Source organism: Metopolophium dirhodum, chromosome 1 (genome assembly GCF_019925205.1).
Source record: "Metopolophium dirhodum isolate CAU chromosome 1, ASM1992520v1, whole genome shotgun sequence".
Taxonomy (NCBI): Eukaryota; Metazoa; Arthropoda; class Insecta; order Hemiptera; family Aphididae; genus Metopolophium; species Metopolophium dirhodum.
In genome coordinates this window covers 43,330,198-43,474,376 of record NC_083560.1, presented here as the reverse complement: position 1 = coordinate 43,474,376, position 144,179 = coordinate 43,330,198, and the positions used below count along the sequence as shown (strand labels likewise).

Here is a 144,179-nt window from a genome sequence, read left to right as displayed (position 1 = left end):
TATCTTTCTGTGTTTGTAGCAGTGGATCTAAGATTTCTGAACATATAGGGTAGACAATTGTCTATGCAACAGCGCGCCTATATTTTAGATAACATAAATACAATAAAGGTTATTTGCCTGTAAACATTTCGTTTTTTTCATTTGCTTATAAAAAAAATGATTAGATAGTGCTATTAAAAAAGAGCACACTGTATCACAGATAAAGTTCTTTTTTACGTGTTGTGAAAATTTGGTAGTTCTACAACAAATACGGTGCGAGAAAAGTTGTTCCGCGCAAAACGGTTTTGTACATTTTGTAAGACGGAGACAACACAATATGCGGATGTGACGTCCTCTTAATAAAACATTATATAATATCGCACGTGCCAGTTGGACGTGTCAGTCGTTTATTCGCGATGAATCTTATTCTGTACCTTAGTGGTTCTCAACCGGTCTGTCGCGAGACAGGTTTACAATAATTGTTGCTTATTAAAAATGTCATTAATTATTTCGTGTATGTCGCCATTTTTGTGTATCTAAATTAGGATGCCCTCGTTAGAAAAGGTTGAGAAGCACTGCTGTATGTTATAATGTTCACTTGGATGAAAGCGAATCCAAAGTACACCGGCGTGCTGCAGCAGTTGTTGGCGAGGAGACGCCATTATCTTACGATATCTTATAATAATAAAGTACGTAATTCCATACGCGCTATCGTCATTGGCGGCGATTGCCATTACCATAGGTATTTTTCGAGGAAAACGTAAGCCTGTAATGGCCTTTTATCTAAATTATTTAATTATTGTTTGTATAATTATTATTATACCATACATATAGCCGATACAGAATTCACACGAGGGGGGGGGGTGAATTATCATAAATTAAATTATTTTATTGTAAAATTATAATTACAATAAAAATAACTTAAAAAAGACAGCCCAAGGGGGGGGGGGGGAGCGAACGCCCATACGTTCCCCGTCATATCATACAAATTAATAAATATGAATTATTATCCCTCGTGTACTAGGTATTTGTTATTATTATTATAACATAATAAACGTAATAAAAAATGAATTATCGTTACCTAATGCGCTATTTGTTTTTAACACTTATTATTATTATTATTATTATGGATGATTACCGTTATTTATATAGGCATTATTTGTTTATTAACACCTGTCATTATTAATATGGATGTCGGCGAGTTCACAAACCCGAGTGGCCGGGTGAAACAATTTTCACGCACGTATGCGGGCGACGATATTATAACAAACCAGTACATATTATTTTTTTTTGTATATTTTACTTAACATGATTATTGTTAACAACAATATTACCAAAAACGGAGAAAAACAATATCACCCGCATTGCCTGCCGCCATTAAAACGTGTATGGGAAAAGTATTTTTTTGTTCATATTTTTTGCGTAGAACAAAATATAATTTTATTTTTAATTGAATTATTGTAAACGCTTCGATTTAATGGACAATCGATATTCAATGTTACCAACAATTATTAGTTTAATTAAAAAAAATACACTATGGGTTTTCTTTGTTGATTACCAATACTAAAAACATGTACGTGCGATAACGGCATAAGGGACAGGTGTCCGGGTGGCACAATTTTAGGGCCGTGGCAATTTTTTGACGGTGTAAACAATAATGTTGAAATTTTCCAATGTACCTATTATTTAATAGTTTTTAGGAAGATTAAATTATTTTATTATTGAAAAATACGAATAACATTTTTAACAAATAATGAAAGTAATATTATATTATATTAGACAGCCTCACCTCAGACCACTCAAACCTACCTCAGAGTTATTTCGTCTGTGTTTAGTCAGTGGAGTACAGCGCGTGTTATAGGTGATATTTTTATTTGACATTTCTATTTATAAATTGTATGTATATACAGAACTACACATAATGACACATAATCATGTTTGTTTTTTTCTTTATACGGCTCTATGGGTGTATTATAATTTATGACCATCAGATTATTAAATTCGATATTAATAGTTTCAAATAATTTATTTGTACACTACCAAGCAATTGTTTTTATTATATAATAATCTCTCGAGTCTCGTAGTCGTAGTTTTGTCAAGTCCGATTCGCGATTGACTGAAAAACAAACGGGCTTAACAATTGTTTTCCATTCAATAGATACGCGTGAAAAGTGCATAAAGTTTAATGGTGCTGAATGCCGTGAAATAGCTGAGGAAAAAAAATAAAAAACCACGAACTAATTATTTCGCAGACACCTAAACTTCAAAATGTCCTCAATAAGGTAAAAATGAACATAACATAATAACATACATATTTTATTAAATTAACAAAATTAGGAATAAAAGTAATTAAGTGTATTATATTGTATCATTATTAAAATAAACAATAAAGTCGTCATTCATATTTATAATAATATTTTTAAAACTAGTTGTAATAACCTTAATTATAATTATTCAGACTAGGATTATAATTATTTTATTACCGTAATGGGAGCATACTACTTACGTACGAAATTATTATCAGAAGGTGAGTTGCGTCCCGTAAAAAAAATTCAAAAAGGGTCATATTGCGTCTCGGTAAGCGGTAGGTATACCTTTTAGATTCTGAGCGGAGCGAGGAAGTTAGTGGTTTCACAATGGTGTTTATTTGTATTTTTTTTTTAATATCCTGTATACAAAATTTCTACCGAAAAGAGTTTTTCAACATACAGTATCTTAACTTTAAGAAAATCAGGATCAAGATGGTCCTTTGGAAAGGTCATTTTTCGATTTTTTAAATAACTATTTAATGCCACGGGAAAAACCAGCGACAAATTACAAAACACCGCTAAAAATTTAATTTTTAACGCATTGTTTATCACCATAAAACCGATAAATACAACTTACAGGCTATAATAAATAATAACAATTAAAAATATCCGGACTGACAAACCGTCTAAGCTCAGAATCGTTTTTCTTATACTAATACAATGATATTATATCATTGAATTCATGTTTAATGCGCTAAACATTATACATTGACATAACTGTAACATACTGTACAGCAGAGCAACATACACTTACCCTCTTTTTTTATAACCTAATTGTGTCCCGAAAATATTGACATAATCGATATCAAATTGTAATAAACAAAAAATACATTGATGTTTATTTTAATTCATAATTTAGGAATATAAGTAATAAGTAAGTTGGGTATAAAATTCAAAGCAATAAAAAAATGTATGTGTTTTACATTTTGTCATGATAATAAATAATAATAATTATAGTTAAATTCAAATATAGTATAATATAATTCAAAATAATAAAAAAAATTCTTATTATGTTTTACATTTTACGCACTCATCTCGTCTAAACTTATCACGAGGCCGAACTGTCCCCATCCAACAAATAGTGATGTTTACAGTTTATGAACTATCGATTATAGTGATTTTAGTAGATAATCATTATGTAGCCAACTTGCGTTCACAGAACGGGACCAGTTAAATTTACTACCTGCAAAATATACCTTTTTTTTGGACGCAAGTAAAATGCAGCCACCGTAATAACTTCGATTAGGTAGGTAGTAGGTAGTAAGAAACGGCTCATTAGAACGACGGAAATTAACGTTTCTGAAGGTATTAAAAAATTTCACAACAATTATTATTTAATTTCCAACCCTTGTGTAATATTTATACACCTACAACCCGTTTGGTATTCTAATAATAACAATAACACAATAATGAACCATTTTTTCCGTTTCCGGCAATCATAAATACCTATATACATTTTTTTCCATCGCAGTGGTAAACCAAACCTTGCAGTTGTAATAAAAAAAATAATGGTAAATCATAATAATTGTTCATTATAATAGTCGAATATTCAACCCTTTAAAATAGTATCGACGAAGGTCGACGGGTCGTAGATTTTTAGTACATATTATACACAATACTTATACAGTGGTCATTTGGGTAGAAAATCTAGTAAGTACCTATATACTTTACCATTTAACGTTTAGTAACTCATTTCTCGGTATCACGAATTAAAAAACCCCATGAGCTACCCCCCTTGCTACACAACTGATTCCTATACTACCAGTTTGCCTAAAGTTCAACTTATTTTGGACGCACACGAACGATTGCGGTAAAAGTGCTATTTTCAATGAATCGTGTCCGGGACACAATAATTCGAGTTAATTGTACACGATTTTACTACAGTCAATGTGGTTCCCAAAGGATTATTGCCAAATAAAATTTACGTTTGACGATTCGTGAATTTATTTATATTATGCATGTGACGCTCGGCATGGAGTATTATAATTGAGTATTAAATTTTACGGTTAATTAACAATTAAAATATGTATTTTTTAATAAATGAAACATATATTAATAATAGTTACTACATAATATTATCATACAACTCATATATTTACGCACATAATAATATGATATAGTAATCTAAATTCTGAGGAACAGTCAATTAAAATTTATGAAATAATTACTTTAACACTTTGGTGTGTAAAAATGATTTTGTATCATTTAATTAAAATTTAACACATCCATTACAGTAGCCCATACACCATCAAATAATAATATACTGCAATGTGTACTTGCCCACTGTTTTAAAATAGAATGCCAATTAATAAATACTACATAATAATAGCATACAAGTCATAAACTCGCATTTGACTTCTAATCTAAAGAACTCAAAAATCTAATCACAATTTATGAAATGATTACCGATGTCTGTGTTAGACGTGCGTATTATGGTGTAAGCAGTAAAATATATTATACTATATATTATAGTTACTTATCGATTGGAAAGTCGGTAATATTTTCGTTAAAAATACCACTAAAAAGTAAAAACGCAAATTTTATTTTATTTGACACTGTTGTTGTAAAGACGTAAAAAAGTTTTCATAAAAAATTTAAATATACTAAAAAAAAATTCAAAAAACGATATCGCCCGGACAGGGACTCGAACCCTGGACCCTTAGGTTAAAAGCCTAATGCTCTACCGACTGAGCTATCCGGGCTACAAGATAAAAATGAATTTTTAGATGGTGTTCAATAAAATTTTAATAACTGTAACCAAAATTGGTTATTTTTGAATAATTTTGAAGATTTACATTGATATTTGAGATACTTAGCGGAACGATGAATGTATCGATTTTTCAATGGTTACTGATGTGTTTTATTTTTTTGTGTGTAACTTAAAACAAAAATTTCCATAGATACATAATTTTTTTCACCGAATGTTTTCCAAATAATCATTTTCCATGGACCATACACTTATAAGAACATTTTTAAATTTTTGAGCTATTGATAGGCATATAAAATAAATTTCAAATTTTATTAGCTTTCAATAATTGTGGATAAATTATATTTTGCAAGAAAAAAAACTAGACATTTTAATACAAATTTCCTCGTAAGTTGTTTCTTAGTGTATTTAAAAAAAAAATTTAACGTGGTTCTATAAAATGATTTTGTGATTGTCCAAAGTTGGAATATCGACGCAAATCATCAAAATCACATAAATGTTCAAATTATTTTTCAGTTGGAAATTCTTAACATTTTTCATTTTCATTGCTATAACATTTTTAAATGTAATTTAATATTCGTTAGAAGATTTTCTTTTGTTTTTCACGTCGCTTGTGAAAACTACTGGGAAATTTTTACTTTTGACCCCCCCAAAGTACCAACTAGATTAACTTTCCTATCAGAAAAGTTACTATTGAAGAAAATCCAAGCACTTTTACTGTCCTAAAAGGTGATGACAAACACAAAAATAAAAAAAATAAAGTAAAATTTTATCAGGCCCCACCCCCGAAGAAAAATCCTGGCTACGCCACTGATAAGGTTCTTCATAAGCAGGGGCTGATCGTCAGGGGAGACTTTGAGATTGAGTCTCTCCTTAGAAAAAAAACCAGCTACTCGTAAATAATAATTAATTAAAATTAAAAATGTATTTAAGTTGTTGAAAATATACTTATCATTCTGTCGTTTGTTTGTTTATCCATTATTATTATTAAAAGCCACAAATTAATCCAAACCCTATAAAATATAGTTATATTTTGATGGTAATGTTATTTTAGTCGCCGATCCAGTGAAACTTCCACCCATCAGTGGCAATCGTAAACATGACGTAATCGCTTGGTGGACGAAATAGGCCGGGGAAAATGTATAAGCTACGTATTTTAGGCGCCATTGAAATTGGGTTTACGACATTATAATAATATATGTCACACAGCCTTCGTTATTCACTGTACACCGTCATAATTTCTTACATTTAATACTTGTAGAAGCTAATTTAAGTTTCCCCAAACTAATATTTACTCGCGAGAAGCTACTGCTCATATAAGTTGTTATAATAAAAGTAGATAAAAAAATAATACTAAAGATGCACAGGAAAGATAATTTTATTACTACTATATTAAGTTCAAATTTTAACAAAACTCTTCAAAATAATCAGGATGTAGTTCAAATGTAATTCATATATTTTAGTATATATTTTGTAGTTCATAATTTATAGTTTAATTTTTATAGCTAAGGATTGAAAATTTAAAACAACATTTCTTGTATGTATATATGTACATACGTATATATTTTAATCAATCTAAGAATATATATTTTAAGTTTAAAACTGTACAAAATTAGATATTTAAACTAACAATATAACCGTAATATAAAAAACTTTTAAAATATATTATTTATATATTTTATATACACACAATGAAATTTTCAAATGTATTATGTAATGTTTTCTGCAAAAGTTAATTCAATTTACTGTATGTCTGCATTAGTAAAATAATAGTAATAATAATAGCAAAATAAATTACTTGGAAAGCAAAACTATAATTAACACCATTAAAATTAGTAACAGACAGGCTTAGAATCGAATTTCGTATAAAATGATTTTATGTTGATGAATTAAAATTCAACACATCTAAATTACAGTAGCACCGTTTTATGATTAAACATACAATAATACTGCGTAATGTCATACAATTCATATACTTGCATATGACTATTATAGTCCAAGTCAATCACAATTTATAAAATAATTACTGACGTCCGACACTGCGTCTTGTAAGCATATTTTAATATATTATAATTACTTAACGATTGAGAAGTCCAATATTGTAATAACTTTAATGGGCATATAAAACCACTAAAATCTCAGTCTTGTTACATATTCCCTAACCTACTATTTTAAATATTTTTCGAAAAAATTATTCGAATACGTATTTTCAATAATTTTTTTTATATTTTTTTAATGAACAAAAACTTTTTGATTCGAAAATAAGATTATATGTGGCAAAAAAAAATTTCTATTCAAAATCAGGCACATTAAATATTAAAAGTTATAGACAATAATTTTTCTCTTTGAATGAAATATGATTTACCAACCATTCCAAAACTGACAAATATTAGTGGGGAACAAATATATTCTTATAGTATTTGAATACTTTTTCTAATATTCAGAATATATTATTTTAAAAGTAATTTAAAGTATTCTTTACAAGACCATAAAATCTATAAAACAACATAGGTAATATTTAAAATAAAATATTTAAAAAAATAATAAAAAATAAAAATTTATTAATTAATTAAAAAAATAAAAACCTATAAAAACCACTATAAAGTAAAACACAATATTATTTTGAATTTGATATTATGAAAATTGAATTTTTTTGTAAAATTTTCATAAAAAATTTAAAAAAAAGATATCGCCCGGACAGGGGCTCGAACCCTGGACCCTTAGGTTAAAAGCCTAATGCTCTACCGACTGAGCTATCCGGGCTACGAAATGTTATCGATTTTTAGGAGGTGTTAATAAAAACCATAGGTACGTGATTTTTTAACCGAATGTTTATATTAGCATTTTCTAAATACTTTTCATTATATTTTCGAATTTTATTGGGTTTTTTTTTCAATTATTGTAGATAAATAATTTTTTGCTTGATCATAAAACCAGGAAATTTTATCCGGGCTTCGAAAGATTCTCGATAATTCAAGTGTTCATTGTGACTACGTATAACTTACAATTGAAATCAGAACAGATTTAATTTTACACATAAAATATTTTGATATTTTATATTCTGAGCGGAGCGACGAATGTATTGATTTTACAATGATGTGTGTTTTTTTTTTATATTTATATTTTAATTTTTTTTTGTGCCTGTCATTACCTTTTAGGACAGTAAATTTGCTTCGATTTTCTTAAACAGTATCTTTTCTGATAAGAAAGAGAATATAGTTTGTACTTTGGGGGATAGATAAGTATACATTATCAGTGATTTTCAAAAGCGCCATGAAAAATAAAAAAAAATAAAGGAAAAACGGAAACTTTTACGCAAAAAATCGACAAATTAATTTTGTTTTTTTGTTTAAACTCTAAAACAAATTACCGTAGATACATGCAATTTTGACTGACATATTGACTGTTTATATTAGCATTTTCTATACACCATAACATTTTCAAAATATTTTGACATATTTTGAGCTGTTTGCGGACATTTTCAGTTCTCATTTTTTTTAGTTTTTATTCTATAAAATATATCAATAAATTACATTTGTTGGGTAAAAAGCTACACAATTTAATAAGGGTCCTATAATATACCGTTTTAAAGATTGATGAAAAATATTAAAAATCCATACTCAGAGTATAAACATAAGCATTTAAAATTCAAATATTGACAAAATACGTAAAATTTACGAAAATGTGCAAACAAAAATGTTTATTTTAGATAAAACTTACGTCAACATAACTATATATTAAGAACTATTGTCTCTTACAACATGTCAACATAAATATTAAATACCTACCTACCATGAACTAAGAAGAAAAAAAAATCTTCTTAGTTTATGCTACCTACTATAAATACAAATGATATTACGTAGATATGGTATCTACCTAACTATGCGTTTCAAATACATTTATTTTTTCTGATATTTCTCAAAAAAAAGAAAATTAGTGGTCTTTTTAATAACAAAAAAGTACTTAACCTGTGTACTAACCTATACTACCCATAATAACTGTATTTCTAGTCACCATCTTACAAACATAAAATAAAATGATCATATCTCGCTTGAAAATTAAAATATCGAATAAAAGTTGACGCTGAGAATACGTAATTTTCTTACTTAAAAGTTTGATAATAGATGAATTTACTCTAATATCAAAAATAACGGCACGGCACAATTATTGAAACTAGTGAACGAAAACTTGCCATGTCGTACATGACGTGTAAGACGGAGACGACAAATATATGGGTGGCGTCCTATAGGTACTAGGTAGGTACATAAAGTTTAAACTATGCATGGCCTGACCTTTTCGTACATACGTAGGTACCAATGTACCATACGAGTTACCGTCGGAAGTCTACAGAAAAAATGTTTTTAAAAAATATTATTTCACTTAGCTTTTTTAAACTTGGTGCAGTCATCGTACCTATATAAGTACTATTAACACTTTTTATACAGTAAAGGTAATAGTTTATTAAAAAACGATATAAAATCAAAAAAAATGTTCGTTTACAACAATAATTGCTACACGTGTTAAAAGTTTATACACAAATTTTGTTAACTTTTTATTAAGTTAAAAAAAAAATTAATATGTTTATACAATGCTAGCGTACTTAGTTTTTTTTCCAACCCTATATAATATATAACTAAATATAGGATATAGTGTTAATACTTCATACAGTATTTCCATATATAAGTTAGATTCGAATAATATAAATTTTTAACTTTAAACAATTTAAGATACATATTTTTTGACATGAACACGAAATAGACTGAAATAGTGAAATATTATAAATTTAAAAACAAAATAAATTAACTTAACTTACTTCTTAAAATGAAAAATTAACTCGTTAATTTCACGTTAATTAAGAAAGAAATTTAGTTAGTTGACAGTCAAGTTAATTAAAAGCCAAAGGTAACTAGTTAAGTTGAAAACTTAAAATAAAATTAACTTTTTAATTTAACTTTAACTTTTTAACTCTTTAATGCCCAGCCTTGGCAATAACGCAGTGTTAAAAATATTATTTGTGGTGACTGATGGCCGGTGAGTGGGTTAGCTAGCCGCTCTTTTGCCGCAAACGTGGGTTATAGATAAAAAAATATATAAAAATACCACTATATTTGTCTATTTATAAATAATTATTGAATTAATTTGTTATTATAATATATTTATTATTATTAAAAATATAAATCGTTTTCCATCACATCACTATGCTGTTGTTGTACTGTTACAGCAACTTGTTTCAGAGATGTTGAAACGTCAACATTTCTGGGATGTTTTTATGTAAACTTAAATATTTGTAAAACTAAACCGTTAACACGATGTTTTGGTAACGTCGAGGTGCGATGTTAGCATTGAAACTTATATCATACATCGCAACAATGTTCTTCAAAAACAGCTTAAAATAAGTCAAAATATTTGGAAAATGTTATGGTGTATAGAAAATGATTATATAAACATTCAGTCAAAATTTCATGTACCTACGATCTTTTGTTTTAGAGTTGCACCAAAAACCAAAAATAAGAAAAGTTATTGTTGAAGAAAATTTAAGCACTTTTACTGTCCTAAAAGGTAATGACAAACACAAAAAAAAAAACACACATCATTGTAAAATCAATACATTCATCGCTTCGCTCAGAATCTAATACCTATAAAATAACTTGACAAGTATACATTAGGTGTAACATGGGCCATGATGGATTATTGTAGAACGGATGCGTGTTAAATTCGAATTCGATGATATTAAAAAAACATTTACACATTGTATACGAAAAACGATTAGGACCACAAATGAACGGTCAGCCGATATCATTAAGTATTTTTTATTTTTATGATATTATTACTATGAAAAGCACGTGGTATCCACCAGTGGCCCCGATCACCTAATTTATCTATGACACAAATTATGTCACAGTATATTTTTTAGATGGGGGCCCACCGTAGCTAGGGTACTGCAGGGGACTCCACCGATAATCCAAAATTTACGTTAATACGTGAAAATAAATTATTAAACATTGCATTAAATGTAGGTGTTTTGATTGCATTTGATTGTTGAGTTAAAAAAGAGGGGACGATAGGGGCCCCCCTGATGTATGATGTCATAGTATATAATTTTATATTACACTTCGGTGCCACTGGTACTAGCTTGTGTTGTCTCCGTCTTAAACTACTTGATGAGTAGCTGACAATTAGAGCAATTCCTTCTATACCTACTTACTCGCCAAAAACCGAAAATAATTTACGAAGCGCGTCCTGAAAGAAAGACTATATAGCTTAAAATAATATTTTTCTCATATATTTTTATGAAATATAACTGCATCACAAAAACTATTGGTAGGTAAAAACGGTTAGTGTCCGATATTTAGCCCTTGAAGAAAATTTGAAAAATACGGATGACGTCATAATTTCGCCGCCGCTGCCGTCCTATCCGTACACGCTTTTACGTAAATATTACGCCGAATATTTCAAATGACTGTCGCAGACTAATTAATATTATTAAAATATTATAATACCTATTATAGATATTTATTAAGAGGACTTTACAACGACATTTGTTGTGTCCGTCTCACAAGTGCGTAACATAGCAAATTGTACGCTCAGCAGAACACGTTTAGCTCAGTTAGTTATAAAATTAGAGTGAATTGATCTCTAATAAAATTTAAAGGTAAGGCTATTATTTCTTATGCTTTTAATTATATTTTAATTTTAATCGAGTTATGAGTATTTTAAAATTGTAAATTGTTTTTACATCTTAAAACACTCAATACTTGCTTTAAAATAGAGTTTATAATAAGAAGCATAGGATATTACCTCTAGATAATAATCTTACCTTATTATTTCATAAGAGATAAATTCACTTTATTTTTTAACACATGTTCTGCTGAGCGTACAATTTGGTATATGTTGCGCACAATTGTAAGACATGGACAATAATTATTTTCGTTTGCCGGTTTCAATAGTGTCATGTGTGCTGTCAGTTTTGATATTAGAGTTAATTTACCTGTCATCAAACTTTTAAGTAACAACATTATATGTGTTTTCTCGTTGTTTTTTACGATATTTTAATTTCTAAGGGAGTTATGAGTATGTAAAACATTAATATTTTTAAATGCTCATAATTCACTTGAAAATTAAAATATCGTAAAAACCCAACGAGAAAACACACGGATAATGTTCTTATCTAAAAGTTTGATGATAGATCAATTCACTCTAATATCAAAACTGACAGCTCACTATTGAAACTAGAGAACGAACATTTTGACAAGTTTGTAAGGCGGAGACAACACATGCGGGTACCAGTGTACCATGCATCCTGTCAAATGAATTTATTGCCGAAAACAATAATAATACATTTGGAAATGTAATTGTGTATATAAAATATAATAATGAGGTCTACTAGGTCTACTTTAAAAGTTTCAAATACCCGCAAATAATAATTTTAAAATACAAAAAAATAACTAAAATTGTTATTTTTTGTTTAAATATAATTTTGTCAAAATATGTATTTAAAAAAAAACTGTGCTTATACATTTTTTTTAGATATATTGTTTACAGTATTATGAACTGCTTATAAGAAACTTTTTTAAATTTTCATTCTTTAACTAAGCAATTGAACATTCAATTAAATTGTTAACTAGAAAAAAATTTAGCTCAATTTCGTAATTTTGATGAATCTTAAATATGTGTCTTTAATATTTTTTTAACTGCTATTATAACAACTTATGAGGAAACTTATATTGAACTTCAAGTCGTGTGACCCATCCAAAAACTTTTTGTTGACTATAATAAATAAAACAAATCGATAATTCACCATGTCTATAAACCGCTTAAAAAGAATCGAAATATGTGGAAAATGCTATCATCTATATATGTAAAAATTTGGTGAAAACTCATAATATCTACGGTAATTTATTTTTGAGTTAATATACAAAATAAATGTAGCCAAATCTGAATTTGTTAACTCCCGTTACTTCTGAATTATTTTTGATTTTGATTTTCCCGACGCATTTGCATGCTATTGAGATTTTTTCATTTTTAACCCCAACTTATCAACTAGATTCCTTTTTAGAAAAGATGCTGACGAAAAGACGATGACAGAAAGAATTAAAAAAGAAAAAGCGGGCCGTCGCGGGGCCCCGGCAGATGTAGATTTCGTATAGAAAATTTGCATGAAGTTGATAGAATGGTTGTTAAAGAAAATAAACATGGCATAATCAAAAACAAAATATTCAGATATTCTAAGAAAAATTATTCTTTATTTTAAAGACGCCACTCGACAATCGGTGTTACTATACCCGTCGTTTCACACCAAAAACACTGATTATAAAATCAATACATTCGCCTCTCTCCACTCAGAATAATAATAAATTAATCAGTTTGGAAACCACTAAATATATTATATGTTCAACAAATTATTGAGACGTTATTAGGCTGGTACCTACGCAATTCGCGTGCATCGGTGTACAGCTTATTTTATTATTCATTATTATTATTATTATTATTATTCATTATTACTTAGGAACCAAATAAAGGAACCTGTCCTTGAATAATACACCGTACATTTTAATAAATTCGATGTTAAATTAAAAAAAATTATAGAAAATGAAAGTCGATTGATTAATATATTGTATAAATAAAATTGTATTATAATATTATTTTATCGGTTTTATTCTAATCTATAAACATTGCCAATTGGTATACCTTATTAATTTATTTAGTCTACCAAAGCGCAAACAAGTATTATACTATTTTATTCTATTGCAGTGCACATATTATTCATTATATATTACGAATAAATTATGACGATGGTATCGGCCGAAGAAAATTAATAAATATTCCGAAATAAGGACCAAAGTAATAATAGTATGATTATTATTTGGACATAACACGTTTGTGCGCATGTTATGTATCAGCATATACAATTAAAATGGTTATTGAAATTATTTGAAAAGTGATGATTAGATGAAAATATTTGTCTTTAATGGAATAATATTCAAACTCTTTAAATGTAGCTAATTATTAAATTGGGTATCTATGTAATTAATGTAATTATACACAATAATTATTATAGTTTGGTAAAATTAAAACAATCTACAGTTTAATAGTTTTATATACTATGAATTGTCGTCATAATCAAAACGGTGAAAAGTGATAGATTGTAATATACAGAGTGATTCACCAAGCATGTTCGCCACTTTTTTTCTTCAATGCAGTTAATCAAAATCTCTTTTCTCTGGAATTTTTAAATATTATACTTAAGTCTTAAAGTCCATATTATTATCTTAAAATTATTGAGATTTTTCGTACTACTTAAAATTGGTCCTGTGTAGATACAAACTTCTGTTTTTCAAATGTAAACCATCGTTTATTCTACTTAACACGTTGATGGGCAGTTACTGATGTTAATTGTCTGTTATAGCAGTCATAATAATAAAATAAGTCGTAGTATGGCGATGACTGATATATTTAAAAGACGTAAGATGGCATAATTTGAGGATGGCTATGGTGAATAGGCTAGGACTCCCAACCCACGGGCTCACGGGCAATGTGGTCCCGGGCCGCGGACGCTTGTCGAGAGTCTAAGCACTCAAAGCCAAAGGTCAGCAAATTTTATTTGGCGTCAAAATCTAGATTTATATATGATTTTATACACGTCTATATTCTTTCTATCGTCTTATGTGTGGGTGTATTTTATACCTATATATTATAGGTCAACATTTTTTTTTACATAATTCGCGCAACTTTAAAGGTTGGGAACCGGTGGGCTAAGTATACCTGAAAGTATATTATAATATAGGACTAAAACTAATATTGTGTAAAAAAATTATTTTATGATTTTAAAACGAAAAAAACACATATTATTTTACCTAGCTATAGGTACGAAAACACGTAAACGTTGAATATATTATTATATGTTCAAGCATTGAAAGCTTATCGTCTTATAGGTACCTACATTTAACTACGTATAATGACAATTGTGGACAATTAGTATTTATTTTATATTTTATATTTTTTCTGGTCGAAGTAAAATTAAATTACTATCATAAGCATTTTAAAATAGCCACAAAATGTTATTGGTATCTAAACAACGTAAAGAGTAAGGACAAATAAAAATTGCATATATTATTTTATTGGTTTTATGCTTATTTTAAAACACGACTCATTGGTTAGCCTAATTAATTGAATTAGTCGTCCAATGTTTAAACATAATATATTATTATTATGTAGCGCGTTATATTATAATCATTACTCATTATATTTTACGACATTGATATTGGTCGAAGAAAATTATAATACTTACAAATTATATGGACCGCAATAATTGTAGTATAATTATTTTTTGGGCATTAGGTACAACACGTTTGAGCATATTATTATGCACATAAAAATAAAAACTATCATTAAAATTATTTTAAAAGTGACCACGCACGATAATACTATATTTCTTTAGAGAAATAATATTCAAACTCATTTAATGTGACTGGCTAACGATTAAATTGGGTAAGTATATAATTAATGTGATTATACACAATAATTTTAATTTGGTAAAATGGCGATTAATTAAAAGCAAATTAACTCGTTTGAATTTAGAATTATGTACTCGTACATCAATATTTAACATTAAAAAAAAAAATATTCACTAGAATAGGTACTAGATAATTTACAGCATAAATGGTTGTTCTCGTTTGTATTACAACAGGGCGCTCCTTAAATAGGTCAATCAATTCAAGCATTTTTGAATGTGGTATTTGTCATTTGAGTATATTTAAAAATTCAAAAAAATCAAAATTTGAATAAATTCATTATTAAAAGAAAAAATGGGAGTCAGCATGCTCGGAAAATCACGTCGACACTCCTCATACATAGTATAATAAAACCTATTATACTATGTAATTATTCCGTTACAAACATTATTAATTGCTCAGAAATTTAGATAAGAGCCAATAAGTTGATTTAGTTATACATTCGCCACATGCCATTAATTAATTTATATTTTATATTATTATGAATTACCTCATGGCTCATACTTAAATACATACTATAGACTTGGGCTATTGGCATAGGTGTAAATATTGTTTGAGATTTGGGGGGGGGGGGGCATTGTATTGGCGTCTATGACTATAGCCTATAGGTATATGACGTATATGGGTATATAATAATAAATAGGTAATAAGTAGGTACCTATACCAATAATACTATGTCATAATGTCATTAGTGTTTTTTATGTAATTTTTTCTTATAAATTCCAACAAAAGGAACAGAGGAAAGAATTATCAGGTATTATTCATTATTGTTCGTTGAATAATTTTTGTGGTTTTACATGAATGAAAGACTCGTTCGAGTGCATACGACAAAACTGGACGACCGTCAGTATGGAGATAGACAATTTCGTTTTCCGCGTACTCGTTTTACACGGTATTGGCGTGCATTCACGTTCGACATGACATTTGTATGGGAACAATATGATATTATTTTTATCAGTACCTATATTGTGTATTTTTTATATTTTTATCAGTGGAAATAAATATTACCAACCAATTGTACCTACCTAAAAATAAAAATAAAACAGGCGTTCCGAGATGTTTACGATGCCCTAATGCAGAGGTTCTCAAAATTTATTTTGACGTACCACTATAATATAGCGCGGGTCACGAAAACCGGCGGCTGATCGCAGCGCTCTCCGGCGTCGTTTTTTTTTTTTTTCGGTAGTATTTTATAGTAGTTTAGTGTGGCATGACCGACTGTTGGAGTTCCAGCGGTCGGACGTTAATATCGAGTGCGTTGATATCGGCATACAATTCGTGCACTGCACATGCGCACTAGAACTGTTCGACCTTGGAATAATCGTTAGGGGAGGTATATCTGTATGTTATAACTGTGACCCCTCTTCACGAAAACACCCGGCCGATCACCCGCCCGCCCGCCCGCCAGACCACCTGCCAACATGCCAACCGTGCCGTGTCCGTATAATGTCTACGCGTACCACATACGACTAAAGAATAAACTATCGTTCAAAATGTTGTTCAATACGTCATAAACAATATTGTATAACAGTGACAACGTACAAAAACGTTAAATTTACATTTAACAGCGTTATTGGTATTTCCACGAAATACAAAATACCATTGCCACGAACCACATTATTATTTATAGTAAAAATATTCATTTATTCACTGTCCGTACTTATAATATCACACCACGGGTTCCCACTCAGTGTTAGAACCAATTACATGTAGAGTATAATATTATAAATAATATTATAGCGAGTTCAAAGTTGTACCATATTGATTATAATTATTATTAATGTTATAGATTTCAGCGGTCTGCTAACTTTTTCCCGGAGATGTCCGTTTTTTTTTAAATCATAATCGTGTCCTCCTGTGAATACAACGAGAAACATAAATATATTCAATTTTTTCTCGTTGATAATCTCAGTTTTATAATCTTACAATTTTACAAACGTTCTATTCATATTGCATACGCATACCATCTAAAAAGTATACATTTTTATACTTATAAGACATGGATTTTTAACGTTAACATTACTTAACGATGACGACGATGACAATAGTTTGCATGCAATAACATGACAATTTTCATCATGTTTTCCCCGTCGATCGTATACTATGTACAGAGCATAGAGAAATAAATTAATACAAAAAAAAAATAACCGAATTAGGTATTCGATAATACTATGCAACTTTTCGCATATTTATCCACACATGGTTTGTTATAAAATCACTATATTATGTTTTGAATTTATATAACAAATAACGAAATATTATAATGTTAAAAAAGTGGTATAATGCCTACGACTATAACAATATAGGTATATAAGTATAGTAATTATAAGTACTTATAGGTACACTATAAGTATTAAACACGAACTGAGATAGTAAGATATAGCATAAAATTCTGTGGCAGTAACTATTATGCGAAGAGTTGCTTTAGGAGAAAAATGATTCTAAAGTTAATATCGTAACGTCGTAAATAATGAGATGTAAATGGGCTGCTAATGTTCGCAAAGTGTTTGAAATCAATGTCAGGTTTTATTATTGACAACTGGAGTCAGGTTCTACGTATTAAGACGGTATCGCGGTATTTGGTTTTGGTTGCAGTGTAAACCGAAAATCGTGACTAGCCTTTTTATATTAGTAATATTTTTTGTAACTCGTGGGTCTTATGAGTCGTGGTATGCCAACGAAAAATGCTCGCGGTGCAGTCGCGCCGTGTCCTAGGTGAAATGTGCGCATGCGTGGAAAAACAAAACAGCTTGTACAGAGTGCGGGCAACGCTTGTGGAACAGCACGGCCAGAATTGGAACCGCACGCACTCGCCCGCGCCAGCTGCTGCTAGGAACGCGGTGCACAGTTTTGGTACCACTGCGGTATAGATTTTTGTTCATCGGCGGGTGTTCGGCAGCGTCCCGGTAATAAACGGACGACGCTCGAAGGCGCCGCGCATGCGCGCCCAATACTTGGATCGGTTAACATTGTAACATAATATTGTTCTCCCCCACATAGTAGTCACCTTTGTTAGTGCCCCGGGGACGGAGGTCACGGCCACACCCACATGTAATATTATTATCATTACTACCATGGACCTATAAACTAATGGACAGCGCTTAGAGAGAAAGGTCAGGGGCGATATAGAGTAAAAGAGAACGCGGAGACATATGGTATTAGTTTCATACGACAACGATTACCCCTTCCATGTTCTTTCTCTCTTTTCTCTCTCCATTATTTTTTCTTTATTTCTCTTACGTATTGTGTCCCGTGCATTGATGGCAGGACGGAATGCGCTGTTCATTAGTTTCTATGGTTACTACTGTTACATTAATCGGTACCAACTTGCAAATGAAATAATATGTAATCATATACAAATAATTGAATAAGCGCATAATATCTGTACATTTGATGCGCACAAATTATTGAGTATTTAGTAACTATTTTTTTTAATAGCGTCAACTTTCGGGCTCTGCGTCCCTGGGCCCTTCATTATTATATTATAAAATAGAAAAAACAGTACGCGATTGCAAATGTACTGTTTTTTAACGAGTTTTAAAATTGTAAATGCATGCCGGTCTTGTTAATGTGTGCGTGGCAATTAATCATTATAGTGGTGTCGTGTGTGTGTGTGTGTGTGTGTGTAAAACAAATTTATTAGCAGAGAGCTCCCGCACACGCACGTAGGTACGCGTAGCCGCGGTAAAAAGTGTACGAGATAAGACTTCTTAGAAACTGATTTGTTCATATGTTATGTCTACCGGAGATCGATCAGGCAACACAATAGTATTTAAATATATTATCAACACATAAAAAATTCCGTACAATTTATAATTAATAATATTTAAACAAAACGTATAGAAGTTTAGGAAAGACGTTTTAAAAAAATGGCCTGATCGATCTCGTGTAGACATGTTAACGAATTCTAATCAGTTTGTAGACGTCTCTTAGCGTTACAGGTATGATTGACAAAAGATTGGTATACATTTTGGTTGAAATAGTTGTCCGTTTGCAGTCGCCTTAAGCCGGTATTACAATATTGTTCGACAAAAAGTCGGTAAACAATGAAAGTGATCGTCGACGATCGACGAACCGGCGTTTAAAACCGGCTTTTTAACGCTTCCGTAACACTAAATACTACAATCGTTTTTGTTTTAAAGTTTTCCCTACAAAGGTCATCAAAACTATGTGTTATAGTATTTTTTTTTCTTCGGCATACTAACAATAGACGATATAAAATTGTCTACAAAAATGTACAAAGAGCGTTGACGAAATTTACATCAGGATGATTAAATTATTACATCATAAGAATAGTAGAGACAATATTATATAACAACGCGGTCTAGATTGCGACTAAAATACTAGAGTTCAAGGACATGGGTAATTATCATACGGAGTGGCTGTGAAAGTGTACATTCTTAAATGTTTGTTTTTAAGCTATTTACCTATCGTCGAGCGAGAGCGGACATGGGTAATTATCATACAAAGTGGCTGGCTGGGCAAGGGTACATTCTTAAATGTTTGTTTTTAAGTTATTACCTATCGTCGAGCGAAAGCATCGGGGGGACAACTGCGTTCGTGCCGACGAAATTACAATAATTCGACGATTGGTATGGACTACGGAGAGATAACTTGTTTTATTACCCATTACTATTGTACCGTACACTGTACAGTAAAGTAAAAACTCGTTTTCGACGAATACAAAATGCATCTCAAGGATGTTCACTTTCCTCCGAGCGCCGCGTGTTGGTTGTCTTTTCCCCCTCACCCGGTCGCAGTAATGTCGGTTTGTAACAACAACAACAACGACAACAATTTATATGAGTAGGGCGCGCTGGTCGACGATTTCGGCATACCGGTTCTGGTAGCAGTCGTGGTTACGATATTTCACGAAAGCGGTCCAGTACGACCTACCACATTTTTACAGCCGTTTTGGACGGAAAGTGAGGGGAGAGAACACCACTTGCTTTACCGCATCATCGTGATCATCAAGTGTTGTCCGTACGCGCATCATTTCGACGAGTGACGCAAGAGGAGACGGTCTGACGATACCTACATTATTCCAACCGCTCAAGCTGCTCTTTCCGTTCAAGACAATAATATTATTATTGAAAGTCCGCGGCGGCGACTACATCGAAAAAGAAAGGTAAGACGATAGTCATAAAATATAATAATATTTTTTATATCGTTTTTTCGCGTTCGTCCGTCACCGGTTTCGTTTTTTCGAGTATGCGCGTGACGTCAACGGATCTTTCTCCGCCATATTGTGCATTCCGATTCGATTTGTAACGTTATTTATATTATTTCGACGATTTTGAATAATATGAACAAATAATTTGCATGCAATTACATAACATTTTTCATCATGCTTCTCCCTTCGATCGTGTACTATGTACGAAGCATAGACATATAGAACAACTAGACTTTTAGCCGACCAAAATTTTTTATTGAAGCTGCGCCCGCTACGGGTCCGCTACATTGTGCCTGTAATTTTTTCACTTTTATATGAGAACAACGGTAAATATATATATATATATATATATATATATGATAAAATGTAAATATTTCCGTTTGGCAAATGGCGCCAACAACTTTAAAACATTGCATGGCTGTTGTACAGTAGTCGGCTGTCTAGTTGTTCTATATATTTATGGTATGGAGCCACTGGGTATTAAATGAATACAAAAAAAATAACCGAATTAGGTGTTCGATAATCTTATGCACATGCGCGACGCAACTTTTCGCATATTTATCCAATGATGATTCAAATCACCATATTATTATGTTTTGATTTTCGATAGTAAACAACGAATTATTATGATGTTAAAAAAGTAGTGAAATGCCTACAACTATAACAATATAAGTATTAACCTCAAACTAAGTTAGTGAGATATTTTGAAAAGTAACCTATGGATAATAATGCGAGTAGTTGCTTCGCCCAGACACACGTCGAACACCGAATTCGGAGACTCGTCGCCATAATGTCGACAACATAATAATACGCTACATCCGTAGTATACCTATATATACATGATCTATTGTTTTAACATGACTCGTGATGTATATATTATGGCGATATCCTATCAGGATCGATGAATATTAACAACACACGCGTTACATAGTGTATTTGGTTCAGTGGAGTCGGACTTTGAACGTATTTAGACAAAAAAAAAAATATAAAGCAGTAGGTCATATTATTCATATCAGGATCGATTAGTATTAACACACGCGTTACATAGTGTATTTAGTTCAGTGGAGTCGGACTTTGAACGTGTTTAGACAAAAAAAATATAAAGCCGTAGGTCATATTATTATTGCGAGCGCTATATCGACGACCGATTCGAACGACGCCGTGTCGACGGAATAGGTGGTGTGGGGGGGGGGGGGGGTGGAGGAGAGAGAAGGCAACGGGGTCAACGAATATTTAAATTAAATTTGAATAAATATTAACCGTATTAATCTCTTCGCGAATAAACATAATATTAATTAATATTCAAACTTTGAGTAAATAAAGTCATTTGATTGTCTTGTATACGCAATTTACAAAGTTTTTATAATTTTATAACTCCGGTAATATAATACCCACACGTATTTTATTGAACATGAAATTTTTTTGAAATTATTATTTTTTTTTCGGTATTTGTTTTGTATTTACACCATATGTAATAACTTATTGGGTAATATAATTAATTCATTTGTAGTTAACACAACGGTTTAAATTCTAAATAATAAAACTAAGTAGTACACAGTTCTATATATTCATTGATATAAAATTATAAAATGCCGACTGCAGTTGTGCTGACGAAATCATTTAAATAACATGTGTGAGTTTTCCGTAAATTTATTTTCAATAAAACTTCATAACGTTGAATATTACATTCAATTGTAACAGCAGTGATATAGAATTAACAAATTATAAACTATAATTGATGTTTAATGTGCTATAAAATAATAATTCGTGCAATCTTAAACGTGATTTCGGTGTAATTATAAAAAAAAAACTCTGATAGAGTATTAGTTGGAGGGAGCTGGTGATGGAGTATGGATATCAGCTATTACTGATTAGCTGAATAACTTTTAAAATATAATTAATATTTAGTCATAGTTTGAACAGACTATATTTGTGTACGATATAATTATGATTAGAATATTCGACTTGGCTTTCTAGATAAACGATTCTTCTTTTACAGTCATTAAACGTGAAATCGCTTCAAACGTCATATTCAATTGGTGTTACTGAGTAATATGTATTTTATATTCTACGTCTTTGTTCTTTGAAACCAAAATTATTATAAATAAAACATTTTACGACAATCTATAACTGAACATCAACGTTTTTAAATTGCACGATATATCATAAGTTCGTAGTTTGTAACTTGTAAGTATTAAATAATATTATAATATACAACATACAACTAGCATTATAAGTTCCTCAGAAGTTTTAATTTTGAAATTAACAAAAACAAGTTGGGATAAATTCCGTAAATAATTATTATGAGTTCAAATGTTAACGAAATTAGAGATGTACATGTAAAATAACGATTTCTAATGAAACAATTTTCTTATTTTTTTTAGAAGTAGTTAAAAACATATAACCGTAAGTACGTACTAATTACTAGACATTTTCACCAAACAATCATTTTTTATTGCTTATTAACATTTAAAAGTTTTAAATTAAAACGTTATTATACCAAACCTATTTTTCTTATTTCGTGTGATATTATACTACCAATATATTTTTATGTTTTATCTAAATGTTTTATTTAATGGCAATATTATTTAGCCATTATAACTAAGCAGTAATATATATTTTAAGTATCAGTGTCGATCTGGTTCATGATTGGGTCGCCGGAAAGTAATTTTTAATGGGCCCTGAGCCACATATTAACTTTAAAAAAATGTATAACTGCCATTTAATTGCAATAAAATAGTTGTATTTAAAAAATCATCATATAATATCATACAAAATATATAATTGTTAATTACTTAGGTACTTAAATAAAATGACAGACATTAACATATTATAGAATTATAAAATACTAGCTGACCCGGCAATGCTTCGCTATTGCAAAATTTCTCAGATATTAAATTGCTATTTATTTTCTGGATGTTAAATAATTATTTTTATTTTAGACCACTTTTAGTCACATCTCCATTACCACAGCCTGTTAATATTATGCACTCGAGTAATGAACTTCTCAATTTTTTGATTTGTAGTCTTGTACCGTTGCAAAGTGTGGGTGGGCTCAAATTTCTCATTAAAATAATAGGTGCCCCGATTTTTAAAATCAGTGTGTGTGATGGGACTCCAGAAGGCGTTAAAGAGTTAAGAAATTCAGTTGGGAAATGGACTGCACAATACGTACAATAATATATATATATAGGTATACAATTTACACGTTTATTTTAATTAATAATAACTAATTATTTATTAACTCAATTGGACTAATTTTTTGCCTTAAACCTTCTCTGTGATGTCCTCTTTAATTAAAAAAAATTGCACGACGATTGAATAAGTAGTTTCGGAGTTTATCCCGAACAAAAAAAAGCGACTTCATTTTATATAGTAGTATAGATTATAAAAAAGTACCTATTAAAAATTTAAATATATTATTTTTCTGAATTAAAATGTATAATAATTATATAATATAATTATTGCATGAATTTCCAAATTGTGTTTTTGAAAACTGTCTGGTCTGATATTTAAATTATGTTTAATGTTAATATATAATGAAAAAGTATGTTCAACGTGAACATCTACACTTATAATCAGTGCATATATAAAATAATTTAAAAAAATTGGTGGTACCTAGGTATAATATCTAAATTGACATTTTGGTTTCCTGCTATAACCTCAAAATAAGTTTTAATAGTTTTATAATTGTATATCCTTTATTTTTTTCTAAGACATTTAAATTTATTTGTAACTGTTTTCACATTGGGACCTGGAATACGTCGGCCAGTAAATGATTAAAATCAATATATTAATAATATTATGACACTGGTATGCATGTATGACCGCACCCTTAGAACGCTTCACTAGTATTAGGAAAAATCATAATGTGAAAATGTACATCTTAGTCATATTTTTAATGAAAAATTACCTAAGAAATAATAATTTGTATATATTTCATCTCGTAAAGTATAAAAAAAATTGCAAAAATTTCAAAATCATTGAAAATTGTAAACAATTGTAATATAAAATTAAATAGGAAGAATATATTATTTGATCAGATTTAATTTACCTGATATCAATAAAAAGTTGCTTTATCAATTAAATCTTTACACATAACTATAATATAGTACTTACCTACATATAATATTATTGCATTTGATCATGGATTTTATGTATAGTAATATTTTGATAAACACGTTTAATGTGATATTATAATTATTAATGTATTTTTTTTGTATGTACTTAGAACTTGCATAGCAATCAACTGAAAATGACAGACAACGTGAATGATGTATCTTCGACCGAACAGGATCAGTTGAACAATGGCGAGGAAGATCAAAAACCTGGCTTGCTGCAACAGATCTCAGTCTACAAATTGCCGATAATATCTAGGGTGTGGAGTATTGCAGTTCCGGATACGAACAACCTTGAAGACGATAATGAAAGTGAAGATAATAATGAGCTCGAGGAAACAGACTTCAAGAAAAATAAAACCGTGAATCTCGAAGAAGCAAACACGAAGGAAGATCAAATCATAGATCTTGAAGAAGCAGACACGAAGGAAGATCAAATCATAGATCTCGATGAAGAAGCAGACACGAAGGAAGATCAAATCATAGATCTCGAAGAAACAGACACGGAGGAAGATCAAATCATAGATCTCGACGAATCAGACACGAAGGAAGATCAAATCATAGATCTCGATGAATCAGACACGAAGGAAGATCAAATCATAGATCTCGACGAATCAGACACAAAGGAAGATCAAATCATAGATCTCGACGAATCAGACACGAAGGAAGATCAAATCATAGATTTAGACGAAGCAGACACGAAGGAAGATCAAATCATAGATCTTGAAGAAGCAGACACGAAGGAAGATCAAATCGTGGATCTCGAAGAAGCAGACATGAAGGATGATCAAATGGTTGAGCCACAACCCGTGGCTGTCGAAGAAGCAGACATGAAGGAAGATCAAATCGTGGATCTCGAAGAAGCAGACATGAAGGATGATCAAATGGTTGAGCCACAACCCGTGGCTGTCGAAGAAGCAGACATGAAGGAAGATAAAATCGTGGATCTCGAAGAAGCAAACATGAAGGATGATCAAATGGTTGAGCCACAACCCGTGGCTGTCGAAGAAGCAGACATGAAGGAAGATCAAATCGTGGATCTCGAAGAAGCAGACATGAAGGATGATCAAATGGTTGAGCCACAACCCGTGGCTATCGAAGAAGCAGACATGAAGGATGATCAAATGGTTGAGCCACAACCCGTGGCTGTCGAAGAAGCAGACATGAAGGATGATCAAATGGTTGAGCCACAACCCGTGGCTGTCGAAGAAGCAGACATGAAGGATGATCAAATGGTTGAGCCACAACCCGTGGCTGTCGAGGAAGCAGACATGAAGGAAGATCAAATCGTTGAGCCACAACCCATGGCTGTCGAAGAAACTGACTTCAAGGAAAATCAAATTGTTGAGCAACAACTTTTTCTCGAAGAAAAAAAAGAGAGCACTAAAACTGATTAGAATTAAGAATATTATCTAAAATTACAATACAATATAAGCAATATTTCTATAATTCATTTCATTATCATTGTTAGTAGAATAATATTATAGTACATTTTTTTGTTTGTTTAAGTATACCTATACCTATTGGTCATACCTAAATAAAATAATATAACTATTACTCCTAATATTGTATGTTATAATTATTTTGACCTGTATTTTATACTTGGTCAAAATCGCCAAAATGACTATTCAAAATAATACCTATTGCCTTAAAATTGAACATTTTACACACTTTATACAAAATAATTTGCAAATTTTCACAATTTTGATGAATGTTGTCAAATTTTGGCAATAAATGCACAGAAAAAACACTCGTAGTCAATATGTTTCGTTAATACTTTTTAACTGCTGTTATAACAGATTATGCGGAACCTTGTATTCAGTTTTTAAATAGTTTGACCCGACGAACAATATTTTGTTGGCATTTATATAAAAAAAACTAAAAAAAATACATTGAATTTTAAATTTTGAATGTTCTCAAATAGCTCAAAATAACTAAAAATATTCGTGTTAATAGTGTATAGACAATTATAAAATAAATATTTGGTACCACGATGAGTTATCCATACGTCACATTAACCATTGGGCCAAAAATAATATTTAAGAATAAGTGAATTTCGGCTACTTAATCAAAACCGTAACAAAACGTTTGTCGGCCAAAACGAATAACATCAACTAATAATAACTTCGAAACTATAATGATCTGCGCCAATTTTTGTTTGATCCATCTTTTTCAATGTTTAAAAACAATTAATGGGTAAGATGAAAAAAAATTATAAAATTTAGGGTGCCAGGTAAAGTAAAATATTATTGGTACCTAATATCATTTTAATTATTGTAACGAAAATTTTTTAGTTTTTAAAAGTTTACAATTGGTTATAAAAAAAAATCGCCAAAATGGAAACTGTATTAAAAATAATATATATATACCATTGTTTACATTGGACGGAGTTTAAGACAGGGGTAAATCCACTGACATTATTTAATTTTCCAACACGGGAAATACCGTGTAGGATCAGCAATACTTAAAAAATAGGTACCTATCTATATCTACTGCATGTCTACATAAATCAAAAGCATAAAACGGACAAACCTTACGCATATCTACAGGTTTCAACCGATTTTTGTAAAATGTTCGGCAATAGATTCAGCAAGATACGCTCAAGTGGGATAGCACAGGAAAGTGTTATCGATATGGAGCTTATATGTTTCGAGTACTCAATACACCTAGGTAAAATGGAGTATAACTCCGGACCGAATTTATGATTGTTTTTTTCGAATATTTCTGAAAATAATGAATCTAAAATTCTGTGAAAATATTCAATACAGCTAATAGATACGTCATGTAAGAAGATAATGATAAATTCCTGAAAATTGCGTTCGTCATATTTTAGTTAATATATAAAGTTTGAGATTGTCCGGTGTTACACCATTTTGCGATGAACTCCGGAGAACCATATAAATTCATAAAAAAACGATGTTATTAATATAGTGGTTAATTGGGGATTGATGTTGAACAACATACTTTTTAATGTTAAGCTTTGTTACACACATTAAAAAAAAAAAAATTAACAAATTATAATTAATATGAAATAATAGTTAAATAAAAATAGGTTTATCGATCCAATTCTTAGAAGAAAAAAAATATTTTAAAACATTAAAAAATTTAAATATTTTAAAAATAATAATTAACTTTATAATATAACAAAATATTTTTTTTTTTAACATTTATTGGAATATATACAATCTATAATGGTATTTACAATAAGCATATGTTCGAAAAAAATGTATATATGTACAAGATGTGGAGACATGATGAGAGAAGTCACCCAGCAGTAACGCACAGATATCTGAACTACAAAATAAATAGGTAAATACAATTTAGATTTATCATCACGCACTGAATCATTGGTGTCCAAAGTTACACACAAAATACATATTTTGGAACTCATCAATGCTACTTCCTGGATTTTTTTTTATTAAATTTTTCTTATATAATAGGTACTCATTTATAGTGTACAAAATTACAAATTCATTGAAAATAAAACACGCCTCAATAACATTAACACACAATGTCTTGTGACTATTAATAGTTTTGAACTATAAAAATAGAGTTTTTGAATATAAAACGTTTACACCTTGATAGTATCAATGTAAATTCGATGTAGATGATATCGACAAATGTAATTTTATCGTTTGGTCGAAGTTTCCTTGGCGTATGATGTATATGACCTAGGATATACTTAGGGACATAATATATTTTACGTTTATTATACTAGCTCATATTCGTATTGTTTTTTTTATATAAAATAATGTAATTGATTGTAGTATATAAAACACTTTCAAAAATGTAAATATGTTTATGGCTTTGGGTATTTGTTTGATTTCAATAAAAATAGTAGTATTTTCAATGTTGACATACCAGACTACTAGATCGTATTAGGGACATTCTATAGGCAACTTCATATGCATTTGGCCGTCGAACATGTCGACGTGTTAGTTGTAAATAATTGATATTATTATGAATACACTCCATACGGAAATATCATCATACGCATTTTATTTTACGCAGTCCCACGCACAAACTTATATTATTCTATGACCAAGAAAAAAGATTTTCATTTTCATTTTTTTGGTTCTAATTCCAAAGGTAGGCGCATCGCTATTGTTACTCCGATTAGTAATAACTAATAAGTAAACAAAGGTGGGTAAGTGGATGTCACTCTGCTGTACAGTAGGTTACAAGTGGGTCACTGTAATGGATGGTGTTAAATTTGAATTAAATGATATAATATCATTTTATAAAAAAAAACGATTCCGAGCGGAAACGGTCAGTCAGCCAATATGAAATTACCAAGTATAATTGATGATAATATTGTGAATAAGGTAATTTATATATTTACCTATTTACGTGAAGCCTTGTTTTAAATTTTCAATTCTTACCCATAAAAGTTAAACATTTTATAAATTTTTAACTACAAAATAATTATTAAATTTTAAATTTGATAAATTTTGTCAACATTTGAACTTTAAAAGCTTATAAAAAAATTTTCCGCATATTTATTTTTAATATTTTTCAACTGCAATTGTATCAATATATCAGGAGCCTTGCATTAAATTTCACGCTTTTTTTACTCGACAAATAAAATTTTATAGATATTTAAAGAAAAAAAATCTAAAAAAATTGAAAACTGACAATGTCCGTAAACAGCCTAAAAAGAGTCAAAACATATTCAAAATTTTATGGTGTATAGAAAATAAAAATATAAACATTCAGTAAAGTTTTCATGTATCTACAGTTATTTGTTTTTGAATAACAATAAAATAACAAAACCGCTACATGAGAAATCGAGTGACTATCCAATATTGTAAAAATATGAATTTCAAACGCTCATAAAAATTTAATTTGATTTGCTTGTAGACATTTTTTTTTTTTTGTTGATAAAGGTAGACAAACTTATGAGGAATCTTGTATTACATTTTAAAATCTTAGATATAAAAAGAAAAATTTTATGAATTCTCAGCTCAAAATAATTTGCTAATTTTCGTGATTTTTCCGTATTTTATCAATATTTGAACTTTAAGGTGCCCGGTGCCGATGCCATTTTGTCCTCAAAAATACAGTCTGTGGAAATAACGATACCACCTTGTAGAATCAACCAAATTTCATAATTGTTTTTTTAATTGCTAGAGGGAAATATTCTACAGCCCGCATCGATCTCCGTTTTTCAATATTTTATTCTCAAACTTTATAATATGTCTAAAAAAATACAAGAAAAAAAGCATTTTTTTACAAATTTTTTTAATAAATACAATTATTTGAAATAAAATACAAAACCAGAAATCGATTTGGGCTGTAGGAAGTCTTCTTCTTTCATAGCCATCAAAATCCGACAATTCTACAAAGCTTGAGAGTTATTCCCGTAAAGTCATTTTTTTTCGATATAATACAGAGTGTATCAACCCCCATAAATAGGTAATGGGTAATAGATTAATGGAAAAGTCTTATAATTGAAGTGGCAACTAAAATATAAAATTAAATTTTCAAATTTTATAGAATTGTGGATAATTTGAAAAACTGGCACCGGGACCCTTAAATGCTTATAGATAAAAACTATGACTAAGGATTTTTAATATTTTTTAAATGTCATTGTAATAATATAGTAGGAGCCTTTTGTATTAAATTTTCAAGCTTTTTTTTCCAACAAATAAAGTTTTATTGACATTCGTAGAAAAAAAAATTCAAAATATTTTGAAAATTTTATCGTGTATAGAAAATGCAAATATAAACGACCAGAGAAAATGTCATGTATATACGTTTATTTGTTTTAAAATTACACCAAAAACCAAAAATTCCGGTTTTTCCTAATTTCTATGTTGTTTTTCCCGGCGCTTTTGAAAACTATTGAGAATTTTAAAATTTGACCTCCTGGATGCACCAACAAGATTCACTTTCCCGTCGAACAAGATACTGTTGAAGAAAATCGATGAAGTTTTACTGCCCCAAACCGTGATGACAGACACGAAAAAAAACACATCATTGTAAAATCAATACATTCATCGCTCCGCTCAGAATCTAAAATATAAAGATTATCTATAATATTTACGAGGCGACAACATAAGCAAATTATTTAATTTATTTTAGTTGATATAATACATTGCATTAATATTTTTGAAATAATTAAAACCTAAACAGGATCGTAATTCCAACAATATATCATCGCAACGCCTATTCTTGCCTATTCCAATTTTCATTAATTATATTATATTATTCATGCATTTATACGCTTTACAACACTGAAATATGCTCTAAAATAGTAGGATATGCCTTAAAAGGTTTGTTCATTCTCAATCATAATAAATAGCATTATGTAAGTAAAAAAAAACCTTTTAATACTAAAATTTTTATTTCAACTTAGTTGATTGATAAGTGGTAATATTGGAAATTTTATTTTTTATACATTTAATAATTCAACTTACTTTTTAAATAGCAAATTATAAAATAATAATATAAATCCATACAAGACATTAGATATAATTACGTCTGAAAATTATGCTATCGAAATTTAAATAATAAAAAATTATCTGGACAATTAGAAAATTAAACATAATATCATCTGGTCAAAATTTATATACGTATACCCAACGATTCGTATTTTTCTATATAAAATAGTGTAATAAATTAGTTGTATACCTACTGGTATAGATAGGTATATACGTATACTACGTAATCATAAATATACATTCAAGCCAAATATTTGGTCGAAGTTTCGTTTTTAAGTGTCTATAAATATAGTACCTATATGTAGGTATACCTAACCAGTCTACCAAATGAATATTAATTGGGTTTAAGTTCGCCGAACGAATATGTGTGAGTATTCAAATATAGATAAAAAAAATCAATGGTACCTATGTGATATACCACGATTCATTATTCAAATTAATTTAAATATATAATTAGCTATTTTATATATTTTATCGAAGAATATATTATTGACTTCTGACTTATATAGGGTGATTTTTTAAGCGTGCTCAGTCCCATTTTCACTTTAATAGTACATTTATTCAAATTCTGATTCCTAAAACTTTTAAGATGATGCTACCCACGTTTTGTTGTCCCTAATTTACAAACGTACGACCGTCTTGACATAGCAAATTGTTGTTCACTTATTTCAATAGTGTTTCTGTTTGTTTTGATAATATAGTGAATTAATCTATTATCCAACGTTTAGGTAAGAACATTATATTCTGTGCTGACGACTTTTTGTTGTTATCATTTACGAGAAAAAAAGGGTATGCGAAATATCAAAAATGAAAAGTGCTCAAATAGTTTACACCTCGATAGTTTCAATGTAAATTGGAAGTACATAATAAGGACCAACGTTGTTTTTTCGTTCGAACTACCTACCTACAATATTTTCTCTCAATTATTTATCAACTCCCTTATCAGAAAGATCCAATATAAAATATTAAAACTGTTTCGTCCAAACTCCCACCGTAAGTCCAGAGCTATCCCATTTTACGGTATATTCTAAAAATTACCAAAGCTATAGTTCTTTTTACACTCCCCCCTGCCATAATACGCCTAGAAATAACGGGCTACTTCTTACTTTTCATCACAAAATATAATGTTGAATAAGGTTGAGTGGAGAAAAATCGAAAATGTTAACATTTAATAATTTTAATTTTTAGTAAATAATTACTAATCAATAATGCCAATGGGTATTTTGCTAAGATATATATTCCTATCCTGCAGGCCTAGAAGCTGAGTCATTATAAATAATGTTTAACTGCAGTGATTAAATATTCATATATCATTATTATATACCTACTCAGTACCATGAGTATCTAGTCTCTTTAACATTTTAACAAATAAAAATAATAATTATTACCTACCCATTAGTTATTAGTGTAAAGGGCAGGTACTTAGTGAATGTTTTGACAATTGTATAAGCCATTTTATATAATGGTATCGTTTAAATTAACAACAAAAATAAGATAATATTTATTTTGTGCAATTTATGATTATTTAAATTTTAATACAGAAATTAAAAGTGAAGTATATAAAACATTTTTAAAAATGTAAATATGTTTATGTTTTTGGATATCTAACTTAAAACTGTAATTCCTATACTAAACACTCACCTAATTTTTATTTAAATATTTTTCATACTTGAATACATTATTATTTTAATGCATATTTTGTTGTTATAGCACATTATATTATATTTATATTTTAACATTTTATAGATTATATTAATATAATATATGTATAATTGAGCTTTAAAGCCCCCCTTTTAAGTTATTACAATGTAAAACAATATAATGGCACATATTTGTTCTATAATTTCGATAAAAATAATAATATTTTCAATGTTGACATACCAGACTACCAAGATCATAAGGGACATTTTATAGGCAACTTCATATGCATTCGGCCATCGAATATGTCATCGTGTTATTCGTAAATAATTAATATTATTGTGAATACACTCCATACGGAAATATCATCATTCGTGTTTTATTTTACGCAGTCGCACGTACAAGTCAAACTTATATTATTTAATGACCACGAAAAACGATTTTATTTTTCACTTTACTCAATTCAACAGTAGGCGCATCGCAATTGTTACTCCAATTAGTAATAAGTAGTAATTATGCATAATATTTACGAGGGAATAGCCTAAGCAGATTATTTAATTTGTTTTAGTTGATTTAATATATTGCATTAGTATTTTTGAAATAATAAATACCTAAACTGGATTGTAATTCTAACAATACATCATCGCAATGCCTATAATTATTGCCTATTCCGATTATCATCTAAAAAAAAATAATATTAAATATTACGCATTTATACGTTTTATAACACTAGAATATGCTCTAAAATAGTCAGATATGCCTTTAAAAGTTTGTTCATTCATAATCATAATAATATATAACATTATGTAAGTATAAATAAACCTTTTAATGCTAACATTTTAATTCCAACTTAGTTGACTGGTAATATTAAAAATATTATTTTTTTTTATATTTAAAAGTTCGACTTACTTTTTAAATAGAAAATTATAAAATAATATAATAATTCTATACAAGACATTAGACATAATTATGTCTGAAAATCATGTTATTGAAATTTAAAAAAAATTTAACATAATATCATCTAGTCGAAAATTATATACGTGTACCACTAGAGAACTATATTATAGTCGTTCCAAAAGTCACACATCACCCGATTTGTACTTCTTGGCAAATTAATATATTTAAATGGCATGAGATTCAATTTTAGATTCTGAGCGAAGCGATGAATGTATTGATTTTATAAGACGTGTGTTTTTTTTTTTAAATTTTTTTTTTTATTTTTATGTCTGTCATCACCTTTTAGGACAGTAAAAGTGCTTGGATATTCTTCAATAGTAACTTTTCTGATAGGAAAGTGAATCTAGTTGGTACTTTGGGGGGGGGGGGGGGGGGGGGGCGTCAAAAGTAAAAAATTCCCAGTAGTTTTCAAAAGCGACGTGAAAAACAAAAGAAAAATTAAGGAAAAACGGGAATTTTTACGCAAAATCTGTTTTCGAGAAAATCGATTTTGGTTTTTGGTGTAACTCTAAAACAAATGACTGTAGGGACATGACGTTTTGACTGAATGTTTATATTAGCATTATCTATACACCATAAAATTGAAAAAATTTAAACAAGGCTCCACGTAAATAGGTTATATATAAATTACTTTATTCACAATAATATCATCAAATATACTTGGTAATATCATAGGCTGACTGACCGTTTTCGCTCAGAATCGTTTTTCTTATACAATGATATTATATGATTGAATTCAAATTTAACACCATCCATTACAGTGACCCACTTGTAACCTACTGTACAGTAGAGCAACATCCACTTATCCACCTTTTTTTTTGTTGTGGCTATCTATTTTTAATATTCTTCAACTATCTTTGTAACAATATATTAGGAGCCTTGTATTAAATTTTCAAGATTTTTGATCCAACGAATTGACATTTATAGAAAAAAAAGTGGGTAAGTGGATGTTGCTCTGCTGTACAGTAGGTTAAAAGTGGGTCACTGTAATAGTGTAATGGATATTACCTAGTATATTTGATGATATTATTGTGAATAAAGTAATTTATATATAACCTATTTACGTGGAGCCTTGTTTTAAATTTTCAATTCTTAGCCATAAAAGTTAAACATTTTATACATTTTTAACTACAAAATAATTAATAAATTATAAATTTGATAAATGTTGTCAAAATTTGAACTTTAAATGCTTATAAAAAAAACTGTGCCAATGTATTTTTAATATTTTCAACTTCTATTAGAACCATACATCAGGAGCCTTATATTCAATTTTCACGCATTTTTACCCAACAAATAAAATTGTATTGATATTCATAGAAAAAAAAACTAAAATAATAGAAAACTGACAATGTCCGTAAACAGTCCAAAAAGAGTCAAAATATTTACAAAATTTTATGGTGTATAGAAAATGCTAATATAAACATTCAGTGAAATTTTCAAGTATCTACAGTCATTCGTTTTTTAATTACAATAAAATAAGAAAATTGTTACATGAGAAATCGAGTGAATATCAAATGTTGTAAAAATATAAATTTTTTTTGATAAAGGTAGATAAACTTATGAGTAATCTTATATTACATTTTCAAATCTTAGATTTAAAAAGAAAAATTTTAATAAATTCTCAACTCAAAATAATTTGCTAATTTTCGTGATTTTTCCGTATTTTGTCAAAATTTGAACTTTAAATGCTTATAAATAAAAACTGTGACTAAGGATTTTTAATTTTTTTCATCTGCCTTTGAAACAATAACCTAGGAGCCTTCTATTAAATTTTCAAGCCTTTTTACTCAACAGATATAACTTTATTTGATATTTATAGAAAATAAAACGAAAAAAAATGGAAATTGACAATGTCCATAAACAGCTCAAAATAAGTCAAAATATTTGGAAAATGTTATGGTGTATAGGAAATAGAATTATAAACATTCAGTAAAAATTTCATGGCCCTACGGTCATTTGTTTTAGAGTTACACCAAAAACCAAAATCGATTTTCTCGAAAACAGATTTTGCGTAAAAATTCCCGTTTTTCCTTAATTTATTTTTCTTTTGTTTTTCACGTCGCTTTTGAAAACTACTGGGAAATTTTTACTTTTGACCAACTAGATTCACTTTCCTATCAGAAAAGTTACTGTTGAAAAAAATCCAAGCACTTTTACAGTCCTAAAAGGTGATGACAGACATAAAAATAAAAAAAATAATAAAAAAACACACATCATTGTAAAATTAATACATTTATTGTTCCATTCAGAATCTTAAATATTAACAAATTGGGAACTGCAAATGTCCTTAAAATTTTGTCAAAAACATATTTTGCGTAAATATTCTCGTTTTTCTTAATTTTCATTTCGTTTTTCCCTGCTCTTTTGAAAACTATTGGGAATTTTAATTGTTGACCTCCGAAATGCACCAACTTGATTCATTTTACCATCAAAAAAGATACGGTTGAAGAAAATCGAAGCAGTTTTATTACGCCAAACGGTGATGATAGACACAAAAAAAAACACACATCGTTTGTAAAATTAATACCTTCATTGCTCCGCTCAGAATCTAAAATGTGACTTAGTCATGTTCTCGTACATTTTACGGCGTTACTGTTTTACGAATACCTTAAAATATTTGTTAAGAATGGAAAGCAGTTTAGGTGTTACTGCGATTTCTTGGAATTAGATTGAGTTATTTTTGATAAGAAATACGAAAATCGAGAGGATCCTTAAATCCACACTACTATATTAAAACTTTTACGCACACAATCGCAGCCAAAAACTAAAAAGGTGCTGTCAAAGGTAAATCTCAAAGCCATGGATTTTAATGTAAAAACGTTATTTTATTGAATGTACATATTTTTAAATTCTGATTATATGTATTATGAGAACGTTTCTTAACACCCTAAATAAAATGGGGCACCGTAAATGTTCGGAAAATAATAAGGCGGACCGTAAAAATCCGGAAAAAAATGAGCAGTGGCGCTGATCTACATTTCATGTTATGGGGAAAAAATTATGATGTTAGACCCAACTACTTAAAAAAATGTTTAGCTACTCTCAAATATTGCATTAAAATCACAATATATACTTCCTTTAAATATTAAATAAAACTAATAACTGATGACTTATTATCACCACCCACCCACCTAGCCAACCCATAAATAGAAGAGTTGATACTCGTGTTTGGCGCCACTGGGGCTTAGGCAGTAAAACTGCTTCGATTTTCTTCAACAGTATCTTGATCGATGAGAAATTAAATTAATAGTTGGTGAATTCGAGGGTTGAAATTTAAAAATTTCAAACAGTTTCAAAAAGCGCAGGAAAAAACAAAATAGAATTTAAGGAAAAATGGAAATTTCTACGCAAAATTAATTTTGTTTTTTGCTGTAACTCTAAAACAAATTACCGTAAAATGTAGATACATGACATTTTTACTGAATGTTTACATTATCATTTTCTATACACCATACATTTTCAAAATATTTTGACTAGTTTTGAGCAGTTTTCAATTTTTTTAGTTTTTTATCTATATATTTGTCCATAAAATTTTATTCGTTGGGTTAAAAAGCTTGAAAATGTTGTACAAGATTCCTGATATATTGTTACAATAGCAGTAGAAAAATATTTAAAATGCTAATGCATAAGCACAATATTTTTTTATAAGTATTTAAACTTTGAATATTGACAATATCCATTATTGTACCAAATTAAAGATATATAAAATATTCAATTTTTATAGCTAAGTATTGAAAGTTTAAAACAAAAATTCTAATAAATAGTTCATACTGTAACCAAAGATATATAAAAGATATAAAAATACAGTTATTTTTTACTGACATTTTAAATTCAAATTTGGATGAAATTACATATTAAGACCAAGAATAACGATTTTAGTTACCTATCTTGTTGTAATTTAAAAATATTATACGTTTATAAATGAAACTTTTAACGTGATTTACTATATTTAATACACAAAATAACATTTTCAAATGTAATTTTTTTGGCAAAAATTAATATAACCTACCGAAGTACCTATATACTAATGTCTAATACTACAATTAATTACTTTAATCGCAATAATATCGTATAAAATATACCTACTTACTACTTAGTACTTATAGTAATATTATAGCTTGACAGACCGTCTTCCCTCTGTACCGTTATTCCTGTACAATGGTTTTATATCATTGCATCCAAATTTAACATCATCCATTACAGTTACTCACAAGTAACCTACTGTACAGCAAAGTGGCGTCCACTTACCCACCTTTTTTATATTGTTATTCATAAAATTAAAATATTTTCGTTGCTTCAATACCTATCCTAGTATTCTAAAATAATAAAAATTAAATATTGTACCTTAACCAATAGCAAGTAGCAACCTATACATAAATACTTATATACCTTATACATTAACAAAATAGTATTAGATTTTCGTGATCTAAAACGAAATTCGTGTTCGAGCTACGCTATAGTAATTATTAGCAACATATTCAGGTTAAAAAAATGATCCAAACAATCCCAAATTTGGATAAGTAGTTCCAGTGTTTAGCAAGTAGGAAGGTAACTACTAATAAACTCAAAATTATCTTTATGTATAAAACAACAGCATAATATTACATAGTGGTAAATAAAGGTAAATAGAAAGTAAATAGGTACCTTATTAATTTCCCACTGTCTTAGTTCTTGTAGTTTCTCAGAAAAATGTAATTACTGTATATTAATAAATCGCGTTTGGTCTAAAACAAATGTAGCACATTCGTGTTAGGAACTTATATCTAAAACTATAAAGCAGAGACCCGTGTGGCGCTCCTCTGGCGATTTTTCGTACTACTATAGAAGAGAACGAAGGGAAAACGGATTTCTTTTGTGGCGCTCAATCAAAATTTTTGAGACGGCCAATGAAAAAATTCGATGGGCGGTCTCCCAGGCCTCTGCTTTGTAATTTTATATATCAGAAAAAAAAGGTATATTTACGAAGAACTTAGAGATTATAAATTTGAAAATGTATAGAAAATATTATCAGAAAAAAAAGGTATATTTACGAAGAATTTTTTTATTTATATTTAAAGATAAAAATTTATATATTTTATTGATTAGTTAATTTATTAATCTATTAATATAAATAATTTAGTTTATGTATGAAGATACCCCCTTTGAGGACTTCCTGCGTCCTCGCTCGGACCTTATTCGCGTTCCCCGCTAAATTTACAGGCCGCGCTTGGTCGTACTTTGTTCCCGGCGGGCCCGCCGCGGTTGAGATAACAGGCAAACCGAGTACCGCCGTCGCGCGTGTTTATCGATCATTTTTTAGAAAAGTCGAGTTTTACCAATTTACGTCGCGTAGGTATTACTATATACGGGCATAAATACATGTGTCGAAAAGTTCGATTTTGTTTATTGATTTTTTTTGATCCAATAAACTGCGTTATTATTATATTATATTATTTGACTGCCTTTTGTCCTGTTGCCTATACTCGGTCACGCCGTGGCTTCCTTATATTGGTATTTATATATTTGATTTGGCATAAATATACACGATATAGCCACTGTATCGGTCTGTAGGTAGGCACATGTATATATATATTATAATAAATAAACGTATAAATATTAATTATTATATAATAAAATATTATTAATACTATAGGTATGTTTAATCATGAGCATAAAATCAAATTAATTAACCTACATGTATATATACTATATGACTTAATGAGGATCTATTTATTTATTAATATATATATTATATATATTATATAGTAACTGTAGCAGTATTTGTATGCTACATTAAATTATTAATTACCAAAATAAGAAAGTGGCTATTTGATTACCTCGCTTGCAGAAAACTGTAATATTATATTGATATGTATATGTATTTATCAGTTCATATATCATAGGTAGGTATATACAATACGTTTTTTTGGTTTGTGTAGTATCTGTATCGTTTGCATTGTGTGTAGTTATATGTACTATGGCGAACGTCATTCGAGGTGACTGACCTGCTAGACACCCAAACAAATGCGTTGGCTATATAATTTGCATGGACGACCGAAATTTTTTTAATTTTTTTCCACGTAATTTATTATTTATTTTTGCTTTTTTTGGTGACAGTAATGAACGCTGTCCGCGATCCGGCGCAGTCGGATTGCACACCTTATGACGTGACCCGGTCGTCGCACATTGTCCGCTATCCGACGAAGTCGGATTGCCTACCCGGAAAATCACTTCAGTTAGACCTGCTAGACACCCAAAAAACACGGCGACTATATGATTTGCATGGACGCCCGAATTTTTTGAAATTTTTTTTCACGTAATGTTGCGTTTTCGGTGGCAGTAAAGAACGTTGTTTTCGATCCGACGCAGTTGGATTGCATACCTGATGCCGTGTCCCGGCCGTCCCACATTGTCCACTATCCGACGAAGTCGGATTGCCTGCCCAGATAACTATGAGGTGACTGACCTGCTAGACATAAAAAAAATCGCAGCGGCTTTATGATTTTTTTACGGAATTTCGAACTTCCAGCGGCATAACCCGGGCTACCACGTCGAACCGCGGTGGTCCTAACCTTATCACAGTTCCTTATCACCAGATCTCCTTATCACACACCAACCGGCTCGAGACCGACGACCAGACCAAAAGACCACTGCACTACCGACATCGGTTAAAACTCTTCGCCAACTCGGGGGGTTTGGGGGTCTCCACCAGCGACGCTCGGAGAGCTAGTCTTTATGTATAAAGCAACAGCAGAATATTACATATTTATACAATATATTTAATAAATATTAAAGTCGATTTTTTTTTGAAATATAATATCAAATAAAAATTGAATACTATTAATTCATACTATAATTTTATTTGTTACCTATTTATTTGTTTTAGTTTGATTTTCATATCATTTTCAATGATTGCATTGGAAAAATCACCTATGTAGGTACGTACCTACATATTTACTACAAACTATAGGGTTTAAAAAAAAAATATTACACAAATAATAGATTTCCAGAAATATTATTTTTTATACATTGATGTATTATTATTATATTATTTTATATTCTTTGGTGACTTAAAAGGAGCCGCAAAGAAAGTAGAAACTATAGCATGTCATAATTTAAGAATAGATAATATAATATAGGTACGTAATACTTCCAGTGTTTGGGCTTATCTAGATAATTATTTGTTCATCTTTTATCTTATCTAGATAAATATAGTTACAAGGTATCTAAATGTTCATCTTAGATAATTTTTTTACTAATCTATATAAATTCATCTATATACATTTTTTATTGATAAAATACGCGAAATTGTTTAAACGCATTTAAAATATTTATACAGATTCTCAAACCAAGTTTATGGTTTATAAATAATGTAATTATTTTTATTTATATCATTATTATTATTATGTTCCTAGTGCCCAACAAAAATATAGGTACCTAAAATTAAAACCCATTAAAAAAAATGTTTATCTTTTTTTTATCTAGATAAAAAAGTTTTTATCTTTATCTAGATAAATATGAGTTAAGTTATCTTTTATATCTATCTAGATACATTTGAGTTGCATTATCTTAATCTTTATCTAGATAAAAAAATACTTATCTAATCCGAACACTGAATATGTATGCGTATATTAGGGTGGTCCTTATATACATAGGTGATATATTTTATTAAATATATTTTAATCCGTACCCACTGGATTTGTTAAGTTACATGAGAAAGTAATTTGGGTAAAATTTGGAAGGTATTACTCAACCCTTTCAGGTGCCGATTTAGGGTTGAAAATGGCCGAAGAGGGTAGTTTAATTGTTTTTCAAATTTATTATAAAAACTATAGCACCTAGCATAAAAATGTATAGAATCTTAATTATAGAGCGTAACTATGTCTATAAAAAGTAATTAAACGAAATTTTTTGTAAATTCATTATTTTCTAAGAAAAATATAAATAAAACAAAAATAAAATGTTTTTTTGACAAAATCGATTTTTTCAATTATTATATAATCATACCGTCATAAAGATACTTATTATCGTTGATTATAAATAAATTACGGTTCACTGGCCGATATTTCAATAAAATATAATCTACAATTGTTGATATTATTTATATTTCAATTATTATCGTATATATGAATTTATTTTCAGATAATAATAATATACTGATTATTCGTAGATAGACGTTTAATACTAACGTATTTAATCCTTACGCCATTACGGTTCGACTGTCTCACGAGAGCATTGTTCTATGGTAGTGTTTAATGTTTAAAATGTCATGAAATAAAATTTTTCTAGTCGGTACTATGAATAATCAAATTACAGGTAGTAAATTGCCTTCAAAACGAAACTGTTTAAGTGTTTTATACTACAATATGCGAAATGTACATTTAAATTTGAACTCGAGTGCCTTGCTAACTATTGATGAATATTTAATATACTGGAAGAAGGCACGAATTCCAAATCAAGATCGTGATAATTGTGCAAAAAAGTTGAAAAAGTTGTATGAAGACTTACGCAGTTTAGAAAAAAATAAAACTAAAATTGGAAATTTATATCGACTGAGAGAAAAACAATTTGAAGAAACATTGGATGATTTATTTGACATCGCACATTCAAATGCAATGAACACAATTAAAATTGATGAAGACAAAGAATTTTTATTATTACAACGACAGAAAGGACGTGTTGGATGTATGCTTGGTAGAGATGTAAAATTAGCTGAAAAGGAACAACGAAAAGCCACACGGATAGACGCAGAATATAAAAGAAAAGATATACAACAAAATTCTGGATATTTAAAAACTGGTAATCACTATTTATTTAAAATCATAACTACTTACATTTTAGATTATATTTTATTTATAAGTATAAATTATTTTTGTTTTAGCAAATATTTTGAATGAATTTGATTCTGACACATCTGAGTTTGAAGAAACAATAATTGAAGAATCTGAAATTGAATTAAATATTCCGTCTTCAAGTACTCCAGTTAAAAAACGAGCAAGAAGAGATATTTTGACACCTCGCCTTTCAGCATGTCTTGACAAATGTAAAATAAGCGATAGAGACGCTGTTCATTTAATAACAGCATGCATTGAAGCAGTAGCATTAGATACAAATGATTTTGCAGTAAACCGAACGTCAATAAGAAATGCCCGAAAAATATTTCGAAAAAACAACACAAGTAACATAAAATCTAAGTTTATTGATCTAAATTTAAATTATGGTATTGTACATTGGGACTCTAAGATTCTGCCTACTTTAGTTGGAAAAGAAAAGTGTGATAGACTTCTTTAGACTTAGGAAAACTTAAGGGAAATGTTAATTTTCGGCAACCTGGAGCTTATCATTTGGCACGATGGATGGCCAAGGGTATTTATTCATTAAAAATTTTATTATTTAAAAATCAATTTAAATTAACTTCTACAGAAGAAATGTCACTTAAAAAAATTAGTTGTTTCATTATAAAATATTATGCTGAAGTGTGGTTCACTGCTACAAACGCAATAAAGGCTCCTATTAATGATATACTTTTTATAAAAAAATTATACAGTTATAAAAACGACGACAAAAAAATAGCTGAAACTGCATTAAAGAAATTTATAAACCATTTATGGTACCTTAGTGATGAATGTGTGACATTTTCTATTTTTGACAACCGTGTTACCATTGAACAAAAAAGAAGAATGGCAATTAAAATGTTAACGAATGAGCTTGAAGAGTATGAACAAGTAGGAGAAGTTAATAAAAAGCATTTATTGAAAATTGAAGACATCCCTAATTTCATACGCCAAGATTTACCAGTTGATTTAATTACAAATAAATCAATAAAATTGTTTAATAGATTTAATATTCAGACTAATTTTTTATCACTGGACCCAATATACTGGGAAGAAAATGAAGAGTATAAAAAAGGAAAAGAAATATTTGGATCATTAAAAGTCGTTAACGATACCGCTGAACGCCATGTTAAGCTGATGGAAGAATTCAATTCGAAAATTACCAAAAATGAAGAACAAAAGCAGTTTTTGTTGCAAGTAAATACATTTTTTCAATAACTATTTAAGCTAATATTAAATTTCAAAATTTTTTACAGACAGTTCAAGATTATCGTAGAAAGTATCCTAATCACAACCGCGAAACGATGAGTAAACCATATCAATTATGAGTATAAATATTATTATTATTATTATTAAAATTTTTTTTTGTATTTTGTCTTTTAATATTTTTCTTGGAAAATAATGAATTTACGAAAAATTTTGTTTTATTACTTTTTATAGACATAGTTACGCTTTATAATAAGGTTTCTATACATTTTTATGCTAAGTACTATGGTTTTTTAATAAATTTGAAAAATAATTAAACTACCCTCTTTTGCCATTTTTCAAGCCTAAATCGGCACCAGAAGGGGTTGAGTAACGTGTTCCAAATTTCACCCAAATCAATTTCTAATGTGACTTAATAAATCTAGCTGGTATGGACCAATTATAATTAAGTTTAAAAAATAAGGACCACCCTAGCGTATATAATATATCCGTATGTCTTGTAACAAGACAAATGTATAGGGGAGACCTGCAGGGCAAAGCGCTAAAGGTTAACTTAATGTGTCAAAAAATGGGGTCCAAACTATTATTTTAAGAACTATTTATTAATAATATCATAAATTGTCTTCTCAAATTCATTATTTATTCCTTCAAAAAATTTAATAAGCACTCAATTAATGAAAAAGTGAAAAATTTTTAAGAGTGGAATTTTATTCACTTTGCCCGGATACTAGGGAAAACGTTTATTTTGAAAACAGATTTCTGATCACACCCCTTACACTTTCCCCAGACACTACACTAAAATTAGTGCACACTTTTTTTTCAAAACGAACAAACTTAATAGGTTATTATATAATGTATGGTATAATCTGAAACCGCAGAAATATGAAAAATTATCTATTATGTACTTAAACTCTAAATGTACATTCTTAATTGTTATTTTTTCATCAATAATCTCATCATTACAATTTTAATTATAATGGACAATCAAGAAAAAAACATCAAGCCGACGAAGCATTTATACACAGTTTACCTGTCCTATAAGTTATAATAGGTTGGTTAGGTATCTATGAACAATATATACTAGTTGTATACAGAATACATTAAATATATTTTGCAATACTTGTAGTACTTGTAGTCAAGCAATTCACGAGTTTACAACAACTGACAAATAGAAGGTACATTATCATAATTTATAAGTAATACCTACTAAAATATTTATAAAAATTAAAGTATAACAAATAATAAAATGAACCAACTTAATTAATGGTATTTGAATACATTTATTTAATTTGAAAGAAACACAGAGTGTGTGTTTTGAACTTTTTTTTATAAAACAATGAACACGAAAATTTAACAGTAATCAATGCTTAGGCTGGCGATGAAATGATATATTATGTTTTGCTGATATTTCATATTATATTATACTCTTCTCAAAAATCGTTTAGGTATATTATGTGGGTTTTACGAACGAGTATCTTATGCGGCATGCCGTGCGTCGTGTCTGTCGTCCAAGTCCATTTAGCAATTTTGGGAATACACCATTTTAAACTTTATAGTACTTGTAATAACTGAAATTAGTGTTCCAGGTATTCCGTGAGGGAATTTTGTACAGTTTTATTACAATAGGTAAATTATAATATCCAAAGGTAACTAATTTAAATTTATAAACTAGCTAAATTTGAATGCACGCATAAGCATATTTACAATGGTAAATCGTAAATTACGTACCTACATATTATTAAAAAAAACAATATCACCTAGTATTATTGAAATCCATAAAGGTACAAATAATGTACAATAATAATATAACTAATATAATGTCTAAATTAAATATTCTTTATTTAAGTTTAGTAATAATTATTAAGTAGGGGTAAGTTATTTATTTATATAAAATATTTATTTTATTTTTTTCATTGTGTAGCCTACCTACTAAAAATTCATAAATAAAGTAATTTATAAGCGATGTAATTAAATATTAAGTTCTATATAATATTATAATATAATATTTTCCTATAACAGCAGGTAAATAAAAAAATGTTAGTTCCTAGATTGTGGAAAAAATGCTATACACAACATGCAAGTTCTTAGACGGTAAAAAAATTGAGTATGTTAGTTCCTACTCCTACACAGTGAAAAAATGATATATCTATGTAACCTGTACCCTAACCAGAAAAAAAATTACACATGTTAATTTTGGATTCGATGATAAATCATTTCATATTTTCATATATACGAAAAACAAATTTTGAGCGAAAGCTTGTCAGCCTATATTACTAAGTAGACACCTATTAAAGTATATATTTTATTATATTAATTTATTTTACTATTAGTAAAACAGTATATTCTATAGGTTGAATTCATTTTTGGCGAATACATTATATTTGATATAACCGATATAGGTAATTTAGTTGTTTCAAATAAGCACCCTGTACCCAGTACCCACAAATAATATTTAACGAAAAAAATAAAAATCATTCTTCGATTAAATATCTAATTATGTCCAAATTTGAAAATAAAATATACCTATTTTTAAAAAAAATCTATCTTCAGATTTTTTGGAAAATACCTTAGTGTACACACACAGGTGACAGACCCAAAAAATAAAAACACATAAATCATTGTCAATACATACATCGATTTGCTCAGAATCCAAAATATCAAATTGATAATAAATTCAATACACGATAATTACATATATTATAAAATATTAATAAATAATACAAATTTATTTAATTTTCATTTCACAAATATATATAAATTAAATATAACAATATGATATGCAATAATGATGTCTCGAAAATGCTGAAAGCTTGTGTAGGATGTACAAAGTTCTATACCTAGTTTAACTTGTAAGAATTAGAATATGTACAATATATAAATAAAACTAAACATAAATAAATTTATTTCCCGGATTCTTACGGTCCGGGATATAACGGCCCGTACATTTTTACTTTCTGGATTTTTAAGGTCCGGGATATAACGGTCCATACATTTATATTTTCCGGATTTTTACAGTCCGGGAATATACGGTTTACAACTTTCCGGATTTTTACGGTCTGTGATATCACGGTCCGAATATTTACATTCCGGAATTGTACGGTCCGTTTAATTATTTTCCGGGATTTGACATGCGTCCGGGGCACCGTAAATGTTCGGAAAATAATAAGGCTGTCAATGAGTACCTACGTAGAGAGTGGCGTAAATCAAAGCCTTTATTCATTATTCTTTATTTATTATTAGTCTAGGTCTCGGATTTCAATGCATTTGTATATTTTTTTTTGGAACGTGTACACGAAGCTTTTTAAGGTACAAATGTGTTTCAAGTACTCCATGTTGTAATTACACTTTGAGGGGGGGGGGATTTTCGACGTTTATAATATATTAAAGCTTTAACTCAGACCTTTAGTTATTAGAATATAATTATACAAAACAATATTATGGTGAATGTTTGTTTTTTAATTTCAATAAAAATAGTAGTATTTTCAATTTTATTTTGACATTTAAAAATTATAAAATTTATATTTTACTGTCTACCTTGCAATAATAATATTAACGTACAAATAAATTATAAAAAATAATATTGATTATGACATTTTACGATGCGGTCCGTCGTCCGTATCTACCAGATTCTAAGGGACATTTTATAGGCAACTTAATATACACTCGGCACATTCGAACGTGTCTACTTAGATACTACTTAATTAGTACTATATACTATCTAAATCGTAAATAAATAACAGCTTTTATATAATATGGCTATACGGACATAATTATTGTAAATGATTATTTTTTTATGTAGACTGAAATTTATTATATTGTTAAATAATAGATATACCTACCAGCGGCGGATTGGCTGAACATTTCGTCTCGGGAAATTACCTTGTGGCAGCCCGGACAAGCTCACCTCAATATTTTATAATAATTAATAATAATTTTTCAAAACAATTTTTTTTTTTTTTATATTCTCTTATTTATAATTTAATATAATACCTATACGTAATACGATTAACATGAATATTATGTTGTATATATATATGAGTACGTAAATTTTGTTTATGATAATCCAAATTACCAACTATATTCACTTTCCTACCAGAAAATATGTTGAAATAGAATATAAAAGCATTATTACCGTCTAAAATAGTGATGACAGTCAAAAAATATTAAAAACACACGTGAATAAAAAATCAATACATTCATTGCTCAAAATATAAAATATTAAAACAAAATTAAATCAGAAATTACTTTTAAGTTAGAAATTCATAAAAGTTTTGCTTTTCATAGCTAAGATTGAAAATTTTAATAGAAGATTTCACATAAGTTTTTCTACTTAAAATAAAAATAAAAATTTACTTAAACGAAACTTTTAATTTCCGTAGACTCTTGAAACGTTCACCAAATACTTATATTAGCATTTCACATACATGGTAAAATGTTCAAACTATTTTGACTCTTTTTGAGCTATTTATAGCCATGTTAATTTTATCAATTTTCGTAAATTATTTTTCAGTTAGAAATTCAGAATTCTTAATAATTTTTCTTTTCATAGCTAACACAAGATATTTTAATATAAGTTTTCCAACAAGTTTTTATACCTCTATAAAAAGAAAAAGTACACCGGAAAGTAACGCTATTTATAGCATTGAGATATTTTTGATATTTGTTAATTTTTTTTACTATTAAATTTGATTATTTATACGTATACGAATAATGTCGTGTGCTAGTCTGACACGACATCTCCGCTCAGTATCGCTTTTCGTGTTTAATGATTTATCATTAAATTAAAATGTAACACATCCATATTACAACGACATGCTTGATAACTACTGTACAGGAGAGTGGTACCTACTTGTCCACCTTTTTACAATCGGGACTTTTTTATTTTGGCTATAATACGAATGCCATTTTCTGGAATATTATATAATATAAGGTTTAGTAATATACTAATTTGTTATCTATATTATGCATAAGACAAATGACAATAAAAAAAAGTATTAATTAGTATATAATATTATGTAGATTGTAGAATGTATAGGTATTAGTTACCACGAAGGTTTAAACTACGGAACCTTTATTTTACAACAGCCTCTAAATATTTAACCCATGCCGTGATGGGTAGGTAGTAAAAAAAAATAACAAATAAAATAACCATTGATACCTTGTTAAAAATTCCCTGGTCGAAAAAAAACCTTCAGAAATATAAGCCAACACGAGTGCCATAGAATTGCTCCATAATATAACATTTCATGAGTTAAATATTTAAATATATTTTTTTACTCGTACAATACGCTATCTTCAGATGAAAATGTATCACGTAAAAATATTTATGCGTACCTATAGATTGATATGTTTACTACTCGTTTTAGTACATCGAAAATATATGATTTTCAAAATATTTCTTTATAAATCTTGTTTTCTACTATTTTTTAAGATCTTATTAATTCACCGCCACAAATCGATTCATTTTGAATTTTAGTACAGGTATATTTGTTCATAAATTATGTGTACACGTACTCACATCTCTTAGTTTTAAATATATTTTGATATGTATCGATACAAAAAACTCATAGTTGAAACATTCATATTAGGTACATAGGTAATGACTAAGAAATAATAATAATATACCTAATAATGCAAATAAACAGGAATAATACAATTTGATATGTATAAATGTATAATGAGTTTACAATTTATACTGTTGGGTACCTACCAACTTCCATAATTAGGTTTATCATAAATACACAGTGATGGACTATGGACTACTCGACTATAAAAAATATCGGCCTAGGAAAACTGTATGATCGAACCTTAAATTGGATTTGGCTGATTTCAGATACATTTAGTGATTATTTATTTTTATAGTATGTATCAATACATGCTTAAAGTTATTATGAAATTGTATAACAAATTTTGGCCTCAAATTAGTATTTTATGAACAATAAACTAAATTCATATTTTGCACTTAAGAGGATGTCGCACCCGTATGTGTCGTCACCGTCTTACGAATGTACAACATAGCAAAAACTGTTTTGCGCGGTACAATTTTTCTCGCACCATATTTGCTGTAGAACAATCAAATTTTTACAATACGTAAAGAAGAACTTTTGTCTGTGCAACAGCATGCTTTTTTATAATAGCACCATCAAATCATTTTTTATAAGCAAATGAAAAAAACAAAAAACAAAATGTTTAGAAGCAAATAACTTTTATTGTATTTATGTTATCTAAAATATGGGCACGCTGTTGCATAGATAATTTTCCACCCTATATGTTCAGAAATTTTGGAGCCACTACTACAAACACAGAAAGACAAAAGTGGTCCCGCGCAAAACAGTATTTGCTATGTTGTACGTTTAAACATTTGTAAAAAGGAGACAACACATGTGGGTGTGACATCCTCTTAATAAAAACAATATTTGATTTAAAAAAAATTACCATAGTTTTTTTTTAATCTAATAAATCACTTTAATTTTAACAATGTAAATAATGTCTTCAACATCAATATTATTCTCTAAAGCCACAAAACAGGAATACCTACCTCCAATTATTATTAATAATAATAAAATATAACAGCCCCCGGCCCACTACTAGCAGAGAAAAGTCCCGATATCCCATCGGTATAGTCCGCTACTGTATACTATATAATATATATATTATGTATATATAATATTATAATACATTGAAATATTGTTATATATATATATATATATATAAACTAATAAATTCATTTCATTATAAACAAATTTGGTTAGTAGTAATTATAAACATAACAAGTAGTAATTATAAATTCTAATAAACAATAATACATTTTTTTATCAATTGGCCTAGGCGTAAATCTGGTCCTTCCTGTTATTGAATAGGTTACTTAAATGTATTGGTTTTAAATAAGTCTTCATTTGTATAATATACGACAAAATCATGTCTCTGCCGTGGTTATTAGTGGCGCACTCTTGTGACCGGAACGTCGACTGTACCATTTGAACACAATATTTTGTACATCGATGTTTTCATTGTAGCACGATCCTTGTACGTATTTGATCAATAACAAACGAGTTTACTGGTGAATATCCAATGTCTTACTTCAAACGCTTGTAAAAAATTAATTTCACTTTCCGGTTAGGTTAGGTTACGCGGTAAACTTATAAACAGTAAACAATAACTAACACTAATATTTACAAAACATATGTTTTAAAAAAGTCAGCTACGTCAATAATCTAAGGTCTTGATGAATTCGATAATTAACCACTAAATATCCCATATTTTTAACATTTTAAATTCAAACGCACATAAAAAAATTAATTTGTTACTTTCCAGTAAACAATATTTTTTTCGTTACAAGTAAAAAACTTGTGTGCAATTTTCTATAAGAATTTTTAATATTCGCTATGAAAAGAAAAACGTTTATGAATTTGTTACTAAAAATAATTTACAAAATTTGTAAATTTCTAGGTTATAAATAGCTCAAAAAGAGTGAAAATTGTTTGAAAATTTTACCAAATAACTATGAGAATGGTTATTTTAATGCTTAAAGTTATTAGTTTTTAAATTACAATAAAATATCAAAAATTAATAAATGAAAATTCATTAATATACCGATAAAAATCGGATATAGTAAAAATTTTAAATTCAAACGCTTAAAAAAAATTAGGTAGGTAATAAAGGAAGAACTTTTATGGATTTTTAACTCAAAAAAGAGTTTGAACATTTTCGAAATGTATGCTTATAGAATCTATAGCATAATAGATCTTTAATATTTTTGAACTTTCTTTAGTGATATTTATAAGGAACCAATTAAATGTTGAGGCTGTTTTACTAAATGGTAAAGTTTTTATCGAAAATAATATAAATAATTTCTAAAATTTCAAAAGTATCAACTAGAAAATCGAATAAATTTTACCACCCAGAATTGCTGACGACAGAAAAATAAACCATTGTAAAATGAACACATTCTTTTGCTCCACTCAGAATCTAAAAGAAATAAGAAAAACACACAATGTGTTAATGCAATAGGTAGTCAATAACTTCATCGCTCTGCTCAGAATTAATTAATATAAAATAATAAAATTTATCATAATAATATCATATCACAAAATAAGGCGCTTGAATAGGCAACTAAAAGTTAAATTCTGTGCTACTAGTGTAGTAGTATCCTCGCCCGGATAATCCATCTTCCGGTATTCTAATTTCTAATCTATAGTGTATATTTTGGTAATAAGCAAGACTCGTAACTTGGAGACATATTTGCGTATAAATCTTGGTAAGAAATATTAAATTAAATCTAATTTAAAATATTTTAATTGAAATCATATATTGTGTTGTGTTATAATTAAAATTACATTTTTATTGTGATGTAATACAAACTAGTTGTACTATAATTATTTGTACAATACAATAAATTATAATAATTTCTGTCACAAATTTATTTTTCTACTATAGCAATATGGCAAGTTTAAATAGTAACTAATTTCTGACTAAAACATAGCTAATATTATATGGATAAATATTATAATATTTTAGGACACATCTTTTTTGATCCAACTAACCATACTTTATTATTCATCAAGCGCCATTGTTCTGGATTTATTATTGTTATTTTACTTTATGTACCTAGATAGTATAATTTTCTTATTTTCAAATTTAGTATTGTATTGTTTATTTATTTGTTCATGGTTAAATCATTCCAAGACGGGGCATTTGCATTTTGCATTGAAAATATTTAATAAATAAATAAATGTTACCGATATAATGTTATATTATTGTTGCTTACTAAGTTAATATTAGTATACCTACGTTATAACTGTACAAATAGGTTTTATTATTAGTAGGTATTGTAAATATTATACCAATGCACGGCATTGGGCAACCAGTTTTCACCCAATAATCCACCACAGTTCACCAACCCTCCCAACTATTCAAACAAGGTTAGTGGCTGCCCTCCTCGATACTTAGGTTCAGAGCCACTGTGCCACTGCGATTCATATTAATCCGGGACAATGACGGATTGTTAATTCAATGTAAAGCAAACTATTATTTACCAATTGCTCGTACAATGCACTCAATTCAAATGGAAAAAGTGATTTATTTTCATATTTTAAAAATTTAGACAAAAACAAAAAAATCACGGCATCAAATTCTCTTAAAAAAAGCCATTATAGTATTGTACTTATTATAATATTATACCATTATGGTATTTGGTGACAATTGCCAACATTTATTATTATATATATGTATATAATATTATTTAAAATTTTTTGTGTGTGAATATAAATCGTATTTACAATAAAAATATAAAATATTGTATTCAACACATTTGCTATATATTACACACTTACCGATTACCACCTCTCAAAAACTGCACACCGCAATAAAAACATCGCTTTACACGGGTTTCAATATATTGTTTAAAAACTGCAATGTATTGAGTCTAAAAAAGACGGAAGAAAAATAATAGTCAATAGCTACATTCGATTATGCTCCGATCTGAATTAAATAAAGACTAGCCTCTCTATTAGGTTTGTAATAGAACAAGTCAAATTGATACGCTAAAATTTTCAAAACGTGTTGGCTCAAAATTGACCCAATGCGACGTGCCGACGTATCAATACACTGTAGGTACACTCCAATTTCTTTGCTTAAAATCTTGAATAAACGATAAGCAACTGATTTAGTTTGTGTTTTTATGTTTGTGCGCGGTGGTTCACGGTTGCACTGTTACGTCGCGTTACGCAGCGGTGCGATGAGTGAAAAATACTGATATCTTCGCGCGTGATAGTGTTCGTGTTCCGTGAGGAGACCGTGATTGTGCAAAATCGTTAGTCTTTTATGTTTTCAATGTTTTCATATTATGTATAAGCGAATTTCGCGGTATTTAAGTTATTGCTTTTCATTTCAGGCCGTACATCGAACGGACGATGTTCGGCGGATTGTTATTGTTATTATTCATTAAAAATCATATATTAATCATCATTGACTTTATATACCTAGTTTCCAAGTACCTATTATATTCCTGTGAATTGCTTCTGTAAGTATCGTTCATAGTAATTTGATTGCACTTGTCGTAATATTCTTTTTACATTTCAGGCCGTACATCGAACTGTGGATGTTCGGCGGATTGTTATTGTTATTATTCATTCAGAATCATGTATGCATCATCATTGACTTTGTATGGTTTCCAAGTACTATATTCCTGTGAATTGCTTCTGTAAGTATCGTTCATAGTAATTTGATTGCACTTGTCGTAATATTCTTTTTACATTTCAGACCGTACATCGAACTGTGGATGTTCGGCGGATTGTTATTGTTATTATTCATTCAGAATCATGTATGCATCATCATTGACTTTATATGGTTTCCAAGTACTATATTCCTGTGAATTGCTTCTGTAAGTATCGTTCATAGTAATTTGATTGCACTTGTCGTAATATTCTTTTTACATTTCAGGCCGTACATCGAACTGTGGATGTTCGGCGGATTGTTATTGTTATTATTCATTCAGAGTCATGTATGCATCATCGTTGTCTTTGTATGGTTTCCAAGTACTATATTCCTGTGAATTGCTTCTGTAAGTATCGTTCATAGTAATTTGATTGCACTTGTCGTAATATTCTTTTTACATTTCAGGCCGTACATCGAACTGTGGATGTTCGGCGGATTGTTATTGTTATTATTCATTCAGAGTCATGTATGCATCATCATTGTCTTTGTATGGTTTCCAAGTACTATATTCCTGTGAATTGCTTCTGTAAGTATCGTTCATAGTCATTTTATTGTACTTGTCGTAATATTGTTTTTACATATCATTGGCGTACATTGACATACTAATAGAAGCAGGTGCATTATTTGCTGTGGTGAATTACATACTGTCAGTGAATTATTCTACAGAGTTGCAAGTTCTCAGGATCGCTATATATTTAATATTATTTTATTGTATTTTAATTGTGCAAATATGTGCATCAATTGGTATTATTCTGGTTTGAAACTAGGTTTGATACTACATAAATAGTTTGAATTTTTATTTGAAAATATTATATTATTAATTAAAGTAAATTTATGTACAATACCTAATACAATTATACAAATTACTTGTACAGTAGTAAAGTATACATAGTGTCATAAAAGTGAATAGTCTTCTCTATAGTGTAGGGTACTAAACAAATAAAGATTTGGGATCAACAACAAGACATCTCTAATTAATAAAAACTGTATGTTCCTATAAGGAGTAGCCAATAGCCACTATGGCCAGTAAAAAATTGTCAAAATCAAATGTATGATCTCAAAACCAAAAAAAAAAAACTTTGAGATGCTGTTTTTTTTTCTTAATAATGTGCAATCAAAAACTAATTTTGATCAAAATATGGAGATGTCTTGTTGTTGCTCCGAGGTCTTCTAATTGTATTTTATTATTATCAACTCGTAAATTAGTTAGGTGAGGTACAAAATACTTAACGTATGTTAACATGGAAGAGCTAGTTACGGGAATGTAATTGCCTTTGTGCAGAAAGCATTATATTTTTTTTATAGACCCTGCTTAAAAAGTTATGCCCCGTGTCCCACAAATTTTAAGGACGGCATTGTATTTGTGTACCTATTTTGTACATTGAAAAATAATTAAAATTTCCCAAAAATAATTCAAATAATATAGCTATAGTGCTATCAAATCAGTTCATATAAGACACAAACACACATACTATATTATCTATTTATTATTAACTTGCCTAATTATTTTCTGTAATTTTTAATTTTTTAATTGTCTTAAGTATAAAACTATACTAATATTTTAGATAATTACAAAACATCATGGCGTACCAGAGTGGAAAAGGAATCTGAATGTGAAGAATTTCAACTACCATCCAAACCAAAACAGACATTATTTGATTTGACAGATTGTAGTAGTGATGAAGGTATAATTATTAAAAAACTTTTTATTCAGTATTTTAAACAATTTAATAGCCATTATTTAAACTATAATCAAGCATAACTGCATAATTCTGTAACTAGGATTTTGTGCATTACAAGTACAAAATAAGAAACAATGTAAGACATACACAGATTTAAAGACAGTTGAGACAACTCCTTTACATTCATAACAATTAATAATGGATCAACCTGCCACACTTCAATCAATTTCAACGTATCAGCCTTCTAATAAATTGACTACAGTACATCAACCTCCTATTATTCCAGATGTACAGGTAATTTTATTCATTTAATAGACATAAATAAAAATAGTTTTAGTTGGTAGGATAATATTAAACAAAATGAATTAACCGGACACGTGGCTAGGATTACACAATAAGGGTGGCCAAATTATCACCAGCATTTTTCTTGAGTGGCCAACATTTATTTCCCCACTGGCAACTCGGCACTAAATGAATTTATAAGTATGTTTATACTGTTTTTAATATAATTTTAGATTCTTGGTGCTTCGATGAAGCTATTTTTTCATTTAAATTTGAGATTATGAAGAAACATACCTAAGTCCTTCTCTTTTAAATATTATAATAATATAGTAACAAAAGTACAATATATATTATTAAATATTAAGTATACAGGTACATTAGAGTGCCACTTAAATTTTTTTTTTCTTTTCTTACCTTACTATCAGGTTTTATGTACCATATAAACTATTTTTATGAAGTTTTAGAATTTTGAGTCAAGTTTTACTGGTCGCTCAATGCATCTTAAAAATATATGAATAGTAATATATACAGTAGATTCTCGTTATGTCGAATCTCAAGGGGAACAGAAAAAAGTTCGAGATATCGAGTTTTATTAAAAAATAAAAAAACTAATATAAATGTATGTTGTATAATTTATATGAATAATAAATAATACGAATGCCTAAAATACATCATTTGAATATTAAAAAAACTAATATAAATGTATGTTGTATAATGTATATGAATAATAAATAATACGAATGACTAAAATAGACTAAAATTTGAATAGTTAAAATACTGAAATGACTGAATAAATTATTTGATTATGAGCTGTACAATTATCTATGAATAGTAGAACTTTTCGATTTTCTAGTTTCATTTTTCTATCAAAATTTAAAAGCCACTCACTAAATAATGACGAAGTCATCCAAGCCTTTTTATTTGACCTATAGTCAACTGGTAAGGATTTAATTCCTTTAAAACACCTAGGCTTCTTTGCTTTACCAATGACAAATAATTTTAGTTTTTCAGTTCCAGACATATTTGATCCTATCATAATTGTAATGCGCTATTTACCGTATTTTCCACCCGAACATTCTTTACCTTTTAACATTAATGTTTTATCTGGTAAGCATTTGAAAAATAAGTCCGTTTCATTTACATTAAAAATATCATTAGAAGAATAACCTGCTAAGACATCAGGAAGATTTTTAATCCAATTTGAACAACAATGTGTGTCTACTGAAGCTTTTTCTCCACAAACAGTTCGAAAAACTACATCGTGTCTTTTTTTCCAATTTGTAAGCCATCCACTACTAGCTTTAAAATTAGTGTGTCCTAGTTGTTGTGCATATTTGTTTGCTTTTCAAGTAAAATTGTTTCATTTAATGGTATGTTTTTATCTCGACACTGAGTTAACCATTTTAGCAAACATTTATCAATGTCTAAATAAGGAGTCATCCTCATTTTTTTCATATTTCCTCAATTGAACTTCATTATTTCCTCTTTCTGTTTAATAATTGACGATAATGTATTTGGTGGAATATTGAATTCTTTGGCGATTTCACATTTTTTACGGTCACCTTTTTCAACTAACTGTATTAAACAAACTTTGTCCGAAATTGAAAGAACATTTAATTTATGCTTTTTTTCTATTCCACTACAAACGAACAAACGAACTACGAAAGACTACATATGTGACTACCAACGCGCTAAATCACAATCGCTATACTGCACTGCCTGCACAATGTATGCAATGTACTGCACAATTCCTATGTTAACCGTAACAAAAATATTATTTGTGAACTCGAGATAACGAAAAATGATTAATTTTATATCGAGAGCAAAACACTATTAAGTATAATAGTAGTTTCAAGGGGAATTCAAAGTAGTTCGAGATAACGAAAAATTCGAGATAGCGACGTTCAACATATTAAGAATCTACTGTATATAAATATTGAAGATTAATAATTAATTATTTACCGTCAACTTTTTACATAATTGTGAATATTTTTAATACATTTGCATTATGTAAGATACAAAATAGCTATAAAATTAATAATACAAACAAAAAAATATTAAGCATTTAGAGATTTTGAAGTGTTTTTTTGTTTGGGTCAGGATTTTGTTGATGATGTTTTTCAACAACTTGCAGTAAAAACTGTTTTTGCTCCTCTTGATTGGTGAAAACTGAATTAAAAGATGAAATTAAAGACACTCCTCGCTCTGCTATGTCATTCACAACTTTTAATGATCCCACTGTTTTCTTTCCACTTAGAAATTCTTTATTACTTTCCCATGTGCTTGGATCAGTTTGTAAAAAGTTTGTTTTAATATTCAATGCTTCAAATAAATGTATGGTTTGATTTGTCACTAAATCTGATAACTTCTTCTCAGCCAGTTCTACTGCTCGTACTTTTAACTTTTTTGCTTTACCTTCATCACTCCTTAAATTTGACAAAGCTGATACCATGCTCAATTTATTTTTATATGAAACATTGTTATCAAAAAATGATAGACCTACTAATGTTGGGATCAAGTACCACAAATGACGAGAAAAACATTCTAAAGCTATTTTAGCTATTGTCTTATTCTATTCTCATATACTTTTAAATCATTTATAAAGCTTAAATCATTTGTGGGGGCACTAGCAGCATTAGGCGGTGTAAACCAATATTTAATAAACACTTCGACAATAAAAACATTGAATGTTTTTAATCCCTCGAGAACTTCGGGTTCTAATTGAAACTGTGATCGAAACATAAATTTTCAAACAGTAAATTAATTTAGACATCCACTTTGCTCTATGGAATGCTCCGGGTGCTTGTATTGTAACTTTTTCACTTATATTTTCTCCAAGAAATATCAAACTTAGATGTAGCAATTCTTTGTAATTATCTCTTGGCTGATAAACTGATAATTGATTTTGAATAAAATTGATTATGTCATTTTTTACGAGTGTTTTAACAAAATAAATAGAGTCCGACATTGCACTTTCATAACCTTCTGTATTTATATTTTTCCAGAATTTTAAAAATGTTTTAAAAAGTAATAAGCCAGGGCCAGATTGATGTTCAATTGAAAGAGAATTAAATACTTTGCTGATTATTATTTCAAGTATATGATGTCTACAAGTTAGATCTAAGAAATTTCTTCTGATTTTTCGTTCTAAAATAGTACAGGCCCACTTTTTTATACAGGTGTTACTAGCTGTGGTATCAAAACACATAAAATTTACTCTAATTATAATATTCTATTCATCCAGCAATTGAAATACAGCGTTTGCTTGTTCTTTTCCAGTTCCTCTGGTTGATTTTGGTACTCCAAGTAGTTTCATTACTCCTTCTCCTGAGACTAAAACTGCTAGGCTATCAACTGAGTCTTTAGACATTAATTCTGCTAATATTTTACCACCCTAATGAACTGTAAGCGCAAGTTCAGGTTGAAAATCTTGTTTGATTTCTTTAGCTATATTTTCCCTATGTATTCGTCTCATTCGACGGATTGTTTCTTTATTTAAAGCGATTTCAGAAGTATTTAAACCAATTGTTTCAGCTGTAGCTACTAATATATATGTGGCATTACAATCACTAACTTTTGTACGATCGAGTGCTGACGCAACAGCTCGATTAATTATATTCTTTGGACGTTTTCTAGGACATTTTGGTAAAATATATATTACTTCTTCGTCACTATCACTTATACTATTCCCACTTCTGCTACTATTCCTGATACTTAATACTGTATGTTTTTCGATTTCTAAACGTTCACTTTCTTTTTTTTTTTCTTGATATTACTTTTATGTTCTTTGCTATACATTTTTTTTTTAATTAACAATTTTTTATTAAGTGCGCCCATTGATCCTCGTCTACCCTTCTCTCTTTGTGCTTTCAAAAATTCAATGGCTTCTTGTAGTTTAATTAAATTCATAGCATTGGCATGGGCAACATCAAACAAATTGTCTAAATTATTTAAAAAATGGTTTACTTTCTTAACCAGTGTCTCTGTTTGTCTGGTTGCATTTTTTTTAATACCAATCCATTTTGAATGTAATTTTTTGATCTGATTTATTATATTATAATTTTGTTTAGTAGGAATTCTCACTTTATTCCAAAACTCTAACAATTCATTTGTAGTTATATGAGCACTCTTTTGTATCGTAAAGTTATCTTTTAAATGCAAATGTAAAATGCGGCCAAGTATTTGTCTATTTGATGACAGCTTCAATCCAGTTAAAGTTCCACTTGTGGTGTCATTTAAATAAATTTTTATAAGACATTATATTATGTACTGTACTAATGTATTATATTGAAATATTTATTTAAAACAATTACAGTGTAAAATCTACATACCAATAATTTAATTCAATACGATTGAGATGACTGCAATCTGCATGGGTGAATAAGTGAATAATTGATTGTCTTCAGGAGAAAAATACTGAATTTAACTTCACTTTAATAATAAGTAATAACAAACAAAATTTAACTCACTGAAATACAAATACTAGTAGAATGACACGAGTTTTAACAATTTAATAATTAATATCAAATGCATGGGTAAATAATAATCAAGTTTAATAATAAAAATGTAGATAATCAATTTTATCTTGGAAAGTAGGCACCTAACAGAAAATAATTTAAACTTTGAAACGCGTGAGCAACCTCGAAATAAGTGATTATCTAAATTATATTTTTACCACAGCTATTTAATAACATATAAATCAATATTATGAAGTAAGATATTGGAAAAACAATTTTTTTTTTAGCCTATATAGTTGAGTGGCACCCTAAGATATATATTAGCATATCATTATTTTTAATAGTTGATTATAGTAGGAAATCGGCAATTGTATTTATATTTATGGATTATAAATTGGCATCTAGTACTGACTATGTATATTACTGTGCATAATACGTAGAGTCGTTATTGTGGTACCAAGCTAACCATCGCTAACCAAGCAATGATACCGTGATAGGAAATGCCGAATTAATGAAATAGGATTATGGGTTCATAATATAGGTTATTAGGTTATCAGACCGCAATTCGCTCAGAATCATTTTTCATGTACAATGATTCTATATCATTGAGTTCAAGTACATAGTTACTCACTCTACACCTTCTGTACAGCAGAGTGATACTTATTTGTTCATATTGTATCATATAATAAAATTGACTATTAGTTATCATATCAGGCACGTATCCAGACATTTTTCCATGAGGGGGCAAATATTTGTTGGCCCCTTTCTGTTTCGTACCCCCTTGCCCCTACACAACCTTAACACACAACATCTATAAAAATAAATATCTACTACATTTTAACAATGTATTGTCTGTATTGGTTGGTTAAGTATTATAATATATTGAGATGTCATACTAATCATTAAGCAATATTTATCACAGACTATTTATTATTATTTTTAATTAATTATGGAAAAGGCTTAATCACCAGGATTTTTACTGTCAATATTAATACATATATATTGTCTATTTTAAGAACCTCTCTCCTCCAACACAAGCTTCCTCTTAAAGGAGGAGAGCAATCTTATTATGTTATATTTATGAAAACTATATTGTTGTTTGTTTGCAAAATATATTATTATATATCACATAGGTACATTTTATAAAAGAATAAGTCGTCTGTTTTTATGATTCACTGCAAATCTTCCAGTAAATTCATCTAAATCCAATAATTTTGAAATATGTTTTTCAATTGATAACAGTGCCAAATTATTCAACCTACAACAAAATAAAATAAAATAAATTATTATCACATATTCACATAGGTAGTTAGGTTTGCTGTCAATTTTTAATTATGTAATTGAGATGCTTATAATTTACAAAAAAATATTCCTAGTTTGATTGTTTTTCAATGGGATATTTTTTGAATTTATGAATGAATTATTTTGTTTATATTCTGTTAGATAATTGTATTATACATAAAAGCATTTTTAAAAATTTGGAATAACATATTTTTTGTAGAAGAGTATAATTGTTTGAGTTAATTAGTCATATTAATTTATATATTTAAATATTAATGTGTTATTGTACTAACCTTTCATTTGTCATAAGAGATCTCATATAATTTTTAAGCCTTCTTAAACAAGAAAATGTTCTTTCACACCCAGCGTTTGAAACTGGAATAGTTATGATGATTTGTACGGTTTTATGAGTTTCAATAAAAACCAAATTGTTTTTTTCTAACAGCTCCAATAATTTCATCATGGTTTTAACTTCTGTATTATTTTGTGATTCATATCTTTTTATAGTGTTTGGTAATATTTTTAATTTCCGACTTTAGTACATCAGTATTTGCCCCATAATGGTCGACTAAAGGCTGAATGTGTGAATAACTAAAAAAATATTTATTACCAGGATGTAAATATGACACAACACTTAAAATATCTTTATCATCGGAAAATTGATTTTTAATTTCTAACAAAATGTAATCAATAACTGTATAATAAAGTTTGACTTTTAAATCTATTTTAGAATTAGGCAACTATACTTCTAATGAATTTTGTTGTGTATATTAATTGTTCAAAGTGTTTCGGAATTTTTTTTATTCTTTTTACATTAGTATCTTGTGAAGGTATAGTTATGTTATTTTTATCACATATAGAAATGGTTTCAGCATATATGTTACTAAAAGTTGTATCTGTGTCTTTTAACCTCATATCTTGAAGGGTTGATTCTAATGATGATATTAAAATCAACGCATTAGCTAATTCAGCACTTACATTTTGTAAATAATCGCTTATTCCTTTAAACATATGTAAAACATAACAGAACATTACTAAATTAAAGATAAATTTAAAATCAATTTGATGAAGTAAACCTGTAGCTTCTACAGCACGGTCTGCTCTTTCATATACTAATTTATTTAATAGTACAAGTAATGGACTGATTGCTTTTTTCATTGTTAAACATGCAAATACTTGGGCTGTCCATCGAGTTAAGCAAATTCGCTTAAGTTCAACTTTTGAAATTAATTTCATGAAATTTTGAATACCAACAAATTGAGCATGAATAGAAGAACCAGAAATAAATACATACAAACTTTCAATTAAATCAAAAAACATTTTAACTCCGGGTACATTTTTACAGATATCTGCAATAACTAAATTCATGCGATGATTGTAACAATGCACATATAAAGCCTGTGGCACTTCTTTCCGAAATAATGCTTGCACACCATTAAATTTACCACTCATTACATTACGTTACATACGTTTGTCCCACACATTTTTTTATGTCAACGTTACTGATAGCAAGTATTTCTTTAATATATGTAAATAAAGATGTAGCACATAAAGAACCAGCAGCACGGAAACCCATAAACCTCTCATAGACAATACCATCTAGGTAATATCTCAATACTACAGATAACTGCTCAATTTTACTGATATCCTTTGTTTCGTCAACCATAATTGCAAAGTATTCACATTTTTGTAATTCGTTACTGATTTGATCTCGTACCATTTGAGCAAAAACTGTAAGTATTTAATTCTGCATGCTAGGGCTAGTATATTTTGAATTATTTGGAAGCGATTGTCTTTTTTGCTTAAAATCATCATTGAAATATTCTAGCAAGTGTACAAGTTCCAGAAATTTACCACGATTAACACTATTTTCACTTTCGTCATCCCCTCTTTGAGCAATACCTTGAACAGCAGTAAATAACAACGCTTTTCCAATATATTGAATGTATCTACAATTCTCTTTTACTAACTTTAAATGAGCCTCATTAATTAATGATGACACAGAGATATTTTTTCCTTTCATGCTTGTGTATTCAATCAACATAACTTGACATTTTTTGTGTTCACTACTTGATTCATGTCGTTTAAACCCTGAACTTTTGTCTAAAGCTTTTTTCCATTGTTTAAAACCAATTGTAATAAACGCAGTGTGTAGGTCATAATGTTAAGAAAAAAAAAGACAAGGGAAACAAAATACTCCATCATTCATTACACTGTAATCAATCCAATTAAACATTTTGTACCATGTATGTGAGAAATGTCTCATTCTATTAGAAAACTTTGTTTTTGGATAAAATACTAATATGGGTTGTTTTGGTCCATCGTCCAAATGTTGAGCAAGATCTTTTGAACCGGGTGTTGTTTTTGATATTTCAAGTGTACAAGAGGAAGAATCTATAGAAGAATTTATATCAACAGTATCAATAAATGTAGCAAAACTCACATGTTCATCACTACTGTCGCTATCATTACTACTTGAGTCTTGTAGTTGTTCTTCTTCATAATTACAAGCCAAAAAGTCACCAAAACTATTGTTGGAATCTTCAACATCTAAAAGTAATAAGTGTAAACAAATAAATATATATATATATATAAATGTATAAATATTAAATATGTATGTAGATGAATATGAATATAAGTAAAAGTATGTGCAACTGAAACACTAACCTTTAACTTTTCTTGGACTATTCATTATCTCTGTAGAAGTAGATGCCTTACATAATAACTTCTTGCTAATATCATCTTCATCAACTAAAACATGAATATTGGATTCTACTTATTATTTATTAAAATTATTTTTTTTTAAGTTATTATCCAAGTCTTACATGGTGGTTACATATTATAATAATAATAATAATAATAATATAATAAATAGGTAGGTACCAATAAGCATGAATGATTAATTATATTATGATCAACAATTAAATAAATCAAAGTTTCATTAATAAAATTAATTAAATAAAACAATTTATGAAAATAATGTGGTCACCAAAATGGTAAATACCAAAAGACCAGAAATATTTAGTACTACCTCTTATATCATAATATAAGAACTCTCACCTCCATCACAAGCAAGCTTAAAGGAGATGATCAAATTTATTGTGTTAATTATGTATTTTATATATTCAATGATAAATTTGCAAATTAATAAAAAATAAATAAAAAATATTATATTATACGTATATATAAGGTAAATACGACTTGGGTAGATACAATTTATCTGAAGTATGTATAATTATCGTACTTACCTTTCTCAGTTCTTAGGTTTTTCGGATTTTTAAAGTAACTTTTTATATTTCTCTTCATTATTATTTTGTTGCTTATTGTATGAAACCACGCTAAATAGTAAATATTCTTGTGAGCTGGCACGCTGCCACTGCGTGATTTTCGTGAATAATGATAATAATAATAATCAATACTCGGTAAACAACAATATTATATTGTTATATTTTGTTAGGTATGTTTATTGTATACTGGTAAATGGTTACTGATCAGTGATCACTATCACTATATAGTGGTAATATAAACTATTGTAGACTGTGTTGTCTGTGTTCGAGTTTATTAAATGTACGTTCGAGACCCGTATTTGGAATTTCTAGTTTTCAATCTATTATTAGACGTGTAATTGTTTTATCGCTCTTATCTCAAATTGTCGGGTGACGAATACTTATAAAATAAAATCTTGGAATTTAATTTTTGTACATACGATTGTTGATTATACGGAGTGTCTAAAGGCTATACCTAATTAATAATATACATAAAGGAATCGGGACAATATTTAAAACTAAAATTAAGGGGGCCAGTCTGGGCCACTTACTTTTCTTAGGCGGCCAGGCCCCCTAAGGCCCCCCCTGTGCCTGTAATCATATATTAGATGCCAAGTGTATGATTGAGATTATATAAGTGGGTATACTAATCTAATACTCGACCGACTTTAACAAAAACAATTGAGAATATTTCAACTGAAGCAAAACGCAAAAGATAGTTAGATAGGTAGATAGATTATAATAGATTTTCGGCAATAATACAAATTCTATTTGTCTGATTGCCTATATCTAAATTATGTATATTATTAAAATCCATAGATTAGCACTTAATGCTTTGCCAGTGTCAATTAATGAGGTGCCTGTATTGAGTACATGCGAAAATCAATTCATAAGTCTAATAGATAATGAAGCTGCTGAACAGTCGTTAGAAGAAAAATAAAACAATGTAAAAGGTACTATGTGAATAATTCTTACTAAAATACATTTTAACTTGTAGTTTAAATCAAACATTAAAATCAAATACTGAAAAAATAATAACCTTTCAGATAATACAGATAATACTTCCATGACAATTGATGATTCATCTAATAGTTAATTGTCCATTACTTTGGAACCAATTGAGAAAAGAACCTCACAATGTATTATAATGGATGTTTGCAATACTGAAGGTTTAACAAAGGATGAACATGGGTTTATTTTACAAGAAAAACAACAATGTACTAGGTACTATGTAAAAATTCCTAGTATATTGTTTGTTTTTCCTCTAAAATGCCTATTACAACAACGGAAGAGTTAGACGTTCTTTTATAAAAAATTCATAGTATTGAAAAATGTTATGGTAGGGGTGGATTTATCTTTGACCAATATATAAGGAATTTTGAAAATAGCTTAGAACATAATAATATGTGTTCTGACTGTCAAGGGTTGGTAAAAGATAGAGATTTGCAAATAATGAAATAAAAAATTGAAGTTAAAAACAAAACTATCAAAAGTTTTAAAAACAAAGTGAGTTTACTGGAGGATCTTAAGTCCTAATATGACACCATTCTCTGTTCACTAATGTTTTTAAAATATATTTTTCCAACAACTTTAAGTTGTCAAAATCGACATATATTTACTTTTTTTTTCACTATAATGGTTTACTTTTTTTGTGATAACATTCATTTTTAGTTATCGTATTCTAAAGCAGAATGTTTTTTGGAGTATTTAGATATATTAAAATCAAATTTTGTACGAGTAGTTTATGATTTATAATTAGAGCGCGTATTTGTATGCATTTGCATATTTACTCTGGTTGATCAAATGGTATGCTAAGTGGGCAAAATTTATTTCATAACATAAACATTTTAACTATGAAACTTTTATGGTGCATATTTTGCATATTTCGACATTTATAGTTTTGATTAATAACAAAATAAATTAATACATATACTCGTAGGTGTAGACGATTTTCCCAGGGAACTAATTTTTTTCTTATAGATTAAAACTACTGACAAAACACAAATTATTATTTAGGTAGGTACCTACCTAAGTAAATTTCTTTTGGGATACATTTTTCATGTTAAGAGGTGGCCACACAGACATTTGTTGTCTTCGTCTTACAAGTGTGGTACATAGCAAATTTACGCTTAGCAGATAACATTTAGTTCTGTTGGCTTAAAAATTATAGTGAATCTCGACCTATTACAAAACTTGATGGTAAGAACATTTTTTGTGTTTATATAGTGTTTTTTTTACGATTTTACAGTATTTAAGTGAGTTATGAGCATTTTTAATGTACAGTCTTTTTAGTTAACCAAACTTAGATTTTTCACAGCCACTTAGTGTAAACCTTATGATCTGAAAACAAAATTAAGTATTACATTTTAATTGATTCGAAAAAATATATTTTTAATGAAATTCAAAATTATGAAGAAAGGAAAAAGAATAGATTTGAATTTCTAAAATCCATCATATTATTTAAAAAAATAATTGTATTAAATACCATTATACTTTATGCACATTTTAGAAAAGAATATTTATAATAATCATTATTTGACTAATTTTATAGATCTATTATATATTATATTAAAATTGTGAAATCTGCGTATGGCATTATTATTGTATTTTATGTATTATAAAAAATAATTATTAGTTAATAAATGTTATATTATATTCGTGTATTTTTATGCTGTACACTTATGGCCCAATCTCCGGGTAGTAAAATGTAAACAAATATTTTATAAGAAGCAGGAAGAAAAATTACCGACCCCCTAGGTACCTACATGATACCTTTTTAACTTCAGATGGATATTAAATATTTAAGCTTTACACATCTCAATTAATAATTTAACAAATATTATTTTTTTTATATTAATTAGCAATTAAAGGTCTTTATATAATATTAAGCCTATCTAATCTACCAACTAAAATATATAATTTTACAAAATTATGTTATCAAAAAAGTAACAGAAATTTTAGTATAATTCTATAAATGTAAGAAATTGGATATTCAACCATAAATTATTAACAAATTTTCATACAACACTTGATATTGCCTCTGAACGATTCGGTCAGCCTGACATTGGACTGCGATCAGGTGAGTTATTTCCACTGAATATATTTTGTGCCCGTATATATTTTGTATTTCGGTATACCTACGCCATCACAATATAATCCCTTAAAAACAACAGAGCTGTTCTTTCCTAATTTTCTGAGTCTTTGAAAGAAATGTTTCAAATCATCAACCAACCTTTAACTATAGACAAAATAATCTAATACCTACCTATATTATATTTTTATAACAACACTGTTTTTGCCATTTAACCTAGGACTCAAAAAAATATTCAATATTTAAAAAATATATGAGGTATTGCCTATTGAGAATTAATTATTTATCAAGTCAGAAAATGGAACAAATTCACTTTAACTACCCAGCGCGTCTTTGGAATTTTTTTTCGAAATATACATATTTCAAAGAGTTGAGAACGATGGTGCAAAAAAAATTTGCGGAAACCATTATTTAAGTATTTATAGCCATCCAAAGTTTGCGTTATTACTTATATTTGAAAATTTCATGAAATTTAAAAAAATGAAATATTTCAGTATTTTAATAAATTTTGTTTAAGTTTTATATTTACATATAATTGTCATAAATCACCTTCATAATTGTATGGTACCTAAATGTTTACATAATCTTTGGTATTATACATTTAAAATGGTATTCAAATGTTTAAATGATACAAGTAGGTATACATGTATATTGTATAAATACTGAATTCTTACATTAGAATTTAGAACACTGAACATTGTGTTAAAAAAATAGATAAATTGTGTTTTTATTTGTGTTAAAAAAATTTTAATGTTTCATGTTTTTGTGAAATATTTCATACTTCAAACACTAGTTATTACATTTACACACTGCGCGCTACACTACTTTAATGCTGAGCGCCTTTTATTAATTTCAAATTTTTTTTATACGTATTTTAATTTTGATTTGTTATGTAAATCCACCTTGGGCAGGCCTCAAAATTAAACTAAGTTGTTAAGAAGCACATAATGTGCTAGCGTTGGCTCTCGTTCGCTGGGCTGCACTCAGACAAAAAATTTAAAATATCCCCCGATTTGCTGTGTAAAACCACTTTGGGTAGGCCTCAGAATTAAACAAAGTTGTTAAAGCCAGTCTGTTAAAGTCATATAAGTATATTATTATATATTATTATATATTATTATATATTATTATAGTGGTTTCCTTCGCCTACCGGCTCCATATTAAACCTAAAATCGCAAACTTTGGATGGCTATAACTTCCAAAATAATGGTTTCCTCAAATTTTTTTTGCACCATCGTTGTCAACTCGTTGAAATATGTATATATGAAATACAAAAATGTAATTTTTAACATTGTTATAATAAATTTCAAAATCTTGTTTATACCTAATGTATGAAAATAATTTTGTTTTATAACAAACATACAAGGTAGAAGGTACTTACACTAACCTACCTATATTCCTTGATAGGTAGTATTATGATATGGACCCTACTCTCAAAATTGTTGTATTTCATTGTTGCTAGAGTACCTAGATGTTATGTTATAACTTTTTTTTTATAGTTGCATACCAAAACATCTATTATTGTTGGACCGTTAATAAATGAAAGACAGTGTTTGGCTGTATGGGCAGTAAGAGACTTATTTCTTATATTTTTTTTTTCTAAGTAGCGTGGTTGTATTTATTTTAAAATTTAGACCTGTCATGATTAAATAATAAAATATGATTCAATAATCATATTGAGGAATAATAGGTAGATGCTTAAAGTAATAGCTACCTGCTTACTGATCGAGATTTATTTGAAATATGTATTTAATAGTTTGTATACATATGGATGATATACCTACTCCCCTTGAGAATTCTTCTCTAGATGTTTTACCTTATTCAATACATTAATAATATAATATGAAACATTACTATCATAATAATAGAGTATTATGCTTAACTTAATAAATGTTTATTTATTAATAATAATAAATTAGATAATTATACAATTACAGGATTATGTCCATTGAAAGAAATGAACGACTGAAAAAGTGCTTTGATCTAAGTAAGACTACATATTTTTAATAACATTAATGTGTATGTTGCTTCCTTGTAATATATATAATATATGATATATAATCTACATTATAGTTTTTTCAAACAATTTCTTTGTTTTTATTGACCTTATAGATTCTGAGTGGAGCGAGAAATGTAATGGTTTTACAATAATGTTTATTTCTTTTTTATTCTGTAAACACTTTTTCTCCCTCTAAACTTGCTCAAAAGTATCAAGTATAGTATCTTTTCTGAAAGGTAATGTTCTTGAGCTGGTACTTTAGAGAGGTCATTTTTCGATTTTCGATTTTCGAAACGCTACTCGAAATAAAAGCGGTTTAAGGAGAAAAAACGTACGATTTCACGATTTTATAATATTAAATAATTACGGACGACGTTTTCTACCAGAAATATAGCTTCAAATGAAAAATGAAAAGAATTTTTTATTGTATTTTGGATTTTGTTCCTTACGGTTTAAAGTTCGGAAAATTTTAGCCATTTTTGAGCTATTTATAGACATTTTAATTTTTTTTTTTTGTTGTAATTCGGCTAAAAATATTCGTAAAAACTTGAAATTTGGGTTGTTTACTTATATTATCCATACCTAGACATGGTAAAATGTTCAAAACTTTTGAGCAACTTATGAGCTTTTTCTTTTCTTTTATATTTTTTTTTCATTTTTATGATGTTTTCTAATTATAAATTATAATTATAATTATATAAATTACCTATTTATATAAATCATTCTTAAGCTGTTCTTAAAACGCTTTGTTTATCACCATAGAAACGAATGAAATTAAATAAAAAAGATTCCCTCGTCCGCTCAGAATCGTTTTTTATCGAATGCAATCATTGCATTCAAATTGAATACAGTAAAACTACACTATCCTGTCCGAGGCCCGAAGGGACGATGGACAAACATCCACCACCGAAATGCGCTGACCTACTTTTTTTTATAACTATTATTGTTTCATTGTTGGACTATGAATTATTTTTTACTCTAAATGTTTTATTGTACTATTTAATGAATGTTTTGAAAGTAATAAATTTATTTCATTTTGATGAAAATAACTGCTAGTTATTCTAAAACAATTTTTAATTTATGAATTTTACTTCTTCAACAAACTGTAATACCTATATAGTGGAATATTATCAGTAAACGCAATTAAATTAGATAGGTTGACTTGCATGAAAAATAAGTTGCAAATTAACTGTTTTTAATATTTTTTTAGTAAGAAATTTAATTAAAATACAAAAAGGTGAAAATAGTCAAGAGGAAAAATGGAAAATAAGGGTATGTTCTGAAAATAATTTCCCTACTGCAGCAGGATTAGCTTCATCAGCAGCTGGTTATGCATGTCTTGGTTTGTATATTTACATAAATCATAACAATTTAAAAATGTATAAATAGGTACTTTAATTATTATTTATTGTTCTTTAAAAATATTTTAACAGATACACTTTAGCTAATGTTTTTGGCTTGGTTAATGAAGATTTACCATCCATAGCAAGACAAGGTAGTGGAAGTGCCTGTAGGAGTATTTATGGAAAATTTGTTCAGTGGACAGTTGGTGTTGATGACCAGGGTTATGATTCAACTGCAGTTCCAATTGCTGCAGATACACACTGGCCGGAAATGAGAATTATTATACTAGTGGTAAAATAGGTTTCTTATATCTACTAATTTAAATACACTGTAATCTACATTTTGGTTTACAATGTTGCTTTAAATTCAGAGTTACAATTTAAAATTGAACTTCCTATCAATTGATAGAAAATTATATATTCTTATCTATAGGCGCAGGCATAACAAATGAATCCTCACACACCCTGGTTGTTAATACCTACCGTTACAACTTATAACCATTGGTACTTAACATTGTAAGGTTGCGCTGCCGTTACGTGTTGTATTGTAGATACCAAAAATAAGCATTGACTGGCTAGCAGCCGGTGTTCAATATTTTACATTAAATATTTACTATAGTCCCTCGTGTCCTTTAAATTCCTTAGGGTATTAGAGATTTTATTATTTTATTTTATGATTTGATAACCACTATTGAACAACTGAACAACTATCACTGGGCGTATGATGAAAAGGGCTAATTTTTTATGTCCACAATTAGTGATACTGTAAACATAGTTTTAGCTATAACAAATTAGATAGGTATCATCATAGTATTTTGAAACGTAACCTACACTCTTTACTTCGCCTTTATTTTGTCATGGTTTTAACCTCATTTCACATATATTAGTGTTTTGAATTTAATGGCTTATTATTGCTTCCACGTTTAATATCACAACATTAATGCATCACACCCAACCAATTTTAAATACATTTTTTTTTTAAATTATAATTTATATTTTAAAATTTTTTGGATTAGGTAAATGACTCTAAAAAAAAAACTAGTAGTACAGTGAGAATGAAACAAGCAGTAAAAACTAGTGAATTACTTAAGTACAGAATTCAAAAGTGTGTACCCGAAAGAACAAAAGAAATCATTCAAGTATGATTATTTTCTAAATATTTTTTAATAAATGTACAAATAATATATTTTGGTTTTAGGCCATAAAAGATAAAAATTTTGAAAAATTTGCCGAAATTACGATGAGACAGTAACCAATTTCATCAATCCATAACAAATATTTGTTTGATGTTTGTCATCCTCCTTGTGTTTATTTAAATCAAGTGTCACATGAGATAATATCTTTTGTTCATGATTACAATGAAGCTACTGGTCGAATTAAAGTAAATGATTATAATATATATTTCATCTTAAAGTTGTATTACGTGTTATTTTACTATTATAGGTTTCTTATACATTTGATGCTGGTCCAAATGCTTTTTTATTTATTCAACAAAATGACCTGAGTTTGTTTATGTTAGAATTGGTTAATGATTTCCCAACAGTGCAGCCTAATTCATCATATTTAAGAGGAATCGTATCAATACTTCCTGATAATGTTTGTAATTTAATCAGGGGCGGGTTTTATCACTCTCCAAGGGGGGGGGGGGGGGGCTAATAGAGGTTCAAGAATTTAGTTAGTTGTTTTTTAAATCTATATAAAATTTAAAATTACAGATTATGTTTTTGAGTCCCTCATAAGTAAATCATCTTTTTTTTCACAATAATGACAAATTTTAAATAGTTACATTGGTATCAATATTTATCTGAAACCATTTAAAAAATATAGATATACACATATAATTAACAACAAAAATTAGCTATTTATTTATAAAAAAAATATACATAAAATAGATATATTACATTATTAATTCTGCATTTCTGCAGACTGTCGTTTGAAATTCGGGCTATTTTTGTACCATTTGCTCGATTCTCTTAATAAAGGAAGATAACCAATTCTTTATAAGTAATACATATACATAGATATATATTTTATATATAATTATTACTAACATTATTAAACTGGGCTCCACGTGGAGCCATATATATTTTCATAATAATATTACACGTCATGTCAGACGTAGTGATGGTACTCTGAAATCAAAAATTGAGTCAATCAATTGAATTTACAATTTTTAACTGATCAAGACATTTTTTGATCTTTAATTGTATTATTATGCATTTTTCTAAGGGAATATTTATATTGCTAAATCTGAAACTATAGATTTTTATACATATTTATTGGTTTATTATTGCAGTCAAATATTAACATTTATGATGTATAATTGAGCAATGGCCAAAATAAAATATAATATAGTTTATTTATTATATACAATAATAATAATAATGATAATAATAATAATATTAATATATTTTGCAAACAAACAATATAATTTAGTATAATAAGTTTGATCACCTCTTCTAAGCAAAAGCTTGTGTTGAAGATAAAAAGTTCTTAAATTATTATAATGAAAATAAAATATAATAGTTACATATGAACCATAAGATTATTGTATGTGTTAAACCTTTTATGTTCGTATGCATAGTCACATTGTGTGTCATTAAGTTGAACTATGTCTTATATGACACACAAATTGAGTATGCATACGGGCATAATACTAATTAATAATCTGAAATGAAATGCTGTCCATTATATGATGCTTATATGATGCCGCTTCACTGGAGAATGGCTGGACCGATATGACATTTTTTTTTTTTTATATTCGTAATATTCCATAATGAGGATTTTACGGACAGAAAAATTTTAAAATCTAAGACAATCAATTTATTTTAATAAAGATGTGCTTGAAATCATATTGATCCAAAATTATTATATTATTAATTATATTACCTAGTAATATCATAGGCTGACTGACCGTCTTCGTTCAGAATTGTTTTTAGTCGCTGCTACAGCTTTGTTACAACCTATCCAGATCATTTTATGTTTCTTATTTTTGCAAATTTAGTAGATTTTGATTTTTGAGCCATATTTCTTTATTTATGGATTTTTTTTTGTAGACTGAACAGGTACACAAAGTTTGATAATTTAATAGCTAGCGCCCATAACGCCTAAACGCCCGTCTAGACATGACACCATCAGATTTTGTTCTTTAAGGATTTTTCAAAATGCTGATAATAGATAAAAATTAAAATAAAGCAGTTTAATAAAATGTACCAATTAATATTAAAAAAAAGTTATTAGGTAGGCACTAACAAACATACTCAATTTAGAATCTTTTTTTGCATTTTATGAAATAAAATTTCATGGTCAATTTTTCATTCTTTATTACTTTTTTTTGATATTTTTTACAAATCCTACTTATTAAGTTAACTTTTTATTAAAATATTATGAATTTGTTTTAACTTTTTTCTTTTATATTTATAATAATATTGTTTATTACGGAATAAGTTCCAATTACATTTTAATATACGAAAAAGTTACATGAGTATTTAGGGCTAAAGAAGAAAGAGAGAGAGAGAGAGAGAGAGAGAGAGAGAGAGAGAGAGAGAGAGAGAGAGAGAGAGAGAGAGAGAGTGAGAGTGAGAGAGAGAGAAAACAAAATACATATACATACATCAAGTTGTGTATGTACTGTATATAATAAAATATAATATAATTTGAGGAGACAGAAAACTAAAAAAAAAAAATAAACATAAAAATTGAAAATTAATGAATATAAGAAGAGGGATCATTAAGTGAATAGTGAAATAAATCTACATTATTTATGGAATCCCCTATAGCTATTAGAGTATTAGAAGGAGAGAATGACATATATTTGGATGAAATGTTTGGTGGATAGAAAAGCTGTTTATGTATAGAGTTTAGGGGGTGTATTTTGAAGTATAACTATTCAACTAGTTCTGGGCAATCTATAATATTGTGTAATAGTTTATAAAGGAATTTCAAATTTAGCTTTTTTAATCTATTTTCAAGATAGTTCATGTTAACAAGTGAATTGTTTTAAATTTAGAATGCATTGGTTTTTTAAAGTTTTTTCTGCATTAAATTCACAGCCATAATTAAGAATAAATAAAGTTTGTTTTATTGTTATATAATATAAATATGTACATCGAATTACACAGTACGAATTACAAAGTCGCACAGCTTCATATTGAAGACCTAACAAAAAAAATTCGTATTATGAAAATTTTCGTAAAATAGAATTAAATACATTTGGTTCTCGACAATTTAGAACATTTTAGAACGTTTGTTATATGGAAGTTTCACTGTAATTATACTAGAAATATGTAATTATAGTGGTCACTTATTTTTCAACATAATATTTAGGATGATGATATAATAACTGCACTTAGTTTTTTGATGGCTGAAAATTAATTTTAACATTCAAATATTCAAATATAATTCAAAGGTAACCAGGAGATTACCGTCGAATGTTTGGTTTTCGAGGGAAAAACACATAAAATATATTATTATATTACAGATTAAATTTGTCGAGATTCTTAAAAAAGATTGTTGAACTGTACGCTAAAATCTATACTAATATACAAAGCTGTAAAGTTTGTGTGTTTTAACGCGTTAATCTCAGAAACTACTGGTTCGAATTGAAAAATAATTTTTTTGTTGGATAGTCCATTCATTGAGGAAGGCTATAGGCTATATAACATCAAGCTACGACCAATTAATAGAAGAGCTCAAACACGGATTTTGAGATTTACGATGGAATATTTGTTTATAAACGGTTGCTATTGGTTATATGAGAAATAATGAATAGAATTAATAGTATTTATTTATTATTGGTTGATATTGGTTAATCGGGCAGATCAGGTACAAGCATGCATCAAATCGAATTTTCGCACATTTCCTACCAGGGTGGCTGAGTTGCACTTACTGCAGTGAGTTACACCAAAAAAGAGTTGAACAATCACAATTTTTTGTAATTTTTTATGGGCCACGAAGTGCGCAGGATCAGCTATATTATATATAAATGAATGTTTGTGTGCAGATCTCTGGGAAGAATATAGGCTAATTTAAAAAGGGTTAAATTTGGTTTTTTTTATTCATCGGATTTTAGTACGGTTAGGTTAGGTTAGGATTATGTATTAATTGATTATATTAATCCACCGTATTATATCAAAATAAACTTGATATAACTTTGATACTTTAGAGTTAAATCATACACTAACGTACAATAACAGCATTGGGTCCGCGATCTACCGCATGTAGATTGCCCACCTGATAATATACTGCTGCGAATCAGAATTTTTATTCCAGGCAACAGAAAAGTTAAGATACATTTTGAACACCATACACCGAATATTAAATACCTAACGAATTGAACAAAGTTTGAGTCATATAGAGTTGGTGCATTTAACGGGCAACGAAGTGCACAGGATTAGCTAGTATTAAATAAAATTATAGAACATTTTGGAATATTATCCACGCCTGTATCAGTTTCATACTGAACTTTTGGACTGCAATCGTAAACGCAAAATCTATGATGACGGTTACGAATGACGATGTCCAGGTAGGAAAAATCGTGAAAGCCAGCAATCTCGAAGGTAGTCTCATCAACGTTTTGGTTGTACCGTAACCATTATTTTCCAGTTCGGACTTCGTTAATCCATAATTATCAACAGTCAGGATTTAGTTTCATTCCTATTGTGAATAGATTTGGGAGAAACTACTCTGCAACTTTCAAGTCGATCCGTGAATCAACCGTCATAATAATCGATAATAGGCCCAATACTCGATTAGAAAAATACTATAATATACGATGATGCAGGACACAGGCATAAAACAACTGGTGAATTTTTAATTCTTATCGTTGTCTTCGAAGTTTGTTTGAGTAGTTGCCTATTAAACTCGTTGTAATTTTCACGAACAAATTAATGAATAACACGTCTACCAATTAATACGATAAACGATTACAGTTATTAGTAAGAATTATCAACAATTTAGATTTTAGATATTATAGAGATTTTATAGTGTTTTCATATTTGCACAGGATTCGATACCAACCGTTTTTAAGGAGTTTAGGTAGTATATTAAATGTATTTTAATAGCCAATTTACCATATTCATGGATATATGTCGTGTAAATAAATTCATAGTACCTGACTAGTATGTGATCATAAGTGAATGTGACTGAGAGGAAATTTGAATATTGGAGGTCTCCCGTACGAAGGTATCCATACATAATAATATGTCAACAAAGTATCAATATTTTGCCAATCGTTTTTACTTACTTATTAATTTTCAGATTAAATATCTGAAAACAAATTTAAATTCGTTATGAGATTAACATGAGAGTGGTTTTCTAAGATTTATTAATTAATTTTTTTACTTCATTATTACTAAAGTCCTAAATGTGTTAGTACCTAACACGATTACCCTGCTAAGAAAAAGTTCCGTAAATAAAAATAAAAACTAGATAGAACGGTATCCAATGGGTTTACAAGGTCACACATTTTTTGTTGAAAATTGTTCTATTCATGATAACATTTTTGAAATATTTTTACTCGTGTTGAGTTAAAGACATTTTTATTTTCAATTTTTTTAGTTTTAGATTCTGAGTAGAGCGGTAAATGTATTGGTTTTACAATGATGCGGGTTTTTTAAATTTTTTTTTCTGTCATCATCTATTTGGACAATAAATATGCTGCTACTTTTCGTCAACAGCATCGTTTCTGGTAAGAAAAAGAATCAGTTGGTACTTTGGTAAAAATTCCCAACAGTTTTCAAAAGTGTCTAGAAAATCAAAAGAAAAATTATGGAAAACCTTGGATTTTTACGCAAAAGCAGTTTTTGAAAATATCCTACCTTCATTCTGCCTATGTGTCCGTGATATGCTAAGTGGCTGGAAAAACGTACCGCGTTATCCATTCTCCTAGATATATTAAAATAAAATATATCAAAAACCGTATATTACCGTAGAATGGGCATAACGGGTTACTTTGATTTCTCGGGGCTACTTATTGATATACTTATATTTTTATTCACAGTAGTACCATGATCATGTAATTTTTTTTCATAAAATGATGTTACTTGGATATCACATTATGAAATATAGGTATAAAAGTTTGCCACGGTGTTGTGTAAATTTGATAGCATATTAAAAATATTGATATTTCTAAAGATAATATCAGAAATTTAAAATGTTGAAAATTGAGCATAACTAACTGCAACTAAGATTTAATTTTGAAAGTTTTGTCGTTAATACCACAGGAGTTATACATAAAATAAAAAGTAAAATTGTCATTAAACAGTAAAAAATTATGAAAATTAGCGAAGTCAAAGTTATCAAACTGAAAATTTACCAATTGATTACTACCGTAAAATGGAGTTATTTTATGGTACTAAAAAAATTTTAAATTTTGAATTTGATAAATGTCGTCGACATTTGAAATTTAAATGCTTAAAACAACAATTTTGCCTATGGATCTTTATTATTCCTCAACTGTTATTATAACAACTTATAACTTATAAGGAACCTTGTATTAGGCGATACACACGGCCGCCCGGTACCCAACTTTTTTTGCATTTTTTTTCAATTTTTTTTTACGTTTTTTATATTATATTAATAATATATTATATATTATACAGGAACATTTATTTATTTATTGGTTAATATTACTTTATATGGCTGTATATTATATATTATGAACCTATATGTTATTATTAGGAATTTCCAAGGCTGGGCAAGTTAATAATTTTTTTTAACTTAGTTAAGTTAAGTTAATATGCACCAATAACAAAAAATTAAAAGTTAAAAGTTAATTTAACTATAGGTTAACTCAGTTAAGTTAAAAGTTAATACACACTTTTTGTTAACTTTTTATTAAGTTAAAAATAAATTAATTTGTTTATACAACGCTAGCGTACTTAATTTTATTCCAACCCAAATTAAATTATAGGATATACCTACTGTTTATACTTCATACAGTATTTCCATATAACCTAGATTTGATTTTTAACTTCAAACAATTTACGATACATATTTTTTGACATAAAAACAAAATAGACTGAAATAGTGAAATATTATAAAATTAAAAACAAAATAAATTAACTTAACTTACTTTTTAAAATGAAAAATTAACTCGTTAATTTCACGTTAATTAAGAAAGAAATTTAGTAAGTTAACAGTTAAGTTAATGAAAAGCCAAAAGTAACTAGTTAAGTTAAAAAGTTAAATTAAAAGTAACTTTTTAACTTAACTTAAACTTTTTAACTCGTTAATGCTCAGCCTTGGGAATTTCACACATTATTTTCTCTAAATTTTCGTTGTTGAATTATATCAGACAATAAATACATATTATATTTGTTTTATTTTTCGTAAATTATTTCGAATGTTGTGTGATTGTGTTTTTGGAAAATACTATTTTTTCTCTTCACTTATAGCCTGCAAACTCATAGCATGCGTCTATAATCCACCGCAGGTTAACCTAACCACAGGTGGATTGCCTACCTATTTTCTGTAACACATTCTTCACGATCCGACGAAGTAACATTGCCCACCTAGGTGGCTAACTTGAAATTTAATCGATTTTGACTTGAGATGACTGACTAGCTAGACACTCCAACACAGTTTTTGACTTAACACTTTTTACATGAGAAAATGCACCGGACATGCGATGGCACATACCACTCTATTCGCCGCAGTCGGATTGATTTTTTTTGTTTCGTCTTAGACGGTTGATGACTAACTTGCTAGACACTCTAACACGCAGATTTTCGAATTTACATTTCTTAACACATACCAAAAAAAGCTCCGTACATACGCTGGGGGATAGTATCATTGAATTGCCAATTTTCATGGGCTAAGGGATATTTCTAGACACTGAAACTCAACTTTCAAACTTTCCCGCCTTCGAAATGAGATCGCCAAAGAGACCAGCCTTATCAGAAATTCTTATTACAAAATCACCTTCCATATAAGTGCGCCATTTATAATTCGATTGTGTCTCCAAAATCGGTACTCACTTACAACTAACATGGGGCATCCGGGGTTTAATTTTTATCTTTTCCATTTTTCAGTTACGTACGCTACCTACGTGGTCATACCTGGTGATATACGCTTCTCATTATGTCCGCGATTCGACGCAGTCGGATTGCCTACCTACGTAATTTGATGACAGATAGCTAGATAATCGAATACACCTATCGACTTTAACAGCATGAGATCGTATCCAGCCTATCCATTTAAAACTTTGTGACGGTTTGCTAGACACTCTAACATTTAAACATTCCTGCCAAAACGTCAAGCCATATCTCCAATCCATATCACTAATTCTTTTCATAAATCTTAAATTTTCGTCTAAAAACTGACAAAATACTCCAAAATCTGTACCCACTCTCAGCGAGTCCAATGTCTCCCGAATTTCACTCAGATCTAGTATTATATAAAACAAATTATCGATAAAATGCACGCCGTTGGCATAAACCAATACACATACTTGTTTTGCAAACGTTATCTCTCCGTTGCCTTGCCCTCTGGTACATGTACATTCTTACGTGCATCGCCGACTGTGTAATACGATCACCCGAAACGCGAACGTTCGTTCATTTGCACGTTTTTCTATATAAGTGAACATAGAATTTGATGGTTTGTGGTCGATGATCAGCTAGTCGTTCCTCGGTCGCGTATAGGAAGCCAAAAATCTTTGTAAACGTTTCTTTGTCGCTGGCAGCGGCCATTCGTGGATTTCCGTAATGTGTACTGACGTCGAGCGGCACGTATCCTTATTTATGTTGTGGCCCTAAAAAGTTAAAGAGTCGACAGCGAAAACACATTTTACGGGATGGATAGCTATATGCCGTAATCTTGACAACTTCCAAGGACCGTGCGAACGTGTTTTCCGTATTCATCGAGGTTGGGTGACGCGATTAGAACGTCGTCGATGTAGGTGAACTACAAATTTAGCCCGCGTAACATATCGTTGATTACGCGTTGGAACGTCTGGACGACGTTGCAAAGGCCGAAATTCAAATAATCCGAACGGTGTCTTCGGTATGTCCTGCTTGGCGAATTGATGGTATGCCCGGACCAGATCAAGCTTGGTAAAAACTGTGCTCCCTGTCATATTTGCGGTTAAGTCGTGGAGTTGAGGTAACGGGTAGCGATCCGCACTTGTTACTTCGTTTAGGCGCTGGTAATCTCCGCAGTGGTCGAAAGGTCCTTTGTTACAAGTAGCAATAGAAGTATAGCAATGGAACGCGTTAAGTCCCCGGGATTGGCGTTCGTCATATGTCTAAGGTCATCAATATGGTTTTAGTATGAAGCAGTATCGTCGTTTTCACGGCTTAAAGTCCTCGCAATAATGATTTACCAGGTTACTGAGTACCTACGAATTTAAATTCTCGCAAACACAATTCAATAAAAATATTTTTTATTTATTGAATATAAACGAGTGTGAAAAAATTAGTTAAAAAATGTGTTATACATAATAATTCAGCAAATAAATTTACAAGTATGACAAAAGTACCTATAACAAAATATAAAAATGTACCTACGACACGAATATAATGACCATCGACTAATAAGCATCGGCGCTTTACAAAGTAGTAAAAACTTGGTTTTTGCGCGTCGTTAGAACTTGACGGTATCGATGCCGATGGATAAACAAGCGTAAGTTCAGCAGCAGCTGCATCGGTTGGAGGTGACGTCGTGGAGGCGATCGGGTGGGTGACGCACCGATACCGCGGTTACTGCGAAGATGCTGATATCGTGTTGTGGGACGCCACAGGTGATTATAGGCCATCTGTTATAGGTTATGTGTCATAGTCCATATTGCTTAACCTTTATTTTATCTTAAATCGTGTTTATAAACGTAAAGTAAACTACTTTTATAAGTATAATTTTTATTGTGTACCTACTTCCGTTTTTGAATCGTTTTAACATAAACAGTATTTATTATTTGTTTACCTAGTCCTAGTGATGGTTTGGACGAAAAATCACTCGATGATTGTTTATTGAACATATTTTAACGTGAAATTTCACTCGATCAAGTCTTGTCGGTCGTTTATGAAAGTAAAATTGCGAAATCAATTAGGTAGACATTCAATTGTAAGTATTACCTATCAGTTTAATATTATTATAATAACATACTAAATCAACTGAGCATAGTTATTGTATCGATTATCTAACAGACACTAACTAAAATTGTAGATTACAATGGCACGTAGATTTTTATTCGAGAAGAACCGGCACAGTGGATTTTGTTTCATTTAATCCATACTTCCAGTAATCCAGGTGGGGCCTGGCCCCACCAAGTGCATATAAGTTAGATTTTTTATAGTATAGGCTAATTTGTTAACAAATTTATAGATATCAATAATTTTTACCAAAAATTAAAAAAATTGAAAGAGTATCCATACTTGTCATAAATAAACAAAAAATAATATACCTACGCAGGTATATTTAAGAATAAATGTTGCTCTCATTTATAGTATATCTATTTAAATATATTTTATATACATATTTATTATATCTTATGAAATATGTATTAAATATATTATTTTCTTTTGATTTATTATTATACTATGTGATATAAAGGAATAATATAGGTGGTGGTTGGAAATATTATCATATTATATACCAGCTGCATAATTACAGTAAATTATAAATATATCGGCATAATCTATCATGCTTCTTCTTCTTTTAAAAATCTTTTAATACCTAATAAATTAATCATTGATTATATTGTCTGCCTTGGTGATCCTCATATTTTTTAACTATCTATATAATATAATAATATCTTATAGTTACTATATCTTAGTTAATAACAATATTTATTTATGAATATCACTGTTTATTTAAATATAAAATTGCATACATTCATCATAATGTTACTATATTATTATGTATGAAAAATAATATTTTTTTTACAATTACTTATTAAAAACTTAATTCAAAAATACCTAATACAAAAGTTAAACATTTTAAAAAACATATTATATTATTTGTCTTTTCTTTTTGATTTTCCACGAGCAGTAAGCATTTGTCAAGTATGGTTTTAATGGTTTTATTAAGTCAATGTCAGCTCTTATAATTTTAGATGCTTCTAACGGCTGCTAAATAAACATATAATATACATTTTGTATAATCTTTAACTTATTATACATTTTTATGCTTACCAAATAAGATAAATGTATATTTAATATAAATTGACATAACATCATATTTGAATACATTTTTTAATAGTAATTAATAATATCTTTTTTTTACCAATTTAATTTTATAGCCATCTCCAACAACTTTTGTTCAAAGCCATCCAATTCTCCAAAATAAGTAAGAGGGAAATTTCTAGTTTCATCGATACAATTGGTATGTAAAACATTACCATTACTATTATATGGATAATCATTACTGGCAGCGTAGAGAATCTTATTTGTTTGTCTTTCCTCAAGCCTATTCATTTTTGTTGTCATATCTTTTAATTCATACTTAATGTTGGTAACAGAACTATTAAGAGATTTCAGAATTTCTAAAAATAAACAATGCAGTTAATAAATAATATAAATATATATAATCCAACTATTTTGTCCGCCCTATTTTCGGGCACTACTTGTTAATTGTTTATAAATAAATAAATAAATAAGCAAATTACATAAATAAATATTTCTAATTACCATCAGTGGAACTTTGCTTTGGATCACTTTGGTGATATTATCATTTGAATTTAAATAGAATGAGTTGATTAACTTATTTTTTTTCTGTTAGATGGATTCTACAAAATCAGCTGTAACAATAAATATAAAAAAAAATAAAAAAAAACATTAATTATACAACTATTATAATATTATTATATTGTTGTTTAATTATTATTGTTTTATTATTATAATTACATTTTTGTGTTTCATTGTCATCGCTAATTTTGAAATATAGAAGAAACATTAAGTTATAATAAATTATCAACCACCCATGTTTAACTTAAAATCAAATACCTATACTTTATATGTACTTTATAGATATATCATAATTATATTAAATCGGCATCTACATTCTACATATCAACGTATTATTTACCTTTGGTATTTTTATTAGCACTATCAAGTACTTAAATCTGTGTAGTATTATTTTTGTCTGTTTGAAAAGCTGTTCATTGCACTTTGGTAACCATTATCATTGTTTATATTACTATCCCCTACAACAATTTTTAATAAATTGAAATATTATATTTAAATGAATAAACTAACGTTAAAGGAATATATACTACTTTTTTTTTTTATATGCATCATATTTAGTTGGAGAATTAGAGATTGATCGGTTCTTATCTTATTATAAGTGAAGATTTACGATTCTCTCATTTGAGTTAGGTGCTAAATAGTGATCTACTGCTGATTGAGATTTTATTTTGCAATCTTTATTCGGCCACGCGCATAATGAATTTTTTAACTAAAAATTTGGTACACATTCAATGGTATCTTCATCGATGAAACAAACTATTGACCACAAGGTTGAAATATCTAAATTAAATAAACAAATTTAATTTCAAAACATTTTTTATTTAAATGTACTATAACATTACAACACATATATGTGATATCATAGAGAATATTAACATAATGTAAAAATATATATATATAACACCATGTGAATATTACATAAGATTTTTCATAGTTCTAATGAAATAAATAATATTATTGTTATCATACAAATTATATTTATACAGTAGATATAGTATCTATAGGTTACTTTTTACATTAAAGCATAAAAAGATGTTTCTTATATCATCTTGCGTATCATTGATGTTCTCAATTTGTGAATGCTAAAAAGTATATGTAAAATATTTATATAAACCTATAAATCAACTTGTTGAAGCAATTATACATTTTTTTAAATTTGCTTACTTCTAAAGAATTGTTTGAAATTGCATCGTTATGATGTTCATAAATAAATAACTCCGAATATGGAATAGAATCATTTATATTACGGCTTAAATCAATATTTGAACTTTTTATTTCAATTGGAAAATTAGTAACATTTGAATCATAATCAAGTAAAAATCTATTTTTTCTATTACCCGTCTACGCTTTGTTCTTGTGCTTGTCATAGCTATAAATGTATAAACTACTAAATTTTATATAATTTAAATATAATATAATAATAAGAGACTAGGTAAGTGTTTAACTTCTTCAATATAATTGAAAGTTAGTGTAAAACTAGTGATATAATAAATGAGAATGTCAATAATATTTATAGTACAACTGCATGCATTTAGAGCTAATATAAATATTATTCTTATACTTCATCAATGGTGCAAAATTTTCTTTTTCTATAATATAGTTAATAACTTACCTACCTAATAATGTAATAAATATATAGGAATATTTTAGGAATACTCATATTTTATTTTATTTTATTTTTTTATTATACAAATAATATTGTGGAAGCTGTGGCCATTGGTCTAACAGAGACTTATATTATTAAATATAATACATTACCCAATACATTATGAAACATACTTAACCTAATATTATAGATCATATTTTGTTATAAAAGGTGGTTTTTATAAAAAAATTAATAAGATATTGAATAACAATAGGGTCTGGACTGAGAACTTCGTATAGATGTGTAGAGCGGAGGAATTTTGTTGTGTACCTATATGTGTACATTTTACAATATCTTTATGTATCGTGTATAAGTATATTACAATTAAAAACACAAGATTGAAATATAATTATCGAGGTATACGATACAATATAATATATTATTGTATGTTTGTTAGCATAGATTACATTGGTCGAATATTCTTGCTGCTATTGTCGTATTGCCGTGCCCTTGTTATATATAACTAACAACTTTATAGTTTATACAGTATTTATAAAGAACACGTTTAATTTTTCATGAGCCATGTTCAATAATAATAATTATAATCTGAACCTGAATGAATTATAGTTTTGTCAATTTATTTGTTAATAAAAATACGAAATTCATAATAATATTGTCAAAGATTTAATTTAAAATATTAAATATTGTATTGCAATTCACTTGAAACGTGAAAATATTTTTTTTACAATACAAATTTTCTGAATTTTGGTAAATCAAAACTAGTTCGCTCGTTAAACATAAAAAACTACAGTTATATGAATAGTCTCTCAAAATGCTGAGCGATAATTAATGCTTTATGTAAAATTTATTCAAGGAAACCAATTTGAACGATTTATTATGAATAGGCGTTATCAGTTTTTCAACGAAGAATTTATGCTTCTTAAGAATCTAAACGAGTATACTTCTTCTTAAAAAAAAAATAAATGTGGAAGGGCAAACGCGATCACAATTTTAGTGAACGTTCCAAATACTGATTTTATAGTTTATATACCTCGATTCATTTTACAAAAGATAATAGATGATAGAAACTATACGTGACATAGGTACCTGGATACCGGGATACAGGATACCTACGTAATAACTAATAATAATAATACGTAAAATTAAACACAAAAATTATTAAAATATGACATACCGATACCAAATCAATAAAAAACATGAAAGAATTTAAAAAAAAGGTGTCTGCAGTATATTATTGTATTTATAATATAAGCTATAATAATGGTGAGTATTTCACGTTTTCAAAATATTTATTAATTTAATTAATACACGGGAAGGGGACGTATATATACCTATATTATAATAAGCAGACCGTAATATAATATTATAGGCAATAGCATATTATGCCTTATTACATTATAGATTATATACAAAAAAGGTATTTATGAAACTAACATAGCTGATAAATAAGATTTTTTACAACTTAATATATGATATATTAATTATTCCACAGTCACTTTCTGTAAGCATTTCACGATAAAAAATGAATCTAAAAAATTGATATTATTGAGACCTAGTTGAATTTAAAATGTAAAAAAACAATATGTTTCTATATACATATATATTGTTGAGCCGCATTGTATATGTTACCTACTAAATACCCACCTGCAGCTACAATGCCTACATTACAGCATACATATTTTTAAAGTCATATATAATATGACATATATTATGTATTATAATGTATTAAAAATATAGTTAGGATTAAATTATTAGAATAAAAATCAAGAACAGTTACACAATTTTATAATAGACTAATATTAAACTATACCGTTTAACACATTTTTCTTTAGGTACTTTGCTATGGTGTAATTATTGCAGCACAAATAGGTACGAACAGATATTTATTGTCTATATTTGATATAATATAACGCAGCAACTTAAATATATTTTTCAATATGATAACTATTCGTTTTAGATATATTTCACAAAATTTATATTTTATAAGATGATAACTAAATGTTTTAAATATATAGAGGTGTAGGTCCGTTAATAATATGTACATGAAATTATGAAGTAATTATAAGTATTTTAAACTATTATTGCATAACACATTATTAATTTTTTTTATCCCATCTTTCTAGTTATATATAGGTACATACTTGTTTAACTATAATTTGTTTTTGTTTTTTTGATTTAAGGCTAGAAGAACTTCAACAAATTTTAAAAGCTGTTAATCTGGGGAAATCTGATACCAAACAATCCTGCTCATACCCAAAAAACAAAAGTTACGAAATAAGAAACTGTAGAAGTCTATAACTCAAGACCACAGAAAAACCAACAAGACAGGCGCCGGTTGTACAACATCCAAATATTTTACGAGACCATGCATTACCAATCTTCTACACCGCTTGGACCAAATCCAATAGAACCTATTGTTGAAACCACAAGTTCAGCTATACAATTTGAAAAGTTACCATTCTTTAAGACAGTAAAACAATTGACAAAGCCTATGCACCTCAAGTCTGATTCTAACAAATTGATTTGTCAATTTAAGCTACAAGATCGTGTTAAAAGTTCTATTCTTAAATCATGGAATTTTGATAGAAAAGAATATAAGTTTCAAATAATTTTAAGATTGCAACAAATTGGACTTAATGAAAATGTTAAGGAACGTTTACCTTACAATATTAGAGTTTCTGTGAATGGACATCAATGTATTTTACCTGAATTAAACGACCAACTAAACCCTGAAATCGTTCAGTGGCGAAACAATGATCCTATAGATATTACTGAACAAACAGATTTAAGAAAATTTGGTTTACCGAACATATTAGAAATTACATGGTCACAAGAACCACACAGTTATATAGGTTGTATTTATGTGGCCCAAAAATTGACTTGGAATGATCTGCTTGTAGAACTTGAAAAAAGACCAAAACGTGACTCTGATAAAATTAAAGAACTCTTTACAGAATCTATGGAAAATGATGACGATATGCTTGAAGATTTCCTGGTTGCTTCCGTTCAGGATCCTTTTACTAACCTAAGGATGAATCTTCCTGCTCTGGGTGTAGACTGTAGACACTTACAATGTTTTGATGCAATACAATTCTTACAGATGAATGAACAAAAGCAAACATGGAAATGCCCAATATGTAAAAACAAAATTAAATTTGAAAACATTGTAATATGTGAATTTTTTTTAAACATACTTCAAAGTAATGATCTAACAGAAGAATGTGATAATGTTGTTTTTTTCAAAGATGGAACATGGTCTGAGAGTATAACAAATGCCAGTCAATCTACAAACGATATAGAAGACCTTACATTATCAGATTCTGATTCTGAAGAAAGGAACCTAGACAATGTTGATAGTGATGAGATTACTTTAAAACCAAAACGTTTTAAATATAATCCGCCTGAAGTAGTAGAAATAAATAACAGACTTGAAAACATGGGTAAATCAAGAAAGTCTTTAATTGTTATAACGTTAGGTTAAACTAATGTATTTCAATTCTTACTGATCTTATATGGTATACAATTTGTTATGCTAATAACTCGTTTTTAAAAACATAGTACAACTGGTAATGATTTGTATTTTATCAAAACTGAATTATTGTAAATAGTTAGTACTCTTAATAATGTATATAATAACTTTTAAATGCCATAACTAATATAATTTTAATACAGTAATTATTGTAAATAAATAATTTTTTTCCATGTTAACATATTAATGCATCATTTAAAATATAAGGGTACCCCACATTACAGCCTATTACTGAATATGATTGTGGCTGTGAATATGGTAGCTATTGAGATTCTTTTTCATCAGTATATAATATGTTTAATTATTATTTTCAATAACATTAAAAACAATTCATAGTTATAAGTTCCTATAAAATAACTTAGGTTAAAATGATTTTATTATAAAAACAACATTTGTATATAAGTAAAAATAATTGTATGATGACTTGTATTTATAGTATTTTTAATTTCTATATAATAATGTTGTATTGTTGTGTCAAAATATAATTATTTTTAATTTATGTTTCTATTTTTTATTTACCTACTTTTTATCCAATCCATTTGTGAGCCATTTTTTTAATTTTTAAGTTAAAACAAATAGTTAATCCTTATTACAAGTTTAAACAGTATAGGTGGGCATTAACCTAACCTAATCCAGACAACTTAAACAAAAACTTCTGTGGAATCTAACTTAATTCAAAGTCAAAAGTATAAGACTACAGTTAAAAAAGATAATACTTACCTATGGTTGACGTAAATAAAATAATATATAAGTTTAACTAAATGAATGCTTAATACAAACTGAAATAAAATAAAATGGTATGTAACAAAATCTTTATACCTAATTTATACATGCAATTAAATTAGAATAGTTATCAAATAATTTTAAATAAAGCTTTTAGTTAAATTAATATTTTAAAATGACAAAATAGAAAAATTAGAAAAATCAGCAAATAAAAAAATATTTTAAATTATTAAAAGTTATTATCTTTATACAATATTCTCAATTGTTAGTCATTAAATAAAAATTGAACCCTTCTAGGCTCCATGCAGAATAATTTTATTGTTTTCTCTATAATCATAGATTTTTGGTTTTTAAGTACCTTCATCATTATGAATACTAATCCATTTAATTGGTGCCGGTCATAGTATTACAAATTATGTTTTTAGTTTTTTTAGTGAGCTAATAAAGAGGAAAAATCAATTAATTAATGCAATGCTGTATTAATACAATATTATCGACAAAATAATACACTTAAGTATTATACATTTGTATGTTCAATGAACGTTTTTTTTTCACCGCGGTAATTTCACAACGTTCAAGCGAGTATGTCCCCTTGAACACAATGATTTTATCGTAACAAAAATCACTGGGAGATTTCATACTCGTTGCCCACGAATTCTCCCCCTACACAAAATATTTACAGTATTTTAAAAATACATGGAGTTTACACACTCAAAAAATCGGTTTTGTCCCTTACTCAAAAATATTTACTGTGTATACACTAATTTTTTTTTCCCCGAACAAACCTTATTAATAAAACTGAAATAATTATTTCAAGTACAGAACACAAATTACGAAATAATAGATTTTTTTTTAGTGTCAAGAAGGATGCTATGTAAAATTTCAAAGTGTAGTATTCCACTATTCCATTACATTTTATATATGATCTGAAATCGTTAGGATCAACCAAAATGTCAAATGTTAACCGGGTTTTGAATGGGCGTATGTAATTTGCGCCAAAAACAACCAAAAAAAAAAAAAATATATGTAATTTGCGCCACATCTAAAAATTTATTTTGGTAATTTGCGCCAAATAAAACTAAATAAATAATATATAAAAAATAATCAGTCATATTAATAATCATAAATAAATGTATAATGTATATAAGTAAAAAATCAAACTCCATGCATATTAAATATCTAAATTGTCGTTAAGCAAGTACTATTTTTGTAATATTACCTTTTTTTTTTTATATTTATAGCTTAATGATGAAACTAAGGCTTTTCTGTCGATTTTGTTTTGTGTGTAGTCTTCATATATTTGTTTGAAAGTTTCCAACCGATTTTTATTTTTAGTAGAATTTCGTTTTTAAGATTTTTACTTTTAATTTTAATCATTGTTTCTGTTTGAAATCCTTTCAGTACGTCCAAAAAGTGGTAAATAGTAGGATGTGAGTGATAGAACTCAGAATTGAAACGAGAATGATATGATTCGCAAGCATTAGTAGTGAGAGCTAGTGACGCGATGTTTGCAGCCCAAATTATTGGTGGAAATTTAGCTTCGTCACTGATATATGTGTCAACTAAATAATCAGCATATTTTTTAAATCGTATGTCATTAGGAATCGATGTCGTAAAATCTTCAATAAAACAGTCACTGACCTCCTTTGGAGAAATAAATGGCAAGCCAAATATATGGTATAGCCACTTGCTTTCTTCTGTTTTAATATTTTGATACACATTGGATAGGCCTAATTTCTGAATTTTTCTATACCACGATTGAGTTAAGTGAAATCTGCAACCAAATATTTTAGTGTCATCCCAGACTTGTCTCAATGCTGCATGAATTGCTTCTTCAAAATCAGATATAAATAAATTTGGTTTTAGAGAAAGTTCACGTACATTACACAAATGTATGATATGTTTAAATAAATTTACGTAAGTTAAAGTTTTTTTGTCTGGAAGTAATGCAAATAAAAGTGGTATATAATGATCATTGCATAAACCATGCAAAGAAAACAATTGTGTAAATAACTTGGGACAATATTCAAAAGTTCCATCCATGTATGTAATTTCAGATTGTCATAGAACTTTTAAATTTGCGTCACATGAAAATATTATTATATGACAATCCGGATCATTGATTAATAAAAATGGCTCATTCAGGTCCGTTTTTAAATCCAAATTATTTAAACTGTTTTGCAATTCTTCCATTGTTTTTGGTAATGGTGGCACCTTTTTTCTACGTGCGTTATTAATATTTCGTCGAACTAATGATATATCATCGGTAGTAATAGTTTGTAAATTAGATATATTTATATCTTACTTGGTTTAGAATACAGATTTTCTATAGCTTTTCTCTTACATCCATTTGAAAACATTTTTCTATCTATATTATTTTGGTTGACCATGTCCGTTATGTTCATTTACAATTTCAACCATTTGTAAAATGTTTTCTAAGGAAGTATACACTTTTGCAGTGCAAGTTCTAACAGTGCAACGCCATCGTATTGAACAATTTTTCGATTCATGCACTTTTCGATACGTAAAATTTTTATATAATAATAAATCTTTGTCTCTGATACTTTTAATAATTTTACCAATATTTGTATCCATTACGTCTTATACTTTTATATAGGTAATTGTGAACAATTTTGAAATGTAAATGTGAAAATAATATGAACGCACACGCGGTTTATATCGGACTAACTGTAAATATCACGATTCACGACATTGCTGTTTAATATTGTTCGATGTCTTACTTACAATAAATTGATAATTTTCAATAATAGATTAGACGTAATCGGAGATCGATTATGACGATTATTGAGACGATATGTGACACGCGTCGGATGTGTCGGTATGTATTATTGTACATCCTATGCGATATCACTAAATTTATCTGCTGGTAAATTCCAACTGCTATTAAAGTTTAAAGTGTGGCGCAAATTACATATTCCATTTCATTTTCTTTCGTGGCGCAAAATACCAAAATTAATTAGTATATGTGGCGCAAAATACATGTTATATTTTTATATTTTGGCGCAAATTACATACGTACTTAAATGTACTTATTTGTGGCGCAAATTACAAGTAATAAAAGTGGCGCAAAATACCATCTCCCTTTTGAATTTTTCATTTTTAATTTGTTCCATGACTCAATGCCTAATATCTTTAATTTCATAACATCCCTCTTGCAGTTTAATATAACACCACATACGATTATTATTAATATGGTCAACTACTTGTATAGCAAATTTATTATTATCTTTGTTGATATACGGGAATGAATTAAATGTCTGCAAACGTAACAAAGCTACTTCTGAGTCTTCGTAAAGGTTTCTAGACTGAAAATAAGGGAAGAATTCGTGGACAAAAAATTATTATACATAGCATATACACATATTATTTGGTGCGCAATCGTGTTGTAATTAGTCGGGTAAAAAAAGAAAAAGTGCGCAATTGTGTTGCAGTGCTTCTTAAGGGGATTCGATACCGTGATTTTCTGTTTTTGTCTAACACACGCATGACATTGTATTTTAGACGTGTTTTTTGCCAAACATACCAATTGATCTAATGAAGCGATAAAAATTCTGAAAACAGATTTAAATTTGTCGTAAAGTCTACTTGAAATTGCCTTTCCCACATTTTTGATATTAACCCCAAAATTCCTAAAAATGCCATATTCAAAAAGAGTATTTAAAAATTGTTGTATTTCAATTATCTGAGAAGTAAAAATGAAAAAAACAAAAAATCTGGGAAAATCGATTTCAAGTAGACTTGACGACAAATTCAAATCTGTTTTTAGAATTCTTATCACTTCATTAGATCAATTGGTATGTTTGGCAAAAAACACATCTAAAATACTATGTCACGCGTGTGTGAGACAAAAACAGAAAATCACGGTATCGAATCCCCTTAATCTATTACTTAAACTAACTTGGGGCACTACCTATCTTAAATTTTTTAAAAATACTAGACAATTTTCTGAATTTAACAAATAGATTTTGTACCTGGTAAGTAGGTATATATCAACATATGAAAAAAAAATGCCGTTATGGAGGTGAAACTATAAGTTAAAATGTTTTCCCAAAAGCTGGCCCACTCGACGGTACTTGATACCTACACTGTGTAGCTGGCAGGTAGGTACATAATATTATTTTAACAGCGTATCACACTCGACAAGCGACTAAATAAGGTAGGTAATACCAGTGGCGTCATTTGGGGGGGGAGGCAACTTGGGCATTGCCCCAGTCTAACATTTACAACAACCTTAAGTCGGCACATTCAAAAATTATAAGAAGTCTTATTTTTAACTCTTTAAGGCCATTGTAAATTGTAATAAATCATAATATTGATATTTTGAAAAATAAACAAACTTATAATTATTTTATCAATTAATTATTGATAAGGATAACCGAACAGCCGCCGTTTCCAAGTGGGGCAGTTAGTACTTGGCACTCACACAGATTTTAGACACTGGCACTCTGCAAAGTACGTACTTTGTACAAATAAGAATTAATATATTTTTAGAATAGTACATAATATTACCAAAACGTTACAATACCCACATCAGAATTGAAAACCACTGTGTGACGGGGAGTATAAGACCATTCCCCCGGGGGTTTTTACACCTTTAGCCATACTTCCCGAGGGCGGCTACTTCACGCCTTTGTGACGCGGACGCATCCCTCCGACAGGTTAAGTTCAGGGCGCCCTGGCGCCAGGCTGACGTTCCCCTGCCGGCTACTCTCGTTCGAGGTAGATGGTTGAGTCTCGCTGTTCCGCGTCGGCGAGCGCTGGATTCGACCCAGTCAAATTCCTCCCCTTCTACTAAGGCGACCCACATCAGAATATCAGATAACTAGATAAGACATATTTGCTAAATATAACATACATATTACATAATATAATGTAAATAATTATGTTCCTTCTCCCTTACTATTTTCAATTTTTGTAAATCGTTAATCGTCAGTCGTGACTCCCCAAATGGTGTTTTAGTTATTTACTTTTTACTTTATTTGATATTTTTATTTGTTATTATGAACAATAAACGAAAACATAAACGTACTAAGGTACAGTGTTTATCCTGTAACAGTTTATTTGATCACGATTTCCACCGAAAACATGAACTTAATATTTATGGAGGTAGTCGGGTAAAAGTGAAAGACGTTAGTCTTGGTGAAGCCAACGATCCTTTTGCTGCTGCCCGACTGAATTTTGAACGCAAAGTAAGATATCTCCAATTAAATATTTAATTAGGTATACTTGTATTATTGTACAATTATTAAATATTTGGTTTTTAAATTATTTGATATCAAAAATATGATATCACAGACAATAAAATCTTTTCTATTTTTTTGCTAGGTACCTAAATGTGATTCGGATAATATTCCAATAAATACAACATGTGTAAATTATACAAGTCCTTATAATGAATCTGTTGTGACTACAACTGAAGTAAGTAAATTTTATCTTATAAGGTACTCTAATAAAGTATGCTAATCATATTTTTTTTGCTAGGTATCTAAAGCAGACGCTGACTCGGATAATGTTCCAATTAATTCAAATTATGTGAACACAATTAGTCCAATTGATTTATCTACTTCAAAGAATGATAGTCCGGTGCAACCAATACTCAGTTTCTTCCCATCAACTAATGGTAGAAAATTTTCTGCTGTGTGGTATACATACAATTGGATTGAGTATTCTATTACTGAAGATTCAATTTATTGTTTTGCTTGTCGTCATTTTTTATCTCTTACAAACAACCCAGGAACTATAATAGGGAAAATACCATTTGTTAATTACGGTTTAAAATGCTGGAAAGAACCAAAAAAAACTTTAAATAGTCATTGTAAAAAAAGGAAACATTTATTAAGTATGGGTCATTGGGTGGATTATCGTAATATTCAACAAAATGTACAACAATCAATTGCTTGTAGTCTGAATAAAGCTAGACAAAAGGATATTCATGAAAACCGATTGCACGTTTATTTTTTTGTTAAAATCTGCACTATTTCTTGCAAAACAAGGATTAGCCTTCCGTGGTCACAATGAGATGATTAGTTCAAATAACCGAGGTAATTACATTGAATTATTAGAAACATTTGCTGATGATAAACTTATAGTTCGCTTACGTTCAAGATATGGGCATTATACAAGTCCCAGTTACCAGAATGGTTTCATAAAGGTACTGGCTGAATGTACTAGAGAAAATATTTTAAACAAAATGTCATTATTTGGTGCTTTTGCTATTCTTGTTGACGAAACCAAAGATGCTTCCAAAAAGGAACAATTAAGTTTTGTGTTGAGGTTTGTTGATAAAGATTTTGATGTTTATGAGCATACACTAGGATGTTTTCATATGACAAATTCAACTGCTCAAAGTTTATCAGATGAAATAATAAAAATTGTAAGTGCAAATAAATTGGATATTAATAAATATGTAGCTCAGTGCTATGATGGTGCCAGTGTCATGAGTGGTTGCTTCACTGGTGTTCAAGCAAGAATTCAATCGATTGTTCCACATGCAATATACATTCATTGTTATGCACATCGTTTGAATCTCTGTTTAGTGCATACATTAAATAGTATTTCTGCTATAAGTGAATTTTTCCAAACAGCACAAGGGCTTTACAAGCTTATTATGAATAGTAAAAATCGCTATGAGCTATATGTTGATGTACAAAAACAAAAAAAACAAGAAATAATTCATTTAGAAAGGTTAGTAGAAACTCGATGGGCCTATTGGTACAAATTATTAAAAAAAATCAATATTCGCTTTAAGGAAATTCGCGAAGTTCTCAATGTACTATCATTAAAATATGATGAAAAATCTAAAGTGATGGCAATAGGATATCTTGAAGAAATATCATCTCAGAAATTTATATCAATTCTGATTTCTATGGAATCTATACTGGAAATAGTTCACTGTGCATCAAATGAATTACAAAATAGTAAACTTTTACTTCCTTCTGCTATTCAACTAATAAATGTAACCAAACAAAATTTGTTGAATATACGTTCAAATGAAGTTTGGGAGAAACTTAAAAAAAAAATTGTAGTTAAAGCTAAAGAAAATTATATAGAACTAGACATTAAGAAGATCCAGAAAAGAAAGCAAGTTCTCAATAAGAACTTTCAAGATTATGTTGTTTCATCAACTGTGGGCAAAAATATTACAAAATGTACTTCTTTAGAAAGTTTGAAAACAAATATTTATTTTGAAGCAATTGACAGGTTAGTAAAAATATATTTAAATTATCATTCCTTTTCAATAATAATACATAAATAATTTCTAAATTAATTTTCAGATTTACAGTTGAATTAAATTCAAGATTTTCAAATGATGTAAGTGATGTATTAATGGTAACAGAAATTTTTAATACTTCTAGTTTAGAATTTTTTAATCCAGATTCTATTTACTTAAAACGCTTTGTTGAACACTATAATTATTTCAAAATTGACAATATTCTTTTAACATCAGAATTTTTATGTGCTAAAACCTTATGCCTTTCAGAACACTATGAAAACCTAAATCTGTTTAAGATTTCGCATATACTCCACAAAGTTCAGAATGCTTTTCCTGAAACATTAAAAATAATTTCAATCTTAATGACTTTGCCAGCAACAACAGATACAAATGAAAGATTTTTCTCATCTCTTAAAAGAGTAAAAAATTATTTAAGGTTAACCATGGGGGATCATAGATTGAGTGACCTTTTGGTTGTTAATGTTGAAAGCACTGAAGCATCTAAAATAAATTTAGAAAAAGCTGTTGATAAATTTGCACATTTAAAAGAACGCCGTTATCCATTAACATTTTAATCTTATGATTATATTTTATATTATTATTATTAAAAAATGTTAATTTTATATAATTATTTATAGCAATTACATTTTTTATTAAACAACAGCAGATTATTTATCTTAAATGTAAAACTATATAATGATGAATTAAAATCCATATCTACATTATATATAAATTTGTCCTTTTACCAGCAATACAGCAATTTAATACCGTTATAATTTTAGTTATCATCATTTTGAGTTACCTTCATTTCTATAGTTTTAAGTTTACACACACACACACACACACACCACCACATACTAGCACTCACTGGTCTTGCTCGGCGAACCCGTTCATTGCCTTTGAGTCTTGCTACACATATATACACACTTATTACACATATCGGTCGGAGTGCGTTAACAACGTTTGTGATGGTTTGCTAGACACTCTACCTTTTAAACATTTTCGCAAAAACGTCAAGCCATATCTCCAACCATATCACTAATTATTCTTCTTACAAATCTTAAATTTTCGTGTTACAACTGTCGCGACTTTTATAGTTCAAACGACTCTTACTCCAAAACTTGTACCCACTCTCAGCGAGTCCAATGGCCCCCGAGTTTCACTATGAGCTAGTATTATATGAAACAAATTATCGATAAAATGCACGCCGTTGTCATAAATCAATACACATACTTGTTTTGCAAACGTTATCTCTCTTTTGACTTGCCCTGGAAGTGCCAGTACTTAGGCAGAGTGGTACGTTCATTAGCGGGTGAGCCAGTTCTGCCGTATCCACTAATGCGGTGCGACAAGACTCGAAAACTGTTCGCGCATTTCATCTGCCCATGACAACGGTCCATTGCGTTATTTAATCTTTAAAGCGAGTTCATATAGAGGTGCTTGCAGCGCCACGGCGTTGCGAATGAAGTGTCTATAAAAAATTAAGGAACCCAAAAAACGGGTAATGATCCGCACTTGTTACTTCGTTTAGGTGCCGGCAATCTCCGCAAGTTCGAAATGTCCTTTTTTGATACTAGTAACAGTGAACTAGTTTTGGACCCCCTCCCTCCATCTCCGATAAAATTTCTGGATACGGCATTGATGGTTAGCGAAAGTTTTTGGTGCCAAAACTCTTTTAACGACGATTCACCAATTTCAACTACGCATGTCACGCAACATTTTCGAAGAACGTCGATCGCCTATGCCTCCGTGCTGGATGGCCGAACGAAACCACGTTTGGCTTGCAGGACGTCGTAAATGGCGATGATTCGGTTCTTAACCGTGGAATAATGCTGTGGTGAATGTCACCAAAACCCGGGTAACCGTACGGATAGGACTGCGTCGATATCAAACGATGATAAGGTCGGAAGTTCGGTGGGAGCAATGGAACGCGTTAAGTCCCCGGGAATGGCGTTCGTCATCGCGGCGCCTACGTTCGCACTCACGACGTTCACATTCGCACTGTCGGCGTTTGTTTTCAGGGCGTTTGTACTTCCGGCACTTTCGTCAATGGTTCCAAGAGACCAAATGTCTCCCCAATTTTGCATAACGCGTAAAAATAATTGCCGAACAGACGTAGAAGATCTTAAAATGGAAGGTCACCAATTTGGTTTTAGTATGAAGCAGTATCGTCGTTTTCACGGCTTTAAAGTCCTCGCAATAATGATTTACCAGGTTACCAAGTACGAATTTAAATTCTCGCAAACACAATTTAATAATAATATTTTTTGTTAGTTGAATATAAACGAGTGTGCGAAAAATTAGTTAAAAAATGTATTATACACAATAATTCAGCAAATAAATTTACAAGTATGAGTAGTATGACAAAAGTACCTATAATAAAATATAAAATGTACGACACGAATATAATGGTTATCGACGAATAAACATCGGCGCTTTACAAAGTAGAAAAAACGTGGTTTTTGCGCGTCGTTACAACTCGGCGGTATCGATGCGAGTTTGACGACGTTCGTCCGGATAAACAAGCGTGAGTTCAGCAGCTGCTGCATCGGTTGGAGGTGACGTCGTGGAGGCGATCGGGTGGCTGGCGCACTGATACCGCGATTACTGCGAAGAGACTGATACCGTGGTTCACCTGTGATCATACGGCACTATCAGCTGTTATAGGCCATATTGCTTAACCTTTATATTATCTTAAATCGTGTCTGAAACATCGTGTTAATTTATAAACGTAAAGTAAACTACTTTTATTAGTATAATTTCCATTGTGTACCTACTTCCGATTTTGAATCGTTTTAACATAAATAGTATTTAATTTTTGTTTACCTAGCCCTTTTGATGATTTGGGCGAAAAACCACCAGATGATTGTTTATTGAACATGTTTTAACTTGAAATTTCACTCAATGGTCTTGTTGGTCGTTCATGAAAGTAAAATTGCAAAATCGATTAGGTAGACATTTAATTGTAAGTATAATCTATCAGTTTAATATTATTATAATAACATAGTAAATCAACTGAGCATAGGTATTGTATCGATTATCTAACAGACCCTAATCAAAATTGTAGATTACAATGTCACGTAGATTTTTATTCGATAAGAACCTGCACAGTGGATTTTGTTTCGTTTAATCCATACTTCCAGTTATTCAGGTGGGGCCAAGTGCAGATTAGTGACACTTTTATAGTATAGTATTAATAATGTACCTACGTAGGTATATTTATTAATAAATGTTGCTCTTATTTATAGTACCTACTACAAATGAGTATGAAATGTATTATAAATAACTTAATAGCCCACACAGCACATAAATATTTTCTATGTTTCTTAAAAATATTTTGCTCTTAATAATATGCATCCTATATATGTTTTTAGATCATCGAATTATATTTTACCTATATCATAAAAATATTTTTTGGCCACCTTTTAAGTCGTACAAAATAATAATGGGTTATTTTTAAAATATCTTGGTATATCTTATAAATATTTTGTTTAAATATCTTAAATATATGTATTTAATTATAATTTATAAGATATTTTAATAATTATTTCAAAAATATTTTGTATATATATTTATAATATCTTATGAAATATGTATTAAATATATTATTTTCTTTTGATTTATTATTATACCATGTGATTTAAAGGAATAATATAGGTGGTGGTTAGAAATATTATTATATTATATACCAGCTGCATAATTACAGCAAATTGTAAATATATTGGCATAATCTATCATGCTTCTTCTTCATTTAAAAAGCTTTTAATTCCTAATAAATTAATCATTGAATATATATTGTCTGCCTTGGTGATCCTCATATTTTTTAACCATCAGTGAATCTCTATATATAATAATATCTTATATTTACTATATTTTAGTTAATAACAATAATTATTTATTTATGTCCAAAATTGATATAATATAACGTAACAACTTAAATATATTTTTCAATATGATAACTATTCGTTTAAAATATATTTCACAAAATATATATTTTTTATGATACTTAGAAAATATATTAAATACAATATATTTTTGATAATAGAATCATAAAATATTTTTAAAATATAATCATCTTAAAATGATGTATAGGAGGTGTAGGTGTGTACATAATATGTACATGAAATTATGAAGTAATTATAAATATTTTAAACTATTATTGCATAACACATTATTGATTTTTTTTATCCCATCTTTCTAGTTATATATAGGTACATACTTGTTTAACTATAATTTGTTTTTGTTTTTTTGATTTAAGGCTAGAAGAACTTCAACAAATTTTAAAAGCTGTTAATCTGGGGAAATCTGATACCAAACAATCCTGCTCATACACAAAAAACAAAAGTTATGAAATAAGAAACTGTAGTAGTCTATAACTCAAGACCACAGAAAATCCAACAAGGCAGGCACCGGTTGTACAACATCCAAATATTTTACGAGACCATGCATTACCAATCTTATACACCGCTTGGACCAAATCCAATAGAACCTATTGTTGAAACCTCAAGTCCAGCTATACAATTTGAAAACTTGCCATTTTTTAAGACGGTAAAACAATTAACAAAGCCTATGCACCTCATGTCTGATAGTAACAAATTGATTTGTAAATTTAAGCTACAAGATTATGTTAAAAGTTCTATTCTTAATTCATGGAATTCTGAAAGAAAAGAATATAAATTTCAAATAATTTTAAGATTGCAACAAATTGGACTTAACGCAAAGGTTAAGGAACGTTTACCCAAGAATATTAGAATTTCTGTGAATGGACATCAATGTATTTTACCTGAATTAAACAACAAATTAAACTCTCGTATGCTTTGGTGGCGAAACAATGATCCTATACATATAACTGAACAAACAGATTTAAGAAAGTATGGTTTACCGAACATATTAGAAATTACATGGTCACAAGAACCACACAGTTATATAGGTTGTATTTATGTGGCCCAAAAATTGACTTGGAATGATCTACTTGTAGAACTTGAAAAAAGACCCAAACGTGACTCTGATAAAATTAAAGAACTCTTCACAGAATCTATGGAAAATGATGGTGATTTGCTTGTAGATTCCCTGGTTGCTTCTGTTAAGGATCCATTATCTAAAATAAGAATAAAACTTCCTGCTCGAGGTGTAGACTGTATGCATTTACAGTGTTTTGATGCAATACAATTCTTACAGATGAATGAACAAAAGCAAACATGGAAATGCCCAATATGTAAAAACAAAATTAAATTTGAAAATGTTGTAATATGTGAATTTTTTTTAAAGGTCCTTCAAAGTAAAGATCTAACAGAAGAATGTGATGAGATTTTTTTTTTTCAAAGATGGCACATGGTCTGAGAGAAAAAATATAGAATTTTCAAAAACTTCTATGACAAATGCCAGTCGATCTACAAACAATATAGAAGACCTTACATTATCAGATTCTGATTCTGATAAAAATAATAATAGGAACCTAGACAATGTTGATAGTGATGAGATTACTCAAAAACCAAAACGTTTTAAATATAATCCTGCTGGAAGTAATACAAATAAATAACAAACATAAAAAAATGGATAAATCAAGAAAGGCTTTAATTGTTATAACGTTAGGTTAAACTAATGTATTTCAATTCTTACTGATCTTATATGGTATACAATTTGTTATGCTAATAACTCGTTTTTAAAAACATAGTACAACTGGTAATGATTTGTATTTTATCAAAACTGAATTATTGTAAATAGTTAGTACTCTTAATAATGTATATAATAACTTTTAAATGCCATAACTAATATAATTTTAATACAGTAATTATTGTAAATAAATAATTTTTTTCCATGTTAACATATTAATGCATCATTTAAAATATAAGGGTACCCCACATTACAGCCTATTACTGAATATGATTGTGGCTGTGAATATGGTAGCTATTGAGATTCTTTTTCATCAGTATATAATATGTTTAATTATTATTTTCAATAACATTAAAAACAATTCATAGTTATAAGTTCCTATAAAATAACTTAGGTTAAAATGATTTTATTATAAAAACAACATTTGTATATAAGTAAAAATAATTGTATGATGACTTGTATTTATAGTATTTTTAATTTCTATATAATAATGTTGTATTGTTGTGTCAAAATATAATTATTTTTAATTTATGTTTCTATTTTTTATTTACCTACTTTTTATCCAATCCATTTGTGAGCCATTTTTTTAATTTTTAAGTTAAAACAAATAGTTAATCCTTATTACAAGTTTAAACAGTATAGGTGGGCATTAACCTAACCTAATCCAGACAACTTAAACAAAAACTTCTGTGGAATCTAACTAAATTCAAAGTCAAAAGTATAAGACTACAGTTAAAAAAGATAATACTTACCTATGGTTGACGTAAATAAAATAATATATAAGTTTAACTAAATTACCACACTCTCAATGAATGCTTAATACAAACTGAAATAAAATAAAATGGTATGTAACACAATCTTTATACCTAATTTATACATGCAATTAAATTAGAATAGTTATCAAATAACTTTAAATAAAGCTTTTAGTTAAATTAATATTTTAAAATGACAAAATAGAAAAATTAGAAAAATCAGCAAATAAAAAAATATTTTAAATTATTAAAAGTTATTATCTTTATACAATATTCTCAATTGTTAGTCATTAAATAAAAATTGAACCCTTCTAGGCTCCATGCAGAATAATTTTATTTTTTACTCTATAACCATAGATTTTTGGTTTTTAAGTACCTACATCATTATGAATATAAATCTATTAATCCATTTAAGCTCTGCCAGTTATAGTATTACAAACTATGTTTTTATTTTTTTTAGAGAGCTAATAAAAAGGAAAAATCAAATAACCCTTATTATTTCTATTAAAATACAAATCTTAATTGAAGGTAAGAATGTCGTTTCTTTTAGTAAGTATATTAAATCTATATTGTCTTTAATTTCTTTCACTATTCAAATATCATACCACACAAGACCTTATTCTTCAACCATGTCAACTAATTCTCCATAAAATGATTTAATATTTTTTTGTTTAAATATAAAGTCTTTTTTATTAATTTGTCATATATATTTCATATGAATTGATTTCTTTTCAAATTTTTCATTATCCTTTGTAAATCTATCATTTAAGGATACAATTAATGAATCTAAATGTGTTTATATAGTAAATATATATTTATTTTTCATAAAAATATAAAACAATTAATATTTCATATAAACTAAAAAAGCATGGGGGAGGAAAATAGCAGGGGTTAAAAATATGTGAAAATATGTTATCAATTTATTGTTCGTGTTTAAATGCCCTAAAAATATCAAAAAAATGTCTTTTCAAATAATACATTTAATATGTAAGATTGTGTAGGTGCGTTTATAAATATAAAAAAGTGTGTGTCACTCTGCTGTTTAGATGGTACAAATGAGTTACTGTAATGAATAAATTGTGTTTTTTAATGTGTTAAATTTTTATACAACGATACAATAATAAATCATTTTCTACCAAAATCGACTGCAGCACTTTTTCCTCTTCGACCCGAATAATTACAAGACGATTATCCACCAAATTTGGAACACGATTGCGCAATAAATGTGATGTATAATGTATATACTATGTTACTATGTATAATTTTCATATACATGCACTCAATGACTTATTAGCTATTAATTCACAATTTTCCTTCCCAATTATTATACAGGCTTAGCAGTGGCGCCAATATTTATATATATATTTACCTATGACAATATTGTAATATAGGTGCGTGTCAAAATTTTATGTGGAGGTGTCTAATATCATAGGTAAAATGTTGGACTTCGGTACCACCGAGGCTTAGGACTGACAATTATCATTGTTAGCTTGGTTTTTCTCGGAGGGGGGGATCTAATAAAGCGATAAGAATTCTAAAGATTTGAATTTGTCGTTAAGTCTACTTGAAATTGACTTTCCCATATTTTTGATATTATCCCCCAAATTCATAAAAATGACATATTCAAAAAGAGTATTTAAAAATTGTTGTATTTCAATTATCTGAGAAGTAAAAATAAAAAAACAAAAAATCTGGGAAAATCGATTTCAAGTAGACTTAACGACAAATTCAAATCTGTTTTTAGAATTCTTATCACTTCATTAGATCAATTGGTATGTTTGGCAAAAAACACATCTAAAATACTATGTCACGCGTGTGTGAGACAAAAACAGAAAATCACGGTATCGAATCCCCTTAATCTATTACTTAAACTAACTTGGGGCACTACCTATCTTAAATTTTTTAAAAATACTAGACAATTTTCTGAATTTAACAAATAGATTTTGTACCTGGTAAGTAGGTATATATCAACATATGAAAAAAAATAAAAACATCTTGATGACCAATTAAATAAGTATTATAATATTTAAATAACATTAAAAAATAAAAAAAAATAATAAAATATACATTTTCAGGTATTAAATCATAGGTACCTATGTAACTTTTTTGTTTACCAATGAAATAAGGAGGTAGGTAAGTATTATAATTTGTAAATAACATGAAAAAATTACTTTGAATAACAGAGACCCAAGTCACACTATAATAATATTATTGTATATTAACAAATAATTTAGGTGATACGGTGTGCACGCAGGTGCACGGGTGCTTTAAAATTAACGGCAATATGCGATGTAATATTTTGCGATCATCAAATAATGAATAAGTAATTAAATAATTGTTTATTCTTAATTACTCTCGTATAACTTTTAATGGCTAGTCTTGTTAGGTTTCGATTAATGCTACTTTATAGAGTCTATTCTTATTTTAAGAATTATAGACACGTTAAATTAAAATATTACTGTTTGGGGTAAGAAGGAGAAAATACAATGGGGCAAGATGTCCAACAAGATGGGCAACCATGTCCTAGGTTATTATTTTTTTTGTTTAAAGTTTTTAAGTTTGGCTTTATGTTTATCCTGTTGTATGAATATACGTAGTGGCTATTATTCTAAAGTACCTAAATGTTATACAAGCAAGTATACTATACCTATAGTTATCATCATGTAGACATTAGATATGAAACTTAATATTATAACTATCATTTTGCCTCACATTTTCCTGATAAATGTTACCCTATGTACATCAATTGTATGTCTTTAATGTATTTATACAATATACAAAAACAAAGATTAAGCTTGAATAACATTTAATCACCTACATGATATGAAATTAACCCTTTCACTACCGCATTATGTTTTAATTTGAAAAAAAAAATTTTTTCTTCACTTATACTATAAATACACTTCTTAGATAGCAAGTACCAAGTTTCGTGAGGATAGGATAATTTGGTAAAAAGTTATAAGGTTGTACCTTGCAAGGTACATTGGTAGTCATTATAATAAAAATTCATATTTACAAATATCTTTTTTGTTTTATGAAGTTATAGAAATATGTACAACAAAACTATTATTTTTTTTTATGAAATGCAGCAAAACAATTTTTAGCGTTAACGACAAAACAAAGATGTATATTACATTTTTCGCACATTACATGCGTTTTGCCGTTACAATTCTCCATTTTGCACCTCTATTTTTCTCCAGAAGTTGGCAAATGTCCTATATTATCGTAACGGGTTTCTTGATACGGCTTTGATTCTTTTGCCGTTTTTTTTTTTTAAAAGGAGGTGAAGGCGATGGCGTTGAAGCGCTAGTTGGTCGTCCTCGAGGTCGCTTTATATTGTCGCATCTTCCCAAATTTATAAGATTGTCTGCAAGCCTCATTTTAAAATGCAGTAAATCCATTTGCTTTTTTTTTTCAATACCCAACAAATTACAATCTTGTAAATACTCCAACCACGAATTGCAGATCGCCATGTCAATTGAATGAAAAACCATACGTAATGTCCATTTTTTCGATTTTAAAAAAATTCTGTAGTAGGCTATCAATTGATCAATTTTATCCACACCACCCATGCTCTTATTATAAAGTTGTATTACTTCTGGACGTTCAACTGTATCATATTCTTTAATTTTTTTATCCCACCGTTCAACATGGTCTACATTTCCAGATGCAATAAAATTTGATGCCATGTGAACGGATTTATTGTCATACCATTTTAATAATGCTATAGTATTTTTGTCATTTCGAATTTCGTGTGTTGCCCCTTTTCCTATGGAAGCAAGCACTTTATCGTTCATAAACGGGGGCTTCGAAAATCTATCCACTCGTATGGTGGATGCTGCAAATATTTTCCGTTGCAACAATATTTCGAACAAATTATAACTAGCAAAATAATTATCGAAGAATAAAAAATGCTTATTTTCCTCGACATGTTCTGTTAGTTGTAGAACAACTGAAGCGCCTAAACCAAATTTATTTTTAAATTGAGGACAAAATTCGGTCTCACTGCCTTGATAGATAATAAAATCATATATTACACCACTGGCGCCACACAACATGAAAATTTTAATACCCCACGGATTTGGTTTACCCTTGCAATATTGTTTCACATTTAAATGGCCAGTGAATGGAACAATCTGCTCATCGATTGATAGGTTACGCTCTTTTACTAGTTCTCTACATCTTTTCAGAACACAGTCAAACATGGGACGAACTTTTACAAATCGATCTTTATTATTAGTTGGGATTTTCATGTTATCTATAACGTGAAAATTAGACCGGAGAGAATAAAAACGATTTCTTGACATATTATTGATAAAAACGTTTATCCCGATGAATGTATCCCAGTACATCGAAATTCTAGCAAAACGCAAACAACCAGTCAATATATGTAACGCAATAAAAGTTCGTATCTCATATTTATCGGTATTTTTTTTCCACGAGGACGTATTTTGATGTGCATACATATTTGTATATAATGCCATATTTTCGAAGTCACTATCGGAAAAATAACGATTGAAATAATGTAATGGTGAAGGAATGTCAATGTATATTGGTAAATCTTGCATAATATCGTCTATCGAAAGTTTTGGAGGGACAAATGGTTGTGAGACCCATTTTATTTCATTTTTCGCAGTAACATCCATTCGTAAAATCTTATCAAAATAATTCAATACCTGATGTGTATAGTTAAGATTTAGATCGACCTCGGCATTTGGTTCATCGTTGGTTTCATTTTCAAAAAATGTTTCCGTCGTATCAAACTCTGCAAGAAGTGTTTCCAAAACTTCATTCGGAAATTTTCCTAATAAATTGTATAAATTATTATTATAATATATTATGGCTATAAAATAAGCTGAGTTGTATATTGTACCTTCTTCGTTCATCTGGTGTAATTCATTTGGGACTTGTTCGTCATCACTGTCGTCTAATGTGTCTAATTCAGAATTGTAACCATCCAGTAGTTCATAAATATCTTGAGGTTTTAATTTATTAGCCATAGTTATAAAAAATAAACAGTCAAATAATTTTACAAAATACTGTAGACTATAACATTCTTCGACGACAGACACCATATAAATAAAAAAGTTTTGAATAATAAATATCAACAGATACAATTATAAATGTGTTTGTGTGTAAAAAAAAAATATCAACATCGATAATATTTTTTTCTGTGACGATAAGTAAAAATGAGTAGGAGAGATATTTCTAAAAATAATATCGATTGAACCATTTGAATCATAGAGTAATAATATGAATAATTTGTTTCAGTAGTGTAATTATTTAAATCGACTACTCGTGGGCATTTCAATACCCACTAACTGTTTGACTTGCACCCGCACCATCTAGTGGTCCGATTTTTCCGATTTTTATTTCATTTTACTGTCAAGATACTATCTTATCACTACAAATTATTTTGACGACATACTATCTCTTAGTTTAGTGCCACATTACATCAAAAGATGTATAGTCAGAAAAAAACATAAAAACAAGAAAACTTGCATTTTATTTGTACGTTTTAAATTTTAAATTATATATTATTGAAACTTAACAGTATTAATTAAACTTATAATCTAAATATATACGTTACGCTACAATATTTTTCAAACTACAAATTTTTATCTATATTAACTGTGCCGTTATCACACTTCTAATTGTATGTACCTTGGAGTACCCAAGGGTAGTGAAAGGGTTAATTGTATTTGTTACGAATAAGGATTATAATGACATACGTCCCATATTATCTCAGCCATGGTCCATAATGGGACAAAAATCAATTTTTATACTTCGTTAAAATGTATGTGCCTATAATTAATAATTATACAACAAAACTGATTAGAAATTTAGTAACTACAGATAATTTTACATAGAAAAAATCTTTGTTTTTTCAATAAAATAAAATATTAACTCTCTTAAATAGTTACAATTAAAGTTAGGTGTCCCATCTTATCTAGGTTTCCCCTATTCACAGGTAAAATTGTTTTACTCTTAAAATATTTGAGGGGTATATCTTAAATAGTTATATCGTAAACGCAACCTATCGTATTTATTGACGGGTTATTTACGTCTCAAACAATATCAATTCCGCTGTTTTAATATCAATTGGGTCCCGGCTGGCCGGCTATCGATTCCATGGGCGCATGTAGACTCCGCCAAAAGTACCTTTTTTTACTGTAAACTCCGCAAGTAAAAAAAAAAAACAGGTAAAATTGGGATTATGTAAACTCCGCCACTGAAAAATATCAGGTAAAATTGAGATCATGTAAACTCCGCCAGTGAAGAAAATCAATTTACAGTATAAAATTAATATAATTATTATAATAAAATAAAAAAAAATAATAATAATAATAATTAGTAGTCGTCCACATTAAAATATATTAGGTATAGTAGCCAAATATAAATAAAATTAAAAATAATCTAACGGATAAGAGCATACAATTGATATAATATAATATTCATAATTTTTATAATATTAATTAATAATCGTCCACATTAAAATATAATAGTTATAAGTAAATAATACATTTGACAAAATTAAAAATTACTAACCTAACGGCTAAGAGTATAAAATTGATATTATAATATAATATTCATAATTTTCATAATATTAATTAATAATCGTCCACATTAAAATATAATAGTTATAAGTAAATAATACATTTCACACAAAATATATCAAAATGAAGCCAAAAATTAATAATTCTCTAACGGCTAAGAGCATACAATTGATATAATATAATATTCATAATAAAACTGGTGGAGTTTACATACACCCATTTAAGGTAAGAAAATAAAACTGGCGGAGTTTACATTAGACCTTTTAATTACCTTTTTATCTAACCGGTATTCTGGCGGAGTTTACAATCGCCCCGATTCCATATAACATACAGCCCGATAAAGATGCATAGTATGGTGGAAAACAGTAAAATATTAAAAAATAAATACAATTACTACAATACATAGGTACAATAACACAAATACTGACGGGGTTCATTATTTTACAAAATGTAAATTAATTGTAATTTTTTGAATTAGTTGTGATTCCGTTTCAGTTTAATATTGGTGAATCTATCAATATTTGATTTTAATTATAGTAAACAGTTAATGCTATAAACATTTTCAATCTAATAATTGTTGTTTTTGCTTTATTCTTATATCGAGTCCTCTTATATGAATTAGTTTGTATTTTTCAATTCAATACCAAAAACAAAAATATATTGAATTGTGAGTTGAGTTTTTAATGAATCGATTCGGAAATATTAGTTGTTCTTTCCAATGATATTGAAAATGATGCCAATATTTTTAGACTCATTTAGATGTTTCATCAATATAAATACAGATTTTTTTAGCCTCTGGTCATCAATTTTTAGTAAAAGTTCCGGCGGAATTAAAATATAAAAGTTCGGTGCAATCAATAACTGTTTCGTAAAGTATAGTTCTGCTATTTAAGATTTAATCATATCTATTTTATGACATTTATAATTTTTATATTTAAATGTCATCCGTTTGATAAACTTTAGTTATGTTAAATCTAAATATGTACTATATAACGATAAAATTAAATGCATATCTATTCATTTATTTTAACTATTAAAATTATTTTATTATAGGTACTTATTCTGGGTGGCATTCAATCACTAAACATTTATTGAATCAATAGTGAGCTAATATATGGTTTAGTAAACGTAATTTAGTATCAAAATACATTTTAACGGACCATTAAATTAATTAATTTTCATGTAACTCGTCATTATTATCTATAATTATAATAATTATAAATTATAATTGATACGTATTTAGTTTAATGAAGACGGAAACTAGATGAAGCTATTGCACAAAAGGGCTATATAATCATTATTGTATTAAAAAATTAAAGCTTCGATAACGATACGAAATGACTGGAAAAATAATCGTCGAAACAATTTTTTTTTCAAATGATAGGATTTAATCTATATAAATTATTTATACAAATTTAATAAATTTTAAATCATTAGGGATATTTTAATTTATCATAATATAGTATTTAGATTTAAGAAAACTAAAATATTTTATCAAATCGGTGTCATTAAAGTATGAGAATAATAAATGTTAATCAAATAGATATGATTCATTATTAATAAAATATCTAAATCACCAATCGATTGACAGAATCTCCGTCAGGTAGTAGGTAGTCGTAGGTGGTTGTCGCCAACAATGGTAGGTTTTACACCGACTAGTAGAACACAAACGCCGCAAAGGTTAAGTTGTTTATTAGGTTGACAACGAATACAGTTTATATCCTAATCAGTGCGGTATGGTGTGCCAGACGAGACAGCCGGGCAGCCGTCGATGTGGGTCCGGCGGCGGTGCTGCAGCCGGAGCCCCCACCTCAGTCACCCGACGTACGACGCACGGTTGACGAAGAAGGCCGAAGCGATCGATTTTGGTTTTTGGTGTAACTCTAAAACAAATGGACCGTAGGGACTTGAAATTTTGACTGAATGTTTATATTAGCATTTTCTATACACCATAAAATTTACAAAATATTTTGACTCTTTTTGAGCTGTTTACGGCCATTGTCAGTTTTCAATTTTTTTAGTTTTTTTTTCTATAAATATCAATAAAATTTTATCTGTTGAGTAAAAAAGCTTGAAAATTTAATAGAAGGCTCCTAGGTTATTGTTTCAAAGGCAGATGAAAAAAATCAAAAATCCTTAGTCACAGTTTTTATTTATAAGCATTTAAAGTTCAAATTTTGACAAAATACGGAAAAATCACGAAAAATAGCAAATTATTTTGAGTTGAGAATTCATAAAAATTTTTCATTTTAAATCTAAGATTTGAAAATGTAATATAAGATTACTCATAAGTTTGTCTACCTTTATCAAAAAAAAAAAAATGTCTAGAAGAAACTTAAATTAAATTTTTATGAGAGTCTGAAATTTATATTTTTACAACATTTGATATTTAGGTACTCGATTTCTCATGTAACAATTTTCTTATTTATTGTAATTAAAAAACGAATGACTGTAGATACTTGAAAATTTCACTGAATGTTTATATTAGCATTTTCTATACACCATAAAATGTTGAAAATATTTTAACTCTTTTTGAGCTGTTTACGGACATTGTCAGTTTTCAAATTTTTTAGTTTTTTTTTCTATAAATATCAATAAATTTTTATTTGTTGGGTAAAAAAGCGTGAAAATTTAATATAAGGCTCCTGATATATCGTTCCAATAGCAGTTGAAAAATATTAAAAATACATATGCACAATTTTTTTTATAAGCATTTAAAGTTCAAATTTTGACAACATTTATCAAATTTATAATTTATTAATTATTTTGTGGTTAAAAATTTATAAATTTATAAATTTTAAAAATTTTTAACTTTTATGGCTAAGGATTGAAAATCTAAAACAAGGCTCCACGTAAATAGGTTATATATAAATTACTTAATTCGCAATAATATCATCAAATATACTTGGAAAAATCATAGGCTGACTGACCGTTTTCGCTCAGAATCGTTTTTCTGATATTATATCATTGAATTCAAATTTAACACCATCCATTACAGTGACCCACTTGTAACCTACTGTACAGCAGAGCGACATCCACTTATCCACCTTAGTTATTATTGAATTTACAGATAAAAATGACTGGGTAAAGTCGATATCACCAAGTTGGGTCGTTTGGTACTTTTAGATTAGACTGTCAAAAGGTCATCTTTACTCTTTCCCAAAAAAATATTTTTTATATGTATAATATAGGTACCTATGCTATCGTGATTGTCTCTAAGTAATCTTAGGCAGCTATCCCATTAGCAAGACGCGATTGACGCGACGAAACCAAAAAAAAAAAAAACCATGAAACCGTCGTACGCGACGAGTTTTGCGTAGAATCGCTCATTCACGCGATCGAAGTCGCATCAACAATAAATTGTGCTTGTATTATTTTTGATAATTCGTCACCAGCGACCAGCATCATCCGTGTACCTATTGAAAATGGAATCGGATAGTTCAGATAATAGTGTGGTAGTGGAGTGGTCTTATTTAAAAAGTATAAGAAAAAAAAACGTAAATATTGGGTAGGTACATCCATACTTAGCTAATAATATCAACAGAAATACGTAATATGTTACTTCAAGAGAACTATTATTACATCCAGAACGTTTTCAGTCATTTTATATAATGAGTACCTAAAGAAAGTTTTTCAGAACTTTGCAATTTGCTTGGACCGTCATTAGCCGAAAAGATTTTAGAAAATGTGTCGGAGTCGAAGAAAGTCTTCTAATAACAATAAGGTATGTATTGTAGGTACTCGTATATTCACACGTCTTATTGTATTGTTATGATTGTTATGACTTATGAATTTAGATTTATATGCATCATAGGCGTGACTAGACTTCATCGGCAGGGGCAGCCTACCTAATAACCGGCGGCGCTACCTTATTAGTGAACTGAAAAAAGCCCTATACACTCAAAGCCAAATTTTTTTAAGCCCCCCCCCCCCCCTCAACAATGAAATATTTATATAATATAAAAGAAGTCTAAATTATCTATTTACAATAATAATATACAGTAACTTCAGAAATATTATTCATTACACCACCTAGCTACAAATCAAAAATAATACAACAATAATATCAATAATACCTAGATGCGTACCGTACCGTCATCTCCTGTCATAAATATTTATAGTAGGTTTTTCCGATTTCGGATGTAAGGAAATCAATCTTTGTAAGTAAATGGTAATTATAACAATACCCACAAAAAAATCAAGTTTTAAAAAATAAATAAATGTTGTAATCCTTCTGACTTAAATCTCGGTTGACCGGCACCTTTCAAAAACTGCAGGGGCAGCCCAGGCACCCTAGTTGCCACCGTAGACATGGAATGCATGAGGGTTGGCCAAGTTCATGATTCATGAACGTGAAAATATGTACTAAAAATTGTTGCATTAAAATAATAATGCATTAAAAATAAGGAAAAATACGGTATACATACAAAAACCACAGAAAAGGCACACAAGCTCATATTTATGAAATAAATAAAATTGTTAATATTTGTGTTATTAAAATATTAAAATATTACCTAAAAACATTCTGTTTACCATTTCATATTGTAATATCCACCTTTTTGGAATTTAAATAATTTGAAATTACAAAAATTATTGACTTTCATTCAAATCATTGACGAACCTTTGATAATAATAACAGAGCAACTGTATATCGTAATAAATAAATATCGTAGGCATTAAATGTTTTGTATAAACCTGTTAGAAAATCATGTGTTATAAATGGGTTATACCATCTAAAAACAGTAAACAAAACAAGACATTGTCAGTTTTCAATTTTTTTAGTTTTTTTTTCTATAAATATCAATAAATTTTTATTTGTTGGGTAAAAAGGCGTGAAAATTTAATATAAGGCTCCTGATATATCGTTCTAATAGCAGTTGAAAAATATTAAAAATACATATGCACAATTTTTTTTTTATAAGCATTTAAAGTTCAAATTTTGACAACATTTATCAAATTTAAAATTTATTAATTATTTTTGGTTAAAAATTTATAAATTTATAAATTTTTAACTTTTATGGCTAAGGATTGAAAATTTAAAACAAGGTTCCACGTAAATAGGTTATATATAAATTACTTTATTCACAATAATATCATCAAATATACTTGGAAAAATCATAGGCTGACTGACCGTTTTCGCTCAGAATCGTTTTTCTGATATTATATCATTGAATTCAAATTTAACACCATCTATTACAGTGACCCACTTGTAACCTACTGTACAGCAGAGCGACATCCACTTATCCACCTTTTTTTTAGTTGTTTATTCTATAAATATCAATAACATTTTATTTGTTGGGTACAAAAGCCTATTTATTAACCTAGTGTTATATGTATTTATAACACTTTAAACATCAAAATCTATATCTCGATCGTAAAATTCTGTTGAATATGAATAAATGTAATAATTATTAGGCTTATTATTGGTAGTGATTATTTTAATTAGTACCTATTCATACTAACGTATTGTTAATAATTTGGTTCCATTAACCGAGCGTTTTAAATTTTATAAAATTGTGTTTATAATTTAATTTTTGGCGATTTAGAACCTTTTACTTTTAAAAAAACTGTCAATAATCATCGTATAAGCTAAGTATGGATGTACCTACCCAATATTTACGTTTTTTTTTCTTATACTTTTTAAATAAGATCACTCCACTACCACACTATTATCTGAACTATCCGATTCCATTTTCAATAGGTACACGGATGATGCTGGTCGCTGGTGACGAATTATCAAAAATAATACAAGCACAATTTATTGTTGATGCGACTTCGATCGCGTGAATGAGCGATTCTACGCAAAACTCGTCGCGTACGACGGTTTCATGGTTTTTTTTTTTTTTGGTTTCGTCGCGTCAATCGCGTCTTGCTAATGGGATAGCTGCCTAAGATTACTTAGAGACAATCACGATAGCATAGGTACCTATATTATACATATAAAAAATATTTTTTTGGGAAAGAGTAAAGATGACCTTTTGACAGTCTAATCTAAAAGTACCAAACGACCCAACTTGGTGATATCGACTTTACCCAGTCATTTTTATCTGTAAATTCAATAATAACTAAGGTGGATAAGTGGATGTCGCTCTGCTGTACAGTAGGTTACAAGTGGGTCACTGTAATGGATGGTGTTAAATTTGAATTCAATGATATAATATCAGAAAAACGATTCTGAGCGAAAACGGTCAGTCAGCCTATGATTTTTCCAAGTATATTTGATGATATTATTGCGAATTAAGTAATTTATATATAACCTATTTACGTGGAGCCTTGTTTTAGATTTTCAATCCTTAGCCATAAAAGTTAAAAATTTTTAAAATTTATAAATTTATAAATTTTTAACCACAAAATAATTAATAAATTATAAATTTGATAAATGTTGTCAAAATTTGAACTTTAAATGCTTATAAAAAAAATTGTGCATATGTATTTTTAATATTTTTCAACTGCTATTAGAACGATATATCAGGAGCCTTATATTAAATTTTCACGCTTTTTTACCCAACAAATAAAAATTTATTGATATTTATAGAAAAAAAAACTAAAAAAATTGAAAACTGACAATGTCCGTAAACAGCTCAAAAAGAGTTAAAATATTTTCAACATTTTATGGTGTATAGAAAATGCTAATATAAACATTCAGTGAAATTTTCAAGTATCTACAGTCATTCGTTTTTTAATTACAATAAATAAGAAAATTGTTACATGAGAAATCGAGTACCTAAATATCAAATGTTGTAAAAATATAAATTTCAGACTCTCATAAAAATTTAATTTAAGTTTCTTCTAGACATTTTTTTTTTTTGATAAAGGTAGACAAACTTATGAGTAATCTTATATTACATTTTCAAATCTTAGATTTAAAATGAAAAATTTTTATGAATTCTCAACTCAAAATAATTTGCTATTTTTCGTGATTTTTCCGTATTTTGTCAAAATTTGAACTTTAAATGCTTTTAAATAAAAACTGTGACTAAGGATTTTTGATTTTTTTCATCTGCTTTTGAAACAATAACCTAGGAGCCTTCTATTAAATTTTCAAGCTTTTTTACTCAACAGATAAAATTTTATTGATATTTATAGAAAAAAAAACTAAAAAAATTGAAAACTGACAATGGCCGTAAACAGCTCAAAAAGAGTCAAAATATTTTGTATATTTTATGGTGTATAGAAAATGCTAATATAAACATTCAGTCAAAATTTCATGTCCCTACGGTCCATTTGTTTTAGAGTTACACCAAAAACCAAAATCGATTTTCTCGAAAACAAATTTTGCTTAAAAATTCCCGTTTTTCTTTAATTTTTATTTTGTTTTTCACGTCTCTTTTGAAAACTACTGGGAATTTTTTACTTTTGACCCCCTAAAGTACCAACTAGATTCACTTTCCTACCAGAAAAGTTACTATTGAAGAAAATCCAAGCACTTTTACTGTCCTAAAAGGTGATGACAGACACAAAAATAAAAAAAAAAATAAAAAAAAAAAGCACACGTCATTTTAAAATCAATACATTCATCGCTTCGCTCAGAATCTAAAAAATTCTAGTTTTTTATTAATTTATAAATTTAAACAGAAAAACAAAAACAATTAATGGAAAAACAGGAATTTTTATACAAAATCTGTTTTTGAATAAATCGATGTTGCTTTTTGATGTAACTCTTAAACGAATGAGTGTATATGAATTTTCACTGGTTGCTTATATTAGCATTTTCATGTTTTGAAAATTTCATCGTGTATAGAAAATGCTAATATAAAGTATAAACAACCAGTGAAAATGCATATACACTCATTCGTTTAAGAGTTACATCAAAAAATGTATAATAATTCCTGTTTTTCCGTTATTTTTTTTTTCTTTTTCTGTTTAAATTTATAAATGAATAAAAAATTAGAATTTTTTCAAAAATGAACTCTTGTCATTTTTATTATAGTTGTTACGTGCTTTATTAAATATGTATGACATAGCGCATGTTTCTAATAGTGTGGTTATATAAATAATGAGGAAATTAATATAAAACATTTATGCCTTGACTCCTTGAGGTTGGTATACAAAATAGTAATTAATTAATCTGGTATATTTTAAAATATGTTTAATATCACTATCAACTTCTAATTTGAATAACATTTTTTTACATAAATATGTATTTGGGTTGAGTATAGATATTGTTATTTTCAATCGATTTTGCGTGACGGTTTGTTTATCACCATAGAAATAAATAAAAAGTAAAAAATTTATGATTCTTAATAGGTATAATATAATATAGAATTAATGGTTAGTTATTATTATATATTTATGATTCTTAAATTTCCTTTGAAGTGGAAAGCGTACAACGTAGTGTGTTATGTTTATGTCACATACAAAATTTACATTTTAACATAAAAACGTTTTTGAGCTTTAACTTTTTTGAAGTGTCAAATTTAAATTGTTTGTATGTTAAAAAATATCATATGAATACACAAGCGTCTGGGCCAATTGCAGTCGTTTAATTTGGATGTTACTTGAAAAGGATGATATCTTCAAAAAGTATTTGGACGTCAAGTCTTAGATCGAATAAACCGGTAATTACCTTGCCACGAGATGGCCACCTAACTTCTGTGTGAAAAAGAAAAGTTAAATGAGGACTCTCATTATTTAAACTTTAATTTGTAGACCTTGCCTTTATAAAATTAACCAATTGTACAGCTTCTTCATGAACGAGTTTTAATTCCCCTTGAAGGTTCTTAGGCTTTAAAGGATTATGTTTTGTTTATCAACTGTAAAATTATACTTACATAAGAAATTCAGTTTCTTTAAAGCTGATTATTTTTAAAATTTATCGTCGGACAAAAAATTCTGCCATATTTTTTTTTAAAGTTGTTCTGATTTGTTAAATATTTTTAAGTCAAAAAATAAACAGTTTTAATGAAAATATTTTATAACACAATGATTAAACCATCTCTCTGTTAGTTCAGTACCTACGTAACATTTTGTTGTATAAATATAAAAAAAAAAATATAATATACTAGCTGATACTTATTTTATAAAATAATTTAAAAAGAAAAGAAACAAAACAAATATTATAAAATCAATATGTTCCTAAAAATAATAAAATGATAAGGTGTTAATAATGAGTGATATCTCAACAAAACACTACACCAAATTCCGTGTAAAAAAACGCCAAGTATAAAAAAAAATGCTCTAAAAGTTGTGATATAATTTTATAACTAATTTTTTGAACTATAGATATCATTTATATTAAAATAATGTGCTAAATAATAGAACTTAGCTTGGTGACATATTCAAAATGTAAAAATAATATAGCATAATGAGTACAATTAATAATACAGTCTACAATAATTGACATAGGTAGTGTATTAGATACTTATTAAATGTTATATACTATATAGTCACCAAACTAAGATCAATTATTTAACAGATTTTTTTAACATAAATTATACCTATAGTTAAAAATCTCAGCTATAAAATGATATCATAACTTTTAGAGCCTTTTTTTATAATTAGCGTTTTCTACACGGGGTTTGGAGGAGTGTTTTTGTTACGTTATATTATTACCTATAAGTACATCAATAATTAATATTTTACCAAAAATAAAAAAAAGTTGATGTTTATAATAAATAAACATAATTGTTACGGTCTTATCATTGTGTTATAGATTACCAACGACATGTCTTCATCTAAGTCTTCTTCAAAGTCGTCTTCAAAATCTTCTTATGCGTCTCCTTCAGCGTCTTCTTCTAAGGCGACTTCTCCTAAGGAGTCTTCTTCTAAGACGTCTTCTACGTATCCTTCTCATTCTTCTTCTAAAGATCGTAAACGGCTGTCAAAGGACCCTCAAGACGCGATGGGCAAACGCAAGTCGCACAAGAAAAAGAAGTCCAAACATACACCTCAGATTGCGAGTGTGCCACCAATACCACGGCCTGATGCCAAGCCGATGTTTCCTAAACCATCTAGTCGTCAATACTATGCGCTATAATATTATGTTGTATTATATTATTATATTATTATTTATATTGTTATGCTATTTCATTATTTTTGTTTGTAGACCACGCGTGGTCGATTGAGACGAGATGAGGTGTAAAAAATAATAAATTACGACTTTGTGTTTTTGTTTTTGAGTTATTCGTAAAATAACATTAATAATAAAATAAATAAATATTATTGTTGTAGTGATTACTAATAAAAAATAATAACTATTGTACGTCACGTATGTAATAAATTAAATGACGCTCAGCTTACACAACGTGACTTGAGGTAGTATTTATGTATTCTTATTATTTTATCTTTTGTATATCCATTGAAGAGAGTGGTGTTATATTGAATTGAATTAAATATATTATATACAATTTAGTGATTATATTATAAATTAAATTATTTTTATCTAATAAAAATTCTTCAATGTGTATTTTGTGTGTTATTGAATACGATTATCTAGGTATTTATGTTCAATCTTGATCGAACAATTGATCACGCGTACTTCAGTGTTCGAACAGTCCCTAAACATTTATAGAGAACATATAAGAGTTATTTTATAAAAATATATACTATTAGTTATTGTACTGCACCCAAGTGAAGAATATCTGTATACCATACACCTACCCACTCCCGTCTATAATATCTTGCCGAAAAATATCTTAGACTTATGAGATTATTATAATATAGGTACCGGGAAAATTGCAATCCTCAATAGTTTATTATTTAGGCGTTATCTACGTTGATCAATCAGTGAGTCAGTCAGGACACGTTCGATTATATTATATTATTGCCATCCCTCCTGGCGTTTCCCGTGAGACACGGTTGTGATTATGGAGGGGTGTTTACCAATTACGCCGAAATGATCTTATTACTTGTAAGAAATCTATCGATTTCAACGCGTATCAACTCCGCCAAACTATCATTCCACTGAGTATTTGTAAATTCCTTATTTTAATAATAACAAAATGTAAACGGCTTACAATCACATTCGTGTTAATGGTATTTTATGATATAAAATATGTTTTATTTCATTAGTACACCCTTTTATACTTTGCGTAAAAGTGTATATTTCCCAGTATTGTTGGATCAACATCAGATCATCCCACAGAACGATTATGCAAAATAACCAGGAATGCACCTCGATTCAGGATTAAATTGGAAACATCACGTTCGCCAGAAAAAAACTGCATATTAAAGAGAAATTAAGGAAACTTTATTGGCTGATCGGTAGACACTTCGAACTAGACAAACTAACTAGACAACAAGCAAACTAGCGATAATTAATACCAATATGGAATATGGTATTAACTATGGGCTATGGAATACAACTATGTGGTTGTGCCAGTAAGTCCATTATTGATATTATCCAACGTTGTCATAACATTGCGTGATAGAAATTACATTATCCACTGAGATTTGATGATGACCTACGTCCAGGACCAGATTACCTAACAAGTGACAAGCTGACAGACTCTCTTTTAAGAATCATCATTAATTGTATGCAATGATTTATAATCATTGAATTTATATTGAACACATTAAAACATCCATTACTCAATGACAAAGTGCACCTATGAAATATACCATATACATAATATTATGATGTAGATTTTAGGTACATACACATATGATATTAATTTAGCATAAAAGATATGAGTTTTTTTTTTAATACTTAATACTTAATTTAAAATTTTTTCATTGTCATTCTAATTCCAAATAAACCAATTAATTTTTGATTTTTTCGGATTATTTTAATGCTTTTTTAAAAATAAATATGCTTTTTATTATAAATTGTGCTTTAAAATCTGAGTCCTACTGATGATTTAATACAAAGAGCTCCCAAAGTGTTAATAAGTAGTCGAGAGGTTGGCCAAGTAATGAAATATCGACATCATATAGAATAAAAATACAATTATAAGTGAATAAATAGAGTAAACAGCTGAAAAATGAAGACAACAATTGTTAATGGTTGTTGCATAGATTGTAATAAAAACTAAAAATAACTGATAAGATTTAGGTTAGTTATTAATTATACGTTTATATTATGAATGTATTTTGTTAAAATATTATGATTTAAATGCATACGTTTTGTACAACATTAAACGTTAATACAAATTGATAAAAAAAAACTCTAGTCATACAATTTGATTATAAAAACATTATATTTGTAAACATAAAATAATATACTTAAAGGGATTGGATTGCAAACAGACAATTATTAATAGTTAAATATTGGCATTTTTTTAGACGCAGACCATTCGGCTCATTACAAGATTTTAAATTTAAATTTTGAATAATCTACATTTTAAATTTCATAAGGTTTAAAAACGTTCATACAAAAAACAATTCATATCAGTTTCAAAAGTTTAATTGATTGACAAAAGATTCATCCATTCCGATTTACAATCCCCTTAATTGTACATTAATAACGACTTTTAAACATCTGTTTGATCTTCCTCAACTTTCTGTACCGAACTGTTTTCCAATAAGAGTTCATTCATACGATTTAACTGAGTTTTCATAGATTCAATTTTCTTATGCCAAGATTGTAATTGGTCTGGTTTTTGGGCTGTGTACAAAAGAATTATTACTTACATAAATTACAGTAGGTACATGAAATTAACAAAAATGAGACTTACGATTAAATGTTATTAAACCATTTGCCTCATCAATTGAACCTTCTATGCGCCCTTCGAATATCATTCTTGCTGCTATTAATTTAGCTTCATATGGATGAAATCCCAATAAATTGGCAAATGATTCAATTTTTATATTTTGATGAAGTATTCTGATCGATTGAATGTTATGTTCCGCTATGGCTTCAATCAATAGAGTGGTGCCTACAAGACGTTTAAATATTATAATGGATTTAATGTTAAATATTGAAAAAAATTACCATAAATTGTTTTGGCTTTTTGATGTGGCATCAACATTGTTTCGATTTCATTTATTTCGTTAGGTTTAATAAAACGAACCATGTATAGATTTTTCAGAATTTTTAGTCTTATCAAGAGTTTACATCTTTCATCATTGAAGAATAATTTCAGCAACTGAGTTCGATAGTTACCTACCACAAAGTGCGTAGGTTAAAAAAACTTGGAGTACATAAACCTGGATAGGGGTGTTATAACTTATAAGACAGTCTTATAATACAGAATATTATAAAACCATTATTAAAATATTAATGTTAGAAAGACCAGATATTGTGCTAAAGAGCAGTTGTTGACTTATTAATGTAAATTAAAATTCTAAACAATTACCTACTTTTATTGTATCCAAATAATCTTATATCTACCTATATAGATTAATATTTATATAATATGATACATTTGAGAATATTTTAAATTCCTAACTTGATTGTTAATAACTTGATATATATCTTTTTTTAATCAATAAACATTATTCCAATAATTTTCATCTCACATTGAGTTCTTTTCCAATGTTAGCAAATTGGATACCTATTATTTATACCATTACAGTGCTGATGTAAAACATTTAATTATTAAAAAGTTAGAAAAAAATTCAAAAGAGTTCATAATTTTTTTAAAAATTAATATCAACCTTTTTTGCATATAATTTGTTAAAACAAACCTATATTTAATATTGTTTAAGGTATATAATTGCATATTTTGACATTTTTAAATGCATATTTTAATGCAATTTTAGTCATTAACAACCGAGCCCTAGTCATAACATATTATATAATATACATCAAAATCCAACATAAATAAACTATGAATTGCATGAATTCACTAGCTGAGTGCTATTACAAAGCTTAATGATAGAAATAGTAACAATACTATTGAAAATAATGACATGAATACCAGTACACTTTTTTTTCGTATGCTGCTGAGGTAAGCCAGAAGTCCTAGTTCGGACGCATATTTGATTGAATTTCTATTTGGGCCCCCGGAGGTTTCTGCTATGGACACTGTAAAGGGCGGATGGGTTTGCTAAAGATAAGGAATACACTTTGATGAAATATGTAAATGGGTTATATAATGAAACAATGGCATCAATAAACTCATTCATAGTTAATTTAAAATAACCTGAGTAATAATATCAAATAAAACAGATTAAGAGGACGGTATAACCGCATGCGTTTTCTCTATTTTACAAATGCACAACGTAGCAAAACTTATTTTATGCTGGACAATTACGCTCCCTTTGTATTTATAGTATAATTAACAAAACTCTATAACGCATAGGGAAGAACTTTATCTCTGTTGTACCGTTTTTATTATTTGGATAGCATAAATAAAATTAAAATACAATCAGTTTAGGAACTGTAGGTTTTTTTTTCGTTTAATTATTAAAAAGGTGGGTACGTAGATGTCGCTATTCTGTACAGTAGGTTACAAGTGAGTTACCCTGTAATGGATGGTGTTAAATTTGAATTCAATGATATAATATCATTATATAAGAAAAACGATTCAGAGCGAAAACGGTCAGTCAGCCTATGATATTCAAAGTATATTTGAGGATATTATTGTGAATAAAGTAATTTATATACAACCTATTTACGTGGAATATTGTTTTACATTTTCAATCCTTATCTATAAAAGTTGAACATTTTATAAAGTTTTAACTACAAAATAATTATTAAATTTTAAATTTGCTAAATTTTGTCAACATTTAAACTTTAAATGGTTATAAATAAAGTTGTGCGTATGTATTTATAATATTTTTCAACTGCTATTGTAACAATATATCAGGAGTCTTGCATTACATTTTCACGCTATTTTATCCAATAAATAAAATTTGATTGATATTTATAGAATAAACACTAAAAAAATTTAAAACTGACAATGTCCGTAAACAGTTCAAAAAGAGTCAAATTATTTTCAAAATTGTATGGTGTATAGAAAATGCTAATATAAACATTCAGTGAATTTACAAGTATCTACAGTCTTTCGTTTTTTAATTACAATAAAATAAGAAAATTGTTACATGAGAAATCGAGTGAATGTCAAATGTTGTAAAAATATTAATTTCAAACGCTCATAAAATTTGAATTTGAATTTCTCGTAGACATTTTTTTTTTTGATAAAAGTAGACAAACTTATAGATAATCTTGTATTACATTTTAAAATCTCAGATTAAAAAAGAAAATTTATATGAATTCTCAACTTAATATAATTTGCTAATTTTCGTGATTTTTCATATTTTGTCAAGATTTGAACTCTAAATGCTTATAAATAAAAACTGTGACTAAGGATTTTTAATATTTTTCAAATATTATTGTAACAATGTAGTAGGAGTCTTGTATTAAATTTTCAAGCTTTTTTACCAAACAAATAAAGTTTTATTGACATGCATAGAAAAAAATTATTAGAAAATGTTCCTAAACAGTTCAAAAAAAATTTTATCGTGTATAGTAAATGCTAATATAAACAACCAGTGAAAATTTCATATAATATATACGTTCATTTGTTTTAGAGTTACACCAAACACCAAAATCAATTTTCTCGAAAACGGATTTTGCGTAAAAATTCCCGTTTTTCGTTATATTTTTCTTTTGTTTTTCACGGCGCTTTTGAAAACTACTTAGAAATTTTTACTTTTGACCCCCCCAAAGTACCAACTAGATTCACATTCCTATCAGAAAAGATACTGTTGAAGAAAAACTAAGCATTTTTACTGTCCTAGAAGGTGATGGCAGACACACCATTGTAAAATCAATACATTAATCGTTTCACTCAGAATCTAAAATTATTTTTTAGTGCTATCAAAAAAAACAATAACGTTACAGCACAGATAAAGTTCATCCGCATGTGTTGTGAACTTTAGGTAACTCTACTATAAATACAGAGGGAGCATAGTTGTACCACAAAAAACTGTTTTTGCTATGTCGTGCATTTGTCAGACGGTGACAACGCATGCGGGTATAGCGGCCTCTTAAGACCAATTAAAAATACTTCAAAAATGTTTCAAACCGGCAACACGCAACATTAAGGCCAAAATAGGCAGAACAAACCACACAAATTTCACCTATGGGCCCTCATTGAAAAAAAAGTATATGATAAATGATAAGAAATGTGACTCGTAGTATTCAAGAAATTAAACATACAATATGTTTATAGAATGCAAAATAACGAAAATCAATAACAAAATGTATATAATATCTTAATGAGACGGGACAAATCAAATAATTACCTATACTTTCATAAAAAAAAAAACGAATTTGTATAATTGTATTTAATAATAAAAAAAATGTTTGCACCAACCTATGGTAAACTATCTAGTCTGTTCCCCCAAAAAATATGGTTGACCAATAACACAATTAGTCATTACCTAGATATTTCTAATAAATACATTTTAAACTACATCTTATTATTTTTAATAACAAATGATTTTATAACACTTGTACCTACAAGATTTTATCAAAATTATCTTTTATATCTTACCAGTAAATGATAATATCGTACAGACAAGTGCATTCTTCAATGCGATCAAACGTTCACTTTCTCCGAATGATTGGCAGTTCGACAATTCATGATATTCTAGTGCTGCCTCAATAAATTTCAAACGGAAATTCAACATTCGTGCATAACAAACTTTATAATTTAAATGAAGATCATTATTTGTTGTTTCAAACTGAAAAATAATATTTAAAATAATTTTTTAATTAGAATTATATCTCTCTATTTGTATTCAACTAATGGAGTGGTTCTTCTAAAAAACATTATTTAGATACTTATATTATATTATAGATGCCTATATTTTAAATTGCATAGTACTTATATTTAAAATTAGTTTCGTAGCAGTTAATATAATATACGTAGGGTTAGTTTAATGTATACGTATATTATACGTTTTATATTCGTATAAATGTTTACTGGGTACGCCTTACACTAATGTAACATCTTTTGGTCTGCAGATATGATAATATAATTTTAGTATAGTATGCAGGGACTAACATTGTGTGTAGTACGAAATGCTAAGTGTGGAATACCAAATTAAAAAGTGAGTGATGGCCAGTGATAACTAGTAACTTTTTTTAAATTTTTTCTTCATTAAGTATTTGAAAAATTTCTATTGGGAAATAGATAGAGAAGAATTTAATTATTATTTAATTTAATTTTTTTATTTCTTTTCTTAAATGTTTTATGAATATTACTATTTTTAGAATTGTTATTAAATGAAACCATTGATTAATTATACAGTATATAGTATTACGTAATATTATGTAGAGTGTATAAATCTATAATAAAACTAATAACTATCAGTTAATTACGATCTATGACTCAATATTTTATTTTAATTAATACTCACTCAATTTACGTTTATATTTTATTAATTATTGGTTTTGAAAAATTAAGTATTGAAATATTAAATATTAATAATTCATAAGTGGCTATTAAAAAAAGAAAAGACAATTGACCCAGCTACATCTACTGTTACAGCTCATAACAACCATACCAATGATGCCTGTAGAGTGCATGGTGTTGAAAATAATATTACAAAAAAAAATTAATGCTTGTTTTGAAAAAGTTACTCAGACTAAAAATAATTGTTTATAGAATAAAAATAAACCATTTATTGGAAATATTATCCAAGGATTAATAATAATATAAATTTAAATTGTTGACATTTTCATCAGTTTATTTTTTTAATGGATTAAATACATATTATTTTTTTTTGGGGGGGGGGGGGGGGTGGGAGGGAAAGCCATTTGTGGTAACTCCAAGTTTAATATAAAGTGTGTAGTATGAAAAAAAATATATTTTAGCTTTTGATAGTAAGTACTCAGTCTATAGATATAACAGAAATAATATTAAATATTGATATCATAAAATAATAATTGAAATGAAACGTTATCTTGATCTTAATTTATAGTTTTAACTACCTACCTATCTTTAAATCTTAGTTCAATCACTGAAATAATGTGAATCGAACAAAATATCATTTTTGTTTAAAAAAATTTTTAATAATTTTAGTCTACAGTTGTACCATTCTGTTGTTATTGTTAAAGCAATTTAGACCTGAAATGGGCATTAAACTATAATTGTATTTGTATTGAGTATAAACCATACTTGCAACACTGAAGCTTTTTTGACGTAAGGTTCTGCTAGCAATGGCTCGTCATCTTCCATGTACAAACGTGCAATTTTCATATATAATTCCAATTCAAAATCAACTGAAAATCTTCAAAAATATTTTAAGCATGTAATACGACAATACAATAATTTTAAGTAGAAGTACCTACCTACTATGATAAATCAATAAGATAAACATTTAGATAGTCACCTGTAATACGATTCTGCTGGGATGCTGGCCAACAAATTTGCTGCTTCTTTCCAATTTTCCTCTTTCTCGTAAATGCACGATAAATGATTACAGACAATGGACAAATGAAACTCAAAATGAACCGCCCTCGGTTGCATCTAAAATAAAATCAAATAATATATAATTTTGTTTGCAACGTACAGTTATCTATAGTATGGCAGTGTCATCTTTACTTCTTTCCGCATGAATTGAGCCATTATTTTAGACTGTGAATCCGACAACCAGGGTAAGATCCGCAAACAGAAATCGGAAAGCATCTGTCGGGATACGAACAAGTGGACGTCATCCTGAGCAACTGAAATCGAACGCATTAAATAGTTGTGTTGATAAAGTAAAAAGTGAATAGGTACAATAGTTGGATCGGCTCAGACGTTGTGTTAACGAGCTATAGACCGACATATTATGTAAATCACTTACAGAATTCGACGACTTCTTTCAACGTTTCTACCAAATTGGGCGACCATGTTGTAATTATGGTGTTCACCAGATTCCTACACCTACAACAGTCGATCGACAGTGTTATTATTATTTATCATTATTGACATTAAGTAGCGTAGTCATGATTATAAAATGGGGGATAGGGTTAAGAATAAATAACACCAAGTTTTTACAGTTTTCATAAATAAATGAATTTAGATTTCGGTACTTGTTGTACTAAAAGTTGTCAAAATATGCTTAAATATATGCAGCTAAATGTTTATAGTATTTTGAAAAATTGTGAAAATTCATAAAACATATTAAGATTTTGGAAACAAAAAACTAAAAAATAAGTAGGTATATAAACATGATAAAAATAATTTATACACTATTTTATTAATTCAAATATATAGGTATATTGATTAATACGATAGACAGTGGACACAATTGCTTGTTTTGGCCATTTTTATAACTATCTTGAAATAATACAACTTCAGTTTTAAAAATACTGGGTTGATTAATAAGTGATAGAGAATATCTTGATATGAGAAATTGCGAACACTTTGATAAACGAACACGTAGATACTGATTTTCATTTTTTCGTATCATCTAGAATCTAGATGTCAATTATTATAGTGTTAACACAGTTTTGTCACAAAGAGACTCATACAATCTTACGTATCATATGCGCAACTTGTAGGGACGTAGGGACAAAGCCTCCATAAACAACTATAACAGCCCTCCCAAACATTTTCTAATTTTTTTTTAAGCTTATTCAATTTTATAATAGTTTCAGGCTTCAGCCTCCCTAAATCTCATACTGAGATATTGTGCCTATTGTACCTACCCAAACATAATCTTTATAAAAAATATTTTTGAATGTTTTCAAAAAATATATGATTTTGCAGAAAATTTTACGTACATTTAAGTAAAAAAGGTGGGTAAGTGGATATCGCTCTGCTGTACAGTAGGTTATAAGTGGGTCACTGTATAATAGATAGTAATACATTTTAATTCAATGATACGATATCATTGTATACGAAAAACGATTCTGAACGGAGAAGGTTTGTCAGTGTGGATATTAATATAATATATACCTATATTGTATTGTTATTACCTATTAATAACTTATTATTAGACAGTAGCCGGTAAGTTGAATTAATATTATTAAATTACAAAAAAATAACTAAAATCTTTATTCTTGGTTATTAATTAATATGTAATTTCGTCCAAATTTGAACATAAAATAATTATAACAAAAACTATGTTTTTATTTGTTTGAGATGTTTTGGTTACATAATAACCTACTTACGTGGAACCTTGATTTATATCTCCAATCGTTAGCTAAAAAAGTTGAACACTTTTATACATTTTTAAATTTTAAATTTGATAAATGTTGTTAAAAATTCAACTTTAAATGCTTATAAAATAAAATTGTGCCTATGTATTTTTAGTATTTTTCAACTACTATTGTAACAATATATCAGGAGCCTTATATTATTTTTCACGTTTTTTGTTTATAGTTATTCGTTTTTGAATTAGAACAAAATAAGAAAATTGTTCATAAAGATATATTTTTTTTTAAGTGTATCTGCAGAAGTCATGATGATTTAAACGAGCAATCATCAAATACTCCCAACTACGTATGAAAAAATATTATCTTACCTTTCAATTCGTTGAATGTCGGACAAAGACGAGTCAAAGATGAGATGCAACTCATAACTGACTTCGTCGACGGAGATCGTCATAATTTATCTGAACACGTACAAGGTGCAATAACGGACGAGAACACGAGATTTGGACGAATTGACGACGACGACGTCAACTTTACGAAATTTTCCGTGACAATTTGTTGAGATGTGATGTTTTTTTTTTAGGGGCGCTGGCGCGTTTGTGACGGATAACCCGACTGCAGCGGTAACGCCCAAACTAGAAACACGCGTACTGTGAACAGGTGGTGTTAGGTTAACAGGCGAAGTAGACTAGAACTTAAATTAATTTGACGAACCGATTAAATTCAAAATTACATAAACGGATTGAACGATGATTTGACGTGATCGGCGACTATCTGCAGAAGTATGGTAACCGTGCGACTATGAGACTGAGAGTGCGTGACCGGGAATGGGAAATCGGGATTTCGATATCCTCCTCCTCCTCCTCCTCCTCCTCCTCCTCCTCCTATAGACGAACGATGGAACTGTACTGTCGATGATAAAAATATAATAATGTTTAATACCTAATAATTAATCACGTAATTTTATCATGGTTCTAACCGATACGGCCGTCTCCATGAAGCTGTTATACGACAGTGTATATTATAATATAGTGTAATATATCAAACGTTATACAGTCGTTATATTACTATACTTAATATTATATTATTGTACTTATCTACGGCGGCGACCGACCGGTCAAAGGCCAAGGCGCTGCGTGTTTATCTGGTTTCTGGGTACATACCGACCACCGACGACGTCCACAGCTGGTACGATTCTGCTGCGGAGACCCGGTCCAGTTCGGTTTTTCAATAGACATAATGTTTAGTAATATTTAGGTACTATAGGGCTGTGGATTTGTAGAAAAATACAATATTATTTCTAGCTCACTTACAACTGTAAAACGTAGCTTCTATTAGGTCCAAGTGAATTCAATGTTGACACTTTTATTAATTATTTTGCTGTTTTTGCATTTGATGAATTTGATGACATTTGTACTATTTTATTTGGATACGAATCCCTTTACGCCAGATTTGTACGTCGAAAGTATAACGGACCGATCTACAAAAATGTTAAAAGAAATTGTTTTTATTCATAAAATCACTCGGGAGGGTATAGGTTAGTTTAGGTTATATATTTTAGTTTCAATGAATACGAATAGGACAAAATACGGCCGCAATAAGAAACAATTAATGCACAATACTACAACTATAAGTTCTTAAAACCTCGTAGTACCATTTGTACAATAATAATTGTTCAGAAAGTATTAAAACAAAACATATTTTGATAGGTTAAAAAATTTGAAGTTGTTGGTAGTGGAAATTAAAAAAAAAGTAAGCATAAATCCACAATATTGTTCATGAGTAACTGAAGCTAAGATTGTGACAATTTAAAAACAAATTACTTTGAGTTAGAAACTTATAAGAAACATTCTATTTACATCTAAGATTTAAAAATGTAATACAAGATTTCTTTTAAGTTTTCCTATCTTTCTATAATTTTAATATTTTGTGATTATTTTTGTCTGGGCTACACGAATAAAATAATGATATAACAATCACTTATAAATTTCAATCATAGATTCGTAGGTGTACCTTACCTACTATAATAATGTGTATTGTATTATTTACATAATAATAAAAGATATTTTTATGTATATTATGCAATTAATAATTATATCTTATATAGTTCTTCGTATTTTTTTAGGTTAAAAGCTACTACAAAAATTTCATAGTATTTAATGAAATAATATTTTTATATTTATCATGAATTATGAAAAAAAAAAATTCGAAAAAATATAAATAAGTAATAATGATTTTAATTGAGCAATCAATTGGCATCAAATTATTTATGTAAAGATTTGTTAACTTATTAAGATATTATCGTACATTAGTTACAACAGTACCATACAAATAATAGGAACCCCAAAATATCATGTCTTGAAATAATTCCACATGGATGTTTATACCTAAAATAACTGTATAATGTTTCACTGTATAGACATTAGACGAACTATAAAATTGTGCTTATAAGTACAGGTTTTTTGGTTCTGTTAACGACTCAAAAAAGAGTAGTACATTTGCCACTCACTACTGGACAATACGTTTTGCATAAACTGTGAAAGTCTATAATATGATATTTTATACCGTTCTGTAGGAACAACGGAGTTTTATGCATAACCAGTTTAAGACGAAAACCATTTTGCATCTTAGAAAGTTATTCTTAACAGTAAATAATGTCCGATATTTTCGGAATATTAAACTGTATTAATTGTTGGTTATTTTATTGTATTATCATCAATGCCTAATTGTCTGCATAATTGTAACACAGATCTTTCCACAAAAACTAAACTTATTATTTATTATTTGTGTCATGTAAAATACAAATTCACAAGATTAGACAAAAAAAAACTCACATCATTGTAAAATCAATAGCAAGAATCGAAGTCCACGCATGCTGTAAATATTGTTTTAATTATAATGTACTAGTTGAATAAATATAAATAACATTATAAATGCTAGGTTTTCTTCTAAGAATGATTTATTTTAAAAATTTTATTTAGTATTGTTTTGTGTTTAATTATGTTACACTAATAATTTATTAATCATTGTACCTATAGTAAATAGTCACTCAACCACTCACTCAAGTAAACATTTGTATGTGTTCCTGAAGCCACACATGGACTATAGAATCACCATCATTGCATGAATGTATTGTATAAAAAACCTGTGAGCTTAGTCAGAGTGTAGGTAGTAGGATGCGTAGTAGGTCCCTAAAAACGCTGAATCGTCACTGTTTGATTAAACACACATTCTCAAAATATTTTGACCCTCTTAGAATAACACCTATATAATATAATTATAGACATTAGACATTTTTTTTTTATTATAATGTCAACAAAATATTTATCGCTCTTAAAAAAAAACATGATTTGAAAGATTTAATACAAGGTTCTTCATGAGTTGTTATTACTGTGAAGTTGAATATATATTGTATAATTCCACAACTATTTATTTTAGTGTCTGACATTTGAATTTTGACGAAACTGCTATTCTCGCTTTAAACAACAATATTTACTGTCAAGAATTTTGCTTATTTTATAGTGGTTCAAAAACGATCAACAATAGTTACTTTAAATATTTTCCAAATGTTTATATTATCTACCATTTCCCATAAGATATTATTTTTTTAAATTTTTTAAACTATTTATAGATATTTTAAATTTTAATACAATTTTTTTTTCTTAAAATGACGATACAAAATGATTGCGATATAATAATATTTATATGATACACGCGTTATGATAATAATATATATAATATAGGTATTGTAGTTTGGTCTGTACGGATAATATTATTTAGACACTCATGTAATTTATTTGGAAAAAAAAAATAAAAACATCTGGGTACAAAATGAAAAGATAATTTGTCATAAAATAGTATATGAACAATATAGTTATGTGTGTGTGTGTCATGTGAACTTCATACTGTGATACAAATTTCGTCTTCGAATGCGTCTTTATCAAAAGGGCAAACTGCTTAGTGTTCGGTATCGTTACTCACCTATAAAATTATATACCACCCTATAATTTATTATATGATCTTCTATAACACTATAATATATCGACATTGTAATAGTCAGGGTTGAAATGAGTTTTAAACATGTGTTAAAAACGTCTTAAAAAAATGGTTTTATTTAAAATATTTTATGCATAACATTTACAAGTATTAATCGATGTTTTCAATCGACGTTTAAAATACATAAAATTGTGTCATCATTTTTTTTTTGATGATACATAATATATACATTTTGTTAGTAGAGCCGGTTGGACAACCGTTATAGTTTTTTAGTTGCATTTTTTAAATACTAAGGCATACAAATTTCGAACTCTCACCCACACCAAAACTGATTTATATATTTTTTTATATTTATTTTAGAAATTATTTAACATTTTACAAAAACCCATTTACAAAAAAAAAAAAAACATTGTATACAAATAAACCGTTTTTTTTTTTGTATTATTAAATAAATCTCCTCTTTTCCAAAATGTATGACGCTACACAATCAATCTTATCATTTTTTTAAGTGAATATTAGCAGACGTATTCTCATACATTATAGACCGATACGCGATGGTAAATTTACACATGCCTATGATACTTAAAAATCGCAGTGTCCGATTTCAATTGTTAATGTATATTATGTACAAATTCTTTGAAAACATATCTAGGCTATTTAGTAAGTAGATTTTAAATTTTATGATGCCTCGATCATTTACCGTCAATTTTAGTTCAAAAGACCTTAAGTTTTGACAAAATTAAATGTAGTTTACGCTGCCCGATTTTAATTTTGAAAAAAAGATTTGAATTGAGCAGAAAACTGTTTATGGTTTGTTGCGAACACGTCTTTGAAACAATTTATTAATTTTAGACTATGATTGAAAATATGAAAATTTGGATTTGGTCAAGTATTAATAGTATCTACCTAATTAAACTAAAAATTAAAAACGCATTAAGTGTCCCGTAATATTCATAGGCACAATTTCATTATTAAAAAAAAAACAGTTAAGTACATATCGTTCTGCTGTACAGTAGGTTACCAATGGACCCCACTGTTTTATAAAATAACAATAAAAAAAAACCATCGTGATTCCTATTTAGTTACTAACAGAAGTATAATTACGAATATAGTTTTATTTTAAAAATGTACTCAGGGAGTGCGGTCACACTAAAGAACGATTCATTATTCACATGTTTTTCATAGTAGATAACCGGATCCACCCACAGGACATAATTTAGGTTTAATATTAGTATTATTAATTATTAATTTCAATATATTACTAATAAGTACATTTCAATCAGTCTAGAATATAGTCGATACTCGATAGGAGTGTTTTTTTTTTTTTTTTATAAATTTCCAATTTAGAATCGACGGTTACAATTATAAAATAATATAATAAATATTATAAGAACTGAAATGTTGTAATTTTTTTATATAAAAATATTTTTAGTTTTAGTATGGGTTGATGTATAATTATTATTTGCTTTATTTTCTATATAATTATCTAGAAACCTAAGTCCAATTTCTAATCGGAATGTTAATTATATATAAATAGTCACACAGCGACTCTACATTTATTTACGTTATCAAACAATTAAAATTTCTAATATGATTCATCTATTTGCAGTTATAATATATCTAAAATACATCATACTACTAATTTATCATATCAACACTATTACCATACGATTGGTAAAATTGGAGTTAGCCATTGATTATATTCAAACTAATATTGTATAATTATGTACATTCAATATAATCTATCTCGATATACGATAACAATACTGATATGACCTAGAGGCAATATAGTTATCTACAGATACACAAGTTTAAATATCCACCTACAATAACGCAGCTCTGGCGAGGGTGGGACATTTTTCGTAGTGGTTTTATAAGTTTCTTGTACTATGGAATAAGAATAAGAAGTTTGTATTTTGCGTTTTTTGACAAACATATTTGCAAATAAATCGACCATATCTTGGATAGGTATTATCAATTTGAACATTATCAAGATACATAATCTTTGGAAATGAGTTATTTGGTTTTTATTATTGCAAAATTTCCAAAAAGTTTGGGATTATATTTTAAAGATTTTTGAATATTATATAAATAATCTGAATAATTTTTGGCTCTTAATGATTTACATTGAGTTCTCAAAGTAGTGAATTTTAAGTAATCCCGGGCTGAATGTTAATGTTTATAGGAAGAAAATACTTATTTTTTAAGTGATATGAGTCTACTTATGTAATTTGTTATATAAAATAATTATTATAATTTTGGTTATGATAACATGAGATGTTTTGTAAAAAAAATAGGTATTCGAAAGAAAATTGTTCAGGGGGTCTGCGATCTATCACAATAACGATAGAAAAAAAGATTTTTGAGGGTATAACTTATCGATTTGTCTAAACATTGTCTCAAACAATTTAAACATCATTTAAATGAAATATAAAATCGATATGCCAACGCTCGAAAATATTATCTAATATTTATAATTTTAGGAACGGTTGATTTTACTCTAAGATTACTCAATACCGTTTTATTTATGATGTGCGTGTGTCTGAGAGAGAAAACAAATATTGCGCTGACATTTTTTCAAGTTGCCTCATAAATGCGCGTTTTCTTTACCAAAAACTATAGTTTCTAATTCCAATATTACGTGCTCGATCGATCCATCGTTACTTGTTGTAGAAAATTAGAATATTTTATCAGAATGCAAATCTAGGTAATCGTAGTGACGTGTTGTTGGAATTAGAGTTGTCTGATTGAGTGGAAAATAAATATTTTTTTTGGGATCACAAAATTATTATCTGACATGTGTCGATATTCTGAGTGCGTGCGTGATCCCTCAGTACCGCTAAACATAAATTGCTTTATTCTCTATATAATTATCTAGAAATCTAAGTCCATCTTTAAACGGAATGTTAATTTTATATAATATATTTATAGTCAACTCTACATTTATTTACATTATCAAACTATTAAAATGTCTTAAATGATTTATATATTTACAGTTATAATATATCTAACATACATCATGGTACTAATTTATCATATCAACACTATCACTGTACGTTTGGTAAAATCGGAGTTGGATATATTCATTGATTATATTCAAACTAATATTTTATATATTCATCCAATAAATATTGTAGAAAAGTCATCGTTCGGGCGGACGGATGTGTCATTGACCCAAGAACACGAAATATTATTTAGGTATTTATTATTATCTACACATAAACACATTATAGACATATCGGCTATTGTTGAATTTTATTTTGGAAAATTTTGGAGGGGGCTAACTTTAAAATTGTTGTTGCTAATACGCCCCCATCAATGTTTTTTTAAAAATTAACTTTCACAAGGTAGTAGGTACCTACGCGGCTACGCTTATAATAAGTATGTCGGTACCTACTAACAACATAATATCGTAACTAAAGCTCAGAATGTTATGCCCTAAGGAAACCCTAAAATACACACATAAAATATGCACTTAATTTAATTTATCTTAAACAAGTTTTGAAACAAAAAATATTTTTTAATACATTTAAACAAAAGTCTTACATGGCTGGACAATAAGAAAAATGTTCTCATTTAATTTTAAATTTAAATATAAAGTATTGAGTTCTTAAAAATATCGGAGAGTGTAATATTAATGTTACAAAGAGAAATATATGAATTAAGTGGTTTGAGATTTGTAGGAATATTTTGGAGAGGTTGAGTATACAAACATATTCGCAAATAAATCGACCATATCTTGGACATTATCAATTTGAACATTATCAAGACACCTACATTATATTCGGAAAGGAGTTATTTGGTTTTTATCATTGCAAAATTTCCAAAAAGTTTTGGATTATATTTTATAGATTTTTGAATACTATATAAATAATCTGAATAATTTTTGGCTCTTAATGATTTACATTGAGTTCTCAAAGTCGTGAATTTTAAGTAATCCCGGGCTGAATGTTAATGTTTATAGTAAGAAAGTACTTATTTTTTAAGTGATATGAGTCTAATTATGTAATTTGTTATATAAAATAATTATTATAATTTTGGTTATGATAACATGAGATGTTTTGTAAAAAAAATAGGTATTCGAAAGAAAATTGTTCAGGGGGTCCGCGGTTTCTATACATTTTTCATCAGGGGACCGTGATCTACAAAAGGTTAAGAACCGCTGCAATAAATTTAACATATTTAACATATTTTTACAAGTGCTACAGACTAGGTACTAGACGAACGAGTACGTAACCTATATTATATATATTATAAGCTAACCAAAAAAGTTGATATTCATAAAGAAGCAGGTATAAATGGGTTTGGGCTGTTTATTTTTATAGAATACCGTTCAACTCCCAGTCCGCCCCTGGGGGGCTAAGGGCGTATTAGCACCCACAATTATAATGTTACTCCCTCCAAAATGTTTCAAAATAAAATTTCAACATTAACTGAATTTGGTCAACTTACAAGTTACTGTATTTATCATACTCTATAAAATCCATTTGATTATTCTATGTAATATCAAAACATTTGTTTTGTGGCATATTATGATATTACAGTTAAATTTGAAATGGAAAAGAAAGTTGTGTATTAAATACCTATCTATAAAATGAAGTGTACAAATTTAACTTAAAAATGAATAGGTATAAAATAAACAACACAATAATATAATCATTAAAAGAAACATTAAAATGCTTAAAAATGAAAAGATTGAACTATCATAAAATTTAAAATTGTCAACAAACACTTAGTAAAAACTTCATGGGGGACGAGGTGGCCGAGCGGTCTAACGCGACGGATTCGGCACAGCCGGTCCGAGTTCGATTCTCGACCACCGGGCGGCATTTTTCTCCGTGCAAGTCACGGTGTCCGGAGAACAAGTGCCGCCATCCCCCACCCGGGAATGGCAGATACCTACGGGTGCCCAATCAAAAATTCTGCCAAACACAACACACACGTGTTCCTCCCCCTACCGACTTAATAACCTACTGTAAAACTAAAAATAGCTAATGGCCTCAGCTGCCGGGCTCAAGATCAATTAAAAAAAAAAAAACTTCATATTTGATTCCAATTTATTATGTGAAAACTAACAATAAAATATATTTTAAATAACGTTAAACGAAAAATATCATATACAGTAAAACTCGCTTAGGACGCTTTCCCGCATAAGACGCTGTTTTTAGTCGGTCTCTAGACATTTCCTTTACTAGTCAATGTAAAAATCACCTGTTAAGAAGCTCAGTTTTTCTCTGTCTAATCGGGTAAAACTGATACGAACTTAGTGGACAATGAGAAAGAAGACGACGATCACGAAGAAGAAGATCAAGACTTTCCAGTAACTACTCCTACAATAACTACTGGTTTGCAACATTTATCGGGAATTCGGCAAGTATTATCCTGTGTTGAACATTCCGAAGAAATGTTAGGTTGTCTTATTAAAATTGAAAACTTTCTTGCTGAAACGCATTGTCAGAACCTTAAACAATCAAAAATAGATAATTTTTTTAATAAACAATAATAAAATATGTATGTAATAATAATATTTTTTAAAATTAAATTCAGTAGCACAAAAATATAAGTATGTATGTATATTGTAATTATAATTAATTTATAAGTGTATTTCTCATTAAATTATGTTTAATAATAAAAAAATAAACTCGATATTTCAACCACATCATTATGTTTCATTCCCGCATAAGACGCTTTCCCGCTTAAGACGTTCTAGAGAGCTGGTCCCTTAAAGAGCGTCTTAAGCGAGTTTTACTGTATCAAGTTCGGCCCTGATTGTGAATCTAAAATAGTAAAATATATCATGTCGGCGATGGATATTATACTATTGTATTTTAAGGAACATTTTATAGGCAATTTCTTATGCATTCTTGTCGTTAAATTTGTCGGAAATGAAAGTAGGTAGCAGTGACCCGTATCTGATTTTTCAAGAAACGCTTAGCGGGTATAGTTAATTATTTGATATTTGCAGTAGCGGTACTGAGGGATCACGCACGCACTCAGAATATCGACACATGTCAGATAATAATTTTGTGATCGCCAAAAAAATATTTATTTTCCACTCAATCAGACAACTCTAATTCCAACAACACGTCACTACGATTACCTAGATTTGCATTCTGATAAAATATTCTAATTTTCCACAACAAGTAACGATGGATCGATCGAGCAACATTTTTATAATTTTGTTCAGTTGATTACATTTTTAAGTTTCAAGTTTTGTACAATTACATGTAGATCTTGCAATCTAAAATATAAAAATTAAAAATGTGGCTCGATCGATCCGGTGATCCCTCGTACATATTACGGAGAAGCTGAATATTTTTTTTTCAGAATGAAAATAGTGATAGTTATCGACACGTATTATTGGAATTAGAAACTATAGTTTTTGGTAAAGAAAACGCGCATTTATGAGGCAACTTGAAAAAATGTGAGCGCAATATTTGTTTTCTCTCTCAGACACACGCACAACATAAATAAAACGGTATTGAGTAATCTTAGGGTAAAATCAACCGTTCCTAAAATTATAAAAGATAATATTTTCGAGCGTTGACATATCGATTTTATATTTTATTTAAATGATGTTTAAATTGTTTGAGACAATATTTAGACAAATCGATAAGTTATACCCTCAAAAATATTATTTTCTATCGTTATTGTGATGGGTGATTTTACTCAAAGATTACATAAAAACATATAAATGCGTCAATACGAGGTCCATTTTCCCAGCCCCCTAAATTGGAATTTCGAATTTTTGGTTATTCCATTTGTTTGTAAGTCGTTTGTAAAGGTTTGTAATGTATTCGTATTCCTAAAAAACAAAAATACCTATTTGGTATAGGGAATACCTTTTTATATTTCAAATATTATGCCATAGCTTATGTTTTCCTAGTCATATACACTATGCGTATTATATGTCAGTTATGTTTTTTTACAACTCACAATGTTTATAATTCAATGGTATAGTGAAACTTCCATAAACAGTCAGTAAATTATTGAATATCTTTTATAATTTTAGTGTAGTTGATATTATATTACCTAAACTCCGAAATAGGTACAATTAATTACAAATAATACCTGGCATTAAATAGAGGTTCTTAATATGTTAATTTTTTTATACAGCTAAATTACCTAACCTAAATTTATTTACACTGATAAAATCTTTAAGTGTCCAGTCCTCTGGTTTAAGTTATGCGACTAAGGGCTGGTTTTTATAATAGTCGATTACACTTCGATTACGCTTGAGTATAGAAACATAACTAACTTAGGCAGAGCGGGACGTTCATTAGCGAGTGAGCCAGTTCTGCCGTAATTGAAATGTAGTCTGTTGATCGATATTAAGCTTATCTGCTATAATTTGCCAATCATATCCACCATCATCATCATCATTGTTTTCTAAACATATATCACCACCACACTGCTCTTCATTAAAATAAAATCCAGCTTTTTTGAAACAATTGATAATTGTATTCGGTTGTACATTACGCCATGCTTTTTCACACATGCGCATAGATTGTAATAAATTTATTGAGCATGGTCTGCCTTCATCAATATCGTAAACAATTTTTCGAATAATTTATTTCTTTGCTGTATAATGTTTTGAAATTTCGTATTATTTCCTGATCCATTGGTTGTAGCTTAGATGTAGTATTTGGAGGCAAAAATTCGATTTTTGCAGATTTTAAATTAATAGTACCATGAGCTGTACAGTTATCAATAAATAATAAAACATTTCTTTGATTTAGTCGCATTTTTTGATCAAATTTTACAAGCCAACTTTTAAATAAATCACCAGTCATCCATGCCTTTTTGTTTGACTCATAATCTAATGGTAAACTCTTAACTCCTTTAAAACATCGTGGTTTTTTTGATTTCCCAATTATAAGTGGCCTTATTTTTTCGGAACCTGACATATTTGATCCTAAAAGAATTGTTATCCGTTCCTTACTTTGTTTGCCACCCGAACAAGTTTCCCCTTTCAATATAAAAGTGCGATCGGGTAGGCATTTAAAAATCAATGCTGTCTCATCCACATTAAATACATCATCGGGAGAATATTCTTTGATGATGATAACTTTCATAACCATTCATTACATTAAGAGTCATTTACAGAAGCACTTTCGCCACATATTTTATGAAAAATTATGTTATGACGATTTTTCCAATTCCCTAACCAGCCTTGACTTGCTTTAAAATTAGAATAACCAAATTGAGTTGCAAAATATTCTGCTTTTTCTTTTAGTATTGGTCCACTTATAGGTATATTTTTATCTCTACATTGAGTAAACCATTTGAATAAACATAACTCTACATTTGGATATTCGGCTTGTTTTGACCTTTTATTATCACCTTTATTGTCTTCAAATTTTTTTAAAATATCCGCCTTATTTTTTAAAAATGTTGACAGCGTATTTGGTGAAATATTAAATTCTTTCGCGATGTCTTGTTTTTTCCGGTTACCTTTTTCCACCAATTGTATCACATGCACTTTGTCAGCTGTAGTTAAATGATTTAATTTTCGTTTTTGAGACATGTTTAAAAACATACAAAAATACGCACAATCGACACGACACGATCGACACAACACTGTCGACACGACAGGTAGACACATACTAACATTATTAACCATACATACATACTTACTGTTATTGTGTATGCGGTAATAATCAGTTTCTATATCTACTCATTTTATCTTAAAGTAGATAAAACAAAATATTACGAAATACCCAGATACCCATATATCACAGATATAAATCATATACTTCGACTAAGATATTCATTACAATTTTATATTCGAGTTAACAAGACTTATAATTGTTATGAACTAGCAATTGGGTTAACTGCTTAGTTCATAAAGTTGCAGGTAGCAAGACCGATTGTAGAGGATTTCTTCAGGTAGAGTTGATAAATAATTTAGACTGGTTGAAAGTTAGTTGTTTATTGAAAATACTCTAAGTACAATTGACAAGTTGTTGCGTTGTCATTCGTGAAGGTGCTCGCCTGTACTGTGGTGTTACACGTCTAATCTACAGGCCGTTTCTGGTCTGGTTTTATAGGGCCTCCTGCTCTCCTACTTCCCCCCTAGTCTATCGACTTATCTGCGGATTTCACAGGACGTTGTTCAATTAATCATTGATACATTTCCACGTCTGGTTATTCCGAGAATCGTATCCTGTTATCGTGTTTGCAATATATGTTTTACGCCGTCCGTTACATTCTAGATACTATGCACTACATACATATATATATATATATACATATACATATGCATATTCCATAACAATATTTAATTGTTATATTCATGCATTTAAAATTTAAGGTGAGATTGTAGTACCTATTGCAATGAGATAACAAGATAACATTTAATTGTTATATTCATACATTTATAATAATTTAAGGTGAGATTGTAGTACCTACTGTAATGAGATAACAAGATTCGCATTGCCCTCTCGGTATCTTTCCATAGGTTTTCTATTCGCATATACGACTTTGATTTATCTAGTCGAATTAATGTGCCATTGTTTATCTAGTTTTTATGTTGCCAAATGTAGCTGAAGGCGGAACGATCACAATAATATTATATTATGTGTATTATTGGGTTCGTTACATAATACATTGAGTGTTATGAGAATTTCTGAGGGAATAAAAAAAAATCGAGTTGTCAAGTTATTCGAGTTATCGAGGTTCGAGTTATCGCGACTCGACTGTATTATAATCCTGCATACATTTCTGTAAATTACGTTTTACTTATTTAGTCCAACTTGGGTCTCTGTTATTCAACGTAATTTTTTCATGTTATTTACGCATTATAATACTTACCCGGCTACTTATGTCATTACAAATAAGTTACATAGGTACCTATGATTTAATACCTGAAAATGTATATGTTATTATTTTTTTTATTTTTTAATGTTATTTAAATATTATAATATTTATTTAATTGGTCATCAAGATGTTTTTATTTTTTTTCATATGCTAATATATACCTACTTCATTCAGAAAGTTGTCTAGTATTTTTAAAAAAAATTAACATAGGTAGTGGCCCAA

At 28.6% G+C, this 144,179-nt stretch overlaps 6 protein-coding genes, 2 non-coding genes and 3 pseudogenes across 10 annotated transcripts; 5 read left to right on the top strand and 6 right to left on the bottom strand.

Moving 5' to 3' along the window:
- Positions 1-4,917: 4,917 nt before the first annotated feature.
- Positions 4,918-4,990, bottom strand: Trnak-uuu (transfer RNA lysine (anticodon UUU)). Its single transcript has one exon. It is a non-coding gene; the product is annotated as a tRNA-Lys (tRNA).
- A 2,695-nt stretch (positions 4,991-7,685) lies between these two features.
- On the bottom strand, positions 7,686-7,758 carry Trnak-uuu (transfer RNA lysine (anticodon UUU)). The gene has a single exon. It is a non-coding gene; the product is annotated as a tRNA-Lys (tRNA).
- Positions 7,759-20,384: 12,626 nt separating this feature from the next.
- On the top strand, positions 20,385-26,352 carry LOC132935435 (probable serine/threonine-protein kinase kinX). Of its 2 annotated transcripts, none has more exons than XM_061001982.1 (2): positions 20,385-20,634; positions 24,911-26,352. In XM_061001982.1, the coding sequence occupies exon 2, from the start codon at positions 24,935-24,937 to the stop codon at positions 26,192-26,194; it is 1,260 nt and encodes a 419-aa protein (XP_060857965.1). In that variant the 5' UTR covers positions 20,385-20,634; positions 24,911-24,934; the 3' UTR covers positions 26,195-26,352. The 2 variants fall into 2 exon arrangements, with proteins under 2 accessions (XP_060857965.1, XP_060857966.1); XM_061001983.1 differs by lacking the exon at positions 20,385-20,634 and adding an exon at positions 22,694-22,866.
- A 27,311-nt stretch (positions 26,353-53,663) lies between these two features.
- Positions 53,664-89,754, top strand: LOC132934692 (E3 SUMO-protein ligase PIAS1-like). Of its 2 annotated transcripts, XM_061001015.1 has the most exons (6): positions 53,664-54,595; positions 55,635-55,754; positions 55,852-56,045; positions 82,395-82,531; positions 83,709-83,791; positions 87,940-89,754. In XM_061001015.1, exon 6 carries the CDS (start codon positions 88,125-88,127, stop codon positions 89,238-89,240), a length of 1,116 nt encoding a protein of 371 aa, XP_060856998.1. In that variant the 5' UTR covers positions 53,664-54,595; positions 55,635-55,754; positions 55,852-56,045; positions 82,395-82,531; positions 83,709-83,791; positions 87,940-88,124; the 3' UTR covers positions 89,241-89,754. The 2 variants fall into 2 exon arrangements, with proteins under 2 accessions (XP_060856998.1, XP_060856999.1); XM_061001016.1 differs by lacking the exons at positions 82,395-82,531; positions 83,709-83,791.
- Positions 63,513-65,077, bottom strand: LOC132939217 (uncharacterized). The gene is made up of 4 exons (XM_061006285.1): positions 65,020-65,077; positions 64,439-64,522; positions 63,953-64,321; positions 63,513-63,874 (listed from the first exon to the last, which is right to left on the bottom strand). The coding sequence occupies exons 1-4, from the start codon at positions 65,075-65,077 to the stop codon at positions 63,513-63,515; spliced, it is 873 nt and encodes a 290-aa protein (XP_060862268.1).
- On the top strand, positions 68,057-73,209 carry LOC132939208 (diphosphomevalonate decarboxylase-like; annotated as a pseudogene).
- LOC132939202 (uncharacterized) lies at positions 83,424-85,520 on the bottom strand (annotated as a pseudogene).
- A 6,297-nt stretch (positions 89,755-96,051) lies between the features above and the next one.
- On the top strand, positions 96,052-97,820 carry LOC132939192 (uncharacterized). Its single transcript, XM_061006252.1, has 4 exons — positions 96,052-96,405; positions 96,781-96,949; positions 97,082-97,232; positions 97,307-97,820. Exons 1-4 carry the CDS (start codon positions 96,052-96,054, stop codon positions 97,818-97,820), a joined length of 1,188 nt encoding a protein of 395 aa, XP_060862235.1.
- Positions 97,821-101,492: 3,672 nt separating this feature from the next.
- LOC132939185 (E3 SUMO-protein ligase PIAS1-like) lies at positions 101,493-102,857 on the top strand (annotated as a pseudogene).
- Positions 102,858-106,825: 3,968 nt separating this feature from the next.
- On the bottom strand, positions 106,826-108,610 carry LOC132939176 (piggyBac transposable element-derived protein 3-like). Its single transcript, XM_061006228.1, has 2 exons — positions 108,484-108,610; positions 106,826-108,414 (listed from the first exon to the last, which is right to left on the bottom strand). Exons 1-2 carry the CDS (start codon positions 108,608-108,610, stop codon positions 106,826-106,828), a joined length of 1,716 nt encoding a protein of 571 aa, XP_060862211.1.
- Positions 108,611-122,507: 13,897 nt separating this feature from the next.
- Positions 122,508-130,698, bottom strand: LOC132933865 (COP9 signalosome complex subunit 4-like). Its single transcript, XM_061000142.1, has 9 exons — positions 130,514-130,698; positions 128,849-128,928; positions 128,605-128,726; positions 128,393-128,529; positions 128,179-128,290; positions 126,550-126,739; positions 123,039-123,209; positions 122,782-122,982; positions 122,508-122,711 (listed from the first exon to the last, which is right to left on the bottom strand). Exons 1-9 carry the CDS (start codon positions 130,594-130,596, stop codon positions 122,578-122,580), a joined length of 1,230 nt encoding a protein of 409 aa, XP_060856125.1. The 5' UTR covers positions 130,597-130,698; the 3' UTR covers positions 122,508-122,577.
- Positions 130,699-144,179: the final 13,481 nt, after the last annotated feature.

Coding starts and splice junctions, on each gene's coding strand:
- LOC132939217 (XM_061006285.1), bottom strand. CDS start 65,077: ATGAAGAGAAATATAAAAAGTTACTTTAAAAATCCGAAAAACCTAAGA. Junction 64,322..64,438: donor TAGTCCAAGAAAAGTTAAAG/GTTAGTGTTTCA, acceptor TATTACTTTTAG/ATGTTGAAGATTCCAACAAT. Junction 63,875..63,952: donor TGGAGTATTTTGTTTCCCTT/GTCTTTTTTTTT, acceptor AAAAAGCTTTAG/ACAAAAGTTCAGGGTTTAAA.
- LOC132935435 (XM_061001982.1), top strand. CDS start 24,935: ATGACAGACAACGTGAATGATGTATCTTCGACCGAACAGGATCAGTTG.
- LOC132939192 (XM_061006252.1), top strand. CDS start 96,052: ATGATTAGTTCAAATAACCGAGGTAATTACATTGAATTATTAGAAACA. Junction 96,950..97,081: donor ATCAAATGAATTACAAAATA/GTAAACTTTTAC, acceptor AAAATTATATAG/AACTAGACATTAAGAAGATC. Junction 97,233..97,306: donor TATTTTGAAGCAATTGACAG/GTTAGTAAAAAT, acceptor ATTAATTTTCAG/ATTTACAGTTGAATTAAATT.
- LOC132939176 (XM_061006228.1), bottom strand. CDS start 108,610: ATGGCTAATAAATTAAAACCTCAAGATATTTATGAACTACTGGATGGT. Junction 108,415..108,483: donor ACACCAGATGAACGAAGAAG/GTACAATATACA, acceptor ACAATTTATTAG/GAAAATTTCCGAATGAAGTT.
- LOC132933865 (XM_061000142.1), bottom strand. CDS start 130,596: ATGACGATCTCCGTCGACGAAGTCAGTTATGAGTTGCATCTCATCTTT. Junction 128,727..128,848: donor GAAAGAAGTCGTCGAATTCT/GTAAGTGATTTA, acceptor GTTCGATTTCAG/TTGCTCAGGATGACGTCCAC. Junction 123,210..126,549: donor TACGATATTATCATTTACTG/GTAAGATATAAA, acceptor ACTTTGTGGTAG/GTAACTATCGAACTCAGTTG.
- LOC132934692 (XM_061001016.1), top strand. CDS start 88,125: ATGCATTACCAATCTTCTACACCGCTTGGACCAAATCCAATAGAACCT.